We start from the raw sequence: 136325 nt of genomic DNA, 5'->3' as shown, positions 1-136325 counted from the left end.
TTCGGTAGAGAAAACACTAGGGTCAGAGCACATGAACGTTGTCCTCACAGAGCATGGCTTCATCGGTTTGCTGAATGCTCAACGCCTGAGCAAGTGCGGTAACCGGGGACTGGGGACTTTCTGACACATTCGTTCATCTGTAAACACCTGAATGCAACGGGAGAGCTGCCATTGATAGGAACGAACCCTGAGAGTATTCTGGTAATGCCAACAGCCACCCCTAATTAACTGTTCTGTAAATGTGGATTTGGGGGGTTGCCCAAAGGGATGCAGCCATTACAGGGCACATTATACTGAGGATGCAGTGTTCAAATCTAGGGCACAGGCCCTGGGGAAAGAGGAGGTTTTGGTTAGGACACCTGTGCAGCCACAGACACACCTGAGACTTGGTCCAAGTACCTTTCCTCCCAGGAGCTTTCCTCTGTGTTCTCCTCTCTCCTCCCAACAGGCATTCTTACCCCTTACCCTTGTAGGCAGAAGTAAAGAGCAAGATCAATCAAGGTCACAGACAGGAAGAGCTGAAACCAGAAGCCAAGTCTCCCTCTGCCTTCTCCGCCAGCTCCCTGCTGCCCCAATGTGACCCAGACCCCAGAACACTAGTCTTTCCAGGGCCCAGCATTCCCTTCGATGTGCCCAGGAGCCCAGCCAGGACTGGGAAGCATCCTGTCCTCTGGCCATCAGAGCAGGAGCCAAGAGGAGGAAAGGCTTAGCTTCCTTTTCACCTGTTCCACATTCCCCTCCCGCCCACCCTAGCCTCCCTAGCCTCCATCCCCAGCTCAACGTGGAGGAGGGGCCGGCCGTCCCAATCTCCAGGACCCACCCTTTCCAGCAGACCCCACTCCCTACAGAAACCCTGCATAAGGCAAGGTTGAGAAGTTAAAACTGAGCAGAACCTCCTGAGAGCTGGTTGAGGTCCTGGCTCAAGAAGAGATCAGGTCACTTCCGGACCTGTCCCCGAAGTGCCCCAGGCAAGAGCATTCCCCACACCACAAATGCTCTAACTCAGTGCTTCCCTGACCCAAAGCACCAACTCAGGGTGAGTCTGGGTCAGGGTCTGAGCAGCAGAGGGACCCTCACAGAATGAGCTGAGCTGGGTGAGGCTGAAGCTGATGGGGTGGCAGCCACTCAGAGACATGAGGCTCAAAAGTTGAGACTGAGCAGGGCCTCGGAGAGCTGGTTAATGTCCCGGCAGTATGGCTCCCGCTGCAGGATGAAGTCCACCTTGTGATCCTGGCCCCAGAACACCTCCAGCAGTTGGCGCCGGAGCCGCTCTGTCTCCCGCGTCTTCCGAATGCCAGCACTGCCTTTTTCCTCCTCTTTTCTCCCCTGCTGCTGATTACCAGGTTCTGCAAAGCCCCTGGAGGAATGCTGAGCCTTAGAAGACCCCTGTGCCCTGGGAAGAAGCAGAGAACCCAGGAAGAGCTGATGAGCATTGGGGAGGAAAATTAGAGTCCAGTGGGCCTCCCCAGTCCCCGACTCCCAGTTAACTGCCCTGCCTAGTCCTGGCTATGGGGCGCGACCCTGCAGTTCCAGGAACTGACCGCTGAGTGGCAGTATCAACCCACTTCGAAAGGGAAGATAGACCGTTCCTTTGGAACCCGGAAGGTGAACCTGCCGCTAGTTCTAGCCTAATAAATTAATCACTTTGTGTCCAGCAGAGGGAGTGTTCAACACAACTGGCTGTAAGTAGAAGCAACCATCTTCCAAATAACTCCACCCAATGCACTGATTAGGAAAAACAGGAAGCAGGAGCTCCCCTCCCAGCCAGGAGGGTCTGCATCAGGACTCCCTGGGAAGCCATGAAAGGCCCAGCCTAAGGCAACGTGAACTCCTACAGAATAAAGCGGGCCCAGGTTGAGGTCATTCTTCCCGCAGTCCTCCAGACTTGTATGGCCCTTGCAGGGCCAGGGCCAGGGCTGCGGGCTGCCTAGGAGAGTCTGAGACATTACCTGACTGGCTTCTTCAGAAACTCATCCAGTGTGGGGCCGTTTCGCCCCAGCGGGTCATCAGGCACCATGAAGAGGTTTCCCACGAAGGTGAAGGGCAGCAGGCTGGATGGGCGACGGAGACCGTGTGGTCAGAGAGGGGTCCTTGCCCACCTCCCAGACAGCCAAGACCAACACCACCAGAAGCGGCCGGCTACCGTCCTTCACAAAGCAACATCAGCCCCTTCCCAGAGTCCTCACCCGGTGGCAGAGCAGAGCTGGTTTTAGAGAAAGGTCTGAGTCCGTGCCCTGTTCTCAGGGGAGGGCTCCCTCACCGCTCTCTGATGATTGCCATCCACTTCTCAGACTCCTCCGCCAGATCCCGGAACTGGTCGTTGGAGACGATGATCCCATCAGTCTCTTCAGCCAGCTTCACCATGAACCTGTCTCAAAAACCACGGCAGCCACATTGGGATTCTCCAAGGTCCCAACCCCAAAGAGCGTTACCAACTCCGATGACGCACTTCTGGAGACAGAGATTTGGGCCCCTCACCTTGACCCAGGTGACTGACTGGATACAGGTGCCAGGGGTTAGAAAGGAAACAATGAATCCAATGTGGTCCGCCATTAGCATCCCCTCTGGTCACCACAGTCCTCCACCCAACACTCTCTGCCTTGTTAGTAAGAGACAGAAAGATCCAGCTCTGTCTCTCTTTTACCCTACCCCACCAATCAGTCACAAATCTATCATGCTCCTCCGCTGAAAAGCCTTCCACTCTGCCCCCTTCCTTTCCAGTCCAACCATCACCACCTGAGCTACCTGGACATAGCAACTGAGCAGGTCCCCTGCCCCCAGCCATTCACTACCCTCCAGTCTCTCCTGTCCTTCCCCAAGAGAACATGCTCCCCTACACAGAAGTCTTTCATACTTGCCCTTTATAGAAAATTTCCACGTGCCCAGGCATGGCACCCAAGGCCTCCTAGAACCGAGCTCCAAGCCACCCTTATGGCCTTATATCTCCCCATACTCCCTAATGTACTCTCAGCTCCTGCCAGAATCAATGATCAGATTACACCCTGTTCTCCAAACATGCCCTGTGCTGTCCGACCTTCATGTTTCTCAAACTGTTCCCTCCATCTGGAAGGTGTTTCCCAAACCTCACAGATGAACAGAATCACCAGGATGACTTCTAAAAAACAGATGCCTGGGCCCCCTTTAGTCACCCCACAGGATTCCACAGGACGTGGGCAGGACTCATGAGATGCGTCCTTTCTAGCAGGTTTAGAAACCAAGAGATCCAACACATGCCATGTCCTTCTCAATCGACAAAAAGCTCTCAAATCCCTGCCTTCCCACAAAACCCCAGCCAGAAGGGGGATCCCTTTCCTCCAAATTCTGTAGTGTTTGATTGACAGTTTCTTTGGGCTCTTTGAAGTCAAGAATCAAGTCTTCCCTGATTCCTTGCATTCCTGCCTCCTTTGGCAGGCCATGCACCTAGTGCTAAGCGGGCAGTCACTGTTCGAAAGACAGTGTGGTATAGAGGGGCCTAATAATCAGGATTTGGGGTGACAGATGTCTGATTCTGAGTTTTTGTACAGGAAACAAATTAAAGAGATGACAGATAAATGTATATAGTATCTTACAAAGTACAAAAAGCATTTTCAAGTTCAGCATATTTTACTATTATCATGTTACTCCACACACACAGTATTCTGTAGGCCTGCGCTCTGCACCACTGTGCTTATTCACGCAATTAGGCAAAATTCCAAATTCATATTGTGCTGTCTGCCTACCAGGACCTACACAACTGTACAGACACATGCCTTTAAGATTTATTACAACTGACTCAGTTTTGAGTTTTAACTCTATGTCAATGCTGGCATGGAAAGAAGGTTCCACATCTTGGATAACCTGTGAAATCCAGACATAAAACAGTAACATCGGCAGAATGTGCCCTGCCTTCTTGGAGAATATCATTTACTCATTGGGGAGTAAAAGTGAAGTATTTGAAAAGACAAAATATATAACCACTACAGTTTGGAAACTAGTCTTTATATTTAAACCTGAAAGTCCTGGAGAATAGAGAACTTGTCACTGTACATTGTTTTAATTGGTTAGCTTTTAAAATCCGCCCATCTCCCACACTGCTTGCATGCTGGGAAGGGAAAATGCTCCGTGTTTTTCATTTAAACCATCTGGCAGCTTTAAGTTCTCATTTTCCCTTTGCCACTTCGTAGCCCTTGCCAAGGGAGTTAACCACTCTTACCCTCTGTCTCTGTTTCTGGATGAGAGAGGTGAGACCCTCTGCCACACTTGATGGGTCCGTGAAAAATTAAGGAATATCACCGTCCTCCTGCCTAGCATGGACTAAGGCAGCAAGCATGTAACTTGGCTTCTTTTGACACTCACAAGGAGGAGGAATGAACGGAAGAGGACTCTGAGACAAAGAGGTTAATCCACTAAGAGACTGGTCCATAGTCAATGACTGTGCAACTTGAGACTCAAATTCAAATCTTCCAAGTCTAAGTCCAGGAATCTTTCAGTATGTCTTTTAATATACCATGTTTTATACAATCTTCTTATTCATGGATTGCATTTCTTCATTTGTTATTATTTTGAACATTTATTCTGGTCTTTCCAGAAGGTGGGGGAGTTTCTCTCTGTGTTTGGACATTTGGGTTTTAAGAGGCATTTGTCAGCTATTCATGTCATCAGCTTTCCCATCCTTCCATTAAACCAGTATTTTCTAGGCAGTAAGGCACTATATAAACACAAGGCATCGTTTAGTTCAGTGAGTGAAAACTGAAGGATGAATGAATGGATAAACACAGTTGTCCACCATCCCTCTCATTCTGCCTGCAGGGCAGGTTTACCTCCCTAGTCGTAGGAGACACTGGCCCTTTTCCTTCGACTCAGGCTTAGAGACAGTGTGAAGGGGCAGGAGCTTTTGTCTCTCCCTCTGGGCTCCCTGAATATCAAGCCTGTGGCCAAGAGAGAAGCAAGTACCTGTCGTCATATGAGGAGATCCTCTTGCCATCCAAGACCCGGGAAGGAGTGAGAGAGAGCAGGCTGAGGGAGTGCAGCTTGTGCAGGAAGTGACCCTCTAGAGAAACAGAGGTGCACAACGGGGTTATCCTCAAGATGGAAGCAGGGCTCATCCCCTGACACTAATGTCCAGGCCCAGCTCACCTCTGACTTTGGCGTCTTTACTGAAGCGCCACTGAGGCACAAAGACAGTGATGTCGCGGTGGCCTCGGTCCCAGAAGTACTGCACGGCAATGGCAATGCCCCGGCTGGAAAAGTAGTGCTGGAGGCCATGCCTGCAGGGGGAAGGGGTCAGCACTCTGGGGCTCCAGAGGAGGGGCTTGGCAGCCTGGCTGGATTGTCCCCCGCTCAGCACATGCCCCCAAGGTGAACAAAATTGCCCATCTCATCCCCCTCCCCAGGACCCTCAGCCCGACCGGGTACTCACACCATGGCCACATTGCTGCCATCAATGACAATATGGCGGAGGTCTGGCTGGCCGGGCACATTGGCAAGACACAGGGTGAAAGGGTCCTGGAGGGCCTCCTGGAAACGCTGTGTGCCGGTCACCAGGTTGCCCCCCCGGGTGCCTCGTTTCCACGGAGACCCCCGACCTCGAGCCATGGCCTGCTGCTTTTCTGCCCTGTCTCCTCTGTCCCCTCGGTCTCCACAGTGCCACGGGGGTTCGGGTGCAGGTGGGGGGCTGGGCACTCTTGGAGGTGAGGCTTTCCCATTATGGAGCCGCTGGAGGAGGGAGGCTCCCCGGAGCTGAGCTGCCTTCTGACAGGGGCCCTGGGCACCAGGAGGCTCACCCTGGACCCAGAACCTTCCTCTTTCCTGGGGCAGCCCCTCTTTCCCCAGGGCCTTCCCTTTCAAGGCCCCTGCCTGCCCTGCCTCTCCTCCCCCTGACTGTGACCTGAAGGCCACTTGTCTCTCCCAGGCTTCTTCCCCGAGCAGCTCCTTCCGCCACAAATCCATCTCCCTGGGACCACTCTGCTTTGCTCCCTCCTTCTCCATAGCATGTCTCTCTCCCCTTGACTCTTGCCACCCTACAGGTCCTGTGTCCAGGGACTCCCTGCCTTCACTCAGGGGAGCCCTGACTCCCTGGTGCTGAGCACCCAGCAGGCCGGGGCTCCCCGGCTCCCAGAAGGGGAAGGCTTGGGGCCCCTGCGCCCTGGATGCCTCTTGCACCAGGCTCAGCAGTTCCTCCTGGACGGCCAGGGGCAGCTGCAGCAGGGCCTCGGTGTGGGCATCCCCCCGGGACTGCAGCAGGGCAGAGAAGTCTCTCAGCACTCCAGCACACTGAGAGGCTCCAGCAGACTGCCCCAGCTGAAAGTCCCAGCTCAGCCGCTCCACCAGCTCCTCCACTCGACTCTGGACCATGACGAAGGCCTCAGTCAGGCCGCTGACCATCAGTGAGCCGGGCGCCCCAGGCACCAGGTGGGCTGATGTGCTCCAGGCCAGGCAATCGAGGAAGAAGCCCTGCGCCCCCAGGAAGATGCAGTGCAGTTTGGGCGGGTAGTGGATTTCATTCTGCAGCTCCGGGCTGCAGAGACCCTTCAAGTACTCCTGGGGGAAAGAGAGGAGGGGGTGGGGGAAAAAAGGAGACTGCTGGAATCCTAAGTGGTCCAGTAGCCCTTTCAGGCCCACTGCTCTCCTCTGAGCTCCGGGATGCCTGGGCAGAGCAATAGAGCCCTACAGATCCTGACACAGGTGGGGGTTAAAAGGGGATTAAGAAACTTACTTCTTTCCCTTTTCAGCTGACAGTCTGTGGCTAAACTTCCATTTAGATCTTGATTCAAGATACTGTTATAATTAATTGGTTAAAAGGCTCTATTCTAAACATTCATGTGTGTGTATGTGTATTATTCCATCATAATGATCATCATGGCTAACTTTTACTGAACTCATGTTTTACATGCTTTGCCTCATTCACAATCACAGTGAGATTACGCTATGATGTGTTATGATTCACATTTTGTAGATAAGGAAACTGAAACTAGGACCATAAGAATGGCATTTGGTGGTGGCGCCTTTACTGACAGCCCTGACTAACTCCGAAGAAAGCAATGTGGCCTCCCACCACACAGAGAATTCCTTGGTGGGGCCTGCTTGCCCAACCAGATTATCTCTACTCTCCCAGAGTATAAACTGATGTGAACTGAATCACTTATCTCCAAGCCCTGGCAGAACCTGGGTCATAACAGCAGAAATGAAACCAAAACTCGAGACAAACAGAGCTGGTCTGGAAGTTCCTCAAAGCTCAGGGCCAGGGAGACAAGCAAGGAGTTTAGATCCTCCCCAGCCCCTCCTCTCTTCTGCCTCCAAGAGGGAGGGAGATATTGTTTCCCTGGAAAGGTCAGGGAGAGGCGTTCACCTTGGCTCTGCTGGCGTTCTCCTTGGGGCCCTCCAGCTGCAGCCAGATGTGAGGGTTCTCAGGGCAGTCCTTCGGGAGGACGCTCATCCCCACCCTGAAGATGCGCTCCACATGGGTTTGCTGCTCCCGCACCTTGTCCTCGGCCTCCGCAGACACGGCAAAGCGGTCAGGGGACGGGGAGCCAGCCCCCCAGGTAGGCATGGCTGCCTGGCTGCCCAGCCCTGGAAGGGGGAAAGGGCAGCTCTGAGCATCGACGTCACCTCAACCCGAATCTTGGTCTCCTGGCCTACACCAGCTATCAACAGGTCGCATCTAGTTACCAATCTGGTAAACAGCACCGGAGGTAACCGGTATTTCAGTCCATCTTGGGGGTAGGAGGGGAATGTCAGATTATCTGGACACGAGGGCCTTCTCTCCGGAGACGAAGCCATGGACAAACAAGGCTGTCTGGCCTTCTGAAAATAATAACCACAGCCCTGAGCAGGAAGGGTAGGGGGATCCAGCTCGATCTGGAGGCCAGGAGTCGATGGATGACTAAAGAGTCCCTCTGCTCAGGGTCTCCGCAATCTCTGGGTCCAACACGGCCTCTTAAACATGAATCCTCACTGGGGCTTGAACTGGGCTGTCCTCTGGGGTCCCCTGTCAGCCATTTCCAAGGTCTAGCCACTCCCATCCCTTCCCCTCCCTCCGCCGTCTGCTGCACCCCTTGGTCGCGCCACGCGCCCCACTAGGGGCCCAGGGGCCGGGCCGGGCCCCGCCCACAGCCGCTGGCGGCCGCCGCCCCCCGACTGCGCTCTGCACTGCGACCTCGGGGTCCCAGGCCCGGGCGCGGGGGAGAGCGCGCCTACCCGCCTCGCCGCCCGCTGCGGACTCAGTCCCGCCGGCGCCGCTCGGTGCCCGCCGGCCCCAGCTTCGCCCGCGCCCCCGACCCAGGGAAGAAGGGCGGGGGGCCCGAATCTGGGCGGGCCTTCCCGATTCCTCACCCAACAGGGACCTCTCTTCCCCACATCACGAACAGTTTTTTGAGTCACTTCCTGGCCCGGGGCGGAGTCAGCTGGGCCCCTCCCGGGGCTGGGCCTGCACGGGGATCGGCGCGCGCCCGCCCCCGCCAGCCGCTGGCTGCTCCCCGCCCCCCTGCCCGGGCCCCCGGCCCCTGCCCCCGCCCCGCCACCGCCTCCGGCCCCGCCCCCGGCCTCCGGCCCCGCCGCGGCCCCGCCCCCTCGCCCGCTGTCGTCACCGACTCTCGCTCCAAGCCTGAGGGTCAGCTCTCCCCGCTCCTCTGGGTTTTCGGTGGCTCCGCGCAGTTGTTTCTCAGGAACGGGGAACCACTAACTGAGAGTCGGAGGTGAAAGGGCCTTAAAGGGACTAATCCTGTCCCTTCGGATGAAGATATGGAAGACCAAGGAAAGAAAGAGACTGGCCCAGGGTCACAGGATAGTGACACTGTTGGCCCAAGCACTTTCCACCAAAACAAATGTGGGGAAAACACAAGGACACTCTCTTGTTTCCAACAAGAAAAGAGGAAAAGAGGCTGCTAGGAGGGATTCTGAAGAGGGGAGGAGTGAGGAGGAGGAAGAGGCTGCAGGAACTGTCTCACATATATGCACGCACTCACACATATGCACACATGCACACACATTCTCAGGCATACACCCGTGTTCTCTGTGATCCCAGTTCCAGCCTCCAGTGCTCTTGGGAGGGGCTGCCCTGTGGTTCTGGCTGTAGCCCTCCTGTCTGGCTGCCTCGTTTCTCCTCTCCCTCCCAGAGCCCAACTGCTGTCATTTTGTGCCCTGCCAAGGAGGAGGGAACTGCAGTGACAGCAGGAGTGAGAGGCAAGACAGAATCTTGGGGCACAGAGAGGTATGGAGAGGGAGATGCCAAGACCAGGTGACAGTGAGTCCCAGAGAGAGAGCTGAGAGGCAGGGTGTGGGGTGGTTAGAGCCTAGGGGAGAGAAGGGCAAACCAAGGAACAGAAAGAGAAGGCTTGTGGGTCACAGAGCCACTCAGCCATGCTGGGAGCAAAGCGACACTGGCCACCAGGTCCCTTACTCAGCCCCAGGCTGCCCTTGGCCCTGACACTTCTGGCCCTGAGGGCCGGGTGGGCCCAGGAAGGGACAGAGCCAGTTCTCCTGGAAGGTGAATGCCTGGTGGTCTGTGAGCCTGGCCGAGCTGCTGCAGGGGGGGCCGGGGGAGCAGCCCTGGGGGAGGCGCCCCCTGGAAGAGTAGCATTTGCTGCAGTCCGAAGCCACCACCATGAGCCATCAGGAGAGATTGGCAACGGCACCAGTGGGGCCATCTACTTCGACCAGGTAATCCCCCTGCCTTGCAAAGACCTGGAATCGCTCTCCAAGCCCGCTCTGCTGCTAAGGAAACAGCCCCTGCTGTGGCCAGTTGTCCCCAAGCCCCACTGCCTGTCTCCCTTCCCTTCACTCCCATCACACCCTCCTTGACTTTTCTCACCATTTCTTTTGAATCCGTGCATTCCTGAGTCTACTTGCCACTCCTTCCTTTCCTTACTCACTGTCCCTTCCCCCAACTCCGAGGTTTCCCTGAGGCCCCAGGCATCCCTGAACCCCACTCAGCAAGGGTCTACTTCCCACAGGTCCTGGTGAACGAGGGCGGTGGCTTTGACCGGGCCTCGGGCTCCTTCGTGGCCCCTGTCCGGGGTGTCTACAGCTTCCGGTTCCATGTGGTGAAGGTGTACAACCGCCAAACCGTTCAGGTGAACTGAACACTAAGCCCTGCCCCATCCCCGGCTCTGGAGGTGGGGGAGGGTAATAAGTGGAGCCCAGCTGACCCTCAGGTAGACCTCCATTGACCTGCATCCTGTGGAGCCCAGAAGCAAGGAGGAAAGGTCCTGCCTGGCAGAGAGTGTGAAGGAGGTGCAGAGTCCAACATTGCCCCCCGCCCTGGCCCTCTCAGGAGAGTGTGCTGAGCCCCAGATTCCCAGGTTCCAGAGTGTCCCTCTGGAGCTGGAGAGAAAGGAGGAAGCTCTCAGAAAAGTGGGGGTCCTGAGACAAGGGCCGGGAGAGGTGCTGACTGGGCTCCCCTCCTCAGGTGAGCCTGATGCTGAACACATGGCCTGTCATCTCAGCCTTTGCCAATGACCCTGACGTGACCCGGGAGGCAGCCACCAGCTCTGTGCTCCTGCCCCTGGACCCTGGGGACCGGGTATCTCTGCGCCTGCGTCGAGGGAACCTGCTGGGTGGCTGGAAATACTCCAGCTTCTCTGGTTTCCTCATTTTCCCACTCTGAGGACTCTAGCCTTTCAAGGATGGTAATCTAGGCCCTGACTTCTGTCCTCTGCCCTCTCCTGCCCCAGAAGCAGCACCTTTAGTGTGGGAGAGGGGATCCCTCTGGCTGCCTATATTCCACCTCCTTGCATGGGACCCTGTGCCATACATCCAAGATGAAGAGTAGAGCTGTGGTGTCTCGGGACCTGCCCCTCTTACTCCACCCCCACAATTGCCTCCCAGCCTCCCACTGCATCTCCTTCTGCCAGCTGCCCTAGGGTCAGGGCAGGGTTTGGCAGGTAGGGAGGCAGGGGCTACTTTGCAGACTCTGCTCCTCCTGCCCCCATCCCCAACTCAAGCTTCCTGCTCAGTGCTATTTGGGAACAGGTGGTACAGGTGAGCCTGACAGGCACCTACAGGGGACCAGATGGACCAGCCTCAGTGTGCTCTGCAGGCTCCTTCCTGTGAGGAGTGCCAGCATCACAGATCTCAGCCAGCACAGTCAGAAGCTGAGCCAGCAGTGTGTGGGCTGGGACGGGAGGTTCAACCAGTAGAAGGAGTGTGGGGTGGTCCACAGAGCAGCCCGGAGCCTGTGGCTGGGGCAGCAAGAAGGGGACATGCGCCCAGCCCAAACACAGTACATATTTTTCATGTACCTTGGGGCAGCCAGCAGGCAGTGAACCTGGTGCCTGTCTGTTTCAAATCCCAGATGGACTCTGGCCCTCACCTCCCCACCCAGGACACGTGGTGTGTATGTTTGCTTTGGCCGAGAGTGGTTATATAGAGCTGCCTTTGGAGGCTGGTGATGGAGGTCAGTCACACGTGGGCAAGTGTAGATCTCCAGGTATGGAACACATCAGTGACCGTGGCTACCCCCTGGAACTGGTCCACCTTTATAGTCTGAACTATAATCGCTTCGTGCTCTGAGCACCACTTCCTTCCTCCCAGCTCTCTCAGTGACCTTCACTGTACCTGCTCAACACTATCCCATCACCTTTCTTCTTTCTCCTGGTCTGTACTGTCTTATCCTCCTTCTTAAAAGTCCAATTACCTTGGATTCCATGACTCACCCCTTCAACCACTCTCCTGCCAGTGTTATAAATTTTGTCTCGCCTGTCTGTCCCATTGGCCCAGCATGGACAAATCTACCAATAAAGTAGAGAATAGTGATCAGTGAGACCCTGTAGGATCACTAAAGAGAGAAGATGCCATTACAATTTGGTTCAGGGCTTATAGGGTACAAGAAGATATGTTGTAGAGAAAATAAATGTCACTATATGTTAGAGTCAAATAAAAAAGGATTTGGTAGTGCTTGAGTTAAATAGGAAATACCAGTGTGAATTTGTGGTTTTCAAAAGAAATAACTTTTTCAAACTTTGTCACTAAAGTAGCATAGAAACAACATCAGGAAAAATCCGATATGCATTCTTAGCACCTGGATCTTTGCCTCAAATATTACTCACTTTTAAAAGGACTCAGGGTTTCTTGAAGAATAGAGCCATAAATAACTCTAGGCATGGAACATGTTATTGAAGACAAAAAGCAAGGATACTTTTTTTAAATGTACAGCTTAGAGATGAGAAGGCAAAGGAACCAATTTTATAGGCTCCTAACTGACATTCTGTGACAATTTGATAATCAAAAGAAAAATAGTACAGTTAATTGGAACAAGGTGAATTTTTAAAATCCATGACTCTTGTGATTTTCAAAAAGGAAAAAGTCACTGTAAAATATGCAAAAAGGTAGTTAATATACTATGTGAAGTATGAATATAATAGAATATTTTTAGTTAATTTTGGTAAGTAAAAGAGTATAAATATAATATAGCAGATATTTTATCTATTCATAAAATACATTTATTTTTCTTTATCTGCATAAGTAGGGAAGGGTGGATACAGAGAACTGTGAGTGATTCCAGAAAAAAACTGGAACTTTACCAAGAATGAAAGAGACTGATTGGCACCATCTGGTCATACGTTACAACTAGGAAGAAAGTCCAACAGTGTGTTACATGATGATGAATTAGTCAAACATCCAAAAGATAACTGGCCACTGCTCAAACCTGATCCATCATCTCTTAGAAAGAGAGCTTCTATACTACCCTACTAATTGTAAGGAGATTACAGAGACAATAAAATGCAAAATCATAATAGCTTGAACAAGATAATGGATTATTTCTGTCTCACATAGAAGAATCTGCAAATAAAGGGTCAAGGGATGGGTGGCAGTTTTATGATCATCACAGCCCAGTTTCCTTTCTTGATGTTCTACCATCTTTAGCATATCATCTCCTGACCCAAGATGGCTCCTTGTGCTCCAACCATTACATCAGCCTTACAGCCCCCAGGAAGAAAGAAAGAAGAAAGGGCACACCCATTTCCTTTTAAAGAAACTTTTTGAAAGGTGCACCCAACACTTCTTTTTTTTTTTTTTCGATTATTTTTTTTGAATGTACAATGAGGGAAGTCTAGGATCACAGCATGATTTACTAATAGAACTATGACCATAAACCATGTATCTTGTTTCCTAGTTAAGACTCTGCATTCTCTCTTCCTCTCTGTCTCTTTCTTTTTTTTTTTCCCCTGGGAGTGGGGTGAGGTAATTATGTTTATTTACTTACTTTTTTAGTGGAGGTACTAGGGGTTGAACCCAGGACCTCATGCATGCTAGGCATGCAGTTTACCAATGAGCTATACCCTCCTCCCCACCCAACATTTCTGATTGCATCTCACTGGCTAGCATTTAGTCACAACCTGGCCACACCAGGCAAGGGAGAGAGGCTAGGAAACAGAGTCTTTAGTCCAGGCAGCCATGCCTAGCTGAAAGTCAGGAGTTATATAAGAAGAAGAGGAGATGGGATATTGGAGAAAGCAACAATATCAGGGCCACTGGGGAAGTTTTTTATAAATGCAAATGAGCTAGGTAAATTTATACAATAATGGCAGTAAAGTTATTGTATTAGTTTTCTATTGCTGTAAAACAATTGCAACAAAGTTAGTGTCTTAACACAACTTTGACCTATTTACTATCTTACAGTTTCTGTGAGTCAGAAGTCCAGCACAGCATGACTGGATTCTCTGCTCGGGATTTTATTAGGTCAAGAGCCAGGTGTAAGCAGGGCTGCCTTCCTTACTGAAATGGTGCAGTCCACTCCCAAGCACATTCAGAAATCAGTTCCTTGTGGTTGTAGGATTGAGGTCCCTGACTATCAGTCTTCGGGTTAACAATGTCAGACCAAGTCCTTCTCACAGTTTGAGTCTCTGACCTACCCTTCTGCCATGCCTCTGACTTGAGTGGAGAAAATTCTCTGATTTTAAGGACTAGTGTGATTAGACTGGGCCACCCAGATAAACCAGGATAATCTCTCTATTTTAAGGCCCATAACTTTAATTACATATGAAAATGTCCCTTTGGCATTAAACACAACTTATTCAGTGGTTCCAGGGATTCAGGCATGGATATCTTTGGGACATCTGCATATCACAGTCATTAAATTTAAAGATGACATCATTTAAAGAAAAAAACACCCGGTTACAGTATGCTTAATACATGGAAAAGGTGTGGGCTTGAAATTTCCCAAGATATGTAGGATAAATACTGTCTCAAAGTTCCATCGTCTTAGAAGGTAAAAGCAGTGTCCAGGTCCCAACCAAGAATTCACTGATTAAACCCAAAACTTCATCTGCACTGAGATAATACTCCTCTTTTGTATATCCAAATTCAAAAATTGTTCTGAACTGAGACAGTGTCCTCTTGGGTCTACAAACCCATTTTTATAATGAGTTTAAGTGTAGGTGTAATACATTTTATAATCCTTGCAAGATGTATGTGCTTTACCAAAATGTTTATGCTTTTAGAGAAGCTGACATATTATACTGGCGATTCTACTGAAATGTGTAGGGGTATTTAAGTTTGCAACCAATGTTTAAATAATTTGATTTCTAAAATGTGTAGATTTTGACTTGTTGGTTATATAAATGGTGTTTAAATATTTAGACGGTTTTTGCTTAAGTAGGCTTATGAAGTAAATATATTAAACAAACAATAAATACAGCACAGATGGTAGCCAGTGTTCCTCTCCAGGCACAAAAATCTCCTAGGACTTAAAGGATCCTAAGAATAGAATCCAACTGTCCGCCTTCCCTACGCCCATGCCCTGGCAGCTGATTCCTACAGAGAGAAGCCCCGCTGAAGGATTAGCTGTGGATCTAAATCCCTGGTCTCCAGCCACCTCTGGTCCTCAATCCTCCAGGCAATTCTTCCGTGCTTTCCTTTGCCATCTTCTTTCCTCATTTTCCCCGGAATCCAAATGAAGCCTTCTGTTCTCTCCTTAAAACTTTTACCCCTCCACCTCTGTCCCCACCTCCAGCAGCAGACTCCTCACCGTCTACATCACTGAGAAAGCAGAAACACTGAGAGGAACCCTTCCCACCTCCACCTCCGGAAACTCACCGTCCTCCTCATCTCTCCGTCTTCCTATCTGACCCAGGAGAAGTCGTGTCCTTTCTTCTGTCAAGGTGGCTATCTTCATCCACCAGTCATGGATTCCGTGTCCTGCAAACATACCCTTTTCTCTTCCTCTCCTCCTTCTTGTATGTTCAACGTCTCCCCCCTACTCACTCCTTCTCTTTAGCAGTTAGATAGACTCAAGTCTCTTAACTCTCAAAGAGAAGGTGGGTATGGAAACAGTGGTAGACATACAGCTGTCCTCAGCTTTATGTGCTTCCGCAGCTCGTCAGCATCACGTCTCCTCCCCTTTAGAGCCAAGTATCTATGCTCACCACCGATTGCTCACCCCTTAAGTCAACTGTGGCCTTTGCTGCTCCACCTAAATTGCCCTCAGCTGGTCACTCATGATTTCTGAGTCACTGATGTCACTATCTTCTAGTCCTCTGTTACTCAAACTCTCCCTAACATGTAATCCTGTTGGCCACCCCCTCCTTCTAGAAGCATCCCCTGCCCCGCTTCCCTGACCCTGCATGCTCTGGGCTCTCCCTCCACTTCTCTTCTCAGGTCGGTTTCTTTCTCAGGCTTCTGTACCTCTGCCCATCTCCTAAAAGTTGATGTCCCTCAAGGTTATGCCCTAGGATTTCTGTTGTCCTGACACACCCTCAGAAGCTCCAGTCTCCATCCATTGCCAACTACTTCCACATGTTTTGTCTCTACACAGGACCTCCCTCCTAAACCTCAGACTTCTACGTTGGCCATCCCACCTTAAAATCAACCTACTAAAATTAGAGTCTTTCCTCCCTAAATCTGTTCTTCCTCCCTTAGTCTCTGTGTCTAAAAATGGAACCTCCCTGTTGCCCAAACCAAACATCAGCTATGATCCTCAATTCCTCCCTCTCCTGTAGCCTCCACATCCAGTCACTGACATCCATCAGTTCCATCCGTTGTTCCCCACCAATCCTGACTCAAGCCACCAATATCTTAGATCGAGTCCTATGAAAGCTTCCTAACCGTCCACTTGGCCTCCAGTTTTGCTTCTCTGAATCCATGCTCCACACTGGGGTTGCCATAGTGATCTATTTAAATAAACGTCACTGCCTAAAGCCCTTTAGGGGATCCCGGGGGAGGGAGAGGGTCTAGAATTAAATCCATATTTCTTAATGTGATTTTTCAGGTTTTTAGCAATCCAGCTGCTGCAATCTCCCCTAATTCATTTTTCACCATCTACAAGACTGTGGAAATTTATGAAACAGCACCATTTATTAGCTGAGGGAAAACAGTACACCTTGTGCGTCAGGGGACCCACAGCTGGTACTAAATTAAGCGTATGCAGATTATGATCTGTTGGATGAGGAGGCATAGCCGCCACATAGGATTGGCAGGTATCTCGCAGAGAAAGGGAGGCAGTGAGTTGGGGAAAGGCAGTCCTCCATCCCAGGTCGCAAGCGAGGTGGTAGCAAGCACCTGTTACGTATAAGGTGGTTGGGATGGAGGTCACTCCCTTTACATAGGCTCAGCCTCAAATGGTCATTTTAAAAGGTGCCTCAGGAAAAGCAAAGCAGGAATTTGAGGCAGGAGTCCTAAACTTCTGTCCTCATCTAAATGTGCAGATTCTGGGTGTGAGCACAGTCGTCATCCTGTGAAATGCCTAGGCAGCAACTCAAAATAGCTGTTTTCTCATCACAGCTCAGAAAAAGGGCGTGGCTTCGATTCAAAGTTTATCAGGGCAAGAGAATTGTTCTTGGACCCAACTGAGGTAAACCAGGTCCTGTTTTAGTTCATAAATCATCTTAATCTGGACTTAAACTGAAATGAAGAAGTCTTAACTGACACTATATAATACATTAATAAAAGATGGAGAGGCCATAGGTTAAGGGGGGGGGGGGGAGTAGCTCCAGCAACAAAGTGAATGTACTTGCATGAGAGGCAGTGAGCTTAGTGATAAAGATGGTGGGCACTGGAGTCTCTCACGTAGTAGCTGCACATGACCTTCGGAGAGTTACCCAACGTCTCTGTGCCTCATTTTCTTCCTCTATAAAATGGAGATAGTAATTGTATCTACCCCACAGGCTTGGAAGGCATGGAGCAAGTACTCAATATATGTAAGTTACTGTTACCATAGGAATTAGGAAACAAGTTTTAAAAGTTGTGCACAGCCCAGGGGTTCTTGGACAGTCTTTAAAAAGCAGGAGAGATTTTTGTTTTGTTTTATTATAGTCATTTGTCTGTTACAATGCTTCTTTCTTTCAGGTATGTCCACTTGTACCCAGAAACACAAGGACATAATGAATGGTAGCTAGGAAAAAACAGTATAGCAAAACGTAGGGGGGTCCCCATCTCACCAGATCATTTTATAAGATTACCATCCTGTATACTTTTAAATATAGGAATGAGATACTGTGTGGGTTATTCTTTATATTTTTCTTTGTCTGGGACTATCTGCCTACTGAAGACTTTATAATTTCTCTGTTAGTGCCTTGGGAAAGCTGAGCTCCCAGTGTCCCCAAAGAGAAGGGAAAACAGAGACGATATAAAGGAGAGAAGCAGTGACCAACAGCCCACCATGCCCACAGTGCTCGGCTGTGGACCAATTTCTTTATCTATTCTTCTAAAAGTAGGAGGAATCTCAAATCAGACCTTATAAACTGTACAACAGTGAAGAAGAGAAATCTCACTATCCAAGGGCTCAGAAGCCAATGTGGGTCAGATCTGAGTCTTGCTTAAAGTCCTCTTGAGTAGAAAATAGAGATTTTGCTAAGCCATCTTTCTGTTCAATCTTCCACTTAGGAGTTCTGAACCTTTCACTCACTGCCCTGTCCTAAGAGCATGTGCATTACTTTTGGTGAAGGGGGTTAGGGAAGACAAGACCTCTCTGGATCCTGTGTGAGCTGAGACTTCAGGCCCCCGCACCCTGGGCTCCTGCGCCACACTCCTTCTTTTACCACCTCACACAGTATTTGCTTGTGAAGTTGGCTCCATCATCTGACTGTGCACTGCAAAGGGGCAGAGACCATGCCACTCCCGTCACCTGCCATCCACTCCACACCTAGACAGGGCCTGGCACACAGCAGATGCTCTGTACATACTGGGTGACGGTGTCCATGTAAGCTGGGGAGCTCTCAGGAAGGACAGTTACCTTCCAGCCACTCCGCCCCACTGCCAGTGCTGAACAGAAGTTTGGACAGATGAGAAAAGCAGCAAGAAGCGGAGACCCAAATTCTGGAAGCTTTGCCAGGGTTAGGAAGGTCTCTGCGCCTGAGAGCAAGAACAACAAGTGTTCCAGGGGCAGGAAGAAGAGACATGTTAGCTAGTACATGACTGTCTTCAGCAGTTCGAGCTGCTGTAACAAAAACACCGAAGACTGGGGAGGAGGGTATAGCTCAGTGGTAGAGCATATACTTAGCACACACAAGGTCCTGGGTTCGATCTCCAGTACCTCCATATAAATAAATAAATATCCATTTACCTCCCCCCCACAAAAAATGTTTTTAAATAAAGTAAAAAAAAAACAAACCCAAAACAAACCACTGCAGACTGGGTGGGTGGCTTAGACAACAGAAATTTATATCTCATGGTTCTGGAGGCTGATTCAAGATCAAGGTGCTGGCAAATCAAGGGTCTGGTGAGAGCCCACTTCCTCAGCTGCAAACGGCCGTCTTCTCCTTGTATCAGGTGGTGGAGAGACAGCAAGATCTAGTTTCATTCTCTTCTTAGAAGGACACTAACCTCATCATGGGGGCTCCACTCCCATGACCTTATCTAAACCTAGTTACCTCCCAAAAGCCCACCTCCTAACACCATCCCACAGGGATTAGGGGTTCAGCACATGAATTTGGAGGAAACACAAACGTGCAGTCCATCATGGTGATGAAGACTTACTCCATACCGGGCACCACATTGGCCTCTTTGCACAGATTATTTCATATTCTCCTTGCACCATCCTTAATTTAGGAATTGTTACCCCACATGTGATACATGAAGATATCGAGGCCTCAGGAAAAGGCCACACAGGTAGCAGGCACAGAGTCAGTATTCAAACAGCCCAGCTGGGGCAGCACTGATGCCGCCCTCTTACACCAGTCTTCATCCCTCTGCATTCTCCCTCGCCCACTTCCAAGACATGAACCGGAAAGAGCGCTAGTGTGAAGCCCGCGGCCTGGGCTCTGCACCCACCTGCCATGAACCAGCCGCGGGTGAGGTGGGGGTGGCCTTGAGCTGTATCACTGCCTGGGCGCTGGTCTCCTCATCTGTCAAATAAGAGCCTGGATCAGACAAACTTGAAAAGTTACTATCCAGGCTGTCAAATCTGCAAGTCTGCCTGGGAAACATGCAGCAGCCATGCCCCATGACTGCCTCCCACCCTCCTCATTTCCATAATTGAGTCTAACGCTAAAAAAAAACCAAAACTAGACGCTAGCTCCATTTTGATTCGTTTATTGACAAATCAAATGAAAAAAAAAGTCACATAAAAGGGTATAAGATCATAAATGTGGTTAACAGAGGGGAATAGGTACAGCACCGGGGAGGGAGAATGAGGTTGGACAGACCCTCAGAGGGAAGAGGAAGAGGGGGAGAGGAGGAGGGAAGAGGTATCTGCTAAAAACCCCACAGCTCACCTTTCCACTTCTCAGCTGTCATCCAAGCATGCTTTCCTGGTCAGAATTAACAGCTAGAAATGGTTTAAGGGCAACATCTAAGTAGTTCATCTACAAGATTTGGGAGACGGGGAGTTGGAAAGAAGATGGATGTAGGACTTTGAGAGCCTCTCTGGCTTGAACCCCGTCTATGGTAAACTGAGAGTCAGAGGCTTAATCCTGGTCCCAGCTCAGCCACTAACAATCTGTGTGACTTTGGGCAAGTCACTTCCGGTCTCCAGGCCTCTTTCCTAAAACACGCAGGTCAGACTCAGTGGCAGGTTCTACTCTGGCTCTAGCAATGTCAAGTGTTTTAGCAACCTGAGCTAGGCCGGGAGACTGGCTCAGCTTTGGAGAAATCCAACTACTTAGAGGCCCAGCCAGAGGGACGGGGTGCTGGCCTCCACCTGGAACCCATTCTGTCGGCAGCAGCAGCAGCAATTCGGAGGGGTGAGTGAAGGCGCACACACCTGGGAGAAACGCACTCTTGCAGCCAGTCGTCTTTGCAGAGTGGCTCTAAGAGAGCCCAGGTTTTTCTCAACACGGAAGGCAGGTTCAGGGGACTGGGGCAGGGGCGGGGATCCAGACAAAGCGGTCATACACAATGTCGGGTTCCGGGGGTGCAGGGTACAGCAGCGGTGGGAGGAGGAGAGGGCTGTGGGCTTTGGGGTGGGGTCGGGAGGTAGAGCCACGCCAGCACCTCACCACGGGCCAGACTGCTCATTTCAGTCACCCTCCCCCCGAAACAGAGGCCTGGGCCCCTTGGTCGAGTTGAAGCAGCTCTTCAGATAGAGATGCCACACTTGGCATCGAGATCCTTGACTCCTGGGGGTTGATATCATCGAAGCAGGGGGTGGGAAATATCTCCACTGGGTGGAGTCACATGAGGTAGGCTGACTCCGTCTCCCCCTTGCCCTTCCTGGGCTGACGGGCAGGACGCGCCAACTTGGCTGGCCATCCTGCCACCCCAGCTGCCAGCCGCGAGGCCCAGGTCAGCCAGCCCTTCCTCAACAGCTGGGCAGGCCTAGGCTGGTCTGCAAGACTGGGCGGACTGGGAACAGGCTGCCTCTCCACAGCCTGCATGGATTTGTGTCAGCTGTGACAGCTTCAAGGGCAAAGGGCCCCCAAATGAACAGGTCAGGGGAGGAGCCCACGTTCGAGGTTTCTGTTTGAGAGGGGAATGTGGTTTCGATTCTGAGGTCCAGAGACACACTGTTTCGTGGTTCCCACAGCCAGGAGTCAGATTCGGGAGGAGGGTGGGTGTGTATTTTCATTTCACTTGGGAAGAGACCCTGAACCTGGCCTGCCTCAATAAGGGAACTCTCTACCCAACCAGAGACCCATATCTGACAGCCTTTAGCAGATTCTCCCAAGACCCCATCCTGGGGATGTTTCCATAGGGATGCTGGTCCCCAGTTCAAGGCAATTCAGCAAAGCATTATGAAATAACTTCTCTACAAAAGGCACAATGAAGGCCCCGCAGGGGGCTGTGAGAGCACTGCTGGGAGCAGGGGGAGGCCTAGCAGCGAAAGCCCAGGGCCCTGGGGTGGGGGCTCCCCTCTCTGCTCCAGCTCACTGCTCCAAGACCTTGAAGGACAGGGGGGTGCCGCTCTTGGCAAAAGTCTTCATCAGACTGCTAGGATAGATGCACCCAAGCTTCTCCGGGGTTGGGAAGCCCCAGACTCTGTAGAGGGACAGGCTGAGGCGGTCCCCGATGTAGAAGGGACCCACCCACTTGGCACTGCTGCCATTCCTGGGGAGGGACAGCAGGAGGACCTGGTCGCCCACGTTCCACTCCTTCTCCTGGCTCTCCCGCTTGAAACGCCTGTTCTCGGCCTTTTCGCTCGCCTTCTCAGCTGCCCTCCAGTGGAGGTCCAGCAGCTCCCCCCTCAGCTGCAGCAGGAAGACATCCATCTTGAGCCCTTCGACGTTGGCACTGCTCATCTCCCACCACAGGGGCTCGGTCAGCCTCTCCTCGGCCCCCGTCAGGATCTGGAACGGCGAGGCCTGGCTGGAGGAGGCCCTGAAGGCCAGGTGCAGCAAGGGCAGGGAAGCCGCCCACTTCCTGCCGTGCAGGAAGATGAACTCCTTGAGGGCCCGCTTGAATTCCCAGTAGGCCGCGGAGCTGGTCAGGCAGGGGAACTGGAGGTCCCTACTCAGGGAGGCGACGTGGGCTCCCAGGGCCAGCCCGCAGCTCACCAGGACGTGGCGGGCAAACTGGGGGCCCTGGGCGGCCTCCAGCCTGATGGGAACACCCCACCTGGCGAACACGTGCTGAAGCAGGACCTGGGCCACAGCCGTGTGTGTGTAGGGCTTCAGCGGGAAGGCCTCCACCCACCTGGTGTTGGGGTCAGCCACAATCAGCACGTGCTTGTGGCCCTCCTCGCTGATGGTGACAGGGCCCACCACCTCGATCTGTAGGTTGGACCAGGGGGCGGTGGACCTGAGGGGCCACAGGGACTCAATGACCTTGGACTCACCACCTGTGAGATTGCGGGGGATGCAGAACAAGCAGCTCCTGCAGTAACCCCTCACGTGCTCCTGCATCCCCGGCCACCAGCCCAGCAACCGCAACTTCTTGTAGGTGTCCTCAGGCCTCTGGTGGGCCCCCATGGGGAGGTCGTGCACGGCAAAAATCAGATCCCTCCGGAGCTGCCTCGGGACCACCCAGACCCTGGGCTTCTTGTCTCCCTTGAACATAAGCAGGCCACTCTCCTTGTCAATGCTGAGGGAGTTAGAGGCCGAACTGAAGGGTGAGGAGCTGGACAATTTCTGCCCGGCCTGCAGCTTGGCGATGATATCGGCCAGGGTGCTGTCGCTCAGCTGTAACGCCAGCAAGTTGGGCCTCTTGCCCGTGGTACGGGGAGGCACTACAGGGACCGGCACATCCTTTGGCAAATTCCACCACTGGCCGCTTCCCTGGGCGCCCTGCTTGGCTAGGGTGTCCACCGTCACAGCAAACAGGGAGCCCCGGTAGGAGGTTCGGTAGATAAATGGAAGGGATGAGAGGCCAGAGGTGAGAGCTATGATGTAGGAGAGCAGGCTTGGGTGAGGTAGCGGAGCCCCGTCGGAGGACAGGAAACCCCGAGCCTTCCAGAGGGGCAGGAGCTCCCAGAGGAGGCTGAAGATCCAGTTGCAGTGTGTGAGGAAAACCACAGGCAGGTGGGACTGGCCAAAGCGCTCCAGGCCACAGGCCACGGCTGCCAGGTGGGCATAGGTGGGTGTGTAAGGGGAGCAAGAGAAGGAAAGGGAGACAGGGGGGCTGGTGGGAGACAGGACATACAGACCGAAGCCAGCACACCACTCGTCTTCCCGGTAAAAGCAATAGCCCGACATGTGGATGCAGACAAAAGTGGACAGGTCGGAGAAAGGAGGCAGAACCTGGAAAAAACGAGGCATGGAGGCGGCAGGAGTGAGCAGCCGGTTTTCCCCCAGCAGGCCCTGGAGAAGGGTCAGTTCCAGCGCCCTCTTGCCCTTGTCCTGTACCAAGAGGGACCACCGGATCAGCCACGCTTTGGCCACCCTGCGGCCGTCCCACGCCTCAGGGTCCACAGTGGTCCGGGAGGCATAGGAAAGGTCCAGGACCACTGGGGTGTCTCCAATGCAGCGGGAAAAATGCTTGAGGGCCCAGGCCACAGCGTAGGGGCTGTCTCCCCCTGACTGGGGGCCCTCACTCTCCTCATCAGGGAGGAGGGGTTTCGAGGTATAGGCTATGGGGTGCTTCCTCCCGGAGAGCTCCTGGTACACAGCGGCCGTCAGGGCCACTTGGCTGACTGTCACCTCCAGGCGGAAAGGCAGCTGGGGGTTGGGGGCCGTCAGGCAGAGGGCGGACACCAGGGCTCGTTTGAGGGCCAGGAAGGCCTTCTCATGCTCCCGGTCCCACTGCCAGTCCGGCTTCTGCTTGAGGAGGCTGTGCAGGGGCCCCATGAGGGCTTCGTAGTCGGGGATGACGTCCCGGTGGGAGTCCATGAACCCCACAAAGAAGGAGAGCGCGGTGAAGTTGCTGGGGGTGGTCAGCCGGGCCAGGTGGGCAAGAACCTGCTGGCAGGGAGCCTTCCCATCCCAGGGGATGCCCAGGTGGGGTGAAGCCACCGCTGGCAGGAGATCGATGTCGAGGGCCCCGTCTGGGGGGTCGTGGAGGCTGAGGCACCGGAGTATTTCCTCTGAGAGGGAAGGGCACTCAGCCCTGAACACGGACACCAGCGAAGAGTCCAGGTCGTCCTCCTCCTCAGCCGGCTTCTGCATCTCCTGGACCTCTGTCTGCTCCCCACCCTGCCTCTCCTCCTTCTCCTCCCTGACTTCTTCCACGTTCTGCAGACTCTCTGGGGGCCCAGGGTCAGCGTCATCACTCTGCTCAGAGATGCCAGCCGATCTGGGAGGAAGGGTCTTCCACACCTTCAGGAAGTTGCCAATGTCTGTGTCCAACCTACACCGACACAGCAGGGCAGAGGGGCCTGATGGAGGAGGTGGAGGACAGGCCGCCCCAAGAGATCATCCAGGGGGGAAACCACATCTGTGGAAGCCCCACAGAGCCTCACCCCATTGCTAAGTGTCCCTGAGGCCAGGCCCAGGGCCAGCCTCCAACATGGCATAGTTTCAGATGGGCCCTGCCTACAGATACTTCCTCTACCTCCAGCATGTGCCAGGCCTCAATGTTCGAGAGTCATCTGTGCTTGGAAGGCTCAACCAGTCAAAACCTCATTGACCAAGTGACATTTCCAATCGCTAATTTGATAAGCATTAAATGACTGGTATTTCCAACCCAACCCCAGGGCAAGTGAGGGGGAGGTCGAGAGAGAAGGAGGCCTGACAAGCGGCTTGAGAGGGCACAGCACACAAAACTGAACCGCATCACTCTTCTTCAACTTGGGGAACTGAGACTGGGCGACCTGGCCCAGGAAGCAGTGCCCTGCCCTGCAGGTCCTGACCAGTCCCCTGCTGGGCCCCGGGAACTGGGAGGGGGGCAGGTAGGTGGCTTGGAGGGGGCGGAGGCAGAGGATCTGAGTTACCGCAAGCCAGTCCTGCCAGCACCAGTACAGTGACCTTGGGAAAGGACTTGAGTCTCAGATTCCTCATGTGTAAAATGAGGACAGTGGTCACGGCTGTCTAACTCCAGTAGTGAGGATCAAAGGGGAAAAGTTCTAACTAGGTAGATACTCCAGACACGGCCCCCATTGCACACAGTGAAACAGGGATGAGGCTGTTCACACGGCGCTGGTACCGACGGCATAACATGGAAACTGTTGAATGGCGCTGCCCAAGAGGCCCCATAAACCTGTCGGGTACTCATGGGATGGATTACCACGCGGACGTCAAAGCGAGCCACGCGAATTAACACGGCCTACGTCTGGGGAAAGCAATAAAACGGCAGTTGTGGAAGGACACATATCATATGAAAGCATGTGTGCGAGACTGTGAAACTGTAAAAGCACACTGTAGGTGGTTTGTGGATGCACAGATGGGGGTGGAAGTATAAAGACCTGAAAGAATCAAATTACTCTGCTCATTATTAAGCACCAGCCAAAAGCTGGCACCAAGGGAACATTTCTGGTCAATCCCAGGAGGGGCTGGGAGGCAGGGGAGGCCTGGCCCATTACCTGTTTGGCTTTTTCAGAAACTCGTCCAGGGTGGGACCATCACGGCCCAGGGGGTCATCTGGCACCATGAAGAGATTTCCCGCAAAGGTGAAGGGCAGCAGGCTGGACCAGGGATGGAGAAGGAAAGGTCACAGACGAACCCTTGATCCACTGACATTCCACTGCCACCTGGTGTTTCCACGGGAGCTGAGACCCACATCTCCTCCCTGAGCATGGCTCTGAGAGGCCTCTCCCTGCCCAACACCCTCCTGCCAGGAGCTGCCTGACATCTGAGGGTAAGAAACAATCCAGTCCCCTGGGAGCTGCCTCACCGATCTTTGACCATCAGTTTCTTGGAATTATTCATCAGGACATGGAGCTGCTCATTGGTGACGATGATGCCATCTGTCTCTTCCGCCAGCTTTACCATGAACCTGCAGGGAGAGGCGGAATTGCTAACCACTCAGCACTCAGTCCCTTGCCTCCCCAGTCCTCTGAGAAAATGAACTTGCAGCTTCCCGCTGAGGCGTGTTGCACAAAAACACTGCCCTTGGTAGTCAGGGAGCCAGGGTTCAGGAGCCCATCCTCATCTACTCAGCCATCTGGGATCACCATGAGCCCCTGGGAGGGTGAAGTGGGATGCACACCTCCCCCAACTGTATGTGCAGACACAGACTCCCTATTTTATACATACGCATTCACATACACATGCTCAGACACGCACACGGAAACCCATGCACTCCACATCCACACATGCATTTGTACCACTTCAGTTTTCACATCTGTAAGACAGACATAAAACACCTACCTCATACTGCTGTGAGGATCAAACTGAATGAGACAATACACTTAAGTGTCTAGCTCAGTGCCTGCCACACAGTGCACACACACTATGCCATGATTATTTTTCACCAATGCTCAACATTCACGTGCATGCCAAGACATATATACATACATGTGAGTGTATCTATACACATATAGAAACACATACCTGAGCAAACAAATCCATTTTTCCAAGGATCACTTCTCCTCGAAAGAGGGCTGTGACCAGGAAAGAAAGCAAAGGCCACCTACTTCTAGGCATTCCCTGCAGATCGCCATTCCGGCGGCCCCAAGCATGCAATTCCATAAGTGCCCAGCAGAGGGCGCTTCTGCAGAAAAGCCATCATCCCTCAAACCCAGGCTGGAATTAAGAGGTACTTTAAAAACTTACTCAGGGAACTAGCTCTGAAGGAAAGATGCATGAGCCACCCTGCCCAGCCCTTCTAGGTCTGAAGGCTAAGTGGGTGCCAGGTCTAGGGAAAAATGGGGAGGAACAGAATTTCTCCCTGCCTGGCATGCAAAGTGTCTAAGTGAAGCCAACACCTGTGCCTGCCAGGCATCGACTCCAGCCCCGGGCCAGTGACCTTGGCAGGGCCTCCCCCACCCCAACAGAGGTCCCTTCTGCACAGTGGCCCTGCAGCCATGTTGTGGAGTGGGTGCTTAGGACTGACAAGTAGGGAGACTTTCAGGCTTTAGCTGGTAGATGGAGCCAGTCTGGCTCCATTTTCAGAGCCCACCCAGGGCTCCAGCCACATACAGCCACACACATACCTCCTCCCAGGGCCAGGGCTGTGGGGAAGGAAAAGACTGTGGCAGTTCCTTGAGACATGAGCTTCAACCCAGACTGGCACCCAAATCAGCTGCTTGGAAAAGCAGCTCACTTGAGGCACCAGGAGTCACCTGGGCTGGTCCCAACCAAAGAAAGCACTGAGTCTCCGCCCATAGTTCATGCAGGAAGAAAGCCTGTTAACTAAGAGAAATGGGGCTGCAGGGTCTCAAATTCAGGAGTGCCACTTGGGCTTAGATAGAGCCAAGCTTGGAGCCCTCTCCACTCTGCGTCCCTCCCTCTGCCTACAGAGGGCCCATGGGCCACGCCCCCCTCTCTAACAGGACCCCTCTGACCTGTTGCCTCCATCTCCCCAGAGCAAGTGAGGCAAGACTCCACCCGACACACCAGCCCAGTCCAAGCCCCGGAGCACCACGAGAGGAGGCCTGCGGACCGGCACACCTGTAATCGTAGGTGGTTATCTTCTTGCCGTTCTCAAGCTGGGAGGGGGTGATTGAAAGCATCTTGAGGGAGTGAAGCTTCGTCAGAAAGTGGCTCTCTGGAGGTCAAAGGCAGAAGACAGCAGGTCAGAGGAAGGGCTAAGCGGACATGCCATGGTGGGGACAGACAGGCAGGGAAAATCAAAGCATGATGACCCTGGCGGGGCTGGGGGGCTGTGGACAGCTCACCTCTCACCCTCCGGTTCTTCTTCAGCTGCCAGGTGGGTACAAACACAGTGACCTCTCGGTGTCCCCGGTTCCAGAAATACTGCACTGCCATGGCGATGCCTCGGCAAGAGAAGAAGTGCTGGAGGCCATGTCTGGGGGTGCGGGGTGTAGTGCGTGAGCAGCTTTCTGCCTGAGGAATGGCCCTGCCTCACCGCCTCTCCGTCAGAGCCAGCCCGGGGCAGCACAGCCAGCAATGCCAGGGCTCCAGCATCAGCACTACAGGCACCTCCAATATCCTCTCCCTTCCCTCCATCATCAAACAGCGAGCACCCCCTGGGTCCACTCAAGTGTTGTGTGTTTGTGGGGGCCTCCAGGGCAAAAGGAAGAAGGCAGAGTTCAGTTTAGGGCTGGAAGCAAACAAGCATTCACTGAGCACCGACTGTGTGCTGGGAGTGTGCTCAGCACAGAGAACTACAATACTGCGTGGGCAAATGAAGCGGTCTTGCATGTATTTATGCTAACATAATTGCGGGGCAGGGAGGGTGATCGCTAAGGGTCGGCATGGTCAGGGAAAGCTCCACAGAAGAGATCTGTGCCAGGCCTTAAGGTTTGGGCTAAATATCTGACAGCTGGCCTGGGGTTGACAGACCCCTTGCTAGCTGAGGCAGGCTGCAGTTGGGAAAACCGTGGGCCTGGGCAGTGGGCAGATCTGAACCCAAAGGCCAGCTGGGTCCCTTCCTGGCTCTGGGATCTTAAGCAAGATTTGTCACCTCTCTGAGCCTGTTTCTGCTTCTCTCAAGGAGGGAGAACAGAAATCTACGTTTGAGGGAGGCTGTGATGATTCCATGAACACCACTGTCATGCAGTAGCCTCTCAACATGCACCACTGCCCTCCCATCTTTCCCCCATTTGAACCCCATGTCACCCATACACAGAGGTCAAGAAAGGATACCGACACTCTACCCTCCCCACCAGGGGCGCCCTGCCCCAGTCCCCCCATCCCCAGCCCACCGCAGGCTCGCGGCTACTCACACCATGGCCACGCTGCTGCCGTCGATGACCACTCGTCGCAACCCCTGGTTGCCGGGCTCCCCAGACAAGTTCAGCTCAAAGGGTGTGTTCAGGGCCTCGTGGTACCTCTGGAAGCTGGTCACTGTGCTGTTCGCCTGTGGGTGGCGAGGCGACTGCCTCGGGGCCCCCTCCCAAGCCCCCAGGAGCCCCTCCGCCTGAGGTTGGTGCTTACTACTTGGAGATAAGGTGCCGCTGGCCTGGGGCCCCTGCCTTCCGGCCTCCCCTTGGCCCTTCGGGAAGGAAGCACTGCTCCTTGATGAAGGCTGACCCTCACTCAGGAGTTTGGCTGCATCCAAGGTTGACACCTTCTGAGCTGCAGGTGTTTTTGGAGCTCTGGAGCTTTTGGGAGCTGCAGGGGCTTTGGGATCTGCAGATCCTGTTTTAACTGCAGGCCCAGTCTGGGCTCTGGGTGTTTGGGGACCTGCAGGTGATGTTTTTGCCACAGGCCTTTTCTGAGCTGTGGGAGTTTTTGGAGCTGCAGGCATCATTTGAGCTGCTGGTGCCGGTTCACCCACAGCTGCCTTTTGCACTAGGGGCACCGCTTCAGCTGCTGGCTTGGTCGCAGCTGAAGGCACTTTGAGCGCTGCAGGTTCTTCATGGCCTGCCGGCATCATCTGAGTTGCAGGCACTTTAGGGGTTGCAGGCAGCACTGGGTTTGTGGGTGGGGTTTGAGCTGTGGGCATTGCTGCAGCCATGGGCACTTTGAGAGTTTCAGGCACTGTTTGAGGGTCAGGTACTGACTGAGCTGTAAGCCCCTCTTGAGCCGTGGGCCTCCCCTGAGAGGTAGGCACCCTTTGCCCTGTGGGCAGCACTGGAAAGGGCTGCTCTTCTGGCCCCTTACAATCCCACTGCATACTTCCTTGTTCCCCCGGCCCACTTCCAGCTTGGAGTTGGGGTGTAGAGGTCAAAGGTGGCCCTATTTGTGGAAGTCTTGGGCTAGTCTTGTCTTTTACCCCTGAGCCTCCTGAGACCACCAATAAACTCACGACTTTTTTAGGGGTCTCCGGCCTCGGGCAATTCTGGAGGGCCACCTCTCCTCCCAGCCCCTCGTCTGGCCTACAGTCTGCGCTTTCCACACTGGGCAAAGGAACCAGCTCCTTCTGCTTCCATTCCAGATTTAAGGGCAAAGGATTCTGCCCTGGCAGCTTGAACTGAATGGGGCCCAGCGGCCTCTGCCAGAAGGGGAAACTGAAGCACGCCTGGGACAGGAGCCAGGCCAGGTGGAGAGACTGCAGTTCATTGATCCTCCAGAAGGTTGCAGCAATAGCCCCCGGCCACAAGGGCCCAAAGGCTGGCCCCGGGGTCCAGGCCTTCCAGGGCGAGCACACACCCAGTGTGGACACCGGAGGCTGGAAGGGGAGCTTGTCTTCCCCCCTCCGGACCTGCCTCTGCTGCGACAAGGCTTGCGTGTGGTCCGCAGGGTCCTGGCCGCTGCTGGCTTGCACTGGCCCTTCCTCGCGAGCGCTGTCTGTACCACCTTGGTTGTTGGAACTGACCCTGGAGGAAGCCCGAGTTTGTCAGAAAGGTGGGAAGGCCAGTTAGGTCCTAAACTATTTCCTTGGGGTTGGGGAGCAGAAGTAGGGGCAGAAAAGCCAAACTGATTCTCCAGAACTTACCGTACCAGCTGGTTTGCTGTCTCCGGCTGGGTGTTCTGGCCTGGGATGCCTGATATCAGGGCCCCCGTGGCTCCCAGGCTGGTTAATCTCTTTGAATTGTCTGGGCTTCCCATCTCCAGAAAGGGCCCAGGACCATCTCCCACGGACACCATGGCTGGGCCTTCCTTCTGCTGCTGGGTTGGGCAGATCAGGAGCTCGGGGTCAGAGCGGGAGTTGGAGGAGCCGATGCGGCCAAGCCACTGGATGATGTCCTCCTTGCCCGCAGCGTCCCGCACAAGGCTCAGCAGCAGTTCCTGCACCGCTGGGGGCAGCTGCAGCAGGTCCCCTGCGTACTGGTCACCACGGATCCAGACCAGGGCCCCAAAGGCCCGGGTCACCTCGGCCTCCCAGATGCCCCGGGGAGTGAGCAGAGGGGCAGGGCCCCAGCGCAGCCGCCCCACCAGCTCCTCCAGCCAGTTCTGGGTCATGATGAAAGACTCGGTCAGCCCGCCCACCATCAGGGAGCCCGGGGGCCCGGGCACCAGGTAGGCCAGGGTGCTCCAGCACAGACAGTCGAGGAAGAGGCCCTGGGCCCCGAGGAAGGCGCAGTGCAGGGCCGCCGGGTAGCGGACCTCCTTCCACAGCTCCGGGCTGCACAGGCCCTTCAAATATTCCTGAAGCCAGTGGAGAGAGCACAAAGGAAGTCAGCCGTTAGGGACCTGCCTCTCCTCACTATGCACGTGCCCTCCCCCTGCCCACCAAGAGCCAGATGACTCCCCATGGCCAGCCCCTCTTCTCCCCAGTCCTGCCTCCTCACACACTCACTTCTTTCCAGGGAGCTCTGACAGATTGGAGGAGGCCCAAGAGGAGGGGGAGCACCCAGGCTTGGAATCAAGGGCCCTGGCTCTAGTTGCAACTTGACCTCAATAGGTTAGGATTATTATGGGAAACAGATCATCTTCTCAGGGCCTCAGTCTACCCATCTGTAAAGTGACCAATTAAACAAGATCCTCCTGAGGTCCATTCCTAGCCTGGCATTCTAGAATTGTGAAACAGCTAGAGAGACGGGGATTGCACATTCGCCAGGAACTTATGGGACCTGGGGCAAGTTACTTACCCTTCCTGTGCCTTCATTTCCTCACCTGTAAAATGGGGTTAATACTTCCCACCTCATGAAGCTACAACAAAGCTTCCGTAAGTTAATACAAAGGAATTGCTTAGCCTAGTGCCTGGCATAGCTTGTTCCCATTTCACAGGCTCAGAAAGGCTATATCACTGACCCAAGGACACACAGCTAGAGTGACTGGGCCAGGACCACAACCCACATCTGTCTGACTCTGAAACCAGAGCTCTTTCCACCTCCTTGGGCTGACTACACATGACCACGGGGAAATCCTGTGGGATTCTGGTTAATCTCCCTCCAGAAGGTCTCTGGCACAACCTGTACCTGTAACCATGGTAACTCCATTGCCCAAAGGGGACAGAGGAGGAGATAAGTTGCTGGGCCAGTGTCCAGGGGAACCCCGCAGATATGCACAATGGCTGAACCAGAAGGAAGGCCTCTGGCTGTCTGGGGAGACCAGATCCTCATGTTTAAAAGGCTCACAGACTCAGTCTTTAACAGTTGCTGGGATGGGAGAGGTTGGGTTCCTCCACTATATGGCTGAGTTCTTCCAACATGACCCCATAAGCTCCAAGGAACCATGAGCCCTCCCTCTTATTCAGCCAGCCTTTGGCAACTGCATTCACCCTCATGTCCCTCCACATCCCCGCATCGATGACAGTCATCACTCTTCCCAATTTCCCTTGATAGTTCCATTATGGAACAAATGCTCCATTTCAGATCTCCAACAGTCATCCTGAAGACCACTCTGGCCCCTCTGCTCTGTGCCCAGACCATCCTTCCCTGCTCAGGCCTAAGCTTACCTCTTCTACCAGGCCCAGGCCACGGACCTCCAACGCTTTCCCCAAAGGGCCTAAAATACACTTAGGCACTTAGGCCCACATCTAACCCCTTTTTAGTCAGTCCAAAATCAGCTCAAAACCTGATGGACATCCCACGCCAACCTGCCTACCGAGAAACCCAGCTGGTACCCACCACCTGGCAAGGGTGACTCTGACCAGGTGGAATAACTCTCACAGACCTGAATAAACTCCCCCACCCCATGCACCCCACATTCTAACTACGTGAAAACAATATGTGGCAACGAAGAGATGTGCTGGGGAAGATTGTGGGTGATTTCTTTCTCTTTGTACCAAAAGCTTAAAATATTTATTGGTCCGTTAACTGGTCGATATTTTTAAGGGAAAAGATCCATTAGAACTGAGATAATTTTCAAAATAATAAATCTGGACAAATGTCTATTGAATACTTACTATGTGTCAGGGTCTGTCAGGCTCTTTACATACATTATCTCATTGATTCTGCTCTCAGCCCTATGAGGAAATTACTATCATCCCCCTTTAGACGAGCAAGAAAGGGCACGTGTCCGAAGGCACACAGATAGTGGGCTGGGACACTCGGCGCTCTGACTCCAGAGTCCGAGGTCTTAACCATGATGCTTGTCTATCCCTTAAAGCAAAAAACAGATAAGGAAACAACAGGCATTTACATCCAGAAAATACCTGGAACAATTTTCCTGTTTAAAGCCCACCCAGAGCTTTTTCTCCAAGAGAAGAAAAAGTCAAGAAGAGGCAGGAACAAAATAAGCATAGAATAATGTGGTCTATTTGTAAAAATATACCGCCCCATGTCTCAAGAGAAGTTTGTCAACTTGTGAGTTAAATTAAAACAATACCACCGAACAGTTTACTGCTGCTCTGTACTTGATCAGGTGCTCTACGATTTAACACCTGACTTAGGATTCTCCTTTCTCATAAGTCAGTTACCATTCGTTGCCTGCTTTCCAGAACCACCCCAAATTAAACTGCACAATACTCAAAGGCTCAAAAATAAAATGGCAGTACCAAGAAAACTCTTGAATTGGGAGTGAAGGAGAACATTTAAAAAAAAAAAAGTGGTCTGAGATAGAGTTGTTCAAGGTGCAGTTAGATCTGGAAGCCCTCAACACAAAGGCTGCGCAAGTACCTCTCCATCCACTGGAGTTTGTTCTGTAGAAAGCAACAGACAAGGTGCTAGGGTCAGAGATTGATCAGCGTGCTGGAGGGTGTGGGTACCGTACAAAACCACGGAGGAAGGGAGGAAGGCCAATAGCGATGTCTACGTGGACGCTGAGTGCAGAGAAACTCATTCTTCCCATTCAGAGATTCGGCAATAGTAACTGACGATGGATGAAGACAGACACACACAAAGGGGTCTCACTGGGAAACCCTCAGAACAGTGGGGGAAACTATAAACTTCCAGAGAGAAAAAAAACTTCATATTCAAAAGACCAGGGACCAGAATAGCTTCAGAGATCTCAAAAGCAAAAAGTCAATGGAGAAATGCCTTCACACTTCTGAAGGAAAATAACTTTCCACTTATAATTTGATATCAGCCCAACTATTAATCAAGTGACCTTCTGATATGCAATGTAGATAGGCTGAGGTGCGATTCCAAGATTTTACTGCCTGTAAATCCTTTCTCAGGAAGCTACTGGAGAGCATTTTCCAGCAAATCGAGAAAGGAAACCAAGAAAGGAGACCCAACATAGAAAAAAGCAAAGACAACCTCCAGGGTGATTATGGAGAGAAATCTCAAACGCTATTCACCTATACATCCATTCAACAAATCATTACTGAGCATCTACTATGTGCCAAGCACTGTTCTAGGACAATAACTGTCAGCAGGCACGGAGGATGACTAGTTCAGATTGGACAGCAGGACTCAAGAAACAAGCATGTTGACCGCAGTTATCACCATGCTCTTTAGCACAGCACCATCTCTTCAATCTGATGATGCTACTGGTGGATGTGCTCCACCAGCTCACAGAAGAGAAAGGCATGGCATCCAGGAAATGAGGCATTTAACAAAGAAGAAAAGGCAAAAGGGTGACAAGAATGACAGTCAACAGGAGTCTCAGGATGACAGCTGTGCAGACCTGACCAGACAGAAGGATGTCCCCAAGAAAAAATTTGGAACTGACAGTCCACTTTGAAGCTACTGAAAGTTATAAGAATTAGCAATAGGTACAAAGGAAAACAAGTAAACTGGAAGGGAGTTAAGGGGTTCTTTACCTCAAGGAAACTGAAAAGTAAGAAAACCTAACCACAGTACACTTCAATGCTTAGGTGTGAATGATATTTGCATGGGCATAATGTTGCAAGTACTAAATATAGATTTAACACAAAATGAAACATAACTATATTGGGAAGAAAAGGCAGATGGCAATAAAAGGTGTTAAATCCTCATCTATAATGATGGGAAGTAAAAAGATATCTAAAATTGATTAATCAAAAGATACAGCATCTATATTTTTTTTAGGGATATGGAGATGGGAAAATACCAGAGCAGATATTTCCTATGAGGAAGAGCACTGAAGGGGGAGCTGGCAGGGACGAGGCAGGGAATCACTGTGTTCTACTGTGAGCTTTTTAAAAATTATTGGACTTTTAAATTATGTATTACTTTGATAGAAGAAGAATTAAGTTTGAAATAAAGGAGAAGGATTAAATGCCCACAACACAATTAAGTAAGCTAGTAAGTGTTTAATCATCAACCATTGGAGTGGGGGCAGGGTCAGGGGGTGGAGAGCACTTGCCAATTTCTGTGATGTAAATACTCCCACTATGGCTGATTTCAGATGACCAAAGGGACTCCACTGGCTGGCAAACTTCCTGAAGTTTCAACAATGGGACAGCAGAAGCTAGCTCCAGCACACCCCTGGCCACTTCTAGCTTACTGCTGGTACTGCTCAGTCAGTCAGGCAGGGACAGATCAACTTCCACCTGACAGCCAAACCCGAAGTCAGCGAACCACACCCTGTCCCACAGCTCCCCGAACCCAGTCTCTGGCTCCCCATCACCTCCCTCCATCGTCTCCAAAAAGGCGAGAAGCAGATGTGTCACCTATCCTCTCTGCTCCCAACCCTTCCTTGCATCATTGCCAAGGAGGACAGAAGGGCTGAGCAGGGCCTGTCCTTGGGTGACTCTGATCATTAGTAAAACCCTCCTTTCCACTGGCTGATTTCGTGCTCAGGGAGGCCAGGCCTCCCCAGTGTTTGTTTTTGCTGCCTAGGAATGTGATTTCCAGCAATGTCTTCATTAAAAAAAAAAAATTCCACTACAAGGAAACTACTTAAAGGCACTCTTGGGTTCTACAGAGATTCTCCTGGAAAACCAGTGCATGTATTGTAGAAATACATGCCAGCTCTTCTCCAGGGAAGCCTGTATCCTTCTTGACCCTTCTTCCCCTCACAAACCAAGCCACCCCCATCCTCCCCTTCCCCATCCTGCAACCTTCCATCTCACTGAGCCATCTCTGCCACTTAGCCTGCGTAGAGAAGGCCATTGTCAAAGTGCATGATTCTGTGTCCCTATAGCTGGGACTTGGGGTCAGCCACAGCACCTCCACACGGAAACCATGAGACACCCTTAGACGTGGGAAATTTTCCTGTATCAGATCACTGGACCTTAGAGAGAGCATTTAATCCAAGCCTCTTACTTTACAAACAAAGAGACAGAGACTCAGAGAGGGAAAAGGACTCATTCAAAGTCACACAGCTGGTTCACAAAAGTAATAACTGACACCTCTACACTATAGCTCTCCATATTTGCAAAATTACATAAGCATGCATTATTTTAAATGACTCTCACAACTCCTCCATGGAGTGGGTATTATTAAATTGTTTTATAGATGAGGAAATAGGCTCAAGAGAAGGTAACTGATTTGACCCAGACCAGCCAGTCAGAAGGCAGCAAACCTCAATCTCAAACTCTCTCCACCATACGCCTCTGTCCCAGCAGTAACTTGGTGACAGCAAATTGAGCCCAGATCTCCTAACTCCTGGAGCAAAACCTTATCCTTACCCACCTTCCCTGCCCTCCTGCTCCAAACCTCCAACCATCTCTTCTGTTCATTCTGTGCAGTAAGGGAGGGAGTTACCCAGACCCTCTTTCATTGTTTCCACCTTAAACAGTGGCTTTCTCCAGGGGAAAATAAAGGGGAATGAGGTATGGGATGGAGGGAATGGAGAAAGTCACTGGTTACATTAGCAGGACCTGGGGTGTGAGGGAGAGTCGGGAGCCCTGAGGCAGTAGTGGGAGCAGGAATAGACAAGCCTGGAGAAGCTGACTGAGGATTTAAGCAGGGGACACCTTAAAAAGCCAGTCCCAAAAAGGGTGAGCAGCTGTATTTCAAATGAACAAGAAGATTAAGAACCCAAAACAACCCAAAGACTCCTCTCATTAACCCACCGTATCCCAGCTGGGGGTGGGGTGGGAGGAAAGTCTTCATCTCAGGGGCTCCTGCACATCTGTTCCCCAGGCAGGCACCCCTCCCCTCCCCCAGCACCTCTGTCAGAACTGGAAAAACTGCTGACAAAGCTGCTCAACCCAGGGGCTGAGGGAGGAACTTTCCAGCCTGACTGCCCACTGGCCAGCATGTTCTGGGCCTCCCCCACCCATGGCCTTGGCCAATTAGGATATTGAGATAGACCCAGCTGGGGAAGGATGTGTGTTGGGGGAGCGGGTGGTCTGGGGCTGAAGGGGGCTGTAGCATTCCTACCAGGAAAAGATAAGATAAGGAAATCTGGGGGAAGAGGGAGACCTTGGCCATGATTGGGGGTCAGAGGGAACCTGAGAGGCCCAAGTGGAGGAGAAGCTTGTGGGAGAAGCCAGGGAAAATGCAAGAGAGGCACACTGTGACCCAGCCTGTCCAGCGTCCAGCTCCACACAGCAGGCCCTTTCATCTGAAAGCCCACAGCTCTCCTCCCAGATTCCCACCCATCCCCAAGGGCTGCTGCTCTCCAGAGCCGCTGCACCCCTACCTCTGAGCTCCTGCAGGAGGTTTCCTAGGGCATCAAGAGGGTGTGGCAGGAAGCCCAGAGCCCTGGGTTCTGGTCCCAGCCCCTGCCACCACCCTCCCACCGGCCACCTACCTGGCCACAGGGAGGCCCCTTACCCTCTCCAGTCCCCAGTACCTCATCTGTAAAATGCCAGCGTTGCTCTAGAAGCATCTCTAAGGGCCCTTCCAGTCCCAGCACTCTGAGAGGCTCCAGCAGCCCAGGATTTAAGGAGACTTAAAAGGAGACAGAAAGATCTGGGCCTTCCAGAGTCTTGGTAGAGAACAAAGAAGTGTGTTGCACAGGCTACAGAAATGCAGGACCTTCAATTGCTCCCCAGATGGAGGAGAAGGCTGTGGAGACGGGGCCCTGGCCAGGGAAGGTTCAGGAAGGGGGGAGGGGGAGACACTGGACGCCAAGCCTCTCTCAGCGCACTTGAGGGACAGAAGTGACACGCAAGAGAGGGGTGGGGCAGGAAAGAAAGAAGGAACCAGAGGGAAGGACCCAAGGCTGCAGATCTGGAAAGGCGGGAGGATGGCCCAGTACCTGCCCGCCATACTGACAAATCCAGGTCGGGGGACCTCTGGGGACCCCTGTCTCCCCGGGGGGACAGAGGAGCGGGAGAGGGGTCTGGCTGGAAGGGATAGGTGGGGAGAAGCTGTTTACCTTGGCTTTGCCCGTGTTCTCCCTGGGCCCCTCGAGCTGCAGCCAGAAGTAGGGGGTGTCCGGGCGGCTCTGGAAGGCGTTCAGCTTGACCCTGAAGATGCGCTGCACTTGCAGCCGCTGCCGCTGCACCCGGGGCTTCGACTTGGTCTGCACCATGAACCATTCCTGCGCCGGAGGGTCGCCCCCGGACAGGAGCATGGCTGCCCTGCCGGCCCCGGGAACGAGGGAGCCGACAGTGTCACTGGGGTCCCCGGGTCCGAGGCGCCTGGGCCACGCCCCCTCCTCCCGGCGGCGCGCCCCCGCCTCCGCCTGGGTCCTCCCGGCGCGCGGACCCACCCGCCGCGGCTCGGGCGCCCGCCTTCCTGAGCTCCGTCCCTTTCGGCGGCGGCTCCCGCGACAATCTCTTCCTGCCAGGGGCTGCAGCCGGGGGTGGGACCGGTCGGGCTCCCGCCGCCCTTCCCTCCGCCCCCAGCCTTCCCCCTCCACCACTCCGCCAGCCCCTCCAGGATGAACTCTGGCGGCGGCTGCTGGGTAGCTTAAAGGGGCGCGGGAGGCGGGGGGAGGCGGCGGGGCAGGGAAGGGGCGGGGGGGAGGCTGCTGGAAACCTCTGCCTTCCACCCAAGGTTTGGGCCCAGAGCCAGAATCCCGGGGTCAAAGTTAATTTCCTTCCACCGTCCCCTTTCCCCAGTGGGAGGAAGAGGAAGGGGGAGGAGGGGCACTCGGGTGGGGGAGAGGGAGCTCGGTTTCGGGGACCGGCCCTTTCTCTCCATTCCTCCTGCCCACCCTGCCGCCTCCCAAGCCTCCCTGGAGAATCGAGACCTGCGATCCTCCTTCCCTCGGAGGAAAGGGTTAAGGGAGAGCGGGGTGGAGAGGCTGGGAGGCTGGGGCCTGAGGAAACTCCGGGCTGGAGACCGAGCAGGAAGGAGTAACAGCACCGCCTCCCCATCCCCAACCCCCAACCCCCACCCCCGAGTCTGGGGAGAGCCCGGGGCTGGCAGGCAGCCCAGACCCTCCTGAAGCCCCCAGAGCTGGAAGGGCGGGGAGAGCGCCCTGGTTTTCAAGAGTTTTCAGACTTGTGTTGTTTATGAAAGCCCTTTTTAGCAAGTTTGAACTAGGCCAGGAGGGGAGGCTTTAGGACGGCAGGGAGGGTCTGGTTAGTGACAACCTCCCAGGGTTCCGTCAACCCTTGACCCACAGCCAGCTGGCGGCTTGGCATCAGTGCACAGGGACCAGCCCAGGATGGGGGGCCTCCTCCAACACCCCGCCCTGGAGGCACCCCCAGCACAAAGAACACCTTCTGCAGCCCTGTGACCTGAACAGAATCTGGCTCTGTGGAGAACAGAGTCTGTATCCTGGGCCTCAGTGACCTTTATTTTCCAAAGCCAATCCCAGAGCCACAGTCTGACAGGCACAAGAGTACTATGGGGACAAAGGGCAGCGGACTTTAAATTAGGCCTGTCTGGAATGTCAGGGCTGGGGGCCGTGGTAGGTTTGTGTGCGGGTGCAGGCAAAGAGCCAGGAGCACCTCACTGCAAGAAAGGGGCCCAGTGGAGGAGGAGTGCGCTCACTTGAATCCTAGTCTGCTCTGGACTCAGCCCCTCCCATGTCACCCCACCTCCACTCCTGCCCCTTCTCCCTAGGCTGGAACCAAAAGGTAAAGATGCTCTGTCACCTCAGGCTCCAAGGCCTTCCTCCCTGCCCTGTCCCCTTGCTGCCCCTCCACAGTGCCTTGAAGCAGAAGACCCTCCGTGTGAGCTTCCATCTCTCTCCACCCTTCCCACCTCTATCTGCTCAGAAGCAGCTCCTACCTTATTGTGCTTCCATTTCTCCTCTGAAGCAGATGAGAGCCTTGTACCCCTGCTCCCCACTCCTTCCTTGAATAAATATGTATTTCTTGTTGCCCTCTTCCAACTGACTATGGACTCCAAACATGGAGAGATCTTAAGGGAAAACTCTCAGGTTTAATCCTGTATTCAAAGAAGCCTTGTGGAGGGTGAGAAGAGGTAAAGCTTAGGAGTCAGGTACTTGATAAAAGAGTAAAATAGGATAATTTATTTAAACTCTTGTGCCTCCATTTCCTAAGCTTATAAAAAAAAACGAGGATAATGATACCTGTAACACAAATTGCAAATCAGACCACATGGGTACCACACCTGGCACAGAACAGACACCCAGTACATTTTCATTTCCCCTTCCTTGATCATCTTGTCTCTTCTTCTCCACCTCAGACCTGGCCAGAGATCTCCTTCCCATCCTTTTACATCTGACTGCCACCAGCCCAGCTCCTAGATCAGGCTGTCCTTACCCATCCTGCTAACATATGCCCCAACTCCTGCCTCTCCCCCTGGATGGAGCAGATTTAGTTAGATAGCCTGGTTCTAGTCCCAGCTTTGCCCATGGTGAGCTGTGTGTCCTTAAACAGGTTGCTAAGTCCCTTGATGTCTGTAAGATTCCTCATCTAAATTCATTCATTGGGCCAAATCCATTCATTTATTCAACAAATTCAACACATATTTATTAAGTGTCTATTATGAGCCAGCCCCTTAGAAAATAGCATTGACTAAGAAAGTTATCTCTTTGCCCTCATGGAAAGGGTAAAGGAAGAAGAAACAGCTCTGATTTCGGGGACTGAGAAATGCTCTGTTGGAAATAAAACAAGGTGTGGTGACAGAGAGTCCTCTGAGGGCCCTCTCTGCCGAGGTGAGATTTCACCTTGAGAGAGAGCAAGAACACGGGCACTGAGATCACAACTCACTAAGCTCTTTACGATTTTTGAGCAAAATCTCTCCCCAGCTCAGATGCATTTAGTGATTCCTTGACTAGAATAGTAGGTTAAAACTTGTTTGCTTGTGTTGGAGGCCTTCCTCACCCAAACCCAAATCAACCTTCTCAACCTTGGTGGAAGGATCCTAGCTCAAGTCTAGGCAGACTTAGATATGCCTAGGCGTGTCTGACGGCAGGATAGCACCCCTACCTGCCTGTTTGCCTGAGGAATGAGAAGCCTCCAAGGAGAATGCTTGTCTTGGTTAAAGGAGAGGCCCTCCCTGTGAGCCTGGCAGCCTGACAGAGTAATGGATTCTCATCCCTCTGAGGCTCTAGCAGGAGAGATGGTTTTGTCACTCAAATTCCTCCCCTTCTAGCCCAGATCAACACCTAGCCCAGTTCCTGGGTATGGCAGGTGCGGAGACCTGGGACCTAGCCAGCCTGCAGAGACCTGGGATCTAGCCAACTTTTGTGTGGGAGTGACCCAGAGTGGAGACAGACTTCTCCCTCACTTTGCCAGAATCCCTGAGCAGACTGCATTCCTGGAGGGCTCCCAACAGCAGAAATGGCTCCCCAAAGGCACGCGGAAAGGTCAGGACTCAAGGTGGTTCCAGGTGAGTAGGTGGAGGCAAGATGCAAGGAAACTGAAGTTAAGGCGGGGGGACTCCCCACGTTGGTCAGAATCTGGTTGGGAAAAACATGGTCTTCACATAGGGGTAGATCTTTTATGGGGATGTGGGCAGGATTAAGGGAAGTCAATAAGAGAATGGTGCAGTACTCTAGGGCTCGCATGAGGGAAGCTGTTAACATCTGTAAACCTGGAAGAGAAAAGGGGGGAAGTAGTTATGGAGCCTACCAAGGGATCAGAGCTGGAGCTGTAGAAGGTCACAAGGCACGAGCTGTGGCCTTAGGGGAAGATGCACCACCACTGACAAGCTGGGCCAGAGTGGAGGGAGCTGCCTTCCAACTTCTGGCCAGTGCCTAGCACTGGCCAATCCCCATTAGAAGCCAAACAGCAGTGAGGTTGAGGGGAGACGGAAAGGACACAGAATGGCCAGCATGCCCCTTCGTCCCTTAACACCCACAGGCTGATGAGGCCCAAGGAAATCAGAATTTCACTAATCTCTCCTGCTCTTCCCCTCGCAAACACCCCTCTCTCATTCAGAGCACAGGACTCACAAAGACTTGAGTTCAGATCCCAGCTCTGTTACCGTGTCAGCTTCCTAGGACTGCCATTACAAGTTCCCACAATTGGGGGGCTTAAAACAACAGAAATGTATTTTCTGGAAAGTTCTGGAAGCTAGAAGTCCCAAATCAAAACATCAAGTTGCTATAAGCAACTGGTTCATAAATAGACAAACTAGACACCTAGAAAAGGAGCAGTTACATGCTGAAATTTAGCATCTCACAAAGATAGCCTCTCAGTCAGTGGAAATATGATATATTTTTCAATAAATAATCTTGAGGCAATGGGATAACCTTCTGAGATAAAATAAAGTACCCACACTTCATCCTGTACGGCAAAACAAATTCCTGAAGAATCAAATATTTAAATATTAAAAATGACATCATGAAACTACTACAACCATGGGAGAAAATTTTTTTATTATTATTGTGTTTGGGAGAGGCAGACCTATCCAAGAATGATACCATAACAGAAGTCATTAAAAATGTGTTTAATACATTCAGTTACATAAGTATAGAATTTTTTCCCATGGGAAAATAAACTACATAAAAAGAGACAACAGACAAATGAAAAACTGGGGGGAAAATTTTGCCAATTATATCACAGACCAAGGGCTAAATTCCTTAATGTTTAAACAGCTCTTATGAATCAATAAAAGACTAACTCAGTAGAAAAAATGGACAAATGATATAAGCAGTCTGCAAAAGAAGAAATGCAAATTGTTCTAAAACATATGAAAAGATGCTCCCCTTCACTCTTAATAAGAAAAATGCAAATTAAAATTACAGCAAGACAGCATTTTTCACCTACAGAGTGGCGAGAATTAGCAACGTTTGCTAACAGAGTGTTAGTCACTCTCATACCCTGCTGGCATGTCCTCACAACCACCAAGGACAGCAATTGGTCATATCCATCAATATTTCAACTGGATATACTCCATGACCCAGCCGTCACACTCTGAGAGTGTATTTTACAAATACATGCTCACATTTGCTTAACACGTATATATGAGCAAGGATATTCTTTGCAGCATTGTTTGTTGGGTCAGATTGGAAATAATTTAAATGTGGATGTTCATACAATGGAATACTATCATTCCAAAAAAGTAGGGGGTAGAATTAGGCTCTGCTATTTGTCCTAATATGGAACTACGTCCAAGACATTTAAAGGCGAACATTGTAAAGCCAAGCACAGGGGGAGGAGTTGCTGGAGAGAACCATGAGCTTCCAGCTGCCCCAGTCCACCAGCCAGCACCCACACCCAGAGGTACGTTTATCATGGCCCTAAGGAAGCTGAGGCTTCTGGGCTCTTCCCTCGCACAGGCCCCTGTCAAGGCCCGGGGAGGGGCCCCAGCCATGTCCTCACACACTCCTGTGTTTTTTGTAAAATCTGTCAAAGATATTTTAACCCCAACTGGTAAGACCACTGTGTCTTTCGGACTTCCTCTGTCACCCTTCGCCCTGTGACAGGTGGCAATGAAGCAGCCAAGGGCATTTTGGGGACCTGGCTAAGGGGAAAGTGGGTTGGAGACAAACTAATTGCAGGTTGATGGGATAGATTTACGTGGCTTGCAGTTACTTCCCCACCCAGTCAAGTTATTGCTTGCTGTTCCTGTGTCAACACGGCTTCCAGAAATATTTCTATCACCCACCATGCCATCTCATCTGGGATGGATGGTCACACCAAGGTACAGGTCATACAAAGTGCACATCAAGAAGTTGGTATTCATTTTAAAACACCGTGATATTTTTCTGGATTTCAGAGTGTTGGTGGTATTTATGTTTTTTAAGATGTGTAATTTAGTTTGATTTTCCTATGTTTTATACCCAAAATTAAAAGCAAAATGCTGAATCCCTTTCCAACCTCTATCTTTAGCGGGGTGTGGGGGGTGGGGAGTCTACTGTCAGGAGTGTCCCCCCTAATGGCTTAGACCTCAGGAGTCCAGGTAGCCTGATTCCACCTGTTTGTACTCCTAAAAAGAATCCTTCATTACTAGGAAACACATGTCCTCTATTTGATAATGACCCTTTGTCTCCCCTACAGAGTCCCCAAAGCCAAGTTTCTTATACCTAAAGCATTTGCTCCCAGTGTCTCCTCAATTATATTACAAATTAACAGACGGTCTGCCATGTTTCACTGTTGGCAAACATTCAGGTAATACAGCCTTTCCGCTGGCACTGGCTTTTCTGTAGGACAGATTCCTAGACACAGAATTGCTGCACTGAAGTCTGTGCATGCTTGGTGGTTCTCCAGCATTATGGTGCACTCATACCATGGAAGTTTGTGTGGCCAGTACAAATAATGAGGTAGATGATTGACCGATTCCTTAGAGTGGGGGAGCAGGGCACAGGCTGCAAAACAAGACACATAGCATGGTTTTAAAATGAAGGTGGAAGGAGTGGGTAGGGAGTGAGAGAGGAAACTTCCAAATTATATTTGTTTAATTTTTAAAGATTTTTTTAAATAAGCAGGTACTGCCTTTATAATTTTTTAAATATTAACAGGGGGAAGATATACCTGCTGTTGTACAAACATATCAAAACCTAAGAAGGAGATTTGACTCTGTTATAAAGAATATTCTAACTGACTCCTCTTTCCCCAACCATTTCTGGGACACAGACCATCCCTAGGACTTTAGGATTACTGTTTATCTTGGCTGGAGCTGACAGAGTCTCAGTCCCCGACATCATACCAGATACAGTGATTTCTGCCTGCCTCAGTCCTGGCGTGTTTCCAGTCTTTCCTAGAACAAGCCTGGGGTGGGGGTGGGGGGTGCTCATGAGGATCTGCTCCCTGGCTTCCCAGGGACAGTAGAGGACCCTAGTGGCTCCCACGGTTTTCCCATATTTATGGCCACAAGAGGCTGGTGCACTTTGGGTAATTGTTGCAAAACACTAACAGCAACAATGTTTCAGGGCTCTCTGGGTGTTGGGCTGCAGCTTTGAGGCTGGGTGGAAGGACTTCCAGGGTCAGCAGCTCTGGAGAGGCTGGAGGCCTGGTGGGGGAAACGTGGGCACCCTGCACGCTGGGGGAAATGCCTAGAAGCCACTAAGGGGAGAGTAGAGGGCAACGCTGGTCAAGTGGGGCTCCAGAAATCAGAGGCCATCACAAGTCAAGCAATGCTGGGTAGGCAATGGGGAGCACTGAGGCCAGGTTGCTAAAAAGGCTCTGACAAATTAAAGCCAATCCAAAACTCTGCCCACCTCCCTCACCTCTCCCATCCAATCAGTCATCAGGACTTGTAGATTGATTTATTTCTCTTTTCTTCAGCCGGTAAGAATTGAGTGCTCACTGTGTGCCAAATTCTGTTCTACTGTTTTAAGTGCTGGAGGTACATCAGTGATCATGGTCCCTGCGCTCATGGAGCCCATCCTAGGGCTGAACAAATTAATGGCATCATGATTTCATTATCACTGTATTAAGTGTTACGAAAGGAAAGGTGTGCTATTAAGTCTGGCAGTTTTTTTTTAATTAACTTTATTTGCCTGTGTTTTCTAAACTTACCTCAGAAACTACCCTCCCTCTTATTTTGTACTTATAGGTTTATTTTAAGAGTAGTTTTAGATTCTTAGCAAAGTTAAGAGGAAAGTATGGAGTTCCCGTGTCTCCTCCCTCTACATATGCACCGCCTCCCGCTGTCAACATCCCGCATCAGTGTGGTACCTTTGTAACAATAGATGAACCAACATTGACATATTATTGCCAACCAAACCCCATAGTTTACACTAGGCCCTTAAAAACAACAACAATGACAACAATGTAGTGTCACTGAGACTCACAGCTGCAGGGAAGCTATGTGAGATTTCTAAGAGGGAAGTGGCAGGCTCAGATTAGTGTTCTACACAAACAATTCATTCACTGCTTCTCCTTGTCTGACCCATGAATGTGTTATCTTCTGAGATTTATTTGGTTCAGATGCCACAGACATCACTTGCCCAGGCTGCTGAAATGAACTTTAAACCAGTCTACTGGCCACCAGACCAGCCCTCGACCCCTACCCCTGTTTTGACTCGGGATCCAGATCCCCAGATAGCTGAGAACACCACTTTCTCTGCAGCATGAGTTTGCACAGACATTTTCAGTAGCTCTCTACCAATGGTTTTCCAGTACTATTATCCATGGAACCCACTTGGTGATGGTAGTGGAGTATAGTGATTAAAAGCATAGACCCTGATACCTGTAGCCTAGAGACTATCTTGGGTCTAAGAATCCCAACTTCCTCATCTTTAAAGAAAGGATGATAATACTAACTAGTCAAAGAGATGAGAGGTTGGGGAGGGGGCATTAAATGAGATAAAGCACATCAAGTCCTTACTAGAGTGCAAAATAAACATTCCAGAATCATTAACTCTTATGTTGCCTTTGCTGTTGTTACTACTCATAGGAAACCATAAAGGAAGTCTAAAATATGAGGTATAAAAATCAGTGGATATGATTTGAACACCATGGTTCTACCAGCTTACAGAACTACGTGTAACCTCTCAGTCCAGTCTGATGCCCTCCTTCCCACCAAATCCACTGTTCACCTTTGCAACATTCATACCATACTGATCATTTACTTTGCACAATTATGTCACGGACTCTCTGAACTTTTGTCCATGCTATTCTTTCACTTCCTCTCTGCCCATCTAAACCATCTCTGCAGTGTGAGGTCTCAATCCAATACTACTCCCCACTTCCTTGTGAAGCCTCTCTTGGCCATTACAACCTCTTCTTTGACCAAGTAGCACTCACTATCCTTACCAGCTGACCCAGCCCTTCCCTTTTTGTTCTTCCTCCTCCAACCCTGGGGAATTCACATGCCAGATACACTCTCTGAGTTTGACCACAGTTGTGCAAAATTCCTAGTTACAATGCTACTGATTTCTCACCCAATAAGGTATATTAGAATGCAAGCAAGTATGAGTGGCAGTTATTACAGACACAAATGTAAAGATGCTCTGTTTCACCAAGAAGAACCATTCACTAGTGTAGTAGATTGAATAGTGTCCCCTCCCCCCCAAAAGTCGTGTCCACCTAGAACCTCAGAATGTACCATTATTTGGAAATAGTCTTTGTAAATGTAATCTATAAAGATGAGGTCATACTAGAGTGTGCTCTGAATCCAATGACTGGTGACCTTATAAGAAGAGGAGAAGACACACAGAGATGCAAAGGAGACACACAGAGGAGAAGAAGGCCATCTGAAGAAGGAGATAGAGAGAGATTGGGCTCATGTGGGTGAGGAACCAGCCAAAGATCACTGGGAGCCACCAGCAGCCGAGAGAATCTTCTCTAGAGCCTTCAGAGGAGCATGGCCCTGCCGACACCCGATACTGGACCCCTACTGGCCTCTAGAACTATGAGAGAATACATTTCTGTTGTTTTAATCCGCCAGTTTGTGATAATTTCTTAAGGTAGCCATGGGAAATGAATTCCACTTTTAACTTTAGCTTCAACATTTAAACTATTTTAGGTAAAAAAATAATTTGTGTGCCACTTTATAATGCCTCAGGTCAGCCCACCGCAGCAAGTGGTCGAATGATCTGTAGGATGCATTTGACCTCATCGCACACCATCTTCCAGGATTATGGCCTAGAATTCTAGAAGACAGCAGTCACAAACAGTGGTCAGGCAGGAGACCTACTGGGTGAGCAGAGCCTGGGATAAGACAGTGATGGAGGCACTGAGGAGCTGAAGATAGACTGTCTCGTCTAAATGCACCAGTAGGTATTCACTCTAACAGCTTCCTGTCAAAACTCCCCATTAGTCAAGAAAAAATAGTAAACCTGGTCTTCACATGAAATAGAATTTTGTCTTCATGTTGGCAACTGGTAGACCACAAAACACGGCCACAAATTCCTCTCACCCCTATAAGCACCCCCTTTGCAATGGGACCTTGCTGCTCCTCCCATCAGAGATGGACTCTATTCTTCCACCTCCACCTTGATTCTGGCCCAGCCTGGTGTCTTGTGACCAATAGGATGCAGTAAGCATGACCTTTGCAACATGAGCCAAGACCTCAAGAGCCGTTGAGACTGATTTTCACCTCCTTGGATTGTTCTGTCAGCACGTAAAAGAGCTCAGGATCGCCTGAAGGACCACGGGAGCCCACGTGTGGTCAGCGAGAAGCAAAGTCACCCCGGCGACTCTGTGCAGCCCAGCTGGGGCCTCAGATGTGAAAGTGAGGCCATCTAGGATCAGCTAACCAGCTAAACCACCTACTGAATGCCGCCGCCTAAGTGCGCCCAGGTGAGATCAGCAGAAGAACCACCAGGGTAAACCACAGAATTGCAAGGAAAAGTAAAGCATCCTTGTTTTAGGCCACTAAGCTGGGTGGTTTGTTACACAAGAATAGATAACAGGCAGAAATTATTAAAGCACTGTGCCAACCAAACACTTACCCACCAGTTAGCAATCTCTTAACTATGAACCCCTGGGGGACAGGAATCATATCTTGTTGATCTTAGGATCCTCAGTGTCCACCATTGCGTGATACTTACTATTTAGTCATTGCCTTATTAACAGTAAGTATGGCTACATGACAAAATCCTGCACAGCTGCAGCATCCCTGAGGCCAGGTCTTTGCTGTATGTGCCTTTTTAATCCCAGCAGGGACTGATGGACACTTTTCCTTGCAGTTCTATGGTGCATATAAAAAGAATGACTGTTAAATAATGGACTAGTAGTGCAAACTGCATAATAGAACGGAATTTGGTGTGGCTAATGAACAAGGAAGCCAGAGCAAATCTTGGTGTCAGTGTTCCATTTGGGAGAAAAGAGGTTCCCCTGATCAACTATAACGTCAGAGAAACATTGGGGAGTCTTGATGGAAGCAGGAAATGGAGTGTAGCCAGATCCACCCCAAACTGAAAGACTCTAAAATGAGACAAGACTGCGGTCTGTAGCCAGTGAGGTGCTAAGTTAGGAAGTGCTAAAGTTTTTAGGATGGAGAAAATAATACAGAAACAGCCCCAAATGGAATTGAAACTTAGTCTCCTTTGCCTTGGAAAAACCTTTCATGCTCTGTATCTTCAGTCACATCGGGGTAATAAAGTGTTTCAGCATCTGGTTGAATCTAAATATGATGGCTTTGTCTGCACAACCCGGGGGTGGGGGCTGGCCAGGTACCAGGGCATGTACTGCTTTCTTCCTCTGCCCATTGCCACCATGGGAGACAAGGGACAAAGAAGACCTCTCTGAGGCTGAGCAACATCCTTAAAGGACCTAAGAGTGGAGGGGAAAGGGGCTCCTTGGGGACTCACAACTAGTTCTGCCCCTTGTCTCTACAGACACCCAGCTCGTATACCACTTTCCCTCTACCCACCCCCCACCAGGGGTGGGGAACTAGGAGGTTGGGGGCGGGGCTTGGACATCCGGGCATTGTATCTAGCAACCCTGAGTAGGAAGGTCACCTTCTGCAGGCTCCTCTGTACACTGCCATTTGTGACACAGACCCCTGGCGTAGTAGAATTGGACCAGCCCAGCTCCTGCATTTTACTACCTAAGAAGTGAGCAATATCCAAACAGAAGCATGAATCCCAGTGCCTTTAATTAAAAGTCTGAAGTTCAATCTCTGGGCCATCTGGCTGTTTCATTTGAAGGCAACCCTGCATGTTTACTTTTCATCTGATTTCACGCGCATGGTAAGGAATTGACTGCAATATCTCAGAAAATATTGCTGGACCTGGAGTTGGGAGATAGCCTTTGAATCCTAGCTCTGTCCCTGGGGGCTGTGTGACTCTTGATATTATTTAAGCCCTCTGTGCCTCGGTTTTCTCACCTATGAAATGGGAAATAGTAATAGGAAAAACTTCCCAGGATTAAATCAGATGTGCTTGTAAAGGGCTTGATGAGATGCTTGGAGCAGGGTGAGCATGCCCCAAGTGTTATCTAATTCTGTTGCTGCTGTTCTTAATAAGTGTGTCTGAGCCTTGGCTTGGGATTGCCGCAAAATTTGGAGTTAAAACAAGCAAAGCACATCTCTAGCACGCATTACAGAAGTAGCAGCTTTTATAATTCACTGCATAAGGAGACACAAAGAGTTATAATCATTGACTCTATTCTTTAGGACCTTACCATCTAGTAGAGGAGACAAGGGAAACTCCCTTAAACTACAATTAACAGGCAGATCTATGATTACTAAGAGCCTCATGACTGATAATCCTGAGAAGGGGGGACTGGTCTTCGAGGGGTGGTCTGAGAGATTACAGAGGAGGATATGGGATATGAAGTTTGCAGAAACAGGAACAGGGTCTTGCTTTTTCCGACCCTCCTCCTCCCACCTGTCCACCCCAACCTCCATCTTGTTACTGCTGCCCCCTGGTGTCTGCCACCTTCTTAGCACTCCTGGATGATGCTAACCAGGTGCTGTTCATCCCTGGAGCACTCTGGAGGGAGGGGCCATAACCTATCACAGGGCACAGCCAAGCAGGACTTAAAGCTCAGCCAGGTCCCACTGGGAAGGAAGGGGTTGTCTCTTCTTCAGATTCCCCAGCCTAGACAAGGACACACACAGCAACTGCCTGGATGGAGGGAAGGGAAGATATCAGGAATTTATTGTCCAGTGGAAAATGCATCCAAAGTGCCTGTGACACATCCAAATGGATGCAGGGCCTGAGGTCCTCAGATAAGGGGGCTATGTCTCCAAAAGTTATAAGATCACCAGCTTTAGATTGGATTGCGCCCCTCCCTACTAGAGCTGCAGCTTCACTCCCTTGAGGACATCAATAAATAAATATGCTTGTGTTTTTCCTCATAACAAAAATAAACATCTCAACCCCTTTCAATATTTTGTGGTTATATACCTTCTAGAATGCCTGCCAACTTGGGTTTGTTTGGTGCTTTCTTATGAATAGACTGAGGTTATGGGTTTGAGGGAAGAATATCACAGAGGTGATGTGTGGTTCTTAATGCATCATATCAGAGAACATCTGATATCAAATGACTTATTGCTGGTGATGTTAACCTTGATCACTTGTTTAAGGTGGTGTTTGCCTGGTTTCTCTACTATAAAGTTGCTATTTTCCCAGTTCCATACTCTGTTAGAAGCAAGGAACTAAGTCCAGACCACATACAAGGAAAGAGGAATTGAGCTCCATCTCCTAGAACAAGTGATATCAAATAATTTGGGGTAGTATGTTAAAGCCCTCACAGTAATTAGTAATTTTGGAGCAGATATTTTGATTGCAAATATCCTGTTCTTCCTTAAAGCTTTACCTACTGATTTTAGCATTCATCAATGGATCTTGCCTGTAGGAATTATTACCGTGATGGTCTAATGATGATTTTTCTATTTCCCTCATTCCTTCTACATTTATTAACAGGAATTCTGTAAAAGAGATTTGTCTCTTCTCTTCCATTAGTTATTTATTTGATCATTTATTTATCAGTATGGATTTATACAGGGCTATTTTATTCTTTGAGTTATAATCTAATGTCATTATTTATTACATTGTTCAAATTTTTTGGCTTTGGCAATCATAACATCTTTCAGGCTGTCTCTTGTATCTTTGTTACATGCCCTTGCCTTTTTGCACTTAATTTCTGGTAATGCAAGTTCCTCCAGGATTACCTTGTATTTTCCCTGCCCCAGCCCTAGAATCAGTCGTTTTCCACGGAACCCTGGGTTCTTTTGTTGGAGAATGGTATTTAGAAGCCAACATCTGGGTGCTACGTGTCCTCATTGCTAATGGGGTGCCACTCCTTTTGGGTTCTCTTTGCAGACAAAGCTAACAAAAATATGTATGTATGTTAACCCATATATATATATATATATATATATATATATATACACACACACACACACTATACCTATATTTATCTCTGAATCTATTTGTGTGTGTATCTAGATATTTATGGATTATAGATCTATATGTAGGGATATTTACATAACTCTATTACATAAATTCTGTAGTATTATATAGATATGTAGACATAGACAAAGACATATACAGAATGAGTATGAGTTCATAATGATATCTCCAATTTGAATCCAGCAACACAGGGTTTATTCTAACCTTCCACCCTTTGCCCCCACAGCATGCCAACCACCCTCCTTTCTCTGACAGTGAGACATCTACCTCCCATTAGCTACAATGTATTTACTTATTTGTTCAACACTAGTTCACAGTTAAGTAGTTCCAGAATTTTTAACCTGTAACAAATTTGCCAGCTATACTCTTCACATATGGTTCCTTTCGTATTTAGCCTTACAGTATCCAGTCAAAACATTGTTTTCCAAAATTACTAAGTTTAGATCCTTTCCCCACATCACCACCACATTTTCCATGTATATTTCTAATTCACTTAGATTCATATGTTACACTATGCATTCTATCTTAGGATTGAATGACTTTAACATTTTTTTATATAGTCAAGTTCTGTCTTTGTAGAGTTCTATGGATTTTGACAATGGCATAGAGTCATGTATTCACCATTGTGATATCACACAGAAGAGTTCCATCACCCCGAAAATCCTCATGTGCTATCCCTCTGCAATCAGCTACTCCTTGTCTCTAAGCATTCCCTCTGCAACCACTGATCTGTTTTCTGTCGCTATCATTTTGCCTTTCCCAGAATATCGTAGAAATAGGATCACACAAAATATAGGCATTTTTGAGCCTGGCATTTGAGTTCTTTCACTTAACAAAGTGCATTTAATATTTGTCTATATTGTTGGAAGGTATAGCTCAATGGTAGTGTGCATGCTTAGCATGCATGGGGTCCTGGGTCCAATCCCCAGTACCTCCATTAAAAACAAACAAGCCTAATTACCTCTCCCCTGAAATTAAAAATATATATATGTGTCTATATTGTTGCATGAGTCAATAGTTCATTAATTTTTATTGCTGAGTAGTATTCCACTGTATAGATGCACTACAGTTTACTCACCTACTGAAGAACATCTTTTTTTTCCATTTGGGGTTGATTATGAATAAAACTGCTACAAACATTTGGCAACAGGTTTTTCTTGTGGACATAATTTTTTATTCACCAGGGTCAATATGTAGGGGAGAGATTTCTAGTGGTGTCACATGGCAAGCCTATGCTTAGTGTTATAAAGAATGGCCAAACCGTTAATATGTCTCTTCAGTTGCTAATAGTCTGTAAGTTCCTTCTCCATCTCCTTTTTTATTTTTCCTTTTCTTTTCCTGAGATGTTTTGTGGAAGCAACCAGACGCTGAGGCCACAAAAACCAGCTCCCCCCAAAGCCCCAAACCCCTGCACACTTCCCACATCTGGAGTTTCCAGGAGGTGCATGAGATGCCATTCCTCTGCAGCCTTCTTCAGGACGCTCACAAAGTCTGGCAGCAGTCTCCACCGCATCACAGAACTGCTCCAGGCAGAGGCCACACCCATCTGGAAGGCTACCCAATATGCTCTCCCCAGGTGTATTAGCAGCTCAGAGATCCAGCCAGAGGAGAAGACTCTGGGGCAAGAGGGAGGGTATAGCTCAGTGGTAGAGTGTGTGCTTATCATGCTTGAGGTCCTGGGTTCAATCCCCAGTACCTCTACTAAAAAACAAATAAATAAACCTAATTACCACCACCACCCCCACCACCCACCCCCACCAAAAAACAGACAAAAGAAAAAGAAAGACATTAGTTGAAAGTTCTGGGGCAGCTGCTCCTGCATGGAGCTCCAGGCTGCCCCTAGACCATCTCAGCGTGTCCATGGAGCAAGATAGAGCCAGGCAAGGGGAAAGGTGAGCTGCAATGTCAGGAATGTATGTGCCCTTCCCCTCCCCTAAGTACACTTTTCCAGGTGACCTTCCACCCAGAGCAGCCCAGACAAGACCTGTGAGAAGAGGGCAGGGAGCTGTTTTAGAGTCTGGAGAGGGAAGGAGTGACACTGAATTGAAGATGACTCTAGCTCTCAAACTTTCCTGTGCCGAAGAATCACCCAGGGTGCCTTGTAAAATGCAGAGACCTAGGCCTGCCCCCAGAGAATATAACTGAATGGCTCATGGGTTGCCTAGGAATCTGTATTAAAAACAAAAAATTTTAAATAAATAAACCCCCAAACCCTCCCTAATGACTCAAATGCAAATAATCTCAGACCACACTTTGAGAAATGTTGGCCAAGAAAGTCTTTTCTGGCAAATACTGAAGGGCCAGCCTTCTTCCCCTCCCTCTCCCAACTCCAGCCTCCGGGAGCTAGATGTCTGTAGGGACCTGGGAAGAGACAGCGACCCTGGGAGGCTGACACACACCAGGATTCCAATGGGAAGAGGGGTTAGGCCTGCAAAGCGTGGGCCCAGAGAGCAGAACAAGGCCCCGGGAGAGCCGTCGCAGGGGAGCAGATGCAGGCTCTACCCGAGTAAAGTTCTGGGGCAGATCTATTGTACCCTCCCAGAGTAACGCCCACCGTCCGGTGGGAAAGCTCCCATTGCCCTTGGATAAGTACGTTTCCTGCCATCCAGCAGGGGCCCCTCAGAACCCAGCCCCTGCTTCCCTCTCTGGTCCCCACTCACAGCCCCCCACTTCCAGAACTTAACCGGTTCAGCAAGCATGCCAAGCCATGTTTGTTTGCCTCTCTTCTCCAGGACAGGGCCTGCCCAGTGGCTCTTCCTGGCCTGCCCTTCCCTTACCCTTGGCCCAATCAATTTCCAGTCCTGCTTCAGGTCCCAGTCTGGAAGTCACCCCCTGAAGTTCTCTTTGACCCCCACAGCTGGATGGAGTGCCCCTGCTCTCTGCTCCTTCTGGACCCCCCATCAAAATTGTTCACTCCCCCTGCCCAAGACCTGACATACTCTCTGTACAAGAAATAGTTACTAAGTTGAATTGTTGAGTTATAATAAGCTGTTTTCTTACTGTCGTCCCTGAGGCTACAAGGTCCTCCAGGACTCGCTGGCTGGTATTCAGCAGCTGCACAATAAATGCCTGGCAATGACCAAATGGAAGTGCCCTGGCAGAATGGGAAACGGTCTGCCTTAGGAGGCAGCGACTCCCCATCGCTACAGCCTTCACAGAGGCTGACAGGCCCCTTGTCAGAGATCTCGGAGTGGGAGCTGAGGAGTGCTGGCTCGGCCACGGCCACACGCGCCAGGTCCCTCCTGCTGTGGAGAGCACAGGGTGATGACACTGGCCCTGCTGCAGTGTACCTTTAAAAAGCAGCCAAGGCCCAGCAAGCCAATCACTTGATGGTTCGCAGCAGTTTGTGTTCAGGGAGATAAAGGAAATTCATCGCAAAGCAGCAATGACCAGACCAGGGATCATCCTGGTTCTCCTGTCTTCCATTCCAGAGCCAGCTTCTGTTACACCCAACCCTGAACACAGGGGTACTTGCCAGTTCTGTCAGACACACTGGACATAGAGAAGCCCCACCAGCCTGGAGGTGAGGCAAGCTTCCCAAGTACTAATGCCCTGAGTATCTTGGGGGTACGGCCCAAGGCAGCTGGACCGGCGGTACTCAGGGCCTCCTGTGTGCAAGGCTCTCCAGGAGCAGGACAGACAAGGTCTGACTCTCCCCAACCCGCCAGGGACTTGGTCCCCTCAGCTGTTAAGATGGGGCACAAATCAGGTTTCCAGGCGGGGCCTGTCAGTGGTGACATATGGGAATGCAAGATGGGATGGACCTCAGGCAGTGCCCTGAACCCCAGGGCAGGTGGCAGTCAGAGCTTCTGGGAATCTGCCTGGCCTTCTGTAGTCTACCTCTGAAGCACAGATCTTTCCAGAATGTCTTCACAGTCCCCGCAAATGGGAGAATCCAGAGTGTGGATAGACACATGCCAGCCCTCCCTCAACCCCTACCCTGCTCCAGGGAGCTAAGCCTCAGGGGCCTGAGCCTCGGGGGTTAGGGTGCCTGAGGGGGAGCTGGGGACCAGAGCCCAGGAGTGAAGCATTCAACCTGCTGCTGGTAGCTGTGTGCTGTTGAGCAGCCCCCTTTCCGCTTCTGAGCCTTAGAGGCCTCCTTTGTAAATGAGGGAGAGGGACTAGACTGATGTTTCCTGAACTTGGCTATGAATCAGAATCATCTGGATGGTGGCAAAAGAGAGGAACTTGAAAGTACACAGATTTCCCCAAAGCTCCTAAAGAAACCTGAATCCCCAGGGAGGAGAGACCTATAGCCCTGGCCCCCAAACTTGCCCAGTTAGGGAACCTCTGGGGCCCTTCAGACACTCGCCGGTCCCCTGCACTGAGACTCACGGGGACGCAGTGTTTCCAGCCACATCCCATCTCTTCCCAGGTGCTAAGCCTCCTGCGGCCAGGGCTAGAGTAAGCTGCCCATCTCTCTCTCTCTCTCCAAAGAGTTCCGGAGCCTGAAGCACTAGTCAGTGAGTGGTTTATTATCCACCAGCCTGTCTCCAGCCTCCCAGTACCGTGGCCTGTACAGTCTAGACACGACCTGCACTCCAGTCCTCCAGTCTTCACACCCAGCCCCCACCCAGGGTCCACCCCCAGCCCAGTCCTCCACACTCTCCCTCCCCCAGCCCTCCAAGGCAGCACCAGGCCTGGGGGCCACACCTCAGCTGGAGTAAGGGAGGGCAGGGGAGAGGAGGCGAGAGCTTCCGGGTAAAGGAGAACCAGACTGGCCCGCAAGCTTCTGGAGCCACCACCCCAGGATGCCGGGAAAGTGGGCAGGGAGAGGGGAGAGGGGCTGGGGTGCCAGGCGACGGTTCAGGCAGGAGGCTCTTCTCCAGGAGGCGCAGGGAAGCCACTCAGGTCTCGGCCAATGATCTCACTCACTGTAAAGGAGGGGCAGTTGAGAGACTGGGCTGGGGGCAGGCCGCCTCCTTTTCCAGAGACCCCCAATCCACTCCAGACAGGCCTCTGTCTAGGATGCCACCAGGCTCCTCCTGCACTGGCCTCCCTTCCACTGGGCCTCAGTTTCCCCAAAGTCCTGACACCTGCTCTCAATCAAATCTTGCTCAACTCCATCCCTGGGGGCTCCCAGGCCCCATGCCAGCCCCTTCCTGCTCACTCTCAGCCTGCAACATCAGGGCAGCAGGACCAGAGGTGGGTGGAGCCAGTGCGAGGAAGGAGAGGGGAAACAGGGAGGCTCCTCCTGAGCAACCCAGACCACAGTCACCACATTAGGGGGACACTGGGAAAACACGCTTGCCTGGGACCTCAGCAAGCCATGGCCCCTCTCTGAAACTCAGGGCCTGAATCTGCAAATTGAGGGAGTCAGGTTGAACGATCATGAAGGTCCTTCTAGCCCTGAGACTTCTGTGATCTGGGGCAGAGGGTAGAGGCAGGAGAAGGGCCGGGCAGCTATTCCACGGACCCTTCAGAATTCAGTTAACTGGATTCAGGTGGCCACACGCACCAAGCACTTTCCCCCAGAGGCCCTCCAACTGGCCCGAGGACCACGGATGCCCAGTCTCTGGGAAGTCAAGCTCCAGCCCTCAGCAAACACGCAGCGCAACCTCTTGCACACACACACTCGCAGCCCCCGGTCCCACACCCACCTTCCTCCAGCGTGATACCCTGGATAGGGACACTGTCTCGGAAGCCGCTGCCGTAGCCACCCCTGGATTTCTCCTGCTCCGGAGCCCCCTCCCCAGGGCCATAGCTTGGCCCTACCTCATTGTATCCCTCAGCAGGTGGGGGATGAACAGCACTCTGGGGAGGGAAGGGGCCTTCAAGTGGTGGGGATGAAGGCAGTGGAGGCCGGAAGGGGGCTGGGGGAGGGAAGGGCAGCCCCAGGGGGAAAGGGGAGCCCCGTCCTCCATAGGGGCCACTAGGGAAGGGCCGGGGAAGGAAGGAGACTGGAGGTGGGCGGGCACAACCTGTGGTACCCCCAGTCTCAGGGAACATCCGCAGGCCGGGTCTGTAGGATGGTGGGGGCCCCGTCTGGGGGTACAGAGGGGGCGTCCCATAGCTGAAGCCTTCTGACAGGTAAGGAGTTTCGTAAGCAGGGTCTTCATGGGAATAGGAGGGGTAGGGGGGCCTGGGTGGTGAGAAGTCCATGTCAGAGCCAAAGGGGGGGCCCGATGCTGAAGGGAAGCCCCGGAGAGATGCATCCGGTAGAGGCTCCTCCTTGAAGATCACTGGGTGGATGGGAAGTGGGAGGACATGCTGGTGAGAGGGCTGGCAGTCTCCCCACTGCACATCCTCCCACCATCTTTCCATCTTCTGGGTTTCATCCAGCCCTTGGCCCCTCATGATGGGGGAAGGGAGGGCACTGCATCCCTCAGCCCTGCCTCAGCCCCCATATCCCGACACCCCCACCATGGCTGTCCCAGAGCGCACCAGGCAGGAATTTAAAACTCTGGGTAGGACTGCGCTTCCTCCGCCCATTGGAGACATAAAAGTAGACCTGGACTGGCCGGGACACCCTCTTGTTGCTGTACTCGGGGATGGTCAGGGTCAGCGTTACCTGGGGAAGAGGAGAGGGAGAGGCAGGGAGCCCTCAGGTATCGAGGCTCAGCCCAGCCCTTCTCAGTGCCCAAACTCCACCTCTTGGACTTTTCCATTCACAAAGGAGCAAAGTTCATCCCCTAGAGATGTCCCTGTTTCCAGAGTGGCCAGGTTGCTCCTCCAGAAAAGAACAGGTAGCTTCTGGAGAGCTGGTTGAGCATTTCCTGACTTCTCCCATCCCCTCACCCAGGGTGGGGAGGCTGGTACCTCATTGCTCTGCAGTCTGTTCACTGTGGCCTCCTCCTCCCACTGCAGCTTTCCATCTGTGCCGGAAGAACAGGGAGCTCCACGTCAGCTCCATGGCCCCTGCCCCCTGCCCCCTGCCCAGGCCTCTGCCCCTTCCCCTCCTGCTGGAGCCAAGGCCAGACTCAGAAGGTCCCTACAAGACCTGGCTCACAGAGGAGCCCACTGCATGTTTACGCGATCGAATGGAACAGGCAGGGTTTAAAATTGTCTTTAAGATCTAGAGCTGCAAACTGATGCCAAGAGAAATGGCAGGGTCATTCCAGGGACCAGAAGCAACTCTTGACCCTCCCACCCAAGTCCAATCTCCCCTCCCATGATAGAGCTAGAAGGAAATTCCAAGGTAAGAAAGTGTCCCAGCTTGAAGGGAGGCAATGAGACCCCAAGTTCCATGACCCCTGACTCTGCTCTGATGTGGCCCCAGGGTGCTAAATTTGAATGTAGGGGCTGAGGCTCCTGGTGTGCAGGATTGGGGGGGCAGATGCCTCAGGTTGGTGGGTGTGCCTGGTACCCCTCAGTCTTCCTTGCAGCTCCATCCTGAGGCACCTTACAGGCTCTAATAATCATAGCTGTGCCCCCAGTCCTGTAACTTAGGAGGGGCTCAGAGTGGGGCTGTGAGGATGTAAAATCACCTCTTCCCTTCTCCTTATCTTCCCTATCCACACAGGGGTAAATCAGCTCAAAGCTGTCTCCTCTTTAATAAAAAGAATGTGGATTTCTTACATGTATTCTCCATCCTGAGCATTTCAGATGGCTCTTATACACACAGGAAGCATACACTATGATAGGAAGGGCAGTCTATCTGTCCTGTTTTACAGATAAGGAGACCAAGCCCCTTGTAAGCTCCTCCTGCCTGCCCTCCCCCAGCCCTGCATACTCACCAGGGCCCCTCTCGATGAACACCACCTTGGAGTCTGGCAGGAAGTTGGAGCCAGTCAGCACTAGTTCCTCCCCTCCTCTCACGGAGCAGGCGCTGGGGCTATAGGCCTCCACTTGGGGCAGCTCCTGGGCCGAGCGCTGGGCTGCAGAGCAGGGCAGGAAAGGCCTGGCTGGGCTGGCTAGGCAAGAGGACAGCCTCCTGCACCACCATCCTCCCGGGAATAGCTGTCACAGGGCCCTGGGGGAGCCCTCCTCAGTGACAGACACACAAGAAAAACAACCATCTCCCTGGGCTCACACAGACTGTTAGGAACCACTCCTGGGCAGAGAGAGAGAGATGAACAGGGCAGGCCAGGGAGCTATGCAAGCAAGTGCAACGGGCCACCCAGGGCCAGATGGAGGACCAGGTCCCTCTGGTCCAGCCCAGAGACAGAATCTGCAGCAGGGGCAGTAGAACACTTCCCACATCCCATTCATGATAGAAATAAGGGCTGGGTCCTTTACAAAGCTACCCGGGACCAGCGGGGCACAGCACACCAGGCAGAGGGGATGGGGAGACAGACCAGAGACAGAGAGATGGCACAGGGCCTCTTTGCTCACAGCACTCAATGGGAACCGATGCTGTCTGCACCGAGACGACCTTTCCGCTGCCCTGGGGCACGTGTACCCGGAATACCAGCCGCACACGTGTGTTCTTGCGCCCAATGTCCGTCTCACCCTTCCTCAGCTCAATGTCTGAATTCCGAAGCTTCAGGATCCCAGCACAGTCAATGCTGAAGGCAAAGAATGGAAGGCAAGCCCTCCTAGCTGACACCAGAACGGTGATGTCCCCCAGGAGGTAAGCCCCCACCCTCCATCCAAAGCCCTGAATGACCTTCTCTGGGAGATTAGAGGGGCCTACTTTAACCCAGAGATGGCCTTTCCAGAGTGCCCCCCAGCTGCGAGGTTCTCTCCTAGACGGTGAGAAGGCCTGACACCGGCTCCTAGAGAAAATGTCTAACTCTTTTGGGAAGAGGAAGAGTGGGCCTAGCTTAGCCCCCTTGGGAAAGGCTAGTCCTAAAGCCTGAGGACTAAAGGGAAGAGGAGTGGGAACCTACTTGGCTGCCATGTTGTTCTCAGGAAGCAGGGTCATCTCCAACACCTTGGTACCACTGACTACAGCTTCATAGCTGGCTGTGGCCACCATCTTGCCCGTGATACGGTGCACCTGATAGAAGGCGTGAGGCCGCAGGTTCCTCTCATCTGCAGTGCCGATGAACATCTGTAGGGTCAGTGGCTTCTCACTGTAGCCTAGGAGCTGGCAGAGGGAGACAGAGGCCAACCAATTGAAATCCCCACTGTCTCATCCTTCATCCATCCCTAAGTTTTCAGTCCACCAGGGGGTGAGGAGTGAAAGATAAAGGATATCCTGGAAGGGATTCCCAGGGGGAATTGGGTACCAGTGATGGAGAAAACATGGCCTGGAGTTTAGTGTTATTCTTGGAATAAGGGCCAAACTGGGCTGGGCAAAGGGGAAAATCTTCCAAGGGAGACTGGCCCAACTCAACAGAGACAACCTAACTTCCAGTGAACTTTGCCCTCAGCCTAACCCTTCCCCCACATCTGGCAGGCCACCATTTTCCGGAGTAGACAGGAGGCTGGTGTCCCATGGGATAAGAGGAGTGGGGGTGGAGGGACAGAGAAATAGAAAGTATATCCGGGTCCTTGAAGTGCACCCTTCCTCCCCCAACACCAGTCCCTCCTCCAGGCCGCCTACAGGGTCATTGCTGAGAGGGAGTGTGGGAAAGGGCAGTGCCATGGGTCTGCACAGCTGGGGCCCATCTGCAGGGATCTGGGATTGGAGAGGAGAGAGGCTATCAATCAGACCTGGCCTCTGCCCCTTACCTTGACGACAGGGTGACCACCAGGGGCAGCTTTGACAGCTCCCCGGCTGCCCTCTGTCTCGTAGTGGGCCCGGTGGTGGGCTCTAGGCTGCACCTCAATTCTCAGCTCCAGCTGCTCATACTGGCTGGGTAGAGGCCAGTCCAACGGTGGGAGGGCAGAGGTCCTGGGTAGACATCGACAGAAGAGCACTGATTACCTGCAGCCTCAGACCCCGGTCAGGGCAGCCCTGGGTCCCAGCTCCCTGGGATGTGAGGGAGGAAGCAGGGTGGGTGTGGGAGGAAGGAAGTCAAAGCAGGAATAAAACACTCCAAAACCCCAGATGCAGGGGAGACAGGGGACTGGCCCCTCAGAGCCCCTTGAGGGTGAGGAGGATGAGGAAGATGGCACCAGACTGATAGTCCCTTCTTCACAGCTCTGAGCACAGGATCTGAGTTGGCAAGGGTTCCCCTGGAAACAAAAGAACCCCAAGCACATTCTAACCCCTAGGCCTTCATGGGAAGGGTTACGTAGCAAAGCACTACTTCAGACCAGAAAAGGTCTCAGAGATTAACCTCTTTGTGATACAAATAAAGAAACTGAGGCCCAGAGAGTAGAACGTAGTGGGCTGAGCAAGCCAGCAACTGACAGCTGGGACTGAGCAATCCCTTCCCAGGCCAGCGCCGATTTTGCTAGCTGGGGCTGGACAGGTGAGTTCCAGAGAGCTGGGGTTACAGATACACAACTCTCCTGTAGTGAGCACCTAGTTACCCTAGGCCAGGGGCTCTCAGTTGGTAATTGCCCCTGGGGTGATACTTGGCAATTTCTGGAGACATTTTCAGTTGTCACAAGCAGGGCAAGAGGTGCTAGCTACTAACATCTAGTGGACAGAGGCCAGGATGCTGCTAAACATTCTGCCACGCCCAGCACAGCCACACACAACAAAGAAGGATCCAAAGGAATATTAAAATAACAGTAGGGGTGAAGTTGAGAAATTCTGCCCTACAGGAACCCAGAGGAACAGGTGCTACAGTTTCTTTCTCCCAGGAAACTTTTGTGGATGGAGCCAGCTTGATTTGACATCCAAAGTTTAAGATTACTGAAATAGACAGGGTTCTTTGAGAATGAAAGAGGTAGAAGAACCGCAAGAACTGGTTGTTTTAATATGAACTCTTTGACTTGCAAATACATGCTATTTTATTCAAATTGAGCAGGTATACTTTTAAGCCACAAAGCAGGCCCTAGAAATTAATAGTGAAGGGGGACTTCCTGCTGCCCATTGTAGGGCTGAAATCCAGCCCATGTTCCAGCACAGAGCTAGGGGCAGAGGGTACCCTAGAGGAATTCCTCCTTTACCTATGTGGTCCTTCTTGGATTTGGAGGGACTTACTCTAATTGATCCACAGGGACTGACTGTCCTTTTGCAAATCATCTGTCCAAAGGGGGTGTTTTTTTTTTTTTAATTCTCCCTAAAACTGAGTAGATGGCAGCAACCAAGTTGGTAGCAGATTCTCTTTTGAAATTTCAAGGGCAAAGAACTAGGACCTTTTTTGAAACCCATCCCTTGACCCTCCTGCTCTCTGGGTGAGATGGCTGGAGATGGCGGCAAGGCCAGTCACAACTCTCACCTGAAGATAGGGCTGTGTCCCCCAATCCGGGCCTTGGACCAAGCCAGTGGGGAGGGTACTGCCAGGTAGTCCATGCCGGCCACCTCCTTCCGAGGACCCCCAGCAGGGGGCCCGGCCTCCTCTACTCCCGAAGGCAGCTTCCCATTGCATGGGGCAGGCTCCTCAGATCGAGGCAAGGCCACCGCCTGCTCGCTGGAAGTCCTCCGGGTCTTCTGGGGGATACTCTCAGCCGGTGGGGCCCCCACGTAGTCAAAGGGGCCAGGAGAGCCAGGGTCCCGGGCCAGAGGTAATGGGGGTGGTGGAGGTGGCTCAGGCCCCTCCTCTCCTAGGCTGCCTCTGCGGGACAGAGCTGGGGAGGCCGAAGATGGGGTTCCAGAGCTGGAATAGCGCCGCTTGCCACATGGAGAGGCAGGTCTTGGGGAGGCTGGGGTAGGCCCAGGTGCACTGAGGAGTAGCCAGCTATCCTCTGGCCCCCGGCCTCCAGGGCTTGGACCATACAGGCTCCAGGGGTCTTCAGGGGTCCACGGCCTAGGGGAGGCCCGGGGCGAGGGCAGCGGAGAGCCCAGGCCAAAGCGGGAGGCCGCCTCATTTAGCTCAGACTCCACCTCATCGCAGGCTGCATACAAGGCTGCCTCATCGGAGGCATCTGAGAAGAAGCTCCAGGAGGACAGACTGCTGCTGCCAGGGCTCGGGCTGAAGAAGGGGCCCCCGCCCTGGCCCCCTGCCTCTCGATAGCCTCCAAAGCCTTCTGGTGGGGGGTAATCCCTGGGGGAGCCGTCCCCCCAGGCATCAGGGTTGTCCTCCAGTGTGGCTGGCGTGTCGGGAGTGGGAGAGATAGAGGTGATGCGGATGCTGGGGCACTCAAGAACACGGCCTCCCCCAGCACCCCCAGCTCCCCCTCCCGGCCCTGCCAGCCTCACTGACCGGGCTGGCTGGCTCTCCCAAGTGCCAGGTGAGGGGGCTGGACGAGGTGGTGGGGAGTGCATGCCAGGCCGAGGGGGTGGTGGCCGGGGAATGCCGATGGGGGCAGCGCCATAGGGAGGGGGCTCCCCCAGGGCCAGACGGCAGCATGGTGGGGCGTCCTCTGAGTCCAGTTCTGTCAAAATGGGAAAGGAGGGAGACAGAGAGAGGGATGACACAGGAGATGGGGAGAGAGAAGCAGGTGAGACGTCTGGGTTCTTTGAGTGGGCAGCCTCCCAGGTCCTGTATGCCACCCCCTCCTCGCAAAGAGGGTTCTCTGAGATGGCCTTCAGAACCACAAAGACAAAAGCAGAGTTAGACTTGGGAAGGTGGAGGAGATAGGTCCAGACGTGCCAGGTCTTTTCCCACTCAGAGAACCTCACTCTCTGAGCTCCTGGCCCTGGGACCTGGGGTACCAGACAGGGCGGGTCTTTAGGTGAGGGAGGTGGGTCGAGAGGGGCTGGAACTGGGCCTGGAGGCGTGTTTAGGGAAGCAGTGGGCTGGGCTGGGGGCGACTCACACATGAACCCAATTAGCAGCGGTTCCCAAACCCCCAAACGGCGCTGGCAGGAGCCCCAGTTGCCATCGCAACGGTGGTCAGGGGAAGGGGGGCTCCAGGGCTGTGATGACGAGGGGAGGTGGCTCCTCCCTCGCTCCCCCCAGTCTGGGGGCGGGGGTGCAGCCGAGGGGGTGCTGCAAGCCGGGGGGGGGGCGAGGGCGGGGGGCGGGTGCCGGCAGCGCGGATTCCGTGCGAGCGGCAGCCGCCGCCCCCGGCTCAATCCCCGCCATCTGCCTCTCATTGCGGCCAGACGGGGGAAGGGGGAGGGGCGCCCTGGCGGGCCCTGAGAGCGCCCCCAGCCCCCGGCGTCCAGTCTGCGGGCCCAGGGCTCGACCCCCAAGGGGCAAACTCCAGAGCCCAACCTCCCCTTCCCCTGGCGGCGCCCGGGGCTCACGGGACCGCAGTTCCCGCCCGCCCCCCATCCCAGTGACAGTCGGCCCAGCCGAGAGGCGGCGCGCAGCCAACGGCACCCCCACCCCCACCCTAGTCACGACCTAAAAAGGAGAAAGTGGTGCCCGGCCCCCAGCCTCACCTCCGCAGACCCCCGAGCCCCGGGACTCCCTTCAACCACTGATCCCCTCATCTCTCACCCCAGGCTCGCTGCCCTAAAGTCCCCAGACTCAGGATCCCTGCGCCCTTCCCTCACAGATCCCAAGACCCCTTCCCAGCCCCGCACTAACCTTCCCCGGACCCCCCCGCACCCAGCGGGGGGGCCTCCTTTTCCTCCCCGAACACCAGCTTAAATTCCAGCTCCTCATCCTCGCAGCTCGCTGCCCCCATCGGTCCGGCCAGACCCCCCCAGGTCCTGGTCTGGGTGGGAGGGGTGATCTCAGGAGGCTTCAGTATCTTGACCCGTGGCTCCCTCCCTCCCTGCTCTTAGACGCCCCCTCCTCTGCCGCTGCCGCCTCCCTCTGGACGCCCCCTCGTTATTATAGAAACTTTTCCAAACTTTTTTCCCCAAACTTCTTCAAAGTGCTCCCCCCCCAGCCTGTCCCTGATTGGCTGCCCGGGATGCTCCAGCCCCTCCTCCAGGGATGAGATGGGAAAACCACGCGCCCCTTGTCCTCCCCCACCCTCCTTCCCTGTGTCCTCTCTCCAGTCCCTCCCTCCTAAAAAAAAAAAAAAAAAAGCAAAACTGAATTGGAAAACGGTCCCTCAAGCGTGGCTGGACCATAATGATGCCTATTGGCCCGCAGTTGTGACAATCATTTCCCTCAGGGAGCACTACCACCACAATCCCCAACCTAGTTTAAGTTCAGGGGCTCCGGGTCCCAACGCCTTAAAGGGGCCACATTCTGGGCCTCAATGTAGAGGGCCCATGGAAGATATTTTCTTAAGTTCTGAAGAACTGTTTAGCCAGCCGCTAGCAAGGCAGGATCACCTCTCCTCCCCTTTCCCTCCAAGCCCAAGGCCAGGCAGGCTATGGGGTGCAGAATGGCTCCAGGTTGCTCTGAAGAGGAGGCCATTCCTTTGGAGCCCCTAGCCTGAGGTCGCCCAGCAGAGGCCTTCTGAAAACCTTTGCTCTGCCGAATCAGCCCCTCCACCGGTCATCTCTCCCCATTACCCCAAAGTGAAGAACATTTAGCAGTCTTGGGCACTGTTCAAAGGTCCAAGGCCCCTAATGGGCGATGATCCAGGCCGGGCTTTACTGCTGCCCTAGTCCCAGCCACCCAGAGGGGCCATTAATTTGCCTCCGCGGGAAGTCGGCTCCCTCCTCCCTAGAACCGTAGTCTGGAAGGAATCTTAGATCCGATGGCATCCCGCTCCAGCTCTCCTGATAATCCTGGCCAGGTTTACCAGAGCCCCGGAGTCCAACAACCTGATGGGCCCCAGGGTTGGACACCTGTCACCTGGGCGGGAGGAGGAAGGAAGACTTGGACTGGAGTTTCGAGGAAAGGCAGGCATGGTGTGGCCCTGCTGTACAAGAGGGAGTTAGATCCGAGATGAGTTACTCAGGCGCCGGATTGGGGAGGTGGGAGGTGTTACCCTTTCCCCCTGCGCAAACCGTGTACTTTAAACCTCTCTAATAGGCCGCAGCGATCTTTAAATCCCTGCCGCGCAGAGCCGCGCCCCCAGGGACGCCCCAGCCCTACACCTAAAGGGTTAAGCGTCGGCCCTCGGGTCAGACGTTTACAAACACTCAGGAGCCGGGCGGGGACCGCGCCCGTTACTCTAATGAGAAACAGGCTCGGCGGGGGCCGGGGAAGAGGGGAGGGCTGGCCCGCTGGGCCCGAGCTCCGCAGCGGCCGAGGCGGCTCCCCTCCCTTCCCTCCCTTCCCTCCTGTCCTCTCTCTGGCCCACCCTGGGGACCCCCCCCCAGCCCCGGGGGACCCCAGTGACGTGCGGAGCTGCCCCGGCTGCGAGCCCTGGGCCGCGACGCCGGAGGGGCGGGGAGACGAAGCCAGGCGAGCGGGGAGAGAAGAATTTTCCGAGGCCGAGCGGGGAGGCGGCCTGGTTTGATTTTTCTTTCTTTTTTTCCCCGCTTTGGTTGGTCTCCTCAGATTACATTTCCCTTCCAGCTTCAGCTTGGAAATAAAGGAAGGAGAGACCCACGAGAAGGGAGAGCGAGGAACACCCTGAGATGGACGGCCAGCCTCCACCTAAAAGAGGGGCAGGGGGAAGCGGGAAGAGGTGGAGACCTCGACCCGTCCCCGGCACCGATCCCCCGCGCTCCCCCCACTCCCCGCCCCCCGCAGCACAAGCAGACGTGCACATTCTTTTCAAATGTCATATTTCCTTTGATCCTGGGCAGCGTTTCTCCATGTGTCTGGCTCAGCTCCTGCCCAGCCCGCCGCCTCCCCTTCTCACCACACTGTGTATTTTCCTGGAGGTCCCTCCCCCTCCTCCCAGCATCTGGAAGGCCCTGAGGGCTGGCGTTGGCGCTCATTCCCGTGGCGACTCTGGCCTCGCCCTCCAGTGACTCAATTTCCCCTCAGCGGTGGAGGCCAGGGGGTGGGTGCGGGCAGAGGAAAGAGTTGTTGAACGTAAATGTGGTACGCAAGAGCCTGCAGACTGCTTACAGTGCCAATCTTCCCTCGCGGGGAGAGCAGGGGGGCATCCCCTCGACTCTGTGAAAACCCTCGGAACTCTCTGGGCTGCAGAGGAGGGATGGAATTTATGACTTCTGCAATGTCCTGCCTGGGGAAGAGAGGGTAGTTAGGTTTAGGTTGCCCTACACTTCTGCCCCCTGGCGACGACAAAGACCCAGCCGCCTTCCCTCCCTCAGGTCGGGTTTCTCTCCAGCGGGGCATTTGTCCTCGCTCTGCTGCCCTCTAGCGCGCATACCTGAGCACAGCTCCGCTTTCTCACTGTTAGTGGAGCAGTTTGATTTCTGCTCTGCACTTACACAAGCATAGTTCAAAGGCCTTGGACGTGGACTTGTTTTTTTTTATTATTATACAAAATATGTCCTTGCCATACAAAAATATATAGTAAACTGTATATCCCCCCATTTTGTGTACATTTATTAATATATATGTATACACGTCTGCTCCTTTTATGTACATCAGACCATGTTAACAAGAGTTTTTCTTGACGTGCTTTTTTTTTCTCAGTTAGCAAACGGCTTGGATATCTTTTCTTGTCAGTACGTGTGCATCTGAAAATGGTGATAGAAGCTCCCATCTCTTCATTTGCGCGACAGAGCTAGGTCTGGAGCCAGGCTTCCTGGGTCCTTGTGCAGCGCAATTTCAACTATCCCACGTTTTACATAGGAATCTGTCTTAGAGTGGGCTCCCCACAAAAATCAGGGCCTGGGAAAAGAACAAGATGCAGGTAGTTTAGAGCAATCACAGGTACAGGAGTTGGGGACTGGAAGAATGAAACTGGGAAAGAGGGAAAGCCATCCAAAGGTAGATATGGAGCTGGTTGCCACTCTGAGCGACTGAAACAGTGTCCCACTGGGTACACTCTGTGGAGCCATACAGAAGGCGATTCAAGAGACAAGGGATATTTATTCACTCACCCTCTTGCCCAGTGGTCAAAAGTTGCCTTTTAAGTGTTGATTGCCTCACTCTTCCAGGTTTAAACGAGTGTCAGAAAATGGTAGGTGTCCCACAAGCAAAGAAGCCCCTGGGCAAGAGGCAAAAGCTGCGGGCAAGGACTGTCAGGTGACCCGGGCAAGCAGTTGGTTGCCAAAGCAATAGCTGGAGTAAAAATTGCAGTATGTCTTTGTTTCTCCAGGGTTGAAGCTAACAGTTTTCAGGTATCTCCTTCATTGAAAAAATTTAAACACAAACACTTCAAGTTTTTACATAATGTAGTTTATATTACTGCATAACGAATCACTTCCAAAACTTTGTGGCTTCAATCCATAATGATCATCTATTATCTTTCATGGATTCCGTGAGTAAGAAGTTTAGACAGGGTGAAGTGAGAAAGGCTCTTATCTGCTTCACAAAGCCTGGTGAGAATTGTCAATATGAGAATTGTCACATGTCTAACAGTTAATGTTGACCACTAGCTGAGACTTTAGCTAGGGCATTGGCTGTACCACGTACACGTGACTGCTCTGTGTGGCCTGGGCTTCCTTACAACATGGCAACATTGAGAGATCTCCAAGCAGAAGCTCCATCCTTCTTACAACCTAGTCTTGGAAGTCATTTTATGTTATTGGTCAAGGCAGTCACAAGCCCCTGACGAGAATCAAGGGGTGAGAACATAGACTCCCACCTCTGGGTAGAAGGAGTATCAATTACACTGTAAGAAAAGCAGGTAGAATTTAATAAACACATACACATAGACATCTTTAGAAAATAAAATCTCTCCCAGTCTGTTCATAACAAGCCACATCCTTCCCACACTCATCCCCTCCCTATAAGACCTCCAAGTCTCATCCCATCATGGCACCAAGTGCTGGCACAAGGGCCCAGATCTCATCACCTAGATCCTGGGCCTCAAGCCTGAGCAAATGCTGTGTAACAAACCATCCCGAGACTTATTGTTTCCTTCCAGGTAGCTATTATCTAATTGGGAGACAGGGTGTAAACATGAAAAGTTACATACTAATAAGAGAGTTTAACAATAACCAATAATTCAGGAGCTGTAACAAAGCAATTCTATCAATAAGACAAGATTGGTTGGAAGTAATAGAAACTGACTCCATATAATTTAAGCAAAGGAGGAATATACTGAAAAGAGAGATCACAGAACTAAAAGAAAAGGAGAAACAGGCTTCAGGAAGGATGAGGACCAATGGTTCTGGGAAACTAGTCATGAGGACCTGAAGCACAGTCTCTTCATGGTGCTGGACATTTTCAGTTGCTGGTGTGTACCCAGTCCTTCCTACTTCCAGGACTTCACAGATGCTGTTCCTCCTGCCTGGATCTCTCTTAACACACAACCTTCTTTGCCTAACTTCTATTCATCTCTAGATCTCAGCTATAATCTCATAGCATTCTCATAGCATTCATAAGACATATCCCAAATGTAATAACTGTGTAAATACTTGTTTAGTGTCTGTGTAACCCACTAGAGTGTAAATTCTCTGAGAGGAAACTTCTCTGTCTTATTTATCTACCAAAGTCTCTTATTTTTCCACATTTCATATGTTTAACAAACCCTAGTGGAAATAAATGAAGACCAATCAAATAAGAACAGGCAAAAGCCATTTATTCAGTTTGCTCTAGAGAGGGCGTCAGCCACCATCACTTGCATTTTGGCACAGACTCAGTCAGGTAAAGGAGTGAACGGGAAGCTTTATTGTGGGAAAAGAGGGAAGGCTTCAGGTAAATCCTGATTGGCAGCTATTGGTAGGGCATCCTATGTGATTGGTTAAAGGTACATTATTTGGTTTTCTCTGATTGGTCCTCAGTTGGAAGCAGGCATAAAACGTAGGGAAGCTGTCACTTATTAATCAAGCTTTGGCTGTTTGGGGAAGACTGTTGCAGGACTTATTGTTTGGCTTCCTAGGCTGGTTGCTAGAGATAGTGGTCTGATTTCCTACAAGTCTGACTTATAGGCTACTGTAGATAAAGGACTGGCTAATTGTTGCATATTGTAGGTCAGAATTCTATTTTTATACGTGATCTAGCCATTGTCCATTTGTACATTCAATCCTTCATGTTTATTGGACATCTATTATGTGCCATACACCGTGCTAAGCTCTAGGACGCAAAGATTGATAGAAGATAGTTGTTGACCAAATGGCGACTTGGTAAGAGATGGTGTTTAAATAACTAGGTGCATCTGTTAGAATTAGATTGGGCTGTGTATGACACAAAAACCTGAAATATCAATGGCTTAAATGACATAGAAGTTTATTTCTCTCTCTCATAGAAAAGCTCTGCAGGTAGGAATTCAAGGTCTAGTACGACAGATATTTGACTCCCAACTCCTTTTATCTTGCTGCTCCGCCATCCTTAGCATTTCACTTCATGGAAGATGGCTGCTCAAAGTCCAGCCATCACATCCATATTTAAACCAACAAGAAAAGGAGAGCAGAAGAATGCACACCTTCTCCCTCACCACACCATTTATGTTTACTTCCAGTTGGCCAGAATTTAGTCATATGGCCACATATGGTTATAAGAGAGGCCGGGAGATGTATTCCAAGTGGACAACATATGTCTAGCTAAAAATGTTTGTTCTATTACTAAGGCAGATGGGGAGAAAGACTATTGGGGTCAATTAGGAACTTCTGCAAACTAGACAAATGAGATTTGATGATTATCTATAAAATTCAATTACTCATATTTCCTCTAATATAAGATATTCTTGACTTGCCACGTAATTATTCTCATTATATATAACACAGAACGAATCAAGTTCTTTTCATAGTTAAGAAGAAGTGGCTTTATGAAATCCATGGTTATCCTGTTTTAGGGATGCTGACCATGATGTTGTCTACAGCAACTATTTGGAGTCCTCACTCTGTACCCAGGGACACTTTTTTCTCAGGTTTCAGCAACAACTTTCATTCTCCTGAATCATCAGACAAAGAGCAAAACCATAGAGTCATTGAAAATGGCAAATACCAAGGTTTTCATGGGCTAAGTATTTGCAATACATGTTGTAGACCATTATTGCAATAATTTGGTTCAATCTAAAATTATGTTCTTTTTGGATGAATTCATAATCCAATTAAATTCATGATCACATACGTTAAATTTCATGATCACATACGTTAAATTTCATGATCACATAAAATTCCCTAATAAACGATATTAATTGTCTCTGTTTCTCACTCTCAGAGGAGCTGATCCATGCCCAAGTCCCATTTCATTTTTCCCATTCAGAGAATTGCTTTATTTAATATCTTTTGAGTGTCTAGTATGTGTCAGGCACTGTAATATATGCATTATATATGTCCATCCACTGTTGACCTTAAGTAGATACTAGTCCCCCCATTTTATACATAAGGAAGTTGACACAAAGATTGAGTTTTCCCAAAGATGACTCTGAAATGGTGAAGCCTAAATCCCAGCCCAGATCTATTAATCTGTCTCCAAACCTGTGTTCTTCTCAAGGTACTTACTATCTCTCTCCTTCTTGTGAGCAAACAGAAACTACTCGCCTTCCTGTCTCTTCAACATAACTTTGTATCTTCATCTATTTCTTATCTGTTCTTTTCTTTTCACAAAAAAAATCCTCACCTCTATGCAAGGCTCATCCTGCCCCTGAAATCCATCCTTACCCACTCCTCTGGGTCCTGACTCCCTCTTTCAAGCCTGTGATCCTTCCCCCTCTCCTGCCACTCCCTCTCCTCCACAGACTGAAGTCACCTTTCTTTAAACATTAAAAAAAAAAAATTTAAAGTGGGGAGGATATAGCTCAGTGGTAGAGTGCAAGTTTGGCATGCACAAGGCCCTGGGTTCAATCCCCGGTACCACCATTAAAAAAATTAAAATAAATAAACCTAATCCTTCCCCACTCCAAAAAGAAAATTGTTTTAAATTTTTCATTAATTAAATTTTTAAAATTTTACATTTTAAAATTAAAATTTTTAAAATTAAAACCCTTGATCCTTCTTCTTGTTTAATGTAGCATCCATTCCCTTCACTACCAAACTTCTTAACGGTAATCTCTGCTCTCTGCTTCTACTTCCTCAGATTCCACACACACATTAACTGACTCTAAAGGAATCATAAAATTCCTTTTGGTCACCAAAGTCCTCTTTACTGCCAAACCTTACAGGCTCTGTGAGTCCTCACCCTGCTTACCATCTCTACAGGATACCTCTGGTCTACACGTCACATCTCTTGAGTTCACCCACAGCTGTGATGGATGGTTCTGTGTGAGCTCAGACTCAACTTGCACTCCCAGCATCCTATCTCAAGTCTGTACCTTGACTTTCACATTCTGCTTTAGGTCTGCTTTAGTCACAGTTCTCCAGAGAAACAGCACCAATAGGATAGATATAGATGATATAGATATAGATATAGATATAGATATAGATATAGATATAGATATAGATAGATATAGATATAAAGAGTAGTTTATCGTAAGAAGTTGGCTCACCCAATTACGAAGGCTGCCAAGTTCAGAATCTGCAGTGTAGGCCTACAGGCTCAACACCCAGGAAAAGTCGATGATGCAGGGCTAGTTCAAAGGCCAGCAGGCAACGACCCAGTAGAGCCGAGGTCCCAGTTGCAGTCTGAAGACCAGCAGACTGGAGGCCCCGGAGAGCTGACGGGACAGATTAAGTCTGGAGGCCGTCTACTGGATAATTCCTCCAGCTGACTGGGCGAGGCCCACACACATTACATGTAAAGTTCACCATTGCAAGGCCTTCTCCCACACAATGGGAGCTTGCTCACCACTCTCTCCTTGCCCGCTCTGATGCAAACACAGCTAGGAAATGCAGGACAGTTAGTGCCCCTAGGTGCAATCCTCAATCAACGGGGACAGACATTGGCAGATGAATATTCCAGCCTCCCATCTTTCATGGGGACAACTCTGGGAGGCAGTCTCTAAATGTGGAGGTTCTACTGGAATGAAGCTTCCATTGCCTATAACTGCACTCTCAATAAAACACCCTTCTATTGGCTTTTCCTCCTTTTCTGTCTCACTCTCTATTCTCTCACTCCTGCTTACTGGGATCCCTCCCCCCAAAAAACTCCCTGCACCTAAATGCACGTCGAAGCTCTTCTTTGGGGGAACTTAGCTGCCTTCTCAGTAGCAGCTGATTCTGATGGCTCCCTCCTCCCTTGGCTACCCTGATTCTGTACCTGCCTCTCTGACCTCTGTTTCTCTCACTGGTGTTCTGCTGGCCTGACCGTGACAATGCAGAGTTTTCTGTCTTCTGCTCTCTTCCCTTCTCCCGCCCCAGACTCTCCTGGTTGCTGCCGTTCATTCCAGCCTAACACTTGCCACTATCCCTGCTCCAGTCTCATGTTTTCTCCAGCCAGTTGGGGACCCCTTGAGGCTGCAGCTCTAGGCTCTCACACAAATGTGCCCACATCCAAACATAATCCATGCCCACATGGTTAGTGTCCCGTCTATGTTCCATGTCTCAGTTCACAGCATTACCATTCTGTCAATGTCCCAGAATAGAAACTTCAAAACTTCCCTCTCTCTCATTCCTCGGACCCTACTATCAGTATCAGAAATATCTCCAGAATGGGTTCCCTCATCCCCATCCTTGCTGGCATTAACTGCATTCAGGGCCTCATCTCTTGAGTTGCTCTAACTGTGGTCTCCTGTCTTCTCTGTCTCCAGATCTTGCCACCACAATTGCAGCTGCTGGTTTTGTCCTCCTAAATCACAGATCATGCTGCAACACAGACAAATCTTTCCACAGCTTTCAAGTTTAAAACAAAGCAAAACCTTTTAAATTTCGGCAGAGAAGAATTTGGGAAGGCACGTCTTCAGGTGAGGACATTGGTTGTTTAAGCATCCCTGATGCTTATTTGGGTACTTCTCCACCTCCACACCAAAGCTGCAGGCGTGAAGGGCACCCTCTTCCACCCAAAACCTAGCCTAAGCTACTTAGATTCCCTGTGTGTAGTTCCTTTATCAAGGGAGAGTCGATCTAACACTTTCCAAATGAATTTCCTTAAAACCAGAGGGAAAAGTTCAAAGAAAATCCAAGAAACAAACACATACACACACACACACGCACAGAGGCATCTAATCTTTAAAAATGAATGGATCTACTTTAAAACAAAATAAAACAAAACAAATAGATATAAATGGAAAACCTAAACTCTAAAAGGTTTAAAAGAAAATAAGAGAAAAATCACCATGATCTTGAATTAGACAAGGTTTCTTATAGATGACACCAAAAGCACTATATACTAAAGAGAGAATTGATGAGTTGGATTTTATCAAAAGAAAAATGTTTGCTCTTTGAAAGACACTGTTAAGAAAGTGAAAAAAACAAGTTATGGCCAGAGAAAGGGGAAAAAAAAATTTTTGACAGGAACGTCAGATTTAATGGTGAGTATTAGCAAGGAGCAGAGAGAGCCAAGGCTCTCACAAGTGCAGCACCAGCCTTTTGCTCAGGGGCCATGATTAGGGATGTGTATGACCCCACAGCCATCTGGAATAAGCCGCATGTCTGTCACCATGTCTTCAAGTTCTTCTGCATTAAACTTAGTAAATCCCCACTTCTTGGAGATGTGGATCTTCTTCTGGCTGCCAGGGAACATGAACTTGGCCGTTTATAAGGCTTCAGTCATACGTTCCTTGTTCTGCAGCTTGGTGTGGATGGACACGATGACTTAGCCAATGTAGACTCCAACCGCTGTGCCCTGGAGCTTTTCAAAGTCACCTCGCACACTGTCTGGAGCCTGTCAGCCTCAGCACAGGATGGCATCTTGTTGATGCAGACGAGGGGCAAGGGGTGGAGCCACACTTGGATGTGAAAGCCCCCTGGGCCACTGCTTTTCATGGTGTACTTGTTGGCACAAATACTGGCGGCCTCCAGGGCGCTGGAGGAGAGCTACTCATACTCAGCTGACACCACGTGACCACAGAATGGGAATTCATTCACTTTGCCTTCTTCTGCCCCAAGTCAAAGATGCAGATCCTTGGCATCAGGGACACCTCAGCAGAAGCAAGACTTTGGGTATGGCTTGTTCTTACAATACTGGTATACCAGGCGGAGCAGTGGCCCCTGGCGACACCAGGATCTTCAGTGCCTGTGGAAGGGATAGAGCGAGAGGAAAAAAAATTAATGATACTTCTGAAAAGGAGCTTATATCCAGGACATATAAGGAAATTTCAAAACTCAATAATAAGAAAACAAACAATCCAACAAACTAAGAACAAAAAATTTGAACAGACACTTCATCTGAGAAGATATATGGGTGGAAAGTAAACTCATGAAAAGAAGCTCCATAGCATTTGTTATTAGGGAAATGGAAATTAAAACCACAATGAGATACCTATCAGAATAGCTAATATTAAAAAGACTTAAACATACCAGGTGTGATATAGAAGAATATACATTGGTGGTGGGAATGCAAAATGGTACAACCACTCTGGAAAAATGTTCGGCAGTTTCTTCAAAAGGTAAATATATACACTGTATACCTATCATATGATTAAGCATGCCACCCCTAGACATTTACCCAGGAGAATTGAAAACATATGTCCATACAAAGACTTGTACATGACACATACATTTGTTATAGCCAAAAATTTTTGTCCATGAACAGGTGAATGGATGAAGAAATTGTGGTACAATGGAATACTACTCAGCAATAAAATGGAACGAAAGAAATAAAAGAAATTGTGCGAGACAAAAAAAGAAAAGGAATGAAATATTTTTCATTGAAGTATAGTCAGTTTGTAATGTGTCAATTTCTGGTGTACAGCATAATGTTTCAGTCCTACATATGCATACATATATTCCTTTTTATATTTTTTTCATGGTAGGTTACTACAAGATATTGAATATAGTTCCCTGTGCTATGCAGAAGGAACTTTTTTCTTGTTTTGTGAGGATTTTCCTTGTAGTTTCAATTGGAAGAGATAGTCTGCCAATGTACAGTAGGTGTTCTGTGGGAACTGTCCATATGTAGATGTAGTTTTTGCTGTATTTGTGGGAGAGGGTGAACTGCACGTCCTTCTACTCCACCATCTTGAAGCCCTCCTCCATTCCAAGGATTCACACAACAATATAGGTGAATCTCAAAATAATCACATTAAGTGAAAAAGGTCAGACAAAAAAGAATACATACTATGTGATTCCATTTATATAAAACAGATCATGCAAACCAATCGAAAGTGACAGGAAGCAGATTAGCGGTTTCCAGGAAAGGAGGAAGAGCAGAGAAGGGCAGAGGGAAGCACTGAAAAGGGGCACGAGGAAACTTTCACGTGTGATAAACCTGTTCACTACCTTAATTGTGGTGATGGCTTCCCTGGTACATACGTGCCAAAACTCATTACACTGTACACCTTAAACACGTGCAGTTTATTGAATGTCTACTCTACTTTGACGATGCTGTTAAAATATTTGACTTGAAAAAACTGAGTCTTGACTGATTCAAAGTCCTGCTTCCAGTTTCTTTCAAAGGACCTCCCTCACCCATAAAAGGAGGCTGCTGAAGGATCATAAATCTGGTTTTAAAATCCTGCCACCCAAGTTGTTGTATGGCCTTGTACTGATTACTTAACCTCTCACAGCCTCCCAGTTTCTTCATCCATAAAATGGGACTAATAATCTCCCTCACAGTTTTGTTGCTAAAACTTGAGTGAACTAACAGATGAGAGAGCTGACAGCGGTGCCCAAGTGCATGGGGCCCCATCACTGAGGTAGTCAGGTTCACTTCTGTCCCCTTCCTTTCCCCCTCCTTTCCTCTTTCCTGCCAGGCAGGGAGGGATCCTCCTCACAAAGACATTCAGAGGGTAAACAATGGGGAGGAAACAGGGCAGAGGGCTTGGATTGTGTTCCCCTGAAAACAGTGCCTGAGACCAGAACTTGAGACTTCCTGGAGGGTGGTTCCAGAGATCAGGAGGGAGGGAGTAGAAAACGTGAGTCAGGGAAGGAGAAAACATCCCCAAAAGGTACCTATTAATTTAGCTACCGATGTGGAGCTCAGTCCAGCCAGAAGTCCCCTGAACTGTATAGAACACACCTCAGAATTGCCCCTTTGAAAGACAAGCTGCTGGGGCACTGGCGTATGTCCTCTACAGTGAGGGTTGCCCTCAGAGTATTAATTCTCCTCTCCTCTTGCTGCAATTCTGTCAACAGAGGGAGAAAAACAGACACAGGCCTCTTACATGGGGCACGGGCGGAGTCGTGGGGCCATCCACTGCAGCTTCAGCTCAAATCAAAGAGGGCCTGAGGATGTGCGGCCTGGGGCACCAAAAGCAGCTGCCTCAGACAGAAAGCCCGTCCTTGGGTCAACCGCGTGACCTTCTCAACCTCAGACAGCCTTACAGCTGAGAAGCTAGAGACCCAGGATTGAAGCCCTCTCTCCTCTAGACCACAGGCAGGAGCACAACTGACTCCCTCAGTTGCTCCCTCAGGATGCTCCTCTGGGAGAGAGCAGAGAGAATACCTGAGGGGTGAGTCATTACGGAGCCCCGGGAGGAAAGGGTGGGGCTGGGAATTTACCAGAAGGAAGAGCTAGCTATTTGACGGAGAAACAGTGAAATCATTTTTCTCTGCTCTCCAAATAAATTGTGAATTAGAACTGTTCCTCAGGTTGGAAACGTAATAATGTTGATTGTATTCATGTCCCTTAAGCACGTATTAAGCACGTACTATGTGCCTGGAAATGTGCTGTGTTCTTTTATTTCATTTCATCCTCACAGCAACTTAATCCAGTAGATATTATAATTAACTGAAGCACAGAGAGGTTGAGTAACTTGCTAAATGCCGAACAGCTAGTAACTTGTAGAGCTAGAATTCAATCCCAGGTAGCTTGACCTCAGATCTGGACCTTTGACCATTAGGCTATACTCATTTCCTTATGAAAAAAAGAGGGGGAGGGGAGGGTATAGCTCAGTGGTAGAGTGCATGCCTAGCATGCATGAGGTCCTGGGTTCCATCCCCAATATCTCCTTTAAAAAAGAGAGAGAGAGAGAAAGTAGAACATCCAGCTGGGGAAGCAGTTTGAGGCAGTGAGCTGCCCCACTGGGATGAGAGGGGCTGGAAGAGCACAGAAATTAGATCATCAACATTAACTAGACATAGCAAAGAGAGAGGACTCCACAGTGATAGAAGTTGTATTATGGTTGTTGTATATGTGTGAACACTTGTCGTTGATGGCTGCTCAAATTCTTTAGTCTTATGATGGTTAGTCTTATAAGGTAAAATAAAAAGAAGTTACTCTTCCCAGCCTCCTTTGCCTTTAACGTGCAGACAGGAAACTTAAGTTCTGCCACTGGGACACTACTTGGAAATTGGCTCCGTGAAGAAAAAGATGATGAATAGAGATTCATTTTGCTGGGGCAGGTGGTCCTAGGCAGTGTGGGTTTTTGTGAAAGCATCAGTCTCTCCATTTTGCTAAGGAAAAATAAGTTAAAAGGGACTTTTGATCTGCTTGGAATAAAAGAAGGAGAAGAGTATGCCCTGGGCACTGGAAGGGGCTCCCCCAAAAGAATCCAAGAGCAGAGAGAAGTAGGAGCCACAGCAGGTAGGCTCCTAAAGGTTCTGGACCCAATTCCAATGCGTATGGTGGGTGAGGAGGCAGTGATTCCACACCACCAAGCAAATTCTCAGACACCAGAAGGGTGTCCTACAATTCAACTTAATTCTGATCCTATCCACCTAGAGATAGCATCAGATCCCACAGGTGGTTAAGGACTCAGTCCCACAAGACTGCCCCCAGCCCTGCCAACTTCAGACACAGCTCCAGGATTGTAACTTACCTGGGTTTCTAGCCAACAGGCTAGAGATTGGAAGTTCCAACAAACCGTGCCCTGGGTTCGATTAATTTGCTAGAGTGACTCACAGAAGTCAGGGAAACATTTCACCAACTTGATGACCAGTTTATTATAAAAGGATAGAATTCAGAAACAGCCAGATGGAAGAGATGCATAGGGCGAGGTGTGTGGGAAGGGGTGCAGAGCTTCCGTGCCCTTTCTAGACACTGCTCTCTCCAAACATCCTGGTGTTCACTAACCCGTCTCTGAACCCGTCCTGTTGAGGTTTTATGGAGGCTTCGTTATACAGGCATGACTGATTAACTCATTGCCAATGGTGATAGATTCAACCTCCAGCCCGCTCTCCCCTCCCCAGAGTAGTGAGGTAGGGTGGTGGATACTGAATGTTTCAACGCTCTTATTACAAGGTTGGTTCCCTTGGCAACCAGCCCCCATCCCCAAATTATCTAAGGGCTTTCTATAAGTCACTTCATTAACATAGCAAAAGACACCTTCTCTGCTCTTGACATGGGAAATTCCAAGTGTTTTAAGAGCTCAGTATCATAGATCCCTTTCCAAGTGAAACCTTTTCTCCATAACTCTACTCTACTCAAATCCGGGGGTTTGTTTTGTGGCTTTTCTAAGTTGAGTGCAGCCCAGTCTTCAAAGGTGACAGTTAATTTGCCCATAGTTGCACCCTTTTCCTCCTCTGGGGAAGGTTTGTTTTTCAGCAGCTGGAAGCAGAGAAAAGGGTTCCCCTGATGAGCGCCAGCTGCCTTGCACCAGTGGGAAGGACCCGCAATGCCACAGTAAAAAAATTCCTCTTTTATGTTTGTTCTTCACATCCAGACCAATTTAAAAAAAAAGAAGACAACTTTTTATTTCTTCACCTGCAAAATTTGATAATAGGTCTCCCCTCACAGAATTGTGATAACTCTCTGTGAAAGCGTTTTTTGAATCATCAAGTGTAAAACAGACTAGCCTGTTATCATTGTTGATGATAATGATGACGCATGGGTTGGGAGCAGGGGCTGGGGAAGGTGACTCAGCCAGTCTGGACTCCTTGCCTTTTCCAAAGGTCACACTGTGAAGTTTGCACCTTTGCTCATTACATCCTCTCTGACTGGAATCACACTCCCAGGTTTATGTCTGTGAAAACTCTATTCCTCATTGGAATGCCAAGGGCTAACTTCAGTCAGGTCTTAAATGTGATGTCACCAGATTTATAACTTCAAGAAATCGAGAGGAAGCAGCTGAGTAGATTTCTGGGTTAGGCTGGTGACAGATCGGGGAGGGAAGCTGCTGCATCTCTGGTCCATGTCCTGGGGGAAAGGAGGAGGTTGAAAGGTGGAATTACTATGGAACTTTCATGAATTCACTTTAGGAAAGTAAGAAAATACAGATAAAAATACGAATATAAAATACAAGAAAATAAAGTCACCTATAAACCCACCAGCCATTACTTTAAACATTTTTCTATTTGCCCATCTAGATATTTTTCTAAGCATATATAGATATAGATATAGATACAAATTTCCTTTTTTAAATAAAATTTAATGTTCAAATCAAGTTACTAAATGGCTATTAATATAGCCATCTCCCTAATACACGGAATCATATTTTAGCAGGTTTTTTGTGGTAAAATGTACATAACATAAAATCTACCATTCTGATTACTTTTGAGAATACATTTCAGTGGCATTAAATACATTTACATTGTTGCATAACCATCACCACCATCCATCTCCAGAACTTTTCATCTTCCCAAACTAAAACACTATAGCCATTTAACAGTAAATCCCCATTGTCTTCTCCCCCTAGCCCCTGGCAACCACCATTCTTCTTTCTGTCTCTAAGAATTGATTATTCCAGGTACCTCAGATAAGTGGAATTGTACAATATTTGCCTGTGACTGGCTTATTTCACATAGCGTAATAGCTTCAATGTTCATCCATGTTGTAGCATGTGCCAGAATTTTATTCCTTTCTAAGGCTGAATAATATTCTGTTGCATGTATATATTATGTTTTGTATGTCCATTCATCCATTTATGGACATTTGCATTGTTTCCCCCTTTTGACCACTGTAAATAATGCTGCTATAAACATTGGTGTACAAATACCTATTTCAGTCCCTGCTTTCAATTCCTTTGGGTAAATACTCAGAAGTGGAATTGCTGGTAGCAGATCCTTTTTTAAATCAGTCAGCCACCCTGTCTGGTTTCTATGAGTCTAATATGATGCTAAATGGTTTTGTGGTTGAAGTTATGGGAAAACCATTATTCCTTCTTGCATTTCACAATTCGGTCTAGGGTAAGTTTTCTTCATCTTCTTGATGCACCTCCATTCAACATTTCTTTAGGGAAGAGTCTGTTGGTGTTAAACTCAGTTTTCACTTATTTGAAAATGTCTTTTTTTAAAACAGTCTCAAAAAATAGTTTTGCTGGTTACACAATTGAATGTTTACAGTTTTTTTCCCCCTTTCTTTTAGTACTTTGGAATCATTCCTGTGTCTTCTAGTTTCCACTGTGGAAGTCAGGAAGTATGCCATTGGTTTAGTTGTGTTCTTTGTAAATGATCTATGTTTCCTCTCTAGCCTTTAGATTGTTTATCTTCATTGTTCTGCAGTTTCACTGAAATGTATCTAAATGTGGATTTCTTTATATTTATCGTTCTTGGTATAGATTGTGCTTCCTATATTTATGAATTCCTATCTTTCATCAATTTTTGAAATTTTTCAGCCATTTTCTCCCATTGCCTTGTCCTCATTTTTTCCTCTTCTCATGGGGAGACCAGTTTGATGGTTGTTAGATCTCCTCATTCTTTGTCTCTTAATTTTTGTATCTGCTTGTCTCATTTGGTGCATTCCGGTGAATTTTTTTCAGGTTCATTTTTTAGTACACTTTCTTCAGCTGTATCTTCTGCATTGCCATTTTAATTTTACTGGTTACATACTGTTTTTGATTTCTTGATATTATTTTTTCCCCCTAAATCTATTGGGGTATTTTTATAGTCTGTTATTTCTTGCTTATTCTTTCTAGTCTATCTTTAATTTCTTTAAACATTTCACAATAGCTTCTTTAGATTCTTCATCAGATTGTTCCAAATTCTGAAGCTCTTAAAGATTTACACCTGTTAATTATTGTCCCTCCTGATTCTCCTTTGTGTTACTTGAACCCTTATATATTTACGAACTTTTTGTGAGTTTGCATTTGGCTGAATTTAATCCAGAAGCTCAAATTGAGGATGCTTTACTCTAAGGAGAATCCAATTTGCTTCTGTTGGTCTTCAGGGGACATTAATAATATGGGGCCACTTAATCTTAAGCTTATGGTTTACTTAAGCAAAGGGAAAGTTAAAATTCCAAACACAGATCCGTGTGGGAGCAGATCTCACATGGCAAACTAGCATTTTTATTAATGTTAATATCTAGTGCTACAGCCTGGATAAGCTTGTAGCTTCTCTCTGCAAGCAGGTGGAATTTTTCCTTTCCACTAAAAAACATAGCCCCTTTGAGGGTCCCAGCTCTGGGGACAATAGGGTTGTCTCACATTTAGCTCTTCCATCTTCCTAGGCTCTAGGGCTTACTCTCTGGTCCTTCCCCAACCTCCTTTAGCCCCTACCCAGTTCCCAAAGCTCTTAAGTTTTTAGTTAGTTGATCTGTTTACTTACTATTTACTTTTTGTTTTGTACTGTTGCATTTTGATGGTTTCAGGAATGCACTCGGGAAATTACCTGTATTTTCTCAGGAGCACCCTAAGTTATTTTTAAAATATGTTTTTGGGCTTTATATTTAAGTATTCTGCATTGGGAGATTTTTGAGAACTCTGTCATACTACTGCAAAAGAATTTTTAAAACAAACAAAAATGTGATTATACAGTACATATGTTTTATAACCTGCTTTTTTTCCCTGTTGATGTATGATAAACACCTGTTGTATTAAATATAGGTCTAGAGCACCATTTTAATGAGTACATAGTCTTCCATTGCATAATATATTCAATCTTTTTCCTATTATTGGATATTTAGGGTTCTATTTTTTCATTATTTTAAACAACACTTCAGTGAATATCCTTACAGCTAAATCTTTGCATACATCATGATCTTCTTCCCTCTTTTAACTGTTTATAAAAGGAATATGTGTTAATATAAATTATTCAAATACTAAGGAAAATGAAAATTCTCCATAATCCTTTTTCACTATAATTTCAATTAATACTGTTTGGTCTATAACTGGAATCTCTTAATCAAACAACAGATGAGAATTAGGGCTAGAATATGCGAGGGACCACACCCTCTGCCTCCCCACTCCCACCCCAACAACTGGGAATATGGAATTGGAGCAGGTACTAGGGATGGGCTGAAGGTAACCAAAGACAATCAGAAATAGCCAACTGAAGGGATGAGAGACTTCCAAATAGACTCCAAAAGCTTGGGGCAACGGGGATCAGAGGTACCAGGTCTCAGCTCCAAAGTTCAGGAATCAACTCTGCCTTGCCTGTCCCCTCCTGCCAGAAGCAGATGGTCCTCTCAGTCACTGACTCCAGGCTCCTCTCCCTGCTCCTCCCTCTCTTAAAAGGGCCTGGTTTATTTTGAGTCAAAATGTATTATAAGCTCTGACACTATATCCAACCCTCTGCTTTACAATGACTTCCCCCAGGTCTCAGGGTCTTGTATCAATCTAAAGAAATCCAACTGAGTGGGGAGGGTCTAGCTTAGTAGTAGAGTGTATGCCTAGCATGCATGAGATCCTGGGTTCAACCCCCAGTACCTCCATTAATATAGATAAATAAGCCTAATTACCTCTCCCCCAAAGGAAGACAAAACAAACAAACAAAACAGAAGAAATCCAACCATGAAAAGTTTTTAAACACACTTCCAACTTCTTTCTAACTGCTCCCCTGCACCCACAACCTTCAAATGGAGCCTGGGTGTTGAGCCCAGGGTCTTCTCTCAGAATCATAAAAGGAATGGCCATCCTCTCTGATGCCTCTTAGTTCCTGAACTAGACTTTTGTGAGGACCTGCTGCACTTGCCTTTATATTCTGTGAGATACCACCAAATCACTATAATAAAGTCTACTTCAGATGGATTCTGTCAACTGTGCAGGTACAGGTAAGAGATCCCAAACGATAAAGAAGCCCAACCTCCTTTCTCCTCCCAATGAGTATGGAGCACCAGCTGGGTGACCTGCATCTTAAGGAAGCCCCCAAAATTTAGGTTGTTCATTTATAAATTTAATTCAACAAGTATTTATTGGGTACCTACTATGTACTGGCTTTTAAAGAGACAATAATCTAAGAATTCCCTAAATAGCTCGAAAATAGCATGGACTGACTTCACTAAAATTCATGATGTGGATCCTGGAGTTCCAGTTGCTCTAGAAACCACAGTTAACTGCTGGTCACTTTTGCTCCAACTAGCAGAGCTCATGGACCACTGGGCAGAATGGAAAGTTCATACCAAGATGAGCACCTTCCAGTGAGAGCTGGCCCATCACCCGCAGGGTTGGGTCTCCCCACGTAGGGCTGAGTGCCTAGGACTGGCTGTATCTAGCTCCATAACCTCCAGCCATGGTCATGCCTTGGGCAGGTAAAATATGGACACCTTTTGTCTACCCTAAATCCTCAAGCCCACCCCCACCCAAGCTCCTTAGTTCTCCAAGGCCCTTGTCCAGAGCATATGCTTATTGGGAACATTTATTAACCAGACAATTTGCACGGAGGAGTTGCCATTGTAGGGAGAGGGTAGAGAGGCTCTAAGGCAGTTCCACTGCAGGGTACACCATAACACTCTGGCTGGGCCAATTCATCTAGCTGACCACAGGGCCCTGGGAGAGGGTCTTGGTCTTGCCAGTGGACAAATCACTACCAATGACAGGAATACAGACAGGGACCCTCACTACACTGTTGGATGCTTCATACCTTCCTCTGTTACCTTCACAACCAGCTGTGTGAAAAGCCTGTGTGAAAATAGCAAAGCTTGATGGTTTAGGGCCAGGCTCTGATGTCAGTTCCATACTGGCATGGGTTGGATACTTAACCTATCAGTGTTTTCATTTCCTCACCCATAAGAAGGAATAAAAGCAGTTCCTATCCCGTTAGAGCCGATCCGAGAATTAAATGAGCTAATATATGTACCTGACACATGGTGAGCTTTAGAGAAGTGTTAACTCTGATCTTAGGGCAGCTGTGGGAGAGCTGAGGTCTAGGACCACAATATCCTCCTCGGCACCATCCCCTCCCCCAACACCCCAGGCTTGGCAGTGGGTGGGAGTGGGAGTCCTGTGGGAGAAGGCAGAGACACCAGCTGTAGGGGGCGGTCGATTGTGGGTTCCTACCGCGGCACCCTAAATACCCAGTGACAACTCACCTGGCCATGGCAAGTTAAGAAAACCACTGGCTTCCGTTGGCACCCTCGCAAGCTCTCCCTTACCTCCGCCCCCGGGGCGGGACTGTAGAGGCGTCCGTCAAAGAAGGAAGTCGTTCTGCCAGTGTAGAGGGTTCGGGAAGCGGAATCTGTAAGTGGCCTGGAGATTCACCCCCTCTGCCATCCCTGTGGGTTCGCAACTTTTAGAAGCCTCTCTCACCTTCCAGCCTGATGTCCTGCGTTAAGTTATGGTGAGTGGAGCGTGAGGTACGGATCCGCAGACACACACACACACACACACACACACACACACACACACACACACACAGGGCACCCCGCCGACTTGCTCTGGGAGAGCCTTTGCGCCGGTGCCAAGGGCGCAAAGGGTTGGGGCACAGTGGGTCTCACGGGGAAGGCTGGGGATTGAACTGAACGTGCCGAGTCACAGGGGTCGCGGGGAGGGGGGCGGTGCCGGGAGCAGCGCGGGCTTGGGGCCATGGCCAGCTGCTGACGAGGCCCCCTCTTTCAGGCCCAGCGGTACCCCAGCCCCCCTGGTGCCCATCAAGGAACTGGAGAACCCGAAATTCGTTGGCAAAGGCGGATTCGGTGCCGTCTTCCGGGCACAACACAAGACTTGGGGTTTAGAGGTGGCGGTCAAGATCGTGAACTCGTGAGTGACCCGAGCTGCCTGGCCGGTGGGCGGGTGCCAAGGAGGCGGGGCCTGAGTGGGGAAGGGAAAGATCTTTCCAGGAGCAGAGCGCGACCTCAACTCTCTTCTGAGGGCAGGAAGGCGATATCCAGGGAAGTGAAGGCCATGGCAAGTCTGCATAACGAGCATGTGCTGCTCCTCCTGGGGGTCACAGAGAAGCTGGAGTGGGACTACGTGTCTGGGCCGGCTCTGGTAACTCAATTCATGGAGAATGGTTCCCTGGAGGAGCTGCTCCGGACCCGGTGCCCTCGGCCCTGGCCGTTCCTCTGCCGTGTGCTGCAGGAGTTGGTGCTCGGAATGTGCTACCTACACAGCCAGAATCCTGTGCTTCTACATCGGGACCTCAAGCCCTCCAACGTCCTGTTGGACTCCGAGCTGCACGCCAAGGTCAGCCCATCCATAACCCAGCCCAACCTCTGCACAGGGTCCTGCACCAGAGCTGCTCCAGCTCCACCCACTGGACACAGGACCTGCTGTAGCCCTGTCTTCTGAGTACCCTCAGTAACTCCCTCTGGACACAGGGCTGCCCAAGTGTCAAGGCTGACCCAGGAGCTTTAACCCCTACCATACCAGGTGACAGAGGCTTTGACCAACATGGTCAGTTCCACAGGTCCACCCTACTGGGCCCTCTAAAGACCTATGGCTGGCCTAGCCCGGGAAACTCAGACCTTGACCCAGCCCCATGGAGAGGGGACCTAGACCTCCAACCAGGAGCCCCACTGGTCCTATCATTCCCCTAACCCTCCACACCACCTTTACAAGGCCGGGACTGCACCTTCTGCATGGGAGGCAAGGATTTTGGAAGCTTCCTGGCCCCATCCATCCTCTATCTCTTCCTTCTCTCCCTTTGCAGCTGGCAGATTTTGGCCTGTCCACATTTCAGGGAGGCTCACAGTCAAGAGCAGGATCTGGGGAGTCAGGGTGCACCCCAGCCTACTTGGCTCCAGAACTGTTGGCTGATATAAACCAGAAGGCCTCCATGGCCAGTGATGTCTACAGGTAAGGTATCCACTCCAAACACACACCCCCAGTTTCTACACCTCTCTGGGCCCTTCTAAAGGATGGTATATGGGAAAAGACTCTTGCCAGCAGCTGAGTCAAGTCTCAGCTTTTTGTCTCCTGCAGCTTTGGGATCCTAATGTGGGCAGTGCTGGCCGGAAGAGAAGCTGAGAGTAAGACTCTAGGCAGACTCTGGGATCCTTAACTTCAGGTGCCCCCCTCCCCCAAGCCACCAACTCCCCCCCACCAGCCCCCAAGCCCTCCTCTTCCTGTTCACCTGCTCAGACTGCCCAACTCCCTCCTCACCTCTCCCTGGACTACACTCCCTGCCCCTTTCCATGATGGAGCAGGTGGCCCTCCTACTCTGATGCCTTCTCTTCACATCCCCTACCCCCATCTCAGTAGTGGATCAGACATCACTGGTGCGGGAAGCAGTGTGTGAGAGGCAGATCCGGCCCCCACTGACTGAGCTGCCCCAGTCCAGCCCTGAGACTCCTGGCTTGGAAGGACTGAAGGATTTAATGCAGCACTGCTGGAGCCATACGCCCAGGAACAGGCCCTCCTTCCAAGGTGCTCTGGCCACTTAGCTGGCAGCTGGGGTAGGCTTGGATCTGTGGGCAGGGACTTTTCCCTGGAAAAGAGCTTTTGCTCACCTGCCACCCACTCTACCTTCTCTCCAGAATGCAGACAGAACACCCAGAAAGCCCTCGACCTGGTAAAGAAAGGAGATGTATCTGGTACAAAGATGATTGCCGCAGTCTCCACGGTGAGCGCCCAACACCCCTTCCCCAACCCAGGACCTGGGCAGGGGTGGCACAACATGGCTCCCTTGACCACCCAGTGACTCCCCACTGTTCTCTGAGCCTTGACCCTCATCCTCACTCTCCCCACCCCAACCTTTCATTCCTAGGCAATGGGCCAAGAGACTCCTCCCTCAGGTTTACTCTAACTCTCCCACCTCCATGGCCAGCCAGCTCCCTGTCTTTGCAGGTGAAGAAGTTCCTGTCTGAGCACAGGGGCAGCAACAAGTTGTCTGCCGGCGAACCAGGCCTGGAAAGTACAGAAATGGATGGCCCTGGGGGAACCACAGGAAGCCATGATTCCCTGGTCTCTGAAATGATGAACAGCCTGAATCTGGAGGGTCACCCCAGCTCTGTTCCTGAAAAATATACAAACCTTCCTGAGAGAAGCAGTACCCAGAGAAAGCCAGTTCAGCATACCTGGACTGCAGATATGTCTTCAGATTCAACAGCCCGAACTCCTCAAACTCCAGAGACCTCATCTTTCAGAAACCAGAAGCCCAGCCCCAGTTCAGGTTGGACCCCAGGTCCTGGACCCCAAGGGAATCAGGTGAGACATGGGCAGGACTGGGGGATGCGCTAGGGCTCCTGTGAATTCTGTCCCCTTGCCAGGGAAAACTGGGGGCTAAGGGGGTCTGCAGTAGGGAAACAGGCCCCAGGACAGGAAGCCTGAGAGCAGTGTGTTGTTTGTAGGGGGCTGATAGTCCTGGCACCAACTGGCTACCCAGAGCTCCAGGGCCAGATCTGATACCAGGTACCCACTCTCTACTCCTTCTTTTCTCCTGCTCAATTCTACCAGCTTCTTCCTCAAGACCGCATATCCAGGGTACTTGGGGAGGGGGGATGAGAAACGGCTAGAGGCCATCTACCTCAATCTTCTTATTTTATAAATGAAGAAATGGACATCCACTAGGATTGGGTCCCCCTGAGGTCACACAGCAAAGCCTAGATTTGCCCCTGAGCCTTCTGACTTTCCCCAACACCACCTCTGTGAACCCCTAAATTCCATAGTTGCTATGTCGGTCCAGAGGGCCTCCACATAGAAAAGACCCAAATATCAGAGTCTCAGATATTGGTTGCCACTCCTCTTGAACTTCTGCAACTCAATTCTGAAGGTGGAACCTGGAGGGGAAGGCCAGAGGCACACCTTGATGCAGTCACTGGCAGGCCGAGACCCCATACTTGCATTTCCCCCAGGTGAACACGAGGTGCCGCTGCCCCTCCATGCTACTGCTCTTCCTTACATTGCATCTGTCTCCGACCACTTAACCCTCCCACCACCATCACTATTTCTCTTAAAGGGCCATGGTCTTTTACCATACTTGACAGCCAAGGAGTACAGATCGGATACAACAACTACATGACTATACAAGGAAGACCTACCTCGTTCATGCAGGGCCTGGCACCTCGGGGCACAGATAGGGGCCCCCAGCATGGCCCCCAAACAGCAGGTTCAAAAGAAGGGCCACAAGAACCTGAAGCCTGGAGTTAGCCACAGAGCTGGAATCATAACAGCGGGAATTGAAGCAGCTTCTAAACTGCCTCCTGGACTTGAGGCAGCTAGCCGAGACTTTCTCTGAGGGCCATCAGGCCTGTACCTGAACTGTCTTTGTGTCCCTAAAGGTCAATAAAGATCGTGGAATTTTAACCAAAGCACCGTGCAAGAGGCTAAGGCTTCAGCAGGGGTGGGAAGGGACATGGATGAGAGACCAGGGAGCTGACAGGGGAATGGGAGGCCAGAAGTGAGATGCTGAGGCCTGGGGGTGGGCAATGTGGCACACGAGGTCAGGTTCCAGCTGGCGGCAGGAAGGAATCCTGAGGGCTTGGCTCCTGGGGCCCGCTCTAATCTCTAGGCAGAGTATTTCCTGCAGGCAGGCTGAGACCCCACCATAAACCAAACCCTGGGGATTGAGGTTGTGGTCCCACCCCCCACTTTTCTACTGGGCTGTGGAGACTTGGCAGTGGGGTCCTGATGAGGAGGCTCTCCATGGGAATTCACAGACCCCAGTACATCTTTGTCCTGCATGACGCACCTAGTCTCTCATAAGTCATTCTCATACCACCTCCCTCTGCCACATACACCCATGCACACGTTGCTTTCGTTGCTTCCGTGTAGGCATCAGAACCCTTTGATTCTCAGCTGATGTCTGGGAGTGGAAAGTGATGGCTCCACAAAGCTACACACAGATGTGCCCCTCCCACAGAGCTGGACACCACTGGAGCTTGGACAATTCAGATGTGGCCATAGAGCTGCCATCCAAGTTGGAGGGGCAGGGAATGAGCATCCCTCTTTTGCTGACCTAACCCCCATACTGCACCATGTTCTTCCCTACATCCTTGCCAGCCTTCGCCCCAGCCCTCCCTCAGTCTCCCTACATCCAAGGTTCCACACTCATCTTGAAGCTTGTCACTTGGCCTGGCCCACCTCACCGCTTGCATCTCTCCTGTGATCCACATTCCCTTTCCTTGAAGGGGCTGAAGTGAGGAGGCTGTGGTGTTAGAAGAGACAATCAGAGTGGGGGAGGAGGCCTGCTGAGTCTGGCTAGGGCACAGGAAGGGCTGGGCTGTCCCATCGGGGAAGTGGGAGGGGGCTGCGGCGCCAGGAGGGAAGCGCCTGTTGCCCAGGGCTCAGAACAACTAGCCTAGCAGCCAGCGTGACTCGGAAACCTGCCCCAGGGCTTAGCCTGTTCGGCTGTAGCAGCATCGCAGGCAGTGAGTTGTGGAAGAGGGGGAACCAGGGGCTCCTTTGCTTCAGCCCCAAATCCTGTGCTCCTGGCACTGAGGCTTTTGCTAGGACACTTCTGCAGTGTGGTTTGGGGGGATGGAGTTGGGGAGGAGCAAAGGACTGGACAGTCCACTCATTGCGGACTGGGGAAAAACAGGGAGTGGAAGGAGACGGCATTGCCGTGAGGTTGGGAGATCCAGATGGAAGTGGCGTGGACCAAGTGAGAGGGGCACAGTTGGCGCTGGCTGGGGCCTCAGACAGTGACCCACACTGGCCCTCTTCAACCCGGGGGCCCACCCCCAGGCAGTGCAGCACGGGGCAGGGGAGACGATGGCCCGCCTCTTCAGTCCCCGGCCACCCCCCAGCGAAGACCTCTTCTTCGCTGAGACCTACTACATCCTGAGCCAGCAGTACCCACTGCTGCTACTGCTGCTGGTGATCGTGATCTGCGGGCTCCTGGCTCTACTGGCTGTCGCCGGTGCCAGCGGCAGGGTGAGCAGGGGAGGAGGGGAGGAGGGGGGCCTCTGGTGCAGGGTGCCTCCTTGAAGGTCAGCAGGGTCACTGCCTAGGGGGCATTTTCGGGGTTGGGACTTGTGGGGATCTTCTTTTCAATGTGCTTTCTTTGCTGGGACCCGGGAAAGAAGCTCTGGACCTTGCTGGGAACTGCAGTGACCCCACATAAATCACTCTGCCTTTCTGGGCCACAGTCTCTGGGTCCACACAAGGAGGTAGCTGAGCCCTGGATGCTTCTCATTTCTCTCTGGGTCCTGATAGACCTTAAGGAGCTTCTGTGAGCTAATGATTCTAGAAAAATTCCAACACCGGATTTTCTGATTTTCCAGGGGGAAATTACCCTGGGCCCTGTGGGAATCTGCTTCCTGGTTTTCTTTCTCTCTTAGCAGCTATGGGGTAGTTGTACTGACAGATTCCCAGAAGGCACCCACCATTCTGCTCTCATTTTAGTCCTTAATTAAGCCCATTTCCAGGTTTTGGGGAGGGAAGAAAGAGAATCTTCAATTCCACTTCTGGAAATATCCTGCCCCAAGTTTTCTTTTCACTCTTTGGAGGCAAGTTGGGAAAACAATTGGATGTGAACAATCCTTGCCCGTCCTCCTGGAAGAAGTCCAGGAAGAGGTGGAGACAGGGGAGTAGGGGGAAATCCTCCGTGCTGAGGCAGTAGGGAGATCTCAGCTCCTGGCAAGAGAGATTCTGGGCGCCCCCTGCTGCCCAAGCACCAATGCTTGGTGGGGAGTGGGGCTTAAAACACCGGGTCTTGTGCCTCAAGCAGGGAATCTACCAAGCAAATTACCTAGATTTGGATACACTCATTCCTAAGTGCCATCTGTGAGCTAGGATTTTTCACTCGCTTTAGGATCCTAGGTGCAGAGTAGGGTGGGGTTGGGTGGTGCTATTATTTCTATTTGACAAGTGAGAAAACTTAGGCTCAGAAAGGTCATGGATTCATAAATGGCCAGAATGAGGCTGGAGCCAGGTCTTCTGTGTAGGTGGCCCAAGGCCCTGCAGCATGCAAGTGAGATGTTAAGTTGAATCCTATGAGACTGTTAGCTCTGAAGATTAAAAACAGATTATCAGCATTTCATGTGGTTCAACCTCATATGAATGGCAAGTGGTGGTGGCCTGCCTGATTTTCTTACTTGGGTTTGAGACTCTTGTCAGATTTGGTCTGAGGGACTGCCTGTTCCTCCTCTTCTTGGACAAGCTCCCCAAACTCCAAACCCCAGGCTTGCTTCACCTGCCCCCTCCCCTCCAGGAGCTGGCCTCCGACCCGGGCTTCCTGACCACTGTGCTGTGCGCCCTGGGTGGCTTCTCGCTGCTGCTGGGCCTGGCTTCCCGCGAGCAGCGACTGCAGCGCTGGACGCGTCCCCTGTCCGCCCTTGTGTGGGCAGCGCTGCTCGCGCTAGGTCACGGCCTCCTGTTCACCGGGGGCGTGGTGAGCGCCTGGGACCAGGTGAGGCAAGAGAAGCAGTGGGGAGGGGACTCCCAGGCCTCGAACTCAGCCCCCAGGCCAAGAGCAGCGCAGCAGCGTAAGCTCTCAGCTTCCGGCGCCCCTCTCCCCTAGGTGTCCTTTTTCCTCTTTGTCATCTTCACCGTGTATGCCATGTTGCCCTTGGACATGCGGGAAGCCGCCGCCGCGGGCCTCGCCTCCTCACTCTCACATCTGCTGGCCCTCGGGCTGTATCTTGGGCCTCAGCCGGACTCACGGCCCGCGCTGCTGCCGCAGGTGAGCACGCATGGAGCTGAGGCTGCGTCCAGGGCCGGCTCCTCTGGGCGCTACTTGCTCCTCTGGACATTCATCAACCGTTTGCTGAGCTATGACTCCGAGGCAGGGCGCAACGCTGGGTGTAGGTTACAAACACGGACCTCGACTGTACGTGCGCTCGTGCAGCTGGTACATAGTGCAGCGCGATGCCTGCAGATGCCAGAAGTGGGCTCTTGGGCTCAGGGGAAGGGAGTTCGCCTGGGGACCAGGGTGGTGGGGACAAATGTGGAAGACGGAACCTTCAGAGAGAATGTAAAAATTGGAGCTTGAGTAGATTTGTGCTGTCGCGGGGGGTGGGGGTGGGGTGGGGATGGTGGAGTGCATTCCAGGCAGAGGAAACGTACGTACAAACGTTTTCTAGACCTAAGACGCCGTGTTGGTGCGGCACCCAAGAGTCTAGAGTAGGGGGATGGGGGAGGAGAAGCGCCCCCTACGGATTCCACACTGTGGAACCAATTGCCTCGAAATACTTCGGTCTCTTAACCGTAGAATCCTCCCCAGCCCTCTTGGAAACCAATCCAGCTGCACACAATAGCCACCCCTACCCCGACCCGGGTCCAGCGCCCTCTGAGGCTGACCCTCCCCCACAGCTGGCAGCAAACGCGGTGCTGTTCCTGTGCGGGAACGTGGCGGGAGCGTACCACAAGGCGCTGATGGAGCGCGCACTGCGCGCCACGTTCCGGGAGGCGCTTAGTTCTCTGCACTCACGTTGGCGGCTGGACACCGAGAAGAAGCACCAGGTCCGCCGGGCCCGGGAGGCCGAGAGGGGCCGGGGCTCGGAGAGAGGAGTTGTTTAGGTCACACAACCGGGCTCTGGAAGCTGAATGACTTTGGGCGGGTCGCTTGAACTTCTGTTCCCTCCTTTGTAAAATATGGCTATTGCCCACCTTGGAAGGTGCAAACTAACTGAAGCTTGTGAAACGTGACTTTAGAACGTCACTATCCTAAACGAAGGGTTCTAATTCCCATATTGCTGCTTGGCAGTTCAGTCCCTAAATGTGATCAGTGCAGGATAGGGCTGGAGCCCTGCTGTATGTGGTGGGGAGGACCTGGGCTAGTGCCCTGGGGAACATTTCGTGGGGCTGAGAAGTCTGTAGGCTTTTATGGGTTTGGGGGATGGGAACTCCTGACTTTAGAGGGCAAGGATATTGGTGCTCATAGTGTCCTCCCCCAGGAACACCTTCTCTTGTCCATCCTTCCTGCCTACCTGGCCCGAGAGATGAAGGCAGAGATCATGGCACGGCTGCAGGCTGGACAGGGGTCACGGCCAGAGAGCACCAACAACTTCCACAGCCTCTATGTCAAGAGGCACCAGGGAGTCAGGTATGAGGAAGGATGGCTGGAGGGAAGGGGCATGGGCTGAGATGCTGGCCCCACTGATGCGGTCTGCCCTGCCCAGTGTGCTGTATGCTGACATCGTGGGCTTCACACGGCTGGCCAGTGAGTGCTCCCCTAAGGAATTGGTGCTCATGCTCAACGAGCTCTTTGGCAAGTTCGACCAGATCGCCAAGGTCAGAGGGGGCTTCATCTCCCACCTTCCAACTCCCTACCCTGGAGAGCCTCTTGTGAGGGAAATTCCTGCCATATAAGATCCCAGTCCCAGTGCCAAGCCCACGTGGGCTCCCAGACCCTTCACTGGAGGTAGGAATCTCTCTCAAGTATCCCCACTTTTGGAGCTGCTCATTGTACACCTCAAACCTGGAGGGACTTCTCAACATCCTCACAGATGTCCCAACCAAAACATCCCCAAATATGCTCTGAGCTCCAACATAGGTGTCTCTGGACACTATGGACCCTACAACCAAATCTAGGTAGATTTCCCAATGCTCTAACCTTGGAAGGCCCTTCCAAGGGAAATCTCTGCCCTCGGCATTCTCAGCCCAGCTACCTGCTCAGACCCCAGGGATGCCCCCGAGCAACCAAATCTTGGGTCTTCCCCAGAAGCTTCAATCCTGAAGCGGCTTTCATATGCTCAGATTTGGATACACCCTACACATGCCAAATCTGGAGAGAGCTGCAGACATCCCAACACTAGGGAAACCCTTCTGAGAAAGGCACTGGCATGGGAGACCTCAGCCAGTCCTGTATCAGGCTAAGGGAGTCCCTAGATCTGACCTAGACATTCCCAATCTCAGAAGCTCTTCACAAATAACACACTTGCTCCCACTTTCCCCAACTCCCTCCTGTTCCCTCTGGCCTCTAACCAGGTTCCCCTCTTCCCACTGCGTACCCTCCCTCCAGGACCATGAATGCATGAGGATCAAGATCCTGGGAGACTGTTACTACTGTGTCTCAGGGCTGCCGCTCTCCCTGCCAGACCACGCAATCAATTGTGTGCGCATGGGGCTGGACATGTGCCGGGCCATCAGGTCAGCTGAGATGGACAAGGACGAGTGGGAGTAGCGATGGATGGATGTGGGAGAGGAGCTAACAGGGTAGTGGAAATCCTCCTGGAGAGAGGGAGGGGTGTGGCATGGGTAGGGCTGAAGGCAGAACCCAGATTGTTCCCCACACACCCTGTTCAGGAAACTTCGGGCAGCCACCGGCGTGGATATCAACATGCGTGTGGGTGTACACTCAGGCAGCGTGCTCTGCGGTGTCATCGGACTGCAGAAATGGCAATATGATGTCTGGTCCCATGATGTTACACTGGCCAACCACATGGAGGCGAGTGGAGTGCCAGGGTGAGAGCTGGGGCTCCAGGGGGCTATGGCAAGAGGCCAGTCGGGCCTTCACATGCCTGGTATTCATCGTTCTTTAAAATGAGCACATTCTCACATGGCACTCAGGGAGATCCTGGGATGCAGGGAGGGGAGCTGGGAGACACCTCCTGTAGCACTGGGCCTTGCTTGAAGTCAGACCTCCACGAATGATCCTTGAAAGAAATGAGAGATTTGAAGTTCTTCTCACCTGACTCCTGCTGCCCTCTCCTTCCAGACGAGTACATATCACAGGGGCTACCCTGGCCCTGCTGGCAGGGGCTTATGCTGTGGAGGATGCAGCCATGGAACACCGGGACCCATACCTTCGGGAGCTAGGGGAGCCTACCTACCTGGTCATTGATCCCCGGGTAAGAGCCCAGCCTAGACCCCATGGGCTGGCCCACCCTAACCACCCACAGCTAATGGGCCTGGTCTCTTCTATGCCAGAGACTCAGTTCCTGGGTCCTAGTGTGTACCGTGGGGGAGGGACACCAGCCTTTAAGGGGCTGTGGGAGAATGGGGAAGGGTCTGTGATCTTGACTCTCAGCTTTCATTTGCCCCAGGCCGAGGAGGAGGATGAGAAGGGCACTGCTGGAGGGTTGCTGTCCTCTCTCGAGGGCCCCAAGATGCGTCCATCGCTGCTGATGACCCGCTACCTGGAGTCCTGGGGTGCAGCCAAGCCATTTGCCCATCTGAGCCACGTAGAGAGCCCTGTGTCTACCTCCACCCCTCTCCCGGTATGTGCACTCCATCATGAGTCCAGCACTTACATAAACGCACCCCCATTGCCCACTCCTAGCCCCTCCCATCTCCACCACCTGTGAGTCACTTGATGACATCCCAAGGTCCTGAACTTTCTGGTCAGGACCTTTCCTGCCCTTGTTTCCAGAGAAAGAACAAAGATAACTGCCCTCTGAGCTCAACTCAGAGAAGATTCAAGACCTCAAAGATACCATGTCCTTTGCTCCCCAGCCCACTCAGGAAGCCCCTTCCCCTGGTGCCATACTGCCTCCTGCCTCAGAAGCCAGTACTGCACATCCATTCCCACCAGGAAATGTCTCTGTTTAGCTCAGTCTTGTGACTGCATGCTCTCTTCTTCAGTCCCCACTAAGACGGGAAATGTGGGGCAGATCACTCATTGCCCCTCCTCTCCAGGACTTGTATACAGATAAAAAAAGGTGACAGTGAAAATCTCCCAGGGCCTTGAAGAAGGAAGTCACCATGAGCAGGCAGGGGTGGAGGAGGAAGGAAGTGGAGTGGGCTTATCGCTTGTCGGGGGTAAGCTAGGGCGGGGCCAGTTACTGGCTGATCTGTGCAGGGCACCTTCAGGCGATCGGTGACCCATCAGCTGCTGGAGGAGCCTGGATCTCCCCCACTTGACAAGCAGCCAGAACCCCCTCATGCAGGGACTCAGGCCATGTCCCTAAAGGCTTGCCCTGGGGTTAGTTTCCTCAGCCTGTTCTCTTCCATTTTCTCTAATCTTCCCCAGACCTGTTCAGCATTCCCAGCCACTGATCTGCAGATCTTTCCAGAATCTTCTCTACTGGGTAGACCTACCTGGACTTCTAGGATAACTCCAGAGTACCCTTTCTATGTTCCTTCCCCTCTCCTCTCCTATCCAACAGGAAAGTGGGCCAGAGATCAGTGAACACTGGAGGTGAGGGAACCTTGGCCACAGCAGTTCAGTGGCTGAGTGCTTAATTTCAAGCCTCAAAATGGGCAAGGGGAGAGGTCAAAGGGCTAAACTGGCAGGAGGGAGAGGAAGGAAGAACCCAAGGCCCAGCTGAGTATTGCAGGCGGAGGTTTCCAGGTAGGGTAGGTTAGAGGGGGATTTGCTGGGAGTCCAGGGACTGCGAGACAGTGTTGCGGATGCCCCCCAGAACCCAGGCCAGACCTCCCTAACCCCTAACCGGTGTGCAGGCTATTAGGTGTCAGGACGGAGTGGGAACACCTTGTTCTAAGGTATCTCCTGAGGCAGGACCTCACCAGCCCAGAAACTTGTTTCTCAGCCCCTGAAGTTCTAGGGCCTTAGTCAAATGTTAGAAGTCCTGAGAATCACACTTGGCTTACTATTAGGCAGGGCGCAACTTCAGGGTGTAAGGGCAGTGTTTGTGTGGTGGCTCCCATCCATCCATCCCTTCTTCCTACGGTCTTTGAGCACCTACTATGCAGCAGGCCCTAGGTTAGCTCTTGAGAAGACAGGAATGAATAAGATGTTTTCCCTGCCTTCAGATAACTTACAGGCATGGGGTGGGGGCAGGTAGGTAGTCCGATAAAAATTAGTACCAGGCATGGATGCCTAGAACTTACCTCTTAATTGCTCTCTACCTCTCCTTCTCCTCTCACATACACAAGGTTTTGGTTTGGGGGATGATGTGGCCCCCTGTGACCCTACTTCCTTCCCATGAACCAGGGAAGCAGGGAAAAAGGGTCACCATCCATCTTGCCCTGGGCAGTGGCCATGCTCCCTTCCCTGGTGCTGGTCCTCCCCCGCTCGTGTGCTCATTCTCACGTCTCTGCACACAATAAGTATGCCTTTTGGTGCAGAAGAGAGTGGCTGTAACCAAACCAACCTTGTTTCTCTTCCTCTTTTCCTTCTCCATTTTTGTGTCCTGCGCCCACTACCTCCCAGCTCAGCTTGACCACCATGAAAGGGCAGAGGGGATTCAGAGTGCTCTGCATTGCTATTCCAGTTTCAACCAAGAGGGATTTTTTTTTTTTTTGATATGGAGTGATGGGCAAGTCCATGCCTTTGGATTCTGTGTAGTCCTTAGGGAAGAAGAAGTCCTTAGGGAAGTCCAAGGAATCAACAGCCACTCAAGCATATAGAGGATGCAAGGTTGCCTCCTAAGTGATAAAAGCCATGAGGAAATCAGAGAGCATGGAGACTCTGGGAGTCTGAAGAGTCAGGAGGAAATTTCAAGGAATAAATGTGGATTTACCTTCCCTTATAGGCAGGTGGGATTTGGAAGAGATAGAGATGGAAATGGAGATGGAGATAGACATGCTGATAAAGTGAGAGAGAAAGAGATGGAGAGAGATATTAGCCAGGTCAAATGCTCAAATCAAGGCCATGTATAGGAATGCCTCACGGCAGAGAGGATACACTACAGTGGAGGACACTCACCATCTCCCCATCTTCCCCTGTCCCTGTGTTCTCCCTGCAGGAGAGGGCCCTGTCTTCCTTCAGCCCCCAGTGGAGCCTGGACCGGTAAGGAGGCCTGAGCAACTTTGACAGTGGGGCTGTCTGGGTGATCCACCTCCATCCTTCCTGGGGGGCTGCTCCTGCTTTGCCCATATGCTTTCGAGGGTCTTCTCAGTGACAGGCTGGGCTCTCACTGCGCAGGAGCCGTACCCCCCGGGGACTGGATGATGAACTGGACACTGGGGATGCCAAGTTCTTCCAGGTCATCGAACAGCTCAACTCTCAGAAGTATGGCAAACAGAAGAGGGCTGAGAGGGCTGGGAGGGCTGGAGGGCCTGGGCTCAGGTGGTAGAGGAGGGAGGTGCTCCCCTGAGAACCTGTAAGAAAGGGAGGGTCTTCCCAGCTCCAGCTCACTGAAAGACTCACCTGACCATGCCCTCCTCCCTGCCCTTTCCTCTTTGGTGCTTCCTGCTCCCACCTCCCACCAGACAGTGGAAACAGTCAAAGGACTTCAACCCTCTGACACTGTACTTCAGAGAGAAGGAGATGGAGAAAGAGGTAGGCTGGAGCTGGCAGCAGGCCCTGGGGTCCCACCTCCCCTCCCCAGGTCTGCTCAGTTTGTGATCCTGGTGTGAATAAAGGGCTGGTGCCTCTCTCCAAAAGGAAAGTCACCCTATCAATTGAATTATGGGGTGGTGATGGGAGGAAGGAGGGCAGCTCCTTGGAGACCTGGTAGGGGCCACCTAGGAAGGAACTGGAGGGTGGGACAGTGAGGCTGGGGGACCCACTCCTTGCCTGGGATTGACACCCTCAAGGTGACAGGCAGCACCAGTGCCCCGTCTCCATCCAACCCCCTCCCTTCTAGTATCGGCTCTCTGCACTCCCTGCCTTCAAGTACTATGCAGCCTGCACCTTCCTGGTTTTTCTCTCCAACTTCATCATCCAGATGCTGGTAACAAGCAGGTGAGAGAGTCTTAGGCAAGGGAAGCCCTGATTCTTCAAAACAGACCCCATGGCTCTTCCAGAACCCTGACTGACGCTTTCCTTCTCTGACCACTTCCCCTCGGCTTAGGGCACTGAGCCACAGAGGAAATGGAAATACATGTTTTGGGGAACCGGCAATCATAACCCTCATGTCTTACTGTCTTACATCCTGTAGGATTTCTACATAAACCAAATATTTTCACATGCCTATCTCTCGATTCTAACAGCATTCCCACAAAGGAGATTTTGTTCCAATTGAGAAGCCCAAATCTCACAGCAAATGAGCTTAGAAAGTAGGTCCTCGCTTCCAGTCCACTGCTCGGAGGCAGTGGAGGGGTGGGTAGTCTTGTTCAAAACTCAGCCAGGTGAAAGAGCTTTGGCCCGCAGGCTCAGAGGCCAGTCTGATGCAGCCTCGGCCACTCTTGTGAGCCCCCTGCCCACTCCCACTATTGTCCCTCCTTCATCCCAACTCTGCCCTAGGCCTCTCCGCTTCCCCAGATCATCAGCATGTAATGTCTTTCATCAGCCCAGACCCCATCAGCAGCAGGTTCAAATCCCCAGGATCACCTCTCTCCATGTTTCTCGACCAGATTGCACGGCACCCTCCCAGCACACAGAAAGCCTATTCGAGCTCCTCAAGGCCTCACTCTTGTCTCCCTTTAGGCCCCCAGCTCTGGCCATCACCTATAGCATCACCTTCCTCCTCTTCTTCCTCCTCCTCTTCGTCTGCTTCTCAGAGCACCTGACGGTGAGGTGGGCTTGGGGGCAGAGTGGCGAGCTGGGGCCCTAACCACAACCTGGCCTGCAGTGGGTGCCCCAGTCCCATGGCTACAACTCTCATGCTCCTTCCACAGAAGTGTGTCTTGAAAGGCCCCAAGATGCTGCACTGGCTGCCCACGCTCTCTGTCCTGGTGGCCACACAGCCTGGACTGCGAGTCGCCCTGGGCACCGCCACAATCCTGCTCGTCTTTGCTATGGCCATTACCAGCCTGGTGAGGGAGAGGGGGCCCTGTGGATCCCTGTTAGGGCATGCTGGACCTGCCAGAGGCTGAAAGGGGACCCCTGGGTTTGGGAGGATAACTGGACTAAGACCAGGGGATGCTGGCAACGCTGGACAAGTATAAAAAAAAAATCACAGCCACTGACAGTCTACCACCCGGTAGATACTCCTTGTTAAAAACACTTTGGTGGAAATTGTTCCTATCTTTTCCCTATGTGCACAGATCTTCATTCCTTAGCTTACTTACTCTGATTTTGTAAGCTGAGTTTGGCTGATTTTTCAGACCTTAGAACCATTCCTAGAATTCTACCCCTGAAAGACATCTTAGGAATCATCCTCCAGCCAAGTTACAGAAGAGGAAGCTGAGGCCCAGAGAGCTTAAGTGGCTGGCAAAAGATCACACAGTGGATCCGTGACAGACTAATCCTCATGACACCTACTCCTCTAATCCCTGTCCCCCAACAAAGACCCCCAGTGCTGAGGCCCCCTCACCAACCAGAAATAGCAGAATCTGCCCCTTCGGGGGAGTCTGGCCCTGACTCATCCCTGGGTCAGCTGAAACTCAGCACCAGCCACCATTGTGCCCAAGGAGCTGCCTGCCCGCTGCAGCACCCCATCTCGTTCGGCAGGTCTTCCTACCGGCAGCATCGAACTGCCCTGTCCGGGCTCCCAATGTGTCCTCCGTGGCTTTCAACTTCTCCTGGGAGCTCCCTGGGTCCCTGCCTCTCATCAGTGTCCCAGTGAGTGTCCTTCACTGCCCTGAATCTCCTTCTTCAGAGCCTTTCTTGGCCCCCTCCCCCACCTCCTTAGTTGAAGAACACTCCATTCTGTGGCCTGGGACGGACATGACTCACACTTGGTATATGTGTGGTGACACCCCCGGCCCCCCTGATAGGACGGGGCCCTGGGAGGGGCAGGACAGGAGCCCTGGGGTGTCCGCTGCCCCTGCCGCTGGAACATGCCCCACCTCCTGACTACCCTGCCCGGTCCCTCAGTACTCCATGCACTGCTGCGTGCTGGGGCTCCTCTCCTGCTCCCTCTTCCTGCACATGAGCTTCGAACTGAAGCTGCTGTTGCTCCTGCTGTGGCTGGTGGCCTCCTGCTCCGTCTTCCTGCACTCCCACGCGTGGCTGTCCGACTGCCTCGTCGCCCACCTCTATCCAGGCCCCTTGGACCCCAGGTGCGCACAGCAGCTGCACGGAGGGGCCCAGGCCTCCGGGATGGGGCTGGGACAGGACAGAGCTGAACTGTCCTCACCTCACCACCTGAACCACCCACAGGGTGAAGGAGGAAGGAGGCCGAGGGCTACGTGGGCACTGATGCCCGAGGTGGGCGGGGGCAGGGGGAGGCCATGGGTAAGTGGTAGCGCAAGGGGCCGCCCTGATCTGTGGCCTCCTCAGGCCAGGGGTGCTGAAGGAGCCCAAACTGATGGGAGCGATCTCTTGCTTTATCTTCTTCTTCACCCTCCTCGTCCTGGCTCGCCAGGTAAGTCACCCAGCTCAGCCCTCCAGGGCCTCCCTGTGAAGGGTGAGGCGAGAATCCCCACATATGTGACTTGGTCTCCTTTCCCTTAATCTCACATCTCCAGTCCAAATGGTGTGTCCACTGAAAGCTTCTAAGTGAACCTTTCTTTCCCCTTCACTCCCCAAAGGGAATGCCCTCAAGTTCTCCCCTCCCCTTCTCCCTCCCACTCCCAATCTAGGAAAACATGCTTAAGAAAAGATCTGCTGCCAGTTCTGTCCACTCTAGTTTGAATCTGGTTGCAAGGTAGTCTCCCCTGGGATCGTTGTGCCTTTAGCCTTATCTCTGAACCGGGGGTGGTGGCGATGTGGTTCTAAGCACCATGGAGTGGGGGGTGAACACTCAGGAGCTGGGGCTTCCCCTGCGCCGTGTCTCCCCATGGCCCCCTGGTGACCCTCCCCAGAATGAGTATTACTGCCGCCTGGACTTCCTGTGGAAGAAGAAGCTGAGGCAGGAGCGGGAGGAGACAGAGACGATGGAGAACCTGACTCGGCTGCTCTTGGAGAATGTACTCCCTGCGCACGTGGCCCCCCAGTTCATTGGCCAGAATCGGCGCAATGAGGTGACTCCCCACCTTCATCTCTGAGCCCCAGATGCCATAGGGACTAATTCTGGATAAAAGCCTTGGCCCTTAGCCCATTCTCTCTGGACTCCCACACAGTGGGTTGGGGGGGGGCCACCCAAGCCTGGCAGGTGCCTCCATTTTCACAAGATCTTAGGGTCTGTCTTTAGTGAACACAGAATCCCTGCTTTGCAATTTCTCACTTGGAAAGAGCACTCCAATTCATGGCCACTGTAGACCCTTCAGAGTGTCAATGGGGACTATGTGAAGGACAGTCCATCCATCTCTCTAGCCCTGCGTTATCCAGTACGGTAGCCATTAGCCTTGTGTGGCCATTTAAATTTAAATTTAAGCGGGGAGGGTAAAGATCAAGTGGTAGAGTGCATGCTTGGCATGCGTGAGGTCCTGGGTTCAATCCCCAGTACCTTCTCTAAAAATAAGTAATAAACGTAATTACCCCCAAAAAAACATAAATAAATAAATTTAAACCAATTAAAATAGAAAATTCTGTTCCTTGGTCACACTGGCCACATTTCAAGTGTTCAACAGCTGCTTGTGGCTAGTGGCCACCATATTGGATAGCACATATGATAGAACATTTCCTTCACCACACAAACTTCTATCGGATGATGCTAATTTAGATCAAGTATCTTGCTATAGTCAAAGCAACAGAAGGTCACTCACATATCTGTACCATCTTATTTGGTAACTGGTAACTGGTAACTTACCTGGTAATTGATCCCATTTCTGTCTTCACATTGGCTATCAGAAAGCTCAGAGCCAGAATCCAGGACTAACAAGGGATTGTGTGAACCAACCTAGACTTGACTCTGTCTTTATCATCTTTCCCTTATTTCCCTCTGTCCCTTTTCCCTATTATTGCTTTATCTTCCAAACTGTAACTATCTTTGTAAGCTGATTTAAGTAACAACACATTTCAGCAATGAGATAGTATATAAAGGTAATTCCCATTGACATGATCCAAGTTCCAAAAAAGACGCCCTTCACGTTGCTGTTTGGTGATCCTTACCCAGAATCTCTGTCTCTCCTGGAATCCCAATGGACCTAGTCTTTAACTCCTGAGTCACATCCCTGGGGTAACCTAGCTCTACCCTTCTCCCTCCTTCCCAATCCTTCTTAAACTGAGGGGGAGGAGTGTAGACACAGGGAGGAAAGCCCGTGTAGACCCCAAAGGGGAAAGAACATAGCCCCTCACCCCTGCCTTCCGCCCTCCCAGGACCTCTACCACCAGTCCTACGAGTGTGTTTGTGTCCTCTTCGCCTCAGTCCCAGACTTTAAGGAGTTTTACTCTGAATCCAACATCAACCATGAGGGGCTAGAGTGTCTGCGGCTGCTCAATGAGATAATTGCTGATTTTGATGAGGTGATAACTCCATGGGTCCCCCAGGCCCTGTGTCCTGGATTCTACCGTGTCCCACCAGTCTGTCCTTTCACTTTGCTCTCCTGGCCATGAGGCCTGTCCTCCTCTCCCCAGCCCTCCTGCTTCTCCCCTGACACCCCAGCTCTGCCCTCCCCAGCAACTCTGCCCACTCTCCTCCTACCACCACCCCTGACCCAACAACTGGTCCTTCAGCCTCCAAAAGCCTGGGGCTGGGCTTCTGGGAGAAGAGGGGAAGAGAGGAATAGAGATTGGGGACACAACCTGCTTTCTACACAGCTGCTCTCCAAGCCCAAGTTCAGTGGAGTGGAGAAAATCAAAACCATCGGCAGCACCTACATGGCAGCTACAGGCTTAAATGCCACCTCTGGACAGGACTCACAGCAGGTACAGCACCCCTTCCTTACCTCCCAACTCTCGCCTGGCTCTCCTTGGTGGGCCCGTAAGTGGGCCTTACTCCTGTGCCCTCACTGACCCACCCTGGTGGGCTGGCCCATTGCTAGGATTCTGAGCGGAGCTGCAGCCACCTTGGCACCATGGTGGAGTTTGCCGTGGCGCTTGGATCTAAGCTGGACGTCATCAACAAGCACTCATTCAACAACTTCCGCTTGCGTGTGGGTGAGGTCTCCCTTGCTGGGGCAGGCTGGGACCTCCTCCTCACCTTCCCAAACCTTCCCTCCTCCAAGTCCTCTGTTAGTGGCTCCCACGCTCACCCCAGGGGGCCCCCTCCCGACTCACCCCTTGGGACAGAGAATGAAGCTGCTGGGCCCAGAGCTGCAATGCCCACCCACTTCCTTCCCTAAGCCACACTCCTCTGGCTCCTCCTCCTTCCCTCTAAACCCCCTAAGCTCTCCACCTTAGTTTCTTGATCTTCCTCTTCCCTTCTCCTTTCTCAAATTCCTCCCCCTCAGGGCCCCTCTTTACCACACCTCTTGTCAGGGTTAAACCATGGACCTGTGGTAGCTGGAGTGATTGGGGCCCAGAAGCCACAATATGACATCTGGGGCAACACAGTGAACGTGGCCAGCCGCATGGAGAGTACAGGCGTCCTGGGAAAGATCCAAGTAAGGAAGTCACATGGGGGGCACAGGGGTCGGGAGATAGGATGGGGCCACCGCCACACGCCCTCACACCCCTCCAATTGCAGGTGACTGAAGAAACAGCTGGGGCCCTGCAGTCCTTAGGCTATACCTGCTACAGCCGGGGCATCATCAAGGTCAAAGGCAAAGGGCAGCTCTGCACCTACTTCCTGAACACAGATTTGACGCGAGCTGGACCTCCCTCAGCCACTCTAGGCTGAGAACCCCACCCCCTCCTCTCCACCTGTAAGATCCTTAATAAAGATACTCCTGTATGGCTGGGTTAGAATTGATGTCAGAAGCTGCTAGTGTAGCTGGGGATCATCTTCTCCTCACCTCTCAACAGGACGGCTTCTTCCCAGGCCAGCTGAGTGTTCGTGTGTGTACAAGTATGAGCATGAGTGTGTTAGAAAAGAGCGATTCTTTTTCACAAGCTCAGGAAGAGGACTGCCTTGGCCTCCCTGCCTGGCTGTCAACCTGATTCCAGTGTTTTGTGCCCTTGGAAGTATAAACAATTTTAGTCACATGACTCAAAACAAAGATTTGTCCTTTCCTGCTCCCCACCCACAAATATTGGAAAGAATCTCCAGGAAAATGTCATTTGATTGCTCTCTCTCTCTCTTTTATATTTATTTATTTATTTATTTATTTATTTATTTATTTATTTATTTATTTATTTATTTATTTTTGCAGAAGGCTGGTGTAGGTAATTAGCTTTATTTATTTGTTTGTTTTTAATGTAGGTACTGGGGATTGAACCCAGGACCACATGCATGCTAAGCACACATTCTACCACTGAGCTATATTCTTACCCACCCATTTGATCTTTACTTATTCAACAAACACTAAATAAGTACCTATTATGTACTTACTACGTAACATGGGCAGGAGGCCTGGGAAATAATCTGTTAGGTCCTTCCCCATTTCGGCTGCTGTTCTCAGATTGATCCACCATGTTTCCAGCGAGGGCCTGTAGACAGCTTGGGGGGTCTCCTGTTCTCAGGTCCCTCAGATGCCTCCTTGTCTTCTTCTGCATCCTTCTGCACAGATGCTGATATTACACGGGTCTTGATGCATTCATGGTTCATTGCCACCTGTTCACATTTTGGGGTCCATGGGGGATATCTTGACACCCCAGATTTGTTGCAGATGTTGCACATGGATTTTTGGCTTTTCTCATAGTGGTTCTTTTTTTTTTTTTTTATGGGAGAGATTCAAAAGTACACTGCTGCTACTTCCTAAAATGCTGTCAGAACACAGCCAGCTCAAGGCCTTCTAAGACAGCAGCCATCCCTAGGAAAGACTGACATCCTTCTCACTCTTGCAAATCTGTGTTTCCTAAGGGTAACCACATCACAGAGAGCCCTCAGCTCCAGCTTACACCACAGTCTGTTTTTAGGGGCTGGCAGAATGCTGATGTGCAGAATTCTAGGGGATAAGATCTGATGACTTGGTTCTCAAGTGAGGGCTCTTGGGAGATGGAGGGAAGGAAGGCAATCCCTATCCCCTAGGACACTCTCACTGAAAAGACAAAGATTACTGGCAGAAAGCTGGAGTCCTGCTAACAAGGATACCTATCACAGCCTTGAGGGTAGACACCTCACAGCAGTGCTGTTTTCTCAGGGAATCTGGACTGAGGAGCCCACATGGGTGGTAGTCCTTGGCCAGCTCCTTCAGCTGTCTGCAGACCTGTGTTGTTCTAAGTATGATGTGCAGACCACCTGCCTCAGCAGGGGAAGGAAGGAGGTCTGATTTCTAGGTCTGTCTTTGTGTCCCTTCCAAACTGAAAATCATGGGAAACTAAAAGATATGCCTCAACTATTGAGAAGGATCCCCTTAAGGGCAGCCAGGATCAACAACAGGATCAGATAATACACAAGTCCCACACACGGGGCTGACCCCTTTTCAGAACCGAATTTTAATTGTAAAGCTGCTTAAAGGGGCCAGGCTCTCACTCTGCCCTGACTTGCCCCTCACCTCCCTTTCTTCTGCTCCATCCCCGACCGGTGTTCTCCTCCTGGGGGAAGAGGGAGTGCAGAATTGACTCAGGCCAGCGTGGGGGCATTCCCCCAGGAGGAAAGCAAGCATCCTTCCACCGCCACCCCACTCCCACCCCACCCCCCACCCCACCCTGCAGGTCTAGTTGGGTTCGCTTCCCTCGAGAGGGTTGGTGGAGACAGTGAGGCTCTCCACGGAGCCTGGCTCGGGACGGGTGGGGGCGCCCCTCACCGTCTGGACCAGGGTGGCCCCGCGGCGGGTGCTGGACCCCTCGGAGCCGGTGCCCTCCAACAGCTTGGCGACGAAGCCCACGCCGGCCGAGCGCAGCAGGCCGCCGCCGGCGCACGCGTACAGCACGGGGTTCACGCTGCTGCTCAGGAAGGCCAGCGTGATGAGCACTTGGCGGGCCAGGTGCAGCCGCCGCCCCACGGGCCCGTCCTCCACGACCTTGCCCGCCACCGCGCGGACCGCCTGGGCCAGGTTCACCACGTGGTAGGGCAGCCAGAAGGCGGCGAAGGCCAGGATGATGAGCACCACCAGGCGGCCGGTGCGGCGGCTGCGGCGGAAGCGCCGGGCCTGCAGCCGCCGCCCGATGTCGGAGTAGCTGGCCACTATGGCCAGGAAGGGCAACAGGAAGCCCGTGAAGACCTCGAAGAACAGATGGAAGGCCCTGTGTCTTTCGCTGGGGTACTTCGGAAAGCATATAAGGCTCCTATTGTTGGGTGCCAGGTTCACCTGGCGGTACGCGATGACGGGCGTGGCCAGCAGAACAGATACCACCCAGATGCCTACCAGCACCCTCCAGGCAACCGCCTTGGTGCGCAGCTTCTGGGACACAAAGGGGAGGGCCACCGCCAGCGAGCGGTCCAGACTCATGGCCGTTATAAGCAGGACGCTGGCATACATGCTGACTCCGCAGACATAGTGGAGCAGGCGGCAGCCAGCCTGTCCAAAAGTCCAGGTGCCTTGGGTCAGAAAATGGAGGAAAAAGGGGCCAGTAAGCAATACGGCCAAATCGGCCAGAGCCAAGTTCAGCACCAGCAGGGCAGTGACAGAGCGTTTCCGCATCTTTACCAGGATGCTCCACACCACAAAGCTGTTGCCAGGAAGCCCCACAGCCAGGGCCACCGACAGTAAGATGATAGCCAGTAGAGAGATGAACATGACACCTGGCGAGGAGGGTGCTGCAGAAGATGTAATGTTTGTGGCCATTGCAACGACCTGGAGAGTGAGGGTGGACATGTACATGAGGGTAAGGGATCAAGGGTTTCCTGACAGCCTGGACACCCCCTAGCCTGTTCAGTCTTTCTCCAAGATCAGCAGCATCAGATGAACTTCTGCAGTTTACTGCCCTCCTCACTGCCAACTGACCTGTCTCAAGGGGATCTGAGTAGAAAGATTAATTTCCTAACTGGGCCACAGGGCCCCTTCCTGCCCACAGACTCAGTTACAAAATAAACAGCAACAGAGGAAGCAGTATTTCTAGATCCTTTCAGCCTCCTTCCCTTAGGAACCAAATGAGGGGCTTTCCTTACCAATGCTGCATCCCTCAAAAGGTTAGCTCCTTTTCTCTCCTGCCAGGCCCTTAGCCCCCTCAGTCCCACTGACTTCCTCCAATCACCTACCCACTCGCCCCAGAGATGTCCAGGGTCCACCAAGAATAAGAGGGTTGGGGGAAGATTTCATGGCTAGGAGACAAGAATAAATCCTCCCAAGTCCTTTTACCACTGGTCAGCCTTTCTTTGGAAATTCCTTTGGACCTTCTCTTATGGCTGCACCCTGCCCACCCCACCCTCACCTCCTCTACTCCCAGGATACTTACATACAGGCTTTTCGGGACACTGGTTCAAAGTAGGTGCCAATCCCAGGGTGAAGGTACAGCGGTGTAGCCTATCTTCAGATCTGTCGGAGCCAGGGGCCTGGCCTGGGATCTGGGTACTATCAGCTAAGTCAGCCAGAGAGGAAGTACCACAGAGTACCGGAGGGAGAAGACACGTCTTCCTGAGGGTGGGGCTGAAACTCCTACCCACCTCCCTTCATTAGGAGGAGGGGATAGTCTTTGTGTCCCAGGAGAGCCCAGTGGGGAGGAGGGCTCCTCAGGGGTGGGATGAGAAGAGGAGAGCCCAGGAAGGGGCTGTAAGTGAGGAGAGATGGGTGAGGGGAGTGAGTAGGCTGGGTTGTGGCCTCAGATGCAGGTCTAGACTGGAGAACTGAACAGAAGAATAAATTGTGTCATACAGAAGAAGTGAGGAAGGAAGCTGGGAGGGGGGAAATGGGCTCAGATTAAGAGGCCAGAATGTCGGTTATCTTTCTATATTCTGTGAACGATGCAGACTTTTGATTAGTAGTAGTGTGCATTGATATTGTAGCTAGGTTCTGGGTTTGGGTTAAGTGGCATCATGATTTATAGAGGACAGCAGTCTGTTTTTGGCTTGGATTCAGGCCATGACTGGGGTTTCATGGGGAGGGCCCTCTTCCAGAACCCCCCCATCCTTTCCCTCACTTAAAAGGACTGGTTCCATGCCTTTTAATTCTTTTGTCATCATAGACAGTTGAACTGTTGTTACAAAGGTGCTTCATCTTTAAGAAGATTCATTGCTATGGAAACAGTGGGTTACAACAGCCCCACATGATGGTTATGCGAGGATTCCAGGCCATACCACCATCTGAGGCAAAAACAAAAGGCTGCCCTGCCCCTGGGGCCCCTAGATTAGGCATTAAGAGATTTTTACTCCCTTACAGGCAAGGTCAATGCCCCTATTCAGCCCAGAAGTAGTTTTGGAAGAAAGACTGTCACCCCTCTGCACACCCGTAAGATTATAGGAGTAAAATCTCTGAAGGGAAAATGAGACAGGAGGGAAGGGGGCAGGGCACAGCCATTCAAGGAATGACACAGCAGTTAACACCAACATGTTGGAAGACTCAACTCCCAGTAAGTCTTGAGGATCAAGATGATGGGAGATTTGACTTCCAGTAGACCTTGAGCTTCATTATATGCTCGTTGTAATATTAGCAATGGTAAACGACACTCCCACAGGCGCCATGACAGCTTCCAGGCTGCCCATAAAAGGTCAAAGAATAAGTGGTGGCCCAGTTCCTGGGAATCCCAGCCCCTTTCCCAGGATAGTAGGAATGGTCCTCCCATTTGTTGGCATGTGAAGCTATCGAGCCCATTAAAAACTGGCAACACTGTGCCCCACAGCCTCTCTGGCTTCTTTGTTTTCAGAGATGGCCCGCACTCTGTTTATGGAGTATGTGTCTACTTTTACTTTAACCTGAGCACCCAACCCCCTCATCTCATGGCCTTTCTCTTGGCTTTTGAAACAGCCTACACTCTATGTAGTATGTATCTCTCTAAACAAATCTACCTTTACTCAAAAGAAAAAAAAAAAAGGACTGATTCCATTCTAGGTCCATCTCCCTTCTACTTGGTAGATGCCAAAGCCCAAAGGGTCTCTCTGTTATCACACAGAATGACAATCTTGGGGGACAGGGTATAGCTTAGTGGTAGAGTGCGTGCTCAGCATGCACAAGGTCCTGGTTTCAATCCCCAGTACCTCCACTGAAAAAAAAGAAAAGACAATTTCTTCTTCTTCCCCAACCACTTGCCTTGCACTTGCCCATGTGGCTACCCTGCCATGTTAATTTGGATGTAAAATCTGGGCATTGGGTCCAGAGGTCATCACCACCTCTTTCCTACCTTCCCACAGCTGACTGTTCAGTCCCACCTTAGACACACAGAGAAAGCAGAGGCTGAGCAGAGGGAGCAGGTGTGAGGGAGTGGGGGCAGTGATACCTTATGCCTGCCCTTCCAAGAGGGAAACCAGGAATGTGGAAAGGGAAACAGCCTCCAGAAGTCTCACTCTCCCCTCTCCCTGGAAGGAGGGCAGTCTCCTCTTCTTGAACTTTCCTATAGAAGCTAAGAACTGAAAAGTCTTTCCTTCACTGTGACCATTTGCCTTCTTGCTTCCCTTCCAACAATGCCACTTCGCAGCAAAGACACAGAGTGTAATCGTGGTCATTGAGGTCCCTTACCCTTTGCAGTAACTCCACTTTCCCTGCTTTGAAAAAAGGCAGAGCAGAGTTGACCCATCAGCTCTCAGGCAAAGGATATAACAAAAACCAAACAAACAAAAAGGGCTGAAACCGCAGTAAGAACTGAAGGCAGAGATGAGGAAGGGCTTTCTGACCGCAGAGGGTGTGTGAGATGGGGACTATGTAATAGAAGTCATGGAGCCTCTGCCCCGGTGCATGAGGATAGGAAGTGGCTCCTGAGTCAGTGTTTGGGAATCAAAGCTTCGGGCTTAGAGCCCCAGGGTCAACCAGAGGCCCCTTCTAATAGGAACTGGGTTGTCTCTGCCTCCTCTCCCAGGCTGCTCCCCACCTCCATCCTTCTCAGTGGCCTTTCCTCCTCCACCCCAGACTAGATATTCTAAGCATACTCTCTGCTCCCGAAGTCCAGAGCTCCACCCCAGAACCTGGGGTGATGGCCAACCATCTAAGTTTGCCTGGGACTGAGGGGACTGGGACAGGAAACTTGCATTGCTAAAACAGGAAAAGTCTGAGGCAAATGGGGTTGAGTTGGTCACCCTAGTGACCACATGTGTGTGTCCATGGACATGCCCTGAAAAAGGACCCCATCCTACATCCCCAAACACAAGAATGTCAGGATCCAGAACAGTCTGGAGACTTAGAAACAGAGAGATTCCAAAAGATGGGGGCTGAGCAGTATTGGAGGAAGTGAAGAACAGTTAGCAGTCTTGGGAGGAGTCAAAACTGGCTGAGAGAAGAGGGGGAGGAAGGAGAGATGTCCTCTCCCTGAAAAATCCTGCCTGTCCTCCAGATATCCACACCATTCCCCATCCTCCTCATCTGCAACCTCCAGACGCCCCCTGGGTGAGCGAGTGCCTGCTCCTGGGCTCCTTTTTGAGTCAGGTGACATTTGGGAGGAGAGTTGGATTCAGAGGCTATGTCTCAGACTCCCAGGGTCCCTCCCCACCCCCCACCCAGTACCAACCACTAGGCAGACAGGAAGACTTTCCTTTCAAACCCCACAGTTGGCTTTCTCCTTCTAGAGCCAGTTCCTCCGACTCGGCTCTTACAGTCCCTAGAGAATGGACCCTATCACCACTCCTCATCCAGGCACCCATACCTTTCCTTCCTCTTTCCCTCGTTATTTCCAGAGTGGTTCTGTGGGTTAGCTTGGGGGAACCAGGCCACCTGGGCTGCAGAGGACAGGTCAAAATGCCACTGAAAGCTGGCAATGCCCAGCCTTGGCCTGGCCCAGCAGGGAAACAGATGGCCTCAGTACAACTCGGGTGTGGTGAACCACTAGGGGGAGCACCCTTCAGCCATCATGTATTGGCTGCCCGGTGTATTTCACAGTAGCTATCGGCAACAAATAAACAGCTTTGGCACCTGGGCACATACCAACTTGCAAGTACATGATATTCTTTAACACGGACCAGACCATCACAATCCCTCAGTCTGGAGGAACTTGGGCCTGCCCGAGATATGTAATAATTCTGCCCCAGCCAGAGCCAAACTGGTCAGAGAAGGATCCCCAAACCCTCCAGAGGGGTTCCCTGAGTTCTGGGGGGCGATGGAAAGGGATAGGGAAGAGCATGCCCGGTTGCAGGGTTTGATGTCAAGGGTCTCATCCCTGACTGTCCTTCGCCCCGCCCCCGGGGTCTCCATTGCCGCGGCCCTGCCCCGCCACTTTGAGCCGAGTGGTAGCTCGTAGCTCCATGGTCCCCTCTCTAGAGAGGCCGCCCCCTCGGGCCTCTCCGGAGCCCTCAAAGAGCCGCATGAGGAAGCGGGGACCCGCGCGGGGCAGCAAATCGCGGGCGGTGAAGACGTAGAGCACTGGGTTGACGCTGGAGCTGAAGAAGGCCAAAGCCGTAGTTCCAGCTCGCGCCGCCTGGCCCGCCCCGCCGAGCCTCGCCAAGGCCCCTTCGGGCGGAGCCAGCGCGGCGAGCACCTGCAGGACGTTGACGGCGTGGTAGGGGGCCCAGAGCAAGCCGAAGGCCAGCACGATGGCGCCCACCAGCCGGCCCACCTGCGTCCTGTGCCGCCCGGCGCCCCAGCGGGCGCCCCGCAGCCGCGCCAGCGTCACGCCGTAGCAGCCGAGCACCAGCCCAAAGGGAAACACGAAGGCGGTCAGGGTCTCCAGGCTCAGGTGGGCGGCGGCGTGGGCGCGCGATGGGTGGCACAGCTGGCACACGCGGTCCGCCCAGAGGTGGCGGTAGACAGCGACCGGGCTGGCGAGCACCAGAGCGGCCAGCCAGACGGCCAGCAGCAGGCGGCGGGCCAGGGCGGGGCTGCGCAGCCGGGGTGCCAGGAAGGGGCGGGTGACGGCGAGGCAGCGCTGCAGGCTGAGCAGGCTGGTGAGCAGCACGCTGGCGTACATGCTGAGTGTGCACACGTAGTACACCGCCTTGCAGCCCGCCTGGCCCAGCGGCCAGGCCTTCCCGGTCAGGAAGGCCACGAAGAGCGGCGTGAGTAGCAGCACCAAGCCGTCGGCCAGCGCCAGATGCAGCACGAGCGTGGCCGCCAGCGGTCGCCCCCCGGCAGGCCGCCAGCCCGCCAAGCTCCACACGACGAAGCCATTGCCCGGCAGCCCCAGAAGCGCCGCCAGCAGCAGGAAGGCAGCGCCTGTGGCCCTCGAAGTCTTCGAGCTCAGCAGCGTCTCATTCCCTGGGGGACGGTAGCAGACCGACATCCTTCTGCGCCTCCGGGGGCGGGGACGGGGGCGGCTGAAAAGGGCCATAGAGCGCATTCAGGTGGTGGAGCAAAAAAGACCTCGTGACTTCTGATGCCAGGTGAGAAGGCACTGTGCCTCCCCCACTTCTCTGCAGCCTGCCTCTCTCCTGTCCAGGAGCTTCTGTCTCTTCCTGGAGGACCCCAGCACCAACTCAAACACTACTTCTTCTTGGAACCCAAATCCCCTGCTCTCAGTCAGCCGACTTCCCTAGTCTTGACTCCCAGGCTGTCACTACTTCCACCTCCACCCTTTTAGCCGGGCCTCTCCCTCTTTGTCCAGCCCCATTCTTTATACCTCAGGGCAAAAGTGAGTGGAGGGGAATAAAGTCTCATGGGCAGATCTACTTACCCAGCTGGGAGCTTAGCAGGGTTGGGGGCCCCTTAGGAGCCTGGGGAAGCTGAAAGGCAAAGCGGCCGTGGGCAAGGTGCTTGTTCCTGTCCTGTGCCTATCAGGTTGGCAGCAGGTGAGGCGAGAATGGGGAGGAACAAGGTGGGGCTCCTCTCGGGCCTTTCCTGGGGCGCCTCCCTCACCTGGGTCCTTCCCATCATTAACATGTTCAGGCGTGTGAGAGCCTGCCTCCCCAGGAAACAGAATAAGCTGAAGGGGTGCAGGTAAGTTTCCCTGGTCATGTGGGTGAGAAGGGACACTGCTGGATGCTGCCCCTGGGTCCTGTTTCTGCACTCATTTCTGCTCCCACTCTGGTCCTAGTCTTCCCACCCTAAAGCCCTCATGCTCTCTGGCTGCTTGGCCTGCACTTAGCAGAGAAGGTGACCCAACTGCTCACTGCCCCCAGCTGCTCTATCAGTGCCTGTTTTCAGACTCTTGACCCTGCTGAGCCCCCTTTTTCCTCAACTTCCTACCTATCCATCTCACCTCTTGCCTTGGGCCCTGCCCCAGTCATTTTATACTCATGACAGCTTTTAGTGTGCAGCATGGAGCTAGGTTCTGATGGGGATGGGGGCGAGGTGTAAAAAGGTGTCAGGGGTTTACAACCTGGTTGAGTAGTCCCAACACACAGTCATGAAGGGGCCTCACTCCTGGGCTGTGGCAGGAAAGCAAGGACAAAGGAGAGGGTGCAGTGTAGAGACAGGCTGAAAAACAGCCTTCTCTGGGTGTAGAGGTCTGGCAAAGCTTGCAAATAAAGAAATTTAGTAGATGGATAAAATTGAGGGAGGGGAAAAAAGGCTCCTGCCCTGTCAACTGTCAGAAGGGGGCTCCTTGGGAGCCAGGACACCATTATTGTCTCGATTATTGTTGGATTTCCTCCAAAGCAGAACCTGAGTTGAGAGTGTGGGTACAGGTATTGGGGAGGTCAGCTCAGGAAGCAGGGGAAGAGAGGGAAGAAGAAACCAATAAAAGTGTGTTCCTGAACTCCTTCCATGGGCCTCAGGAACCTCTGAGTGCAGAGAATACCTTCCAGAAAGACAGAAGACTGGGGCGCTTACACCCAGCTCACATTCCCCATTGTTGGAGTTGTCCTAGAGGCATGAATGCCCTTATACACACCTGCAGCTTGTACTTGTCAGGGGGCTGAGTGGGCTGCCACAGCTTCAGACCAGACTCCTAAGCAGGAAAGCACAAAGACTTGTGCTCATGTGAGGGCTTCACTGTCAATGAGAGTCTGAACTTCCACACAACTGTACATCACAACTGTGGCTGAAGTCAGAGATAGGACACGGGGCCCCGAAAGCAAAAGTCCTGATGCCATCAAGGGATGCACCCCCCACTTCCCCTTTCACATCTCCTTCATGCCTATTAAGTGGCCAAAGGAGAAATGTGAGAGAGTGACTAATCCAGTGTGGCTGAAGCAGGCAGTTCTAGAGAATGAAAGCAGAGAAATGTTGAGCCAGCCCCTCCCGTAGACCACAGAGGGAAGAGCAGAAAAGCAGAAGGCCAGGGTCCCAGACAGGATCCTGGTGACCCCATATGCATGGATCGGGACCCATCCTCCCCTCGCACCCCACCCAGGCACACCACCTCACCTCCTATTTTCTCCAAGCCCTGCCCATCCTCAGCAACGCCTGCCTTTCCATAAAGCTGCAGTTCATGGCTTTTTCAATAGGTGGCAGCACATAAAGAGCAAATCACACATAATGCTGCATCTTCCAGATTGGGAGCCAGAAATTCCCTCCATATAAAGAAAAACACCAGCGACCACATTCCATCCTCTTACATAGATCGTTTACCCTCACATCACACGCCACCACCAGAGACGCGCACACACACAAACTTTCATGGCTTTTGCCAGGCACCTCTGGGCCTTGATCCTTCTTCGGTGACCCTGTCTAGGCCCCTCCCCTCCTCCCTCCCCTTGGACTTTGCCCTTCTTACTGGCCAGGCAGGGGGGCCAGAGTCCAGGCTTGACTCATCCCCCACCTCACTGGGGCTGAGATCTCAGCTCTGTAACAGAAAACACCACCACTTCAGCTCCAACACAACAGAGACCCACCCAGCCCAGAACTCCTGGGAGAGCAACTCTCCTGCTCCTTCCCTCCACCATGGACTACCTCTCTGCCCTGAACCCCAGCAGCCTGCTCAGGTGATTTCTAACCCTTCTCTCCACACTCCAACTCTGGGGGTGTGGGCAAGGCACACCCTCTCCGTCCCCACTTTCCACACTGGGCTTGTCCAGCTCCTAAACCACCACCCCATCCCTACTCCATGGTCTCTCCCTCTATCCCTAGGCTACTCTGATCTGCAAACCTAGATCCCTCCCTCCCAACCTCCCTAATTCTCCAGCCACGCCACCCCCATCATCCCCATTGCATTCACCAAGACCCTCACTCCTTGATCTTTCTTCCCACCTACCAGGTCGGTATCCAATATGAGCTCAGATTTTGGCCGTAAGGTCTGGACCTCAGCTCCACCACCCCAGCGACCTTTCCGCGTCTGTGATCACAAGAGGAGCACCCGGAAAGGCCTGACAGCCGCCACCCGCCAGGAACTGCTAGACAAGGCGAGTGAGCCAAGTCCCTGGGTTCCAACTGAGGGGCAGCCAAGGAGCTAGTGAAGAGACCTCGGAATGGTGACCAGAAAGGGCAGAGTTTACAGGGCTGCCACTTCCTCAGGACTGAGAGCAGCAGGGTGAGCCCCATGACTTCCGCTGCATTTGGGTCAATTCACTTTTTTTTCAAGGAGCAGGCTTTTCTTCGGGGGTGGGGAAGGAGTAGATAGGATTGAAAGGATAGAATTCAGAACTCAGTATGGAATAGCAATTTGTATGACAGATCAAATTCAAGTCCTGATTCTGCTGCTTCCTAGTGTCAAAACTTGGGAAGTTCTTCAGCCTATTAATACTTCAGTTTCTTCACCGGGAAAAAGAGAACAATAAGACAGCTACCTCCTAGGGCTGTTGGAAGGGATAAACATGGATAATGTATGTAAAGTGCTACATAGGTACTTGACTTGAGTGAAGACTCAAAAAAGGTTACAAGTCATTAATTATTACTGAAAACAGCTCTGGAGAATGCTGAGAGGGCGGGGGAGAGTGAGGTAGGACATTGGAGATAAGACCCTATCGACAGGCCCCCATCAACATAGTGTCTATATCCATTCAAGAGAACCTGGCTAGCTTTTCAATTCCCAGCCAGCAGGGATGGCTTGGAAGGAGGCTGGGAGAGATGACAGTGATATGGTCGGAGCAAAGCAGGAAAAGGACAGCCCCTAGACCCAACAACTAAAGAATGTTGTGAGCTGGAGCCATTTGAAGAGATGACAAAGCACTAGGAAGTAGAGTTGGGAGATCAACCAGCGTCGAGGGCCAACTGTTGGGTGCTGGGCAGCTGCATAGGGACAAGCCGTGAGGTAAGCTTTGCCCCTTCCCTCCTGCTTCTTGCCACTGGGCAGGCCTTGGAGGCTCTGCTGCTGAGTGGAGTGCTGACGCTGGTGCTAGAGGAGGATGGGACAGCCGTGGAGAGCGAGGACTTCTTCCAGCTGCTGGAGGATGACACATGCCTGATGGTGCTGGAGTTGGGACAGAGCTGGAGCCCCAGCAGGGTGAGGCCCACACTGGGGCTTTTATAGGCCATGGATCCTTTGTATCTTTCCCAAGCCTCTTCTCTTGCCTAACCCTGATCTTGGGGGCAGGGGCAATGGGAGAGGTGAGGAATTGTCGAGGATTCTGTATAGTGGACAGTCTGGGGAAGGGTGGGTCTGTCCCAGTGCTGATGGGGATTAGTGGTGGGTGTCAGCACGTGAGAGTCCATTGCACTGATGGGGGCGCCCTACAGAGTGGGATGCAGTTGTATGGCCTGGGCCGGGAGAAGCCCAGGCACAGCAAGGACATCGCGCGCATCACCTTCGACGTATACAAGCAAAACCCTCGAGACCTCTTTGGCAGCCTCAACATCAAAGCCACATTCTATGGGCTCTACTCCATGAGTTGTGACATCCAAGGACTCGGCCCAAAGAAAATACTCAGGTCAGAGACAAACACGTCACACTTCCCCACCCCTACAGCTGCAGTTTCCGTAATTCCTTCTGCACGCCCCTACCCTGTTAGCTCTCCCTTGTGGAAAACTCAGCCCACCTCTGGCCTCCTCCCAGGTGCCCCCACCCATCCGACTTCTTGTCTCTGCCCTTCAGGGAGCTTCTCCGATGGGCCTCTGCACTGCTGCAAGGCCTGGGCCACGTGCTGCTGGGACTCTCCTCCACCCTTCGCCATGCAGTGGAAGGGGCTGAGCAGTGGCAGCGGCAAGGTCGCCTCCATCCCTACTGAGAAGGAGCTCTGAGCTTCTGCCCTAGACTCATTCCAAGAAACAGCATCAGGTTTGGGGGCCTGCAGACAGTGCAGACCCGATAACTCACCTGATTTCCCCACTGTCCTCTGACCCCATTGTGAAAGGCCCCATCCGCATAATGCCCTACACCGCTGGCCTATGCCCATTCCTGAAGAACGCTCTCTTCCTAGCCATCTTTCCAGCCTCCCACTTACCCTTAAGGCCACAGCCTGTCCCCAGGCATCTGGATCCCACCCTGATTGCTGCTACATGTAGAGATCCTTACAACTCCTCCTGTCCCTAAGTTCTCCATGCCCTGAAAACAGCCCTCTCTAACTTTATCTCAACATCTCTATTTCTTTGTACACCTCCCCGCAAATAAAACAAAAGTGTTTCCAATAAAAATACAAAAATGTTTTATCAGTAAGACTTTTGACTCCAATTTAAACTAGTAATAGGTCATGATATAGATACTTCCTTTCCCCCTCCCTCATCAACACCCAGTCTGATCCAGGGTCTCAGTCTTCAAGTACTGAGTTCAAGGCCCGCCTCCGCTTGGCCACCGCACCCTGCTGCTGTTCCCAAGCCTCTCGCCGCTTCAGGAAGGTAGTCAGGGCCACGTTTCGAGCCACATGGTGGCCAAAAGTATCTCTTATCAGCTCCTGGTTCCGCTCCCCTGCAAAGGGAAACATTCACGTTCAGTGTCACCATGTAGTCACACACCCAAGCTTGAAGAGACTCTACTTGGGGTGAATGTCTCTCCATTTTCCTGGGACCCTGGACCTACTTCAGGCTAGAGTTAACACTAAACTGTCCAGAGAACAGAAGTCAGGAGGAGGGGTGGGCACATGGGGCTGCACACTCAGCAGAGGGGTAGCGGAGAACAGCCTGCCAAGAACCCATGGCTAAGACTACACTTTGGAACTGAAGTCTCTGCTGAATTTAGGTCCACTCCCCAGCCACTCAGCTCTTTAGAGTGAGAAAAGGGAACTTATGGAAAGGTCACATATTGGTGCTGGTACTCACCCAGCTCAGCAGCAATTTCCTTCCGGGCCCCCAAGGCTGCTCCACTCCAGATGGCATCTAGCACACGGCTGCCATGGCGACTACACGCCAGAGCCACATACTGTCCCTGCATTGAGACAAGCAAGGTAAGTCCCTCTAGGGCAGTTCACAAGTGTGTTGGGGCGGGGGGGGGTGAAGTTTAGAGGTTGACTGAAGCAGTCTAGGGACTACATATGGTCTCTTTGACTCTGAAGGACAGTCCTGAGGGAAGCTCACATTCTCTAAATGTAGGAGGCAGAGGAATCTAAATGGAAGAGGAATCCGAGCAGCGGCCAGAACTCTAACCTTTAGGGTCTTGAGCGCACGGCGGCGCTGCTTGCGCGTCACGGAGGGACTGGTCAGGACAGCATCAACCACGTGGGAACCAGCAGGGCTCTGCGCCAGAGCCAGAAGCTGTGGTCCTGTCAAGGCACTCAGACTTCGAAGTATAAGACCAGGACTGGAGAAATGCAGCAAATGCTGGAGCAATAGAGACCCAAGGACTGTCACTTCCCCCAAGTCCCTGGCTGTGGCCATTTCCACCTAGAAGGACAGAGACAGGGAATTAGGAGGCAGCCACCAAACTGCTCCCTAACTTGGATGAAGCTACAGATCTCACCATCCCCATCTCAGTGATGAGGGGCTTCCTAAACCCTGGGAAGCCTGGTCCCCAATTATTCACAGGTTTGGCCTCTCCCCTACCTCACCTGATGCTCTGCAGGCACCGCCCCCTCCTCCTCCGCCAGGCCATAGTACACCTCATACGCCATCAAAGCAGCAAAGAGAGGCACACAGGCCACTTGCCGGGAAGAGGGCTCTGCACAGTGGAATGCCTAGCAGGGAAGACAGAACACGATGAAACTGAAACTACTTCATCCCTAACCCCAACTTTCCAGTCAGAAGAAAGCATTCAGGAGAAATGAGAACACCTAACTCCACAAGAATGCAAACTGCATGTGGATCGGATCTCATCTGCCTTGCTGTATCCCCAACCTCTATAAATGTAACAAAGGCTGCATAAACATTTATTCCTTAAAAAAACTTCTCTCTTTGTTCTGGGAGACAATTTTTATTCCAGGGCCATGAGATGGTTTAGACTCATCTTTCCCTGTATCTCTGAATTCCCTGCACATGAGCCCTCTTGGGTTCAGAGATACAACAACTAGAGATTACATAAGTTCCAGCAGGTAGAATTTGAACCGAGGGCATAAATGGGTTGCATGTAACCCCCACTCACCTCCAACAACAACTGCAGGACCTGGGCTTGGTGGGTCCCAACTCTGCGGCAGGCCCCCACTAGGGCAATGACCACCCCTGAGTGACCCTGGGCCAGCACAGCTTCCAGGGCAGGGCTTAGCTCCTCAAACACGGGGGAAAGCTGAGAGGAGAAACAGGATAAAGAATCTGGCGTTTTGATAACAGTGGGCTAATTTATTCAGAGAAATCTTCCTGTCAAAAACAACTAAAAATGCTAGATCAAACATAAAAGCACTGCCAATACCAGGACTTTGGTTTGGCTGGATAAGGAAGTTCCAGAACAAAGGGGCAGTCTGAGAGCTGCTGCCTCATGTGGGGAGGGGACCGAAAATGGCCATACTCTGGAGAGAAGGGAGGATGAGGATTAAACCTGCCCCTCCACTCTAACTCACCCCAGGAGACCCCAGGGAAGCATGCCTTGGCACTAAGCAGCAACGGAAAAGAGAAGCTACAACAACAGCTCCAGTGCTCACATGGATTTGCAGCCAAGTACCCAGAGACTGAGCGAGCCATGGATGCTTGTGCTGCAAAATGGGATTAAGCCAGTCTCCTGCTGGCACTGGCACCTGAGAGAAGCCACAGCAGATCCTCTCTGGGAAGAAGGCACCTTCACCCTAAGCTCTGGGAAACCCCCAAGAATAAATTCTCAAGGGGAATGGCCAGCACACGGTCAGCCATACAGAGGCAGGCACACAATAAAACAAGTCTCAATGAATAAGAACTAACAGCAACAACAGAGTACAGAAACAGACTCAGCCAAGTTCCCAACTCACCAGCTCAGGGGTGGTGATAGCATCCAGTAAACGCTGCAAAGGGAAGTTGGCAATAGGATGTGCAGCCAGCGTCTGCAGCTGTCCTCGGAAGTGATCCTCAAAGAGGCTCTGGAGCCTTGGGGGCTCTGACACCAGCAGCACCTGCTCCAGGAGTCTGGAGCTCGTCTGATCACGCAGAAATAACAGTAGGGGGCTGGGGACAAGAAGGAGGTGATCACTTCATCCAAAATACCCACATCACTGGACTTATCACGGTGAGCGTTTTGAAGCATATTGGAATATCAAATCATTATGTTATATAATGGGAACTAACATGGTGTTGTAGGCCAATCATACTTCAAAACCAACCAAACAAAAAAACAAACTCAGAGGAAAACACATCTGATTTGTAGTTACCAGAGGGATGGAGGGTATGGGAGAGGGAGAACTGGATGAAGACAGTCAAAAGGTACAAACTTTTAGTTATAAATAAATACTAGGGTGTGATGTACAACATGGCAAATGTAACTAACACTATGTTTATATAAGAGCTTTTAAGAGTAAATTCTAAGAGTTCTCATCACAAGGAAAACAATTCTTTTTCTATTTCTTTAATTTTGTAACTATATGAGACAATGAATGCTCACTAAACTTATTGTGGTAATCATTTCATGAGGTAACTCAAATAATTATGCTGTACATAATGTACATTAAACTTATACAGTGCCATATGTCAAGTATATCTCAATAAAAAGGGACAAAATAAAATAAAATGACAAAAAAATTAAACAAAATGAAAACCTTTGTCTTTTAAAACAAACAAACAAAATACCCACATCATGTCATTCATTTCACACAGCCCATCAACCTTGGTCAATCCTGAGGCCCTGCCCATACCTGCCATCTGCTGAGGAATTGCGGCTACTCAGGTAGCCAATCACAGCATTGCAGAGGTGGGCACAACACTGGGGCCGTTTGCGGTGTAAGATCTGTAAGGCCACTTGAAGGCAGAAGCTGGAGATCTTGTCAGTGATAAACACTGTGAGGAGAGGGCAGAAATAAAAGCAGCTTTCTCAAAATTCAGACAACCTGTACAACCTCAAACAACAAGGTACAATGGACTATGGACATAAGTGGTCTATATAGAAAAAAAAAAAAAAAGACAAATAAAGCAGCTCAAGAGGCTTGTCTGATGACAATCACCACCAGAAAAGTAGACCCTAGACCCTCCTATTTCCCTCCTTACCAGCAATGTCCTTCAGAAAGCAGGAGCTCACGTCCTGAAGGCAATTCAAGAAGGTTTCAGGAACCTCGAAATCAGTTGGCTTACATTCCCGAGTTGGAGCCCTTTGTGCTTCTGAAGGCAGATCAAGAACGTGTACGATAAAAAGAAAAAAAAAAAAGAATGTGTGCGATATATACATATGTGTATGACTGAATCACTATTCAGTACACCAGAAATTAACACAACATTGTAAACCAACTACACTTCAACAAAAATAAATAAATAAATAGATAAAAAGAACGTATGCAGTGGTGAGATCACAAACTGCCATCCAGGAGGGAGAATTCCATAACTGAACAAGGATTCAGCTTGGAGATGCAGAACACATACAGTACAACTGAATGTCTCTTCTCATCTGGATGACTGAACTGAGAGACTACATTTCTGTTTTAATTTTTCTAAGAAACTTCAACCAGGCCCATAGGTGATAGTCCAAACTCCTCAGCCAGGAATTCAAAGTGTTCCAAAATCAGGCCTCACCTAAACTCACTACGTTATTTCCTAACATTTTTCAAAATATAGGTTGCTGCTTATGAGTGTATCATGAAATCAATTTAGTGGGTCTCAACAAGCATTTTTTAATGGAACACAACAGAATAAAATAAAAGTAAAGAAAGTATCAGAGTGGGTTGCATGTAGTAAGGGGACTGCTTCCTGAACTTCTGCTTGACTCCAATATGTGTATATATATATAAAGAAAAAAAAAACTCACGCAATATATTTGTATATATACACATATGTATATTGAGTCACGTTTAAAAAAGCTTTTTTTCTTACTGTAAGTTGTGGCTGAAGTCCAATGCTGGAATGAATTACCTCTTTTCCTTGGCCCCATTCTTCTAACAGCTATTCTCTAAACACGCCTATGCATCCTCACCCCTGGGCCTCTATGCACACTAATCTTTGGCTTGGTATCCCTGTCCTTCTTTCTCTGCTAATTCTTCAAGGTCCTGAAGAAATATTCTTCTGCTTATTTTCTCCTTCCCACTAGGTCCACATCCCTCTCTTGAAATACTCACCAGGTGACTGGGAGCCACGGTGCCTGGCTCTCTCAGACTCCAGAAGAGTCCCGCCCAATACCTGTAGTAAAGTTCTGACCACGAAGCTGCCATGGGTGTCTCCACAGTAGAAAAGAAAATCACCACACACCTCTGCTGCTAGTCCCAGGACCAGCTCCTCTAGGGTCTCCAAAGGACCATCCTTCCCTTCCTCCTCCTCCTCCTCTTCTTCCTCTGCAGGGCTCCCTAGCAATCGAGGCAGCTGCAGCAAAGCACTTTGCAATACGTGGACGCCGCATCGATGACAGGCCACAAAACGCAAGTCGGAGCGCAGAGCAGCCCATACTCGACACAACGATTTAAGGGGACTGAACCCCAACAGTTCCTGCAGCATCTCACTACCGGTCCTGTTTGTGGCCAAGGCTAGGGCCTGAGCCTCCACTTCTTTCAAGATGTTGTGCACCATCAGCTCTGGAAAAACAAGGAATATATCAAAGAGAATGCGAGGAGGATAAGATTATGTCCCATTACTTAACCAAGGGGCGACGAGTGAAGAAGAGGACATAGGAGATGAAACTAGGTCCCCACACCCCGAGGACCCACGAAAATTTCCTTGCCTGTCCTGGATTATATGACCAACTAATCCATCCCTTGACCCACCCCGAAGTTGCTCCCTACCTCGTTCTTCTCCCGTCTCGGGGGCCTCTTTCAGCGCCGATAGTGCCCGGCGGAAATACCCCAGAGCTTCCGGGCTCAGGTGAGGGTATGCATCTGGAGCCGGCTCCGAGCGCCCGTCCGGAGGCGGGCAGGTTGGTCGCTGGCGGCCTGCTGGGGGACGCCCCGACCCCTTGGCCCCGCGCCCTCGTTTGCCTCCAGCTGGGAACCGGCGACCTGCCTGGTGGGGGGAGCGCGGACCCAACCCCATGGGTGCTTTGGGTCCTCTTCGTGGGCGAAAGCTTCCTTGGTCGCAGGGGAAACCTCACACAGCCCGGTAAAGGATGGGGCCTGGCCGAGTTTAGACACGCCGGCGCGCTCAGGGCGCAGTGTTACACGTCATAAGCCGGCGACGGCCCACCTAGGGTGGGCGTGGCTATCGCCGAATCGCCGCGGCCCGGAATCCGACGCGCAGGGAGCTGTTTGACTTTCCTGTCCGTGTCGCCAGGTGAAATCGCTCCAGACGCGGACTTCGACTCCAGCCTCGTACTCTGACCCCGTCGTTGTCACCTCGTCCCTCCCCCTCGGCCAGAATTAAAGTCCTTGACTCCGAGAACTTTGCGAGAGAGGCGGCCCGAGGACTCTAGCGGCAGCATAAGTGGTAGGTAAGAGGCATGAGCTCCTTACACTTCGGGCTGAGGGTCCCGGGGCCTCGAGCCCACTCCCGACACGGAAGCCGCGCCTCCGAGCCTGCAGCCATAGCCCCAGATAGCCCAGGACTCTGCATGGACGCGCCGGGAGGGACTGCCGGGCCACAGTCCACCACCCAGAGTTCCAGTAGGTGGCCGGCCTGGACAGCACCCCCTGCAGCCTCTTTCTTCAGTCCTTTACCTCTCAGAAGGAACATCCAGCCTTGTCCTGGGGCCTGCCCTAGTTATCCCCTTCTGAAACTTATCTCCCGTCAAAGGATCTCAACCTTGGTTCCACCTCCTACCACTGTCAGGATCCCCCTTCCACGTACACAATCTGCAGGCTTTTCTCAGAGCGAGTCTTTGCTTCCACAGATTTAACCCTTTTGCTTGTGAGTCATGGCAGCTCCCATGAAGGGCCAAGTGTGTGTGGTGACTGGTGCTTCCAGGGGTATTGGCCGCGGCATCGCTTTGCAGCTCTGCCAAGCAGGTGCCACAGTTTACATCACTGGCCGCCATCTGGACACGCTGAAGGCCACTGCTCAGGAAGTGAGTGCTTCCTCTGGGACCCCAGGGGCGGAAAACACCTGAGGGAGCCCTTCCCATTAACCACTCCTCTTACCTGACACCGTAATATTCCTTAATAAATGTGAATATTTATTTATTCAAAGCAGGATAAATAAAACTCATAAATATCTTCAGATTAGGTCATATTTTGCTACGGAGGGAATTTTATTTTAAAAACTTCAGGAAATTTAGAATGGCATCTAAAAAGTTGTGGACCTGTGTTTTTTCTCTATTTTTGATAAGACTTTATTGAATTGTACATTTTCACTTGATTTTTCTACTGGATTTCAATTAAATAAATATCGGGGTGCATTTGATTTGCTAAGCACCAGGTGAAGCACTGGGATTACCAAGATTAGTAAGACATAACTTCTGCTCTTAAAAGATAGAGTCCAGCAAGAAGTCTAAGGCAGAAATGAATCATTTCAATGGGATGTGAATAAAGTAAGTGATAAGAGATGAGTAATTAATGTGAATATGGTAAGTAAGAACTGTGCACAGAATTGTCTGGAAGTGTGGGTGAGCAGTTAGGCATGGAGGCCAGAGAGTGGGACCCAGAGCATGGATCTGGAGAATATGAGGATTGTTCTTGAATAAGGTACTCTACTTTCTCTGAATTTAGAGGATGGGGGCACATTTGTAGAGGGTGAGGCAGGTCAGGAAGTAGTAGTTCGTGTCTGAGAGCTTTGATCTCTCACTTAACAGGCAGGAATATTGGTGGAGTAAGGTTGAGAGGGCTGGGATTGACTAGGGATTCCACATGAGTGGTGAAGGGTGGAAGCTAAGGGCCCGTAAGAACAAGGAAAAAGATACTTGTTTCTCAAGAGCAGCCTCCAAGCCTTATTTGTCCCTCACTCTCCACATGCAGAATACAGTGCCTTGCACATGGTGGGCCTCAGTAAATGTCTGTAGATTTTAAACCTGAGATGCCCATCCACCTTGCTCTACAATGAGAGGACCTAGCATTCCTGAAACTCCTCAAAAAGACACCAGAGGGCAGTATTGCCCACCATGTTCCTTCAGCTGCTGGCTGTGATTCCTTATTGTCTTCTCAACACCCAAGCTGGAAGTTGAGGGGAGCTGTGTTGGTCTCACACTCGTGTGCAACTGAGCTCACATCCCCTCTGTCCCTCTCCAGGCGCAATCTCGAGGGGGCCGATGTATGCCTGTGGTATGCGATTCAAGTCAGGAGAGTGAAGTGCGAAGCCTGTTTGAACAGGTGGCTCGAGAACAGCATGGGCGTCTGGATGTGCTGGTCAACAACGCCTATGCTGGAGTCCAGGTGCTCTGTGAACTTTGACTCCAGCTCCACACACCTGCCTTTCCCCTGTGACTTCTGAGTCCTCATCCCCATTCATTGTCCCTTCCACTGTCCAGCCCCCCATACCTTCCAGCCTTCAGATTATCCTAGTCATCACACTCCCTGTGCCTTCCAGGTGATCCTCAACAACACTAAGAAGGCATTCTGGGAAAGCCCCGCCTCCATCTGGGATGATATCAACAATGTTGGGCTCAGGTGGGTGTTCCCCTCCCCGCTCTACCCCCAAGGGCCTGGGCTCCCCTCACTTACTCAGCCAAGCTGAGGGCCGAGACCTTTCCCCAGGTGTCCTCTCCTTTCCCTCTTGTCTCCTTGTCTCCTTGTGCCTCCTTGTCTCTTTCTTCTCCTTTCTGTCCCATTTGTCCACTAACCTCTGAAGAAGTTTCATCTAGGTGAATATGTAGCCATGAAAGTTAACTTTTGCCTTGTTTCTGTCAGTAATTCTCATCTGAACTTGCCCTTGCCCTCTCTCCTGCCTCACTGCCCATCCAAACGCATGACCCAGAAGGGAGCCTCTTTCCCTCAATAGAGCATACCATCTGTAGTCAACATTTCTAGATGATTAGAGGAAGAAACTGTTTTGTTTTACATCAGGACAAGGTCAATAAGAAAGTGAGGGCTCACCATCTTAGCCTCCACCCCCTCACTCCAGACCCACAGGAGAGGCACTCCCAGGTCCAGGCTGGGAGGGAGGGGTGTCGTGGGGTTACACATACATCTGGCACAGGAGTGAGATGAAACGCAGCATTTAGAGTTCACCTAGCATGATATACACCAGTTATGTCTGTGTTTATTGTTGGAACTGTAGTACCCTCTCAGAAACTGCACTGCATGGATGTGATCAGCCACCTGTGTGGGTCACCCTTCCATTATAAGCAAATTTCTTGTCTAAAGCGTCTAAGAACCCCCAAGGCTTCTAGTGGCAATCCCAGGGCAGCAGGATTAGAATCCAATTGTGATTTCCAAAGTGGAATTAAGGTTATGAGGACAGAGAGGGATGGTCAGCTAAGAGTCAAGAAAAGAAAACCCAAGAGCTGGAAATTGGCAATGATTATATCCTTAGCCCTCCAAAGAGAGGGGCCTTCCACACTCTCATCTCTCTTTTTTCCCCACTTTTTTTTGAAAGTATTGAAGTATAATCAGTTTACAATGTAGTGTCAATTTCTGGCATTCAGCATAATGTTTCAGTCATATATATACATACATAGATTCCTTTTCATGTCCTTTTTCATTGTAGGTTACTACAAGATATTGACTATAGTTCCCTGTGCTATACAGTAGAAACTTGTTATTTATCTATTTTATATATAGTAGTTGGTATCTGCAAATCTCGAACTTGCAAGTTATCCCTTCCCAACCCCTTTCCCCCCATTACCATGAGTTTGTTTTCTATGTCTGCGAGTCTGTTTCTGTTTTGTAGATGAGTTTATAGTGTCCTTTTTCTTTCTTTCTTTTTAGATTCCACATGTGAGTGGTATCATATGGTATTTTTCTTCCTCTTTCTGGCTTACTTCACTTAGAATGACCATCTCCAGGTCCATCCATGTTGCTGCACATGGCATTATTTTATTATTTTTATGGCTGAGTACTATTCCATTGTATAAATATACCACAGCTTCTTTATTCAGTTCACATTTAAGTTGTTTCCATGTCTTGGCTATTGTAAATAGTGCTGTGAACATTGGGATGCATATATCTTTTCAAATTAGAGTTCCCTCTGGATATATGCCCAGGAGTAGGATTGCTATATCATATGACAACTCATTTTTAGTTTTTTAAGGAACCTCCATACTATCCTCCATAGTGGCTGCACTAATTTACATTCCCACCAACAGTGTAGGGGGGTTCCCTTTTCTCCACACCCTCTCTGGCAGTTAGTATTTGTAGACTTTTTGATGATGGCCAGTGTGACTGGTGTGAGGTGATACCTCACTGTAGTTTTGACTTGCTTATCTCTAATACTTAGCGATGTTGAGCATCTTTTCATGTGCCTGTTGGCCATCTGTATGTCTTTTTTGGAGAAATGTCTGTTTAGGTCTTCTGCCCATTTTGTGACTGGGTTGTTTGTTTTTTTGATACTGAGTTATATGAGCTGTTTGTATATTTTAGAAATTAAGCCTTTGTGGGTTGCATAGTTTGCAAATATTTTCTCCCAGTCGGTAGGTTGTCTATTTGTTTTATTTATAGTTTCCTTTGCTGTGTAAAAACTTATAAGTTTGATTAGGTCCCATTTGTTTATTTTTGCTTTTATTTTTATTGCCTTCGGGGACTGACCCCCTATAGAAACATTGCTATGATTTATGTCAGAGAGTGTTTTGCCTACTTTCTCTTCTAGGAATTTTATGGTGTCATATTTTATATTTAAGTCTTTAAGCCATTTTGCACACTCTTATCTCTTGCTGGTCAGGGTTTTGAGCCTACAAGGTAAAGACCCAGACCCTGGCCCCTGAGCCCTGATGAATTCTCCAGGGTGAAGGTCACTCTGTGAGCCTCTTGGAAGCTAAGCGGCACCTCCTCTCACCTCCCACACACACATTCACTGTGCCTCTCCTCTGCTTTACCTTAGGCTGAGCTTCCTTTTGATTCCATAACTTTCTCTACTTGTTTTCATTTGGAGGGTCCTGTTTCTCACACACAAAAAAAGGATTTTCTCATTTCCCAAGTATGCATGTATTTTTTTTTAATATACTGTGAAGACCAGTATAATCTCATTCTCCTCCTCGCCACCCTTTCCTTCATTGCCTGAAGCATGGTATACTGTTAATAGCCTAGTATATATTCTGCCATTCTTTTAAATTTTCCACTGGGAGGAGATACCATAATTCATTGATCAAACCCTTTATCTGTTGCAGTAGTGGAATTCTTAGGTCAGAAAATATGTATGTCTTAAAGATGTAATAAATATTATCAAACTCCAAAAAGACCCCACCAATTTATGAGCTCTGGACAGTGAAGGAGAACATCTGTTTCCCTGCTTCCTCGGTCATACGAGACGTATCAGGCCGGGAGATCAGGCAAGTTCTGCTACTCTAATGGGCCAAAGATCTCTGAAGGTGTTTTTTTAATTCACATTTCTTTAGTATTTGAAAAGTTGAGCTTTTTTTTCTTTTCTTATTGGCTCCTTATTCTTTTGTGACAACTCACAAAAGTGAGTTATTAAATTTGTGTTATTAAATTAGTGTTTTCACATCAATTTATAAGATTTTTGTAGAATAGATTCCTTTGATGTGTATTTTACAAATATTTCCCCCAATTTATTACTCATTGTTTGCATGTGTGCCCTCCACAGCTATCTATGCATACGTATGTGTTTGTATATCTATGTATATATATGTCTTACTGTTTAGAAGTCAAGTTTCTGTCTCAGTGTGATACAGAGACAGGCTTCCCCACCTCAGGTTTATGAATACATTGTCATGCTTTCTTTTACTGCTTTTGTACATTCATTTTTTTAATATTCAAATATTTTTGGAATGCATTTTAAAATAATAAATGAGGTAGAGAGCCAGTCCCACCCACTAAATAACTGACCAGTTGTCCCAAATCCATTTGCTGAATGGTACATCTCCCCTCATTGGTTTGAAATGTTCCCTTTATAATTTGCTGAATTCGCATTTACACTTGGGTTAATTATTGACTGTTTTGTTTCATTGGCTTACCTGCGTGCCCTTATACCAGTCCTGCACTCTTTTAACTGTCACGTCATTGTATATTTTAGTGCAGGGTGGCGATGGGAGGGGAGCATATCCCTCTCACCCACAAGATATTACTCTTCCTTTTTCAGAGTCTTCCCGGCTATTCTCCCACATTCTCATTGCCTATTTATTCTCTTAGATTATTTTGTCTATTTCTTCAGAAGTCTGAGATATAACTCAAATTGACTGAATCTAGGGATTAATTTAAGTAGCACTGATGTTTTATGTGCTGATTCTTCTAAACAAATTATATCTGTACTTGTTCTTTTATATTAAATAGAACTTTATAGTTTTCCCTTGTAGATCATTTATTTATTATGTTTTATCCCCCGACTATTTAAGTTCTGTTACTGCTGTTTCTTCCATGATGTCTTCTAAAGATTGCCATTTCTCATCCTTTGGTGGTTGATTTTATCAATGTCTCTCTCAGAGTGTGGCCTCAAGCCCTTGATTCACCAGCTTTGCAGCTGCCCTATGCTGCGTTCTCCCAGCTGAGAAATGACTAGGGGGCAGAAGAAGCTTCCTGAAACAGCCCTGAATGTGTTTCATTTCTTCTCCTCCTTTGCCTCACCTTCTAGAGGCCACTACCTGTGCTCGGTGTATGGCGCACGGCTGATGGTACCAGCTGGCCGGGGGCTCATCGTGGTCATCTCCTCCATTGGGGGGCTGCACTATTTCATCAACGTCCCCTATGGTGTGGGCAAAGCTGCGGTGAGGCCCAATGGCACAGGGATTGGGAGGTGTAGGGCAGGGATGGTACCCATAGCTCAGGAGATACAGTCCTCGGTGAGAGTGGTAAGGCTGACTGGCCCTCACCTCTGCCTCTGCCCCTGCATGGACAGTTCCTTTGCCTGGGGCCCTCTTGGCTGGCCTGCGTAGGCAGTGCACTGGGGAAAGTGGACAGCTGATCCCTGGCTCCTGGGCTCCCGGGAATACCAAGGGTCTGGGACATCCTCGACAGAAACAGGGAAGGCAGGGGAGGAAGGTGACATGACCAGGTGCCCTGGTTCTCACCTGGCCTTCTGACCCTCTCAGTGCGACAGGCTGGCTGCTGACTGTGCCCACGAGCTGCGGCGCCATGGAGTCAGCTACGTCTCTCTGTGGCCAGGGTTTGTACAGACAGAACTGATGAAGGAGCAGGCGATGAAGGGTGACAACACCACTGATCCGCTGGTTGAGCAGGTTAGCAAAGGGAGGGCAAGGGTGGCAGAGATTGCAGGGAATCGGCCTTTCCATCCGCAACAACACGGCAGTAACAACAAAGAGTAAATGCCCAGGTGCTTATTGTGGCAGGCGCAGCATGAGCACCAACACCCGTTATGTCCTTTAATCCTGTAAGGGAGATGGTATCTCCATTTCACAGTTGGTGAAACTGAAACTCAGGGAGCTTAAGCAGCTTGCTCAAGGTCACGGATGCCCTGTGTAGGAAGACTGTCCCACTCCAAAGCCTATGCCCTGAACTAGTCTAGAAGGTCCAGATGTAGTTGGCATCCCCACATCTTTACACTTAGGAAAGGCGGAAAGTCAGTGGGTCCTGGTGTCGGGCTACAGGGCTCACTGGATGTCGGGAGGAGTCACTCCTGCACCACCCAAGATGTTGAGTTCTGCAGGCGCAGTGATGAGGACCTCTCTCTTCTGGAACAGAGGCTGAAAGTGGGAAGGTACTGGGCAGTTCTCTTGGAAATTAACCCCTCACTTCTCTGCCCCTGTGTTTCAGATTAGATCTCAGTTCTCATCTGCGGAGACTACAGAAATGAGTGGCAAATGTGTGGTGGCTCTGGCAACAGGTGATGAGGTTGGGGGCAGCTGGTAACAAGAAAGGGCATAGAGGATCTGCAGGGTGGTGGCAGCTACTTCTAGGTCCTGGCTCAGGATGTAGTTGAGAAATACGCCCTCCTCTGCCTTTTGGAGACCCAGAGGGTCCAATGCCCAGTTTGAGGAGTGGGAGCCTCAGAAACTAGGCCTGTGTGGCCAGAAGCAAGAGGCTCAGGAACCTTCCTAGAACAGAGAGAAATGATTCTGGCCTCCTAAGCCTGTCTCAGTGGCGCCCTGTGCCATCGGGCCCAAGCCTGGTCACCCTGCACCACTCCCACGCCATCTCAGCTGTCTGTGTGCCCACAGACCCCAATATCCTACACCTGAGTGGGAAGGTGCTGCCTTCCTGTGACCTCGCTCGGCGCTATGGCCTTCAGGACATCGATGGTAAGAGCTCTGGCCCGGCCCCAGCCTGGACCTCTCTTCGTTCTGTTCCCTACTCACTTCTCCCACCCTGTCTCCTTGTTCCTTCCTCCCTCACATCCTACTCAGTCTCTTCAGCCAGGGTGTGGGTGTCTGAGGAGTGGGAAACCAGGGTCTAACCCTTCTTCCCTTCCTGTGATCTGCAGGCCGCCCCATCCAAGACTATTTGTCTTTGAGCTCCATTCTCTCCCATGTCTCCAGCCTGGGCTGGCTGGCCTCCTACTTGCCCAGCTTCCTCCGAGTGCCCAAGTGGGCTATGACCCTCTATACTAGCAAGTTCTAAGTCTCCTGGCACATCTCAGCTCCTCTTCAGACTGCGTGGTTGGCCTATCTCAGTGGAACGAGGGGCCTTTCCCGCCTACCTACCGCATACCCTTGACGAGAAGGCCTCTGCTGTGTCCTGGCCGAGCCTTGGTGGCCTCTCTAGGTCCTTCTTGTTTTCCTTGCCCCTGCATTTTCCTTTTTGCTTTAGGATTCACAAATGCTCTGGGGTAATAAAGGTCTCATTTCTCCTTCAGCTCGTATTTGAGTGGTGATTCTGTGCTCAGCAAGGTGCTAAGTACTTGAGAGAAAGACCTAACGATACGCAGGTCAGGTTCTCAGGGAGCTGCATCCCCAGGACAGAGCGTCTTTCCTCTTCCCTGTAGAGCTGTCCATCTCAGGGCGCCTGCCCTTTGGCTGTGAGGCCCGTTTCCCATACCCCAGCTGGGGAGCAGCGTCCCTTTGCAGCCAGAAGCAGGCACGCGCCAGCCTCTCACTGCTTTCCCACCCTTGCTTCACCATCTCTTCAGGGATGCCTGCTGACTTCTGTCTGGGCCTCATCCCTGCCTGAGGCCCAGTCCAGGGAGGGCATTTTCCTTGGTGTTTATGATTTCCTGGAATTAGGAGGAAAGTACTACCCAGATCCAAGTGAGAGGTGGAGAGTAGTTAATGGCACTCACATGCTCGCATTCTTCCTCTTGGGAAGGCACCACCTGAACTGCTTTCTGATGAACTGATTGCAAGAATCCTGTAGGGCTGCCTTTCCTGCTTGGGGGGCTCTGTCCCAGTCCAAGGCAAGGCAGCAGGGGATATGATCCAAAGAAGAGCCGAGGGCCATCTGAGGGAGCCTTCCTGCCAGCAGCCTAGGTGGCTACCAAGGTAACGGGGTAGCTGCTGTAAACCAGAATGGCAGAGACCTTTTCTAATCTTCAAAAAAGGTGGGGTGAGAGCTGAGGCTTCCCAGAGCCGCCCGTAGAGTCTACAGGAGCCGTGATCTTCCTGTGGCTTTCTGGGGACAGCCCCCAGCTGCAGGGCGGCTTCTGGCTTGTGAGAGCTCATTATGTGCATCCCTTCCAACTCTGCAGGCAGTGACTTCATGTTGGTTGCTTGAATTCAGCCACAGTGAAGAAATCAACAGACACTACCAAGCAGAGCTTTTTTATTTAGAGAGCTGGCTTATCAGCACATGCCTGGAACTGTGCACCTAAACTCCACCATTTGCCCAGGTACCCCATTTAGATCATAGGGATCAGATTTTCCCCCCACCCTCTCAGCACCTTCCACTAACCACCCTCAATTCCTCTTATCCCCTGTGGCTGTATATGCTTTAAGAAGAACAAGGGCCTCAGGATCTCCTCTGCCTCCCACGGTCATCAGTAAAAGCCATCATTGGAACAGATCTTTTTATGACGGCCTTGTCCGCCGAAGGCCATCAGGTATCACAGGACGAACACAGGCTTCAAAGACATACAAATCTGCACACAAATCCTGGCTACTCTTTGAGAATTAAATGAAGTAACACATATGAAGCACCAAGCAATAGGTAGCCACTGAAGTTGTCAGTTCTTTGTCTTGACAAATATTTAAGAGTATACTCTGCACCAGGCACCATTCTTGGCTTTGGGAGAGCAGAGAACAAGACAGACCAGGCCCCAGTGCACAGAGGACTTTCATATCAGCCATGGAAGACCTTAGAAGCTAGACCTTCCACTTACTGAAAGAAGTCAGCAAACGGGCCCAGGGAGTCCACACCACACAGAGTTCGACCTCAGTCCTGGTATCCCAAGAAGCCAGAGGGAGCAGAGTTCTTTACAGGTCACCACCTGCTTCCCTCCAACAAGACTGGGTTAATCTTAGAAACATAAGCAACAGAGTAGAGCTCTGAGGGCATGAAACACGGACACTGAGTGCTGACTAGGGGCTGAAGAGATTCACGATCTGAGAAACCCAGTAGCGGAGAGCCTTAGGGCTTTTAGGGGATCGGTATTCATCCAAAAAAACATCTACTTGATGCCTACATTCTGCCCAGCGCCATGCTAGGCAGCACGGAAGATAGTGCAGTTTGGTGAGCTGGGTGCTGTAGTGAGTTTACACAGTACCCTGAGAGCATAGGAGAAGCCACTAGCTCTATTAGAGACTCAAAAGAAGTGATACCGAGCAGAGTCTTAAAGAATGGGGAGGGAGGGGGAGAGGGAAGGTTTCACTTTTTTTTTAACTTACCAAAAAAGGGCAGGTACTGAGACACAGAGTGTTGCAAGACAACTAGAAGCTGGTGTAGCATAAATGTAGATGTGATATGGGATAAATTTCTAGGGAGAAAGGAAATGAGTAAAGATCAATGATTAAGATTTAAATTGTGGGTGATAGGTTTCCAAGAAGGAATTCATCTTAGACACTGAATGACTCTTAAGGAAGAGCTCCCAGGGGAGACTAGTTGGCAGAGGAGAAGCCAAGCAAGAGTTGTAGCTCAGCTGTGCAGGGTGGCTTCCCATGAGGCCCAGGGAACAACTTTGGAGTGTAAGGCCTCAGGGTAGCCCGGTCTGGGGCAAGGAAGCCAGGCTTTCCTTCCCCACCACCACCTCTGAGCAGTCATCAGTCACACTTCAACGTAAAGCAGCTTCAGGAGGCCAAGGACAGCCCTCCAAAAGAGCCTCAGGTGTCAACCTTGAAAGCCCACTGAAGGGGGCGTCATGCACAAAAATGGAAAAGGGTATCTGAGGGCAGAGCACTAACACCGGCAGCTACAGGAGGATTTAAACAGCAGAGTAGTGAGAACAGATCTGTATTTGAGGAAGCTCAACAGGGCTGAGCTGTGGGGAGGATGGACCAGAGGGAGGAGAGGCAGGCATCGGAAGAGCCACCTGGAGGCTGGCCAGTATCCC

The 136325-nt window shown here is 51.0% G+C and overlaps 10 protein-coding genes, 1 non-coding gene and 1 pseudogene across 19 annotated transcripts in view; 5 read left to right on the top strand and 7 right to left on the bottom strand.

Moving 5' to 3' along the window:
- Positions 1–8436, bottom strand: part of KHNYN (KH and NYN domain containing) — a 9284-nt gene extending 848 nt beyond the window's left edge. The window contains exons 1-8 of one of the 2 annotated variants that reach the window (XM_072962866.1): positions 8311–8436; positions 7328–7548; positions 5399–6519; positions 5116–5246; positions 4933–5029; positions 2261–2368; positions 1950–2051; positions 1–1393 (exon numbers count right to left, since the gene is read on the bottom strand). The exon at positions 1–1393 is cut by the window's left edge and continues 848 nt beyond it. In XM_072962866.1, coding sequence (XP_072818967.1) covers positions 1141–1393; positions 1950–2051; positions 2261–2368; positions 4933–5029; positions 5116–5246; positions 5399–6519; positions 7328–7528 — 2013 coding nt within the window. In that variant the 5' untranslated portion in view covers positions 7529–7548; positions 8311–8436 and the 3' untranslated portion in view covers positions 1–1140. Of the gene's footprint in view, positions 1394–1949; positions 2052–2260; positions 2369–4932; positions 5030–5115; positions 5247–5398; positions 6520–7327; positions 7549–8175 lie in introns of both variants that reach the window. The other variant, XM_072962865.1, reaches the window with a different exon arrangement.
- A 180-nt stretch (positions 8437–8616) lies between these two features.
- Positions 8617–12949, top strand: CBLN3 (cerebellin 3 precursor). Its single transcript, XM_006217300.4, has 3 exons — positions 8617–9636; positions 9930–10049; positions 10385–12949. The coding sequence occupies exons 1-3, from the start codon at positions 9337–9339 to the stop codon at positions 10580–10582; spliced, it is 618 nt and encodes a 205-aa protein (XP_006217362.1). The 5' UTR covers positions 8617–9336; the 3' UTR covers positions 10583–12949.
- Positions 12950–19427: 6478 nt separating this feature from the next.
- NYNRIN (NYN domain and retroviral integrase containing) lies at positions 19428–38234 on the bottom strand. The gene is made up of 8 exons (XM_006217299.4): positions 37749–38234; positions 30163–30815; positions 28508–30043; positions 27497–27627; positions 27270–27366; positions 25552–25653; positions 25241–25342; positions 19428–24069 (listed from the first exon to the last, which is right to left on the bottom strand). The coding sequence occupies exons 1-8, from the start codon at positions 37944–37946 to the stop codon at positions 21216–21218; spliced, it is 5673 nt and encodes a 1890-aa protein (XP_006217361.2). The 5' UTR covers positions 37947–38234; the 3' UTR covers positions 19428–21215.
- A 14885-nt stretch (positions 38235–53119) lies between these two features.
- Positions 53120–53192, top strand: TRNAD-AUC (transfer RNA aspartic acid (anticodon AUC)). The gene has a single exon. It is a non-coding gene; the product is annotated as a tRNA-Asp (tRNA).
- Positions 53193–55945: 2753 nt separating this feature from the next.
- Positions 55946–65213, bottom strand: NFATC4 (nuclear factor of activated T cells 4). 2 transcript variants are annotated; one of them, XM_072962864.1, is made up of 10 exons: positions 64853–65213; positions 62654–63749; positions 61050–61212; positions 60263–60462; positions 59766–59938; positions 59168–59308; positions 58251–58306; positions 57876–58002; positions 57413–57673; positions 55946–56365 (listed from the first exon to the last, which is right to left on the bottom strand). In XM_072962864.1, exons 1-10 carry the CDS (start codon positions 64950–64952, stop codon positions 56298–56300), a joined length of 2385 nt encoding a protein of 794 aa, XP_072818965.1. In that variant the 5' UTR covers positions 64953–65213; the 3' UTR covers positions 55946–56297. The 2 variants fall into 2 exon arrangements, with proteins under 2 accessions (XP_072818965.1, XP_006217357.1); XM_006217295.4 differs by having other exon boundaries at positions 57092–57673; positions 64853–65208.
- A 9398-nt stretch (positions 65214–74611) lies between these two features.
- LOC102529632 (large ribosomal subunit protein uL16-like) lies at positions 74612–76857 on the bottom strand (annotated as a pseudogene).
- An 8554-nt stretch (positions 76858–85411) lies between these two features.
- Positions 85412–89449, top strand: RIPK3 (receptor interacting serine/threonine kinase 3). Of its 2 annotated transcripts, none has more exons than XM_006217294.4 (10): positions 85412–85551; positions 85830–85970; positions 86087–86396; positions 86863–87008; positions 87135–87181; positions 87411–87578; positions 87689–87774; positions 87999–88358; positions 88502–88562; positions 89110–89449. In XM_006217294.4, the coding sequence occupies exons 1-10, from the start codon at positions 85532–85534 to the stop codon at positions 89298–89300; spliced, it is 1530 nt and encodes a 509-aa protein (XP_006217356.2). In that variant the 5' UTR covers positions 85412–85531; the 3' UTR covers positions 89301–89449. The 2 variants fall into 2 exon arrangements, with proteins under 2 accessions (XP_006217356.2, XP_072820058.1); XM_072963957.1 differs by having other exon boundaries at positions 86082–86396.
- Positions 89450–90433: 984 nt separating this feature from the next.
- ADCY4 (adenylate cyclase 4) lies at positions 90434–105481 on the top strand. Of its 2 annotated transcripts, XM_015250417.3 has the most exons (26): positions 90434–90520; positions 90837–91025; positions 92305–92502; positions 92614–92775; positions 93405–93554; positions 93989–94137; positions 94214–94325; positions 95056–95183; positions 95340–95498; positions 95752–95884; positions 96080–96253; positions 98684–98727; positions 98863–98949; positions 99150–99219; positions 99527–99624; positions 100309–100393; positions 100500–100637; positions 101275–101385; positions 101641–101825; positions 102046–102130; positions 102570–102728; positions 103966–104112; positions 104407–104514; positions 104631–104745; positions 105067–105191; positions 105275–105481. In XM_015250417.3, the coding sequence occupies exons 2-26, from the start codon at positions 90864–90866 to the stop codon at positions 105425–105427; spliced, it is 3237 nt and encodes a 1078-aa protein (XP_015105903.1). In that variant the 5' UTR covers positions 90434–90520; positions 90837–90863; the 3' UTR covers positions 105428–105481. The 2 variants fall into 2 exon arrangements, with proteins under 2 accessions (XP_015105903.1, XP_006217355.1); XM_006217293.4 differs by having other exon boundaries at positions 90446–91025.
- A 1864-nt stretch (positions 105482–107345) lies between these two features.
- On the bottom strand, positions 107346–112195 carry LTB4R (leukotriene B4 receptor). Of its 2 annotated transcripts, none has more exons than XM_072962863.1 (2): positions 109031–112195; positions 107346–108425 (listed from the first exon to the last, which is right to left on the bottom strand). In XM_072962863.1, the coding sequence occupies exon 2, from the start codon at positions 108414–108416 to the stop codon at positions 107346–107348; it is 1071 nt and encodes a 356-aa protein (XP_072818964.1). In that variant the 5' UTR covers positions 108417–108425; positions 109031–112195. The 2 variants fall into 2 exon arrangements, with proteins under 2 accessions (XP_072818964.1, XP_072818963.1); XM_072962862.1 differs by having other exon boundaries at positions 109027–112192.
- Positions 112196–112331: 136 nt separating this feature from the next.
- Positions 112332–117956, bottom strand: LTB4R2 (leukotriene B4 receptor 2). Of its 2 annotated transcripts, none has more exons than XM_072962860.1 (2): positions 116776–117956; positions 112332–113959 (listed from the first exon to the last, which is right to left on the bottom strand). In XM_072962860.1, the coding sequence occupies exons 1-2, from the start codon at positions 117060–117062 to the stop codon at positions 112861–112863; spliced, it is 1386 nt and encodes a 461-aa protein (XP_072818961.1). In that variant the 5' UTR covers positions 117063–117956; the 3' UTR covers positions 112332–112860. The 2 variants fall into 2 exon arrangements, with proteins under 2 accessions (XP_072818961.1, XP_072818962.1); XM_072962861.1 differs by lacking the exon at positions 116776–117956 and adding an exon at positions 114316–114808 and having other exon boundaries at positions 112378–113959.
- A 1121-nt stretch (positions 117957–119077) lies between these two features.
- Positions 119078–125049, bottom strand: NOP9 (NOP9 nucleolar protein). The gene is made up of 10 exons (XM_006217291.3): positions 124700–125049; positions 124043–124492; positions 122985–123095; positions 122636–122777; positions 121760–121952; positions 120967–121107; positions 120437–120562; positions 120036–120272; positions 119712–119817; positions 119078–119361 (listed from the first exon to the last, which is right to left on the bottom strand). Exons 1-10 carry the CDS (start codon positions 124944–124946, stop codon positions 119204–119206), a joined length of 1911 nt encoding a protein of 636 aa, XP_006217353.1. The 5' UTR covers positions 124947–125049; the 3' UTR covers positions 119078–119203.
- Positions 125050–125104: 55 nt separating this feature from the next.
- DHRS1 (dehydrogenase/reductase 1) lies at positions 125105–133699 on the top strand. Of its 3 annotated transcripts, none has more exons than XM_031678887.2 (9): positions 125105–125336; positions 125740–125913; positions 127070–127213; positions 127368–127447; positions 131523–131655; positions 131980–132126; positions 132662–132731; positions 133066–133146; positions 133329–133699. In XM_031678887.2, the coding sequence occupies exons 2-9, from the start codon at positions 125764–125766 to the stop codon at positions 133463–133465; spliced, it is 942 nt and encodes a 313-aa protein (XP_031534747.1). In that variant the 5' UTR covers positions 125105–125336; positions 125740–125763; the 3' UTR covers positions 133466–133699. The 3 variants fall into 3 exon arrangements, with proteins under 3 accessions (XP_031534747.1, XP_006217352.1, XP_031534750.1); XM_006217290.4 differs by having other exon boundaries at positions 125105–125340; XM_031678890.2 differs by lacking the exon at positions 125740–125913.
- Positions 133700–136325: the final 2626 nt, after the last annotated feature.

Source organism: Vicugna pacos, chromosome 6, assembly GCF_048564905.1.
Source record: "Vicugna pacos chromosome 6, VicPac4, whole genome shotgun sequence".
Classification (NCBI taxonomy): domain Eukaryota; kingdom Metazoa; phylum Chordata; class Mammalia; order Artiodactyla; family Camelidae; genus Vicugna; species Vicugna pacos.
Note: the sequence above shows the minus strand (reverse complement) of the source record. Positions and strands in the feature narration are given on the sequence as shown.

Excerpts from the sequence above, each read along its gene's own strand:
- CBLN3 (XM_006217300.4), top strand. The coding sequence starts at position 9,337 with ATGCTGGGAGCAAAGCGACACTGGCCACCAGGTCCCTTACTCAGCCCC. Across the intron at positions 9,637-9,929 it reads GGGCCATCTACTTCGACCAG|GTCCTGGTGAACGAGGGCGG; the intron begins GTAATCCCCCTG and ends TACTTCCCACAG. Across the intron at positions 10,050-10,384 it reads ACAACCGCCAAACCGTTCAG|GTGAGCCTGATGCTGAACAC; the intron begins GTGAACTGAACA and ends TCCCCTCCTCAG.
- NYNRIN (XM_006217299.4), bottom strand. The coding sequence starts at position 37,946 with ATGCTCCTGTCCGGGGGCGACCCTCCGGCGCAGGAATGGTTCATGGTG. Across the intron at positions 30,816-37,748 it reads AGAACACGGGCAAAGCCAAG|GAATATTTGAAGGGCCTGTG; the intron begins GTAAACAGCTTC and ends CACTGGCTTCAG. Across the intron at positions 27,367-27,496 it reads GAAGAACCGGAGGGTGAGAG|AGAGCCACTTTCTGACGAAG; the intron begins GTGAGCTGTCCA and ends TTTGACCTCCAG.
- NFATC4 (XM_006217295.4), bottom strand. The coding sequence starts at position 64,952 with ATGGGGGCAGCGAGCTGCGAGGATGAGGAGCTGGAATTTAAGCTGGTG. Across the intron at positions 58,307-59,167 it reads GTTCATCGAGAGGGGCCCTG|ATGGAAAGCTGCAGTGGGAG; the intron begins GTGAGTATGCAG and ends CTTCCGGCACAG. Across the intron at positions 56,366-57,091 it reads GGGTATCACGCTGGAGGAAG|TGAGTGAGATCATTGGCCGA; the intron begins GTGGGTGTGGGA and ends CCTCCTTTACAG.
- RIPK3 (XM_006217294.4), top strand. The coding sequence starts at position 85,532 with ATGTCCTGCGTTAAGTTATG. Across the intron at positions 87,009-87,134 it reads ATGGCCAGTGATGTCTACAG|CTTTGGGATCCTAATGTGGG; the intron begins GTAAGGTATCCA and ends TGTCTCCTGCAG. Across the intron at positions 88,563-89,109 it reads AGGGCCAGATCTGATACCAG|GGCCATGGTCTTTTACCATA; the intron begins GTACCCACTCTC and ends TTTCTCTTAAAG.
- ADCY4 (XM_015250417.3), top strand. The coding sequence starts at position 90,864 with ATGGCCCGCCTCTTCAGTCCCCGGCCACCCCCCAGCGAAGACCTCTTC. Across the intron at positions 98,728-98,862 it reads CCCCAGTGGAGCCTGGACCG|GAGCCGTACCCCCCGGGGAC; the intron begins GTAAGGAGGCCT and ends CTCACTGCGCAG. Across the intron at positions 104,746-105,066 it reads CAACTTCCGCTTGCGTGTGG|GGTTAAACCATGGACCTGTG; the intron begins GTGAGGTCTCCC and ends ACCTCTTGTCAG.
- LTB4R (XM_072962863.1), bottom strand. The coding sequence starts at position 108,416 with ATGGCCACAAACATTACATCTTCTGCAGCACCCTCCTCGCCAGGTGTC.
- LTB4R2 (XM_072962860.1), bottom strand. The coding sequence starts at position 117,062 with ATGGGGCTCACCCTGCTGCTCTCAGTCCTGAGGAAGTGGCAGCCCTGT. Across the intron at positions 113,960-116,775 it reads TCATATTGGATACCGACCTG|CCGCCCCCGTCCCCGCCCCC; the intron begins GTAGGTGGGAAG and ends GGCCCTTTTCAG.
- NOP9 (XM_006217291.3), bottom strand. The coding sequence starts at position 124,946 with ATGGGGTTGGGTCCGCGCTCCCCCCACCAGGCAGGTCGCCGGTTCCCA. Across the intron at positions 123,096-124,042 it reads CCGTGGCTCCCAGTCACCTG|AAGCACAAAGGGCTCCAACT; the intron begins GTGAGTATTTCA and ends ATCTGCCTTCAG. Across the intron at positions 120,563-120,966 it reads TCCTGCAGTTGTTGTTGGAG|GCATTCCACTGTGCAGAGCC; the intron begins GTGAGTGGGGGT and ends CTTCCCTGCTAG.
- DHRS1 (XM_031678887.2), top strand. The coding sequence starts at position 125,764 with ATGGCAGCTCCCATGAAGGGCCAAGTGTGTGTGGTGACTGGTGCTTCC. Across the intron at positions 131,656-131,979 it reads ATGGTGTGGGCAAAGCTGCG|TGCGACAGGCTGGCTGCTGA; the intron begins GTGAGGCCCAAT and ends TGACCCTCTCAG. Across the intron at positions 132,127-132,661 it reads CTGATCCGCTGGTTGAGCAG|ATTAGATCTCAGTTCTCATC; the intron begins GTTAGCAAAGGG and ends CCTGTGTTTCAG.